Source organism: Ylistrum balloti, unplaced genomic scaffold (assembly GCF_031769215.1).
Source record: "Ylistrum balloti isolate Yb309-2 unplaced genomic scaffold, AGI_CSIRO_Ybal_v1 Utg370512, whole genome shotgun sequence".
In the NCBI taxonomy this organism is placed as follows: Eukaryota; Metazoa; Mollusca; class Bivalvia; order Pectinida; family Pectinidae; genus Ylistrum; species Ylistrum balloti.
The window spans coordinates 562,085-706,263 of NW_026782330.1; the positions used below are offsets into that span (position 1 = coordinate 562,085).

General features: G+C 36.6%; 9 protein-coding genes and 1 non-coding gene across 10 annotated transcripts; 5 read left to right on the forward strand and 5 right to left on the reverse strand.

Moving 5' to 3' along the window:
- Positions 1 to 1,317: 1,317 nt before the first annotated feature.
- On the reverse strand, positions 1,318 to 31,109 carry LOC132555732 (fas-binding factor 1 homolog). Its single transcript, XM_060220094.1, has 33 exons — positions 31,093 to 31,109; positions 28,648 to 28,690; positions 26,859 to 26,909; positions 26,587 to 26,615; positions 26,347 to 26,384; positions 25,588 to 25,684; positions 23,928 to 24,306; positions 23,197 to 23,292; positions 22,859 to 22,999; positions 22,554 to 22,646; positions 21,698 to 22,015; positions 21,348 to 21,435; positions 20,557 to 21,033; positions 20,140 to 20,235; positions 19,521 to 19,561; positions 19,126 to 19,140; positions 18,864 to 19,081; positions 17,035 to 17,202; positions 16,891 to 16,965; positions 16,582 to 16,698; positions 15,668 to 15,768; positions 14,999 to 15,046; positions 13,604 to 13,762; positions 12,707 to 12,814; positions 12,357 to 12,496; positions 11,734 to 11,852; positions 8,412 to 8,534; positions 8,129 to 8,272; positions 6,342 to 6,560; positions 4,136 to 4,273; positions 3,757 to 3,871; positions 3,212 to 3,414; positions 1,318 to 2,979 (listed from the first exon to the last, which is right to left on the reverse strand). Exons 1-33 carry the CDS (start codon positions 31,099 to 31,101, stop codon positions 2,896 to 2,898), a joined length of 4,290 nt encoding a protein of 1,429 aa, XP_060076077.1. The 5' UTR covers positions 31,102 to 31,109; the 3' UTR covers positions 1,318 to 2,895.
- Positions 31,110 to 31,303: 194 nt separating this feature from the next.
- On the forward strand, positions 31,304 to 34,892 carry LOC132555768 (nucleoside diphosphate kinase homolog 5-like). Its single transcript, XM_060220132.1, has 5 exons — positions 31,304 to 31,453; positions 32,335 to 32,540; positions 33,053 to 33,153; positions 33,583 to 33,701; positions 34,539 to 34,892. Exons 1-5 carry the CDS (start codon positions 31,304 to 31,306, stop codon positions 34,614 to 34,616), a joined length of 654 nt encoding a protein of 217 aa, XP_060076115.1. The 3' UTR covers positions 34,617 to 34,892.
- Positions 34,893 to 36,195: 1,303 nt separating this feature from the next.
- On the reverse strand, positions 36,196 to 45,628 carry LOC132555724 (vesicle transport through interaction with t-SNAREs homolog 1A-like). Its single transcript, XM_060220087.1, has 8 exons — positions 45,535 to 45,628; positions 44,415 to 44,473; positions 44,038 to 44,148; positions 43,643 to 43,717; positions 42,918 to 43,002; positions 41,130 to 41,200; positions 40,142 to 40,203; positions 36,196 to 39,635 (listed from the first exon to the last, which is right to left on the reverse strand). The coding sequence occupies exons 1-8, from the start codon at positions 45,626 to 45,628 to the stop codon at positions 39,539 to 39,541; spliced, it is 654 nt and encodes a 217-aa protein (XP_060076070.1). The 3' UTR covers positions 36,196 to 39,538.
- Positions 45,629 to 46,509: 881 nt separating this feature from the next.
- Positions 46,510 to 49,847, forward strand: LOC132555739 (large ribosomal subunit protein eL34-like). The gene is made up of 5 exons (XM_060220102.1): positions 46,510 to 46,574; positions 46,917 to 46,930; positions 47,861 to 47,940; positions 48,232 to 48,335; positions 49,735 to 49,847. Exons 1-5 carry the CDS (start codon positions 46,510 to 46,512, stop codon positions 49,811 to 49,813), a joined length of 342 nt encoding a protein of 113 aa, XP_060076085.1. The 3' UTR covers positions 49,814 to 49,847.
- Positions 49,848 to 53,974: 4,127 nt separating this feature from the next.
- Positions 53,975 to 77,901, forward strand: LOC132555773 (monocyte to macrophage differentiation factor-like). The gene is made up of 8 exons (XM_060220136.1): positions 53,975 to 54,025; positions 60,935 to 61,052; positions 62,361 to 62,442; positions 70,929 to 71,086; positions 71,303 to 71,377; positions 73,931 to 74,032; positions 74,172 to 74,241; positions 77,464 to 77,901. The coding sequence occupies exons 2-8, from the start codon at positions 61,009 to 61,011 to the stop codon at positions 77,665 to 77,667; spliced, it is 735 nt and encodes a 244-aa protein (XP_060076119.1). The 5' UTR covers positions 53,975 to 54,025; positions 60,935 to 61,008; the 3' UTR covers positions 77,668 to 77,901.
- A 9,166-nt stretch (positions 77,902 to 87,067) lies between these two features.
- On the reverse strand, positions 87,068 to 100,628 carry LOC132555779 (ras-associating and dilute domain-containing protein-like). Its single transcript, XM_060220145.1, has 12 exons — positions 99,015 to 100,628; positions 98,636 to 98,673; positions 98,036 to 98,285; positions 97,651 to 97,864; positions 96,770 to 96,942; positions 95,639 to 95,786; positions 95,284 to 95,427; positions 93,989 to 94,714; positions 93,545 to 93,808; positions 93,277 to 93,392; positions 92,314 to 92,453; positions 87,068 to 87,202 (listed from the first exon to the last, which is right to left on the reverse strand). Exons 1-12 carry the CDS (start codon positions 100,626 to 100,628, stop codon positions 87,103 to 87,105), a joined length of 3,927 nt encoding a protein of 1,308 aa, XP_060076128.1. The 3' UTR covers positions 87,068 to 87,102.
- Positions 100,629 to 110,454: 9,826 nt separating this feature from the next.
- LOC132555760 (2-oxoglutarate and iron-dependent oxygenase domain-containing protein 3-like) lies at positions 110,455 to 114,941 on the reverse strand. Its single transcript, XM_060220124.1, has 9 exons — positions 114,859 to 114,941; positions 114,123 to 114,331; positions 113,891 to 113,966; positions 113,376 to 113,418; positions 113,134 to 113,198; positions 112,681 to 112,737; positions 112,437 to 112,590; positions 111,967 to 112,090; positions 110,455 to 111,196 (listed from the first exon to the last, which is right to left on the reverse strand). Exons 1-9 carry the CDS (start codon positions 114,912 to 114,914, stop codon positions 111,054 to 111,056), a joined length of 927 nt encoding a protein of 308 aa, XP_060076107.1. The 5' UTR covers positions 114,915 to 114,941; the 3' UTR covers positions 110,455 to 111,053.
- Positions 114,942 to 119,743: 4,802 nt separating this feature from the next.
- LOC132555737 (MAPK regulated corepressor interacting protein 2-like) lies at positions 119,744 to 124,622 on the reverse strand. The gene is made up of 6 exons (XM_060220100.1): positions 124,567 to 124,622; positions 124,380 to 124,452; positions 123,798 to 123,931; positions 122,436 to 122,495; positions 122,153 to 122,200; positions 119,744 to 120,371 (listed from the first exon to the last, which is right to left on the reverse strand). Exons 1-6 carry the CDS (start codon positions 124,616 to 124,618, stop codon positions 120,301 to 120,303), a joined length of 438 nt encoding a protein of 145 aa, XP_060076083.1. The 5' UTR covers positions 124,619 to 124,622; the 3' UTR covers positions 119,744 to 120,300.
- A 256-nt stretch (positions 124,623 to 124,878) lies between these two features.
- On the forward strand, positions 124,879 to 124,949 carry Trnag-ccc (transfer RNA glycine (anticodon CCC)). Its single transcript has one exon. It is a non-coding gene; the product is annotated as a tRNA-Gly (tRNA).
- Positions 124,950 to 132,408: 7,459 nt separating this feature from the next.
- On the forward strand, positions 132,409 to 139,946 carry LOC132555735 (methyltransferase-like 26). Its single transcript, XM_060220098.1, has 7 exons — positions 132,409 to 132,487; positions 133,471 to 133,675; positions 133,924 to 134,089; positions 136,114 to 136,173; positions 138,662 to 138,729; positions 139,529 to 139,607; positions 139,820 to 139,946. Exons 1-7 carry the CDS (start codon positions 132,454 to 132,456, stop codon positions 139,868 to 139,870), a joined length of 663 nt encoding a protein of 220 aa, XP_060076081.1. The 5' UTR covers positions 132,409 to 132,453; the 3' UTR covers positions 139,871 to 139,946.
- The last annotated feature ends 4,233 nt before the right edge of the window (positions 139,947 to 144,179 follow it).

Sequence of the window (144,179 nt, forward strand, 5' to 3'; positions counted from 1 at the left end):
CGTATGAAAAGACTTCTAGAATCCTCTTGTAGACATCAGAATTTAACATGTAGTACAATCCCGTATGAAAAGACATCTAGAATCCTCATGTAGACATCAGAATTTAACATGTTGTACAATCCCGTATGAAAAGACATCTAGAATCCTCATGTAGACATCAGAATTTAACATGTAGTACAATCCCGTATGAAAAGACATCTAGAATCCTCATGTAGACATCAGAATTTAACATGTAGTACAATCCTGTATGAAAAGACCTCTAGAATCCTCTTGTAGACATCAGAATTTATCATTTGCTTGTAAACCACAAATTTTAACATCTAGTATTCACTTTTGTACATTAGTTTGTTATATTTAGTATACACTAGCATACATACAAAACTAAGATCCACAAGTTTCTCTTCAACTCGATGTATAACTTTAAAACATCTGTAAGACATGAATACCCTCGGTCGTCAGTAAATAAGTTCCACTGAGAAATATCTAGTAAGATTGTGGATGTCACTCTATGAAGCCCCTTGTGGATGTCACTCTATGAAGCCCCTTGTGGATGTCACTCTATGTAGCCCCTTGTGGATGTCACTCTATGTAGCCCCTTGTGGTTGTCACTCTATGTAGCCCCTTGTGGTTGTCACTCTATGAAGCCCCTTGTGGATGTCACTCTATGTAGCCCCTTGTGGATGTCACTCTATGAAGCCCCTTGTGGATGTCACTCTATGAAGCCCCTTGTGGTTGTCACTCTATGAAGCCCCTTGTGGATGTCACTCTATGAAGCCCCTTGTGGATGTCACTCTATGTAGCCCCTTGTGGATGTCACTCTATGAAGCCCCTTGTGGATGTCACTCTATGTAGCCCCTTGTGGATGTCACTCTATGAAGCCCCTTGTGGATGTCACTCTATGAAGCCCCTTGTGGATGTCACTCTATGAAGCCCCTTGTGGATGTCACTCTATGTAGCCCCTTGTGGATGTCACTCTATGTAGCCCCTTGTGGATGTCACTCTATGTAGCCCCTTGTGGATGTCACTCTATGTAGCCCCTTGTGGATGTCACTCTATGTAGCCCCTTGTGGATGTCACTCTATGTAGCCCCTTGCCCCTTGTCCCCCGTTGGTCTGTCACTACACTCTATGTAGCCCCTTGTGGATGTCACTCTATGTAGCCCCTTGTGGATGTCACTCTATGTAGCCCCTTGTGGATGTCACTCTATGTAGCCCCTTGCCCCTTGTCCCCCGTTGGTCTGTCACTACACTCTATGTAGCCCCTTGTCCCCCGTTGGTCTGTCACTACACTCTATGTAGCCCCTTGTCCCCTGTTGGTCTGTCACTACACTCTATGTAGCCCCTTGTCCCCTGTTGGTCTGTCACTACACTCTATGTAGCCCCTTGTCCCCCGTTGGTCTGTCACTACACTCTATGTAGCCCCTTGTCCCCCGTTGGTCTGTTACTCGTCCCCAGATGAGCTGCCTCTCTTACCCCTAATGCTATTTGCTAAAGTCACTAACCTGTATAAATATGTTTTGTAAATTTTACAAAAATTCATAAAAATTAAATCAATAGTCAGTCACCATGTGTACATACACATGTAACATCAATTGACATTTATCGTAGAATCTGTTGTCATACGTAGAATCTGTCATCATACGTAGAATCTGTCAATGTACGTAGAATCTGTCGTCGTACGTAGAATCTGTCGTCATACGTACATCATTGTAAGAATATTCCATCAGTGCTCTAATTCCCTGATACATCTATAAAAGTAAAACACTCTACAAAATGCTTTGGACATCATTAAAAGAGAATGGAATTCACCACTTTGGCAACAACTTAACTGTTACAGGCACGGAGGTGGGTTTGTTATCATAAAATCATCACTACTTCTACATTTCTCTTAAAGACAGCATATTTTATATGTCTACTTATCAAACTAAAAAATACATAATATGCTAAATCAGTCCTTTTACCAGAGTACATCATAACCCTTCACACAGGTCTGACTGTCTCAGCCTACATTATAACCCCACACACAGGTCTGACTGTCTCAGCCTACATTATAACCCCACACACAAGTCTGACTGTCTCAGTGTACATTATAACCCTTCACACAGATCTGACTGTCTCAGTGTACATTATAACCCTTCACGCAGATCTGACTGTGTCAGTGTACATTATTACCCTTCACGCAGATCTGACTGTCTCAGTGTACATTATAACCCTTCACACAGGTCTGACTGTCTCAGTGTACATTATAACCTTTCACACAGATCTGACTGTCTCAGTGTACATTATAACCCTTCACACAGGTCTGACTGTCTCAGTGTACATTATAATCCTTCACACAGGTCTGACTGTCTCAGTGTACATTATAACCTTTCACACAGATCTGACTGTCTCAGTGTACATTATAACCCTTCACACAGGTCTGACTGTCTCAGTGTACATTATAATCCTTCACACAGGTCTGACTGTCTCAGTGTACATTATAACCTTTCACACAGATCTGACTGTCTCAGCGTACATTATAACCCTTCACACAGATCTGACTGTCTCAGTGTACATAAGGTCTGATGATCTCATACAGAGTACATTTTTACCCTTCACATAGATCTTCTGGCCATGTGTCCAAGATTATGTAAATGTGATGGAATTAAAACAAGTAAGTGTTAATTTGTGTTTGGCTATCACAGACCAGCAACATGATGCTGTTTTCTCTGATACAGTCACACTCTTTGACTAGCTAGATATGTGATGTGGAGATTCTTTAATGAAGAGCTGCCAACTATAGGGATAAATATAAACACCACATGCTTGGTCTGAAACAGATACCACCATATAGGTCATTCGTTGGCCAACTTGGATATAATTGTGAACAATGTTGCTGATACTTGTGGTGCCATCATCAGGAGTTTGTTGATGTCTTGTTGTAAGGCATATGTCTCAGTGTATAGAGGAACATGTTCTGTTCATCCAGGTACTTCTGGTCCTGAAAAATCAAATTGTCCACTATCTGTTACAAAAGTCAAAATTTACAGGATGGCACAAGTGAGTTTTCAATTCTATACCAGTGTGTCTGCACTGATTAAAAAATAACGACAACAAAATCTTCACTGATAGTTTATGTAAATTGATTCCCGGTTATACCTAGAATTGGACATCATTTAGAATTACTGATACAGATATGACAAACCTGACATGATTTATCTATTTATACCTACCTTCATGGCTTCCACCTTCCACATACGTACTGATCGATCTGCCTTGATGGTCTCTGTGATGGACTGGACAGAATTCAGTGACATCTGTATTGATGGACTGGGGACTTGATGTGACACCATCTGTCTGGACACTGCATTGTACCCATTTCCAATGTAAGAAGGCGATGTCTGGTTTGTCATCTGAGGCATACTCTCCATTGGCACTACAATAAAGAAATCCATACTTTACTACATTACTACAATCACCATGCTATCATCGTACTGTACATAACCTGGGTTTAACAGTGGGTAACCATGCTGTCATCATACTGTATATAACCTGGGTTTAACAGTGGCTACCATGCTGTCATCATACTGTATATAACCTGGGTTTAACAGTGAGTACTATGCTGTCATCATACTGTATATAACCTGGGTTTAACAGTGGGTAACCATGCTGTCATCATACTGTATATAACCTGGGTTTAACAGTGAGTACCATGCTGTCATCATACTGTATATAACCTGGGTTTAACAGTGGGTACCATGCTATCATCATACTGTACCTTGAGGTGGGATAATATTCATACTGTCTCCTCTGGGCGTGCGACAGTTTGGACAGAGCAATGTAAACCTTAGGTTTTCTACCTCCTTCTTCTCTCGGGACAGACGTAGCTTTTCCTGTTCAAATTAAACTAAAATATTAATTTTTCTGGTCATACACAGAAAACAACTTTAAGATTAATATATTATTTCTAATCAACTTAAAACTATCAGTTATCTGATATGTTAGAGTGTTTCTACTGGTGAATACTTATTGTTTATCATAACATGTTGTGTCTCCATCATTAATACAAGATTTCTAGATATAAAGGAGAAATTATGAATCTGCCCTGAAGAAAAGCCATGTGATATGATATTGTTACTAGAACAATTTATTCTGACCTCGGCAATCTCCTTTTCTTTGACCCGTAGTATCTGAATCTGATCCTGTATGCTGTCCATCCTCATTTTGTCTTCACTCTCCAACGACCGCGCCTCCAGCAGTGCCTGTTCTCCCTCCTCGAACTTTTTCTGGGCTTCCTGTTACACATTTAACAGAGGAAAATTTCTAACTGACATACATGTAGTATTACCTAAACTTACACATATAACAGAGGACAACTTCTAACTGACATACATGTAGTACTACCTAAACTTACACATATAACAGAGGACAACTTCTAACTGACATACCACCATGTAGTACTACCTAAACTTACACATATAACAGAGGACAACTTCTAACTGACATACCACCATGTAGTACTACCTAAACTTACACATATAACAGAGGACAACTTCTAACTGACATACCACCATGTAGTACTACCTAAACTTACACATATAACAGAGGACAACTTCTAACTGACATACCACCATGTAGTACTACCTAAACTTACACATATAACAGAGGACAACTTCTAACTGACATACCACCATGTAGTACTACCTAAACTTACACATATAACAGAGGACAACTTCTAACTGACATACCACCATGTAGTACTACCTAAACTTACACATATAACAGAGGACAACTTCTAACTGACATACCACCATGTAGTACTACCTAAACTTACACATATAACAGAGGACAACTTCTAACTGACATACCACCATGTAGTACTACCTAAACTTACACATATAACAGAGGACAACTTCTAACTGACATACCACCATGTAGTACTACCTAAACTTACACATATAACAGAGGACAACTTCTAACTGACATACCACCATGTAGTACTACCTAAACTTACACATATAACAGAGGACAACTTCTAACTGACATACCACCATGTAGTACTACCTAAACTTACACATATAACAGAGGACAACTTCTAACTGACATACCACCATGTAGTACTACCTAAACTTACACATATAACAGAGGACAACTTCTAACTGACATACCACCATGTAGTACTACCTAAACTTACACATATAACAGAGGACAACTTCTAACTGACATACCACCATGTAGTACTACCTAAACTTACACATATAACAGAGGACAACTTCTAACTGACATACCACCATGTAGTACTACCTAAACTTACACATATAACAGAGGACAACTTCTAACTGACATACCACCATGTAGTACTACCTAAACTTACACATATAACAGAGGACAACTTCTAACTGACATACCACCATGTAGTACTACCTAAACTTACACATATAACAGAGGACAACTTCTAACTGACATACCACCATGTAGTACTACCTAAACTTACACATATAACAGAGGACAACTTCTAACTGACATACCACCATGTAGTACTACCAAATTCATTACTACCTAAACTTACACATATAACAGAGGACAACTTCTAACTGACATACCACCATGTAGTACTACCTAAACTTACACATATAACAGAGGACAACTTCTAACTGACATACCACCATGTAGTACTACCTAAACTTACACATATAACAGAGGACAACTTCTAACTGACATACCACCATGTAGTACTACCTAAACTTACACATATAACAGAGGACAACTTCTAACTGACATACCACCATGTAGTACTACCTAAACTTACACATATAACAGAGGACAACTTCTAACTGACATACCACCATGTAGTACTACCTAAACTTACACATATAACAGAGGACAACTTCTAACTGACATACCACCATGTAGTACTACCTAAACTTACACATATAACAGAGGACAACTTCTAACTGACATACCACCATGTAGTACTACCTAAACTTACACATATAACAGAGGACAACTTCTAACTGACATACCACCATGTAGTACTACCTAAACTTACACATATAACAGAGGACAACTTCTAACTGACATACCACCATGTAGTACTACCTAAACTTACACATATAACAGAGGACAACTTCTAACTGACATACCACCATGTAGTACTACCTAAACTTACACATATAACAGAGGACAACTTCTAACTGACATACCACCATGTAGTACTACCAAATTCATTACTACCTAAACTTACACTTCAAATTCAAATGCAGTAATATCTTTTGGGTTCCAGGCTCTGATGTTCTTATTAAGTATAACAAATTCTATTTGATGCTGATAAGTGATCATTCAATCCTGTATTATAATCCTCACCATGTACATCTCATCCACCTCTTCTGACTTTGCCTTCAGTGTGGCAGCTGTTTCCTCGAAGTCTTCCTGCTTACTGCGCCATCTGTCTTCATCCCTCTCCAGTTTCCTCTGTTCATCCCTCACACGGTCTTCTATTGTCTGCAGTTCCTGTCTCCGTTCATACATCTTGTTCTTCTCCCCAGAGATAGCCTTCATAGTGGCTTCATACTCTGCCTTTGCCTGGAATGGTGTCAATATATTCACAATTACTTTTCCTACGTTTTACATCAGGACTAAAGAACATTCTAAAAAGATTGTCTGTGGAACTGTGGAGTGCTCCCCAAAAACAAGGTTGTCTGTGGAACTGTGGAGTGCTCCCCAAAAACAAGATTGTCTGTGGAACTATGGAGTGCTCCCCAAAAACAAAGTTGTCTGTGGAACTGTGGAGTGCTCCCCAAAAACAAGGTTGTCTGTGGAACTGTGGAGTGCTCCCCAAAAACAAGGTTGTCTGTGGAACTGTGGAGTGCTCCTCAAATACAACTATATTGAAAACTTTTCCTGTCTTTTACATTTTGTATTTGGTCACATTAATGACACACTTAAGTCTGTAAAGATATCTTACAATGGAGAGATTGAAAGGGGGCATCAATTCAAAATAGTTATATAATATATTACATTAAAAAAAATCATCTTGACCAATTTTAACAATCAATGACTTAACAAGAGATCCCAGAGGGATTTTGGCACCCACCATTTGAGGATCTGTTTTCAGTTCTTGAAGATTTGTTTATTTGTTTTTGTTTGTTACAGGTGTTGTAAATGTACATGAACTGGTCTTCATTGAATGTACTCAATGATGGCACAAGATATTTTTATGAAGCACCTATTAGCAAATATCATTTGAAAAAGATCCCAAAGTATTATTAGATAGCAGTCAGTTACAGGTGGATAATGGACAATATGCTTGTGCTGTATTACTGTCGACATCCAAGATGGCTGCCTGTGGGCCACCTTGATTTCAAATCAGTCCAAAAAAGGTACAATGCACAACTAGGGACCAAGGGAAACCAATATCTATGAAATATCAGAAGGATCCATCCAGTACTTCCTCAGATATAGCAGTAACAAGATTTTACTCTCAAAATCCAAGATGGCTGCCTGTCTGCCATCTTGATTTCGGATCAGTCCAAAAAGGTATAATGCACAACTTGGAACCAAAGGGAACCTGCATATGAAATTTGAGAAAGATCCATCCAGTACTTTCCAAGAAATAGCAGTAACAAACTTTTACATTCAAAATCCAAGATGGCCACCTGTCTGCCATCTTGAATTCGAATCAGTCCAAAAAAGGTACAATGCACAACCAGGGACCAAGGGGAAACTGCATATGAAATTTGAGAAAGATCCATCCAGTACTTTCCAAGAAATTGCAGTAACAAACTTTTACTTCCAAAATCCAAGATGGCTGACTGTCGGCCATCTTGAATTCGAATCAGTCCAAAATAGGACCAAGGGGAACCTGCATATGAAATTTGAGAAAGATCCATCCAGTACTTTTCCAGAAATAGCGGTAACAAGAATTGTTTACGGACGGACGGACCACGGACGCAGGGCGATTTGAATAACCCACCGTCTATTAGATGGTGGGCTAAAAACTGCTAATTTAACTTTTGGACCAACCTTCATCAAAATCAAACAGATTTTAAATAAGAAACTCAGAAAATGACACTAGTGTGCTCTAAAGATCAATACAAAAATGATATAAAAAGCTAGTATATTATGTATATCTTAATGATAACTTTACTCACATGAGCTAGCTTCATGGTGTACTGTTCTGTTTCATCCTTCTGGATTTGTTGTGTGACATTAAACTGCATCCGTTCCTCTGCCAAGGACTGACGCTCACGATGAAGCTGTGATAACAAGGATTTCTCATCTTCCAATAATGTTTCCTGCAATAAACATGGTTTTGAATAAATTATACAGAGTAACTGTGTTCCAAGCTGAATTAGTGTCTTTATAACATCTCCATGTTGGCCACATCCCTGACTAATTTAAGTCAGTGTCCTGGAAACCTTCCTGTATACTCACCCTTGTTTTCTCTATACTAGCTCTATCCCTAGCCTGCTGTTCAGTCCACAGTTGTCGTTCTTCTTCGAGAGCTACCTGCAGAGTATGAAGACGATTCTGTTCCTGCTTTGCTTTCCATCGTTCCTAAAAAAGCAATTAAAGTCCTGTATTCTCACTAGCCATCTACAGTGTCTGTGCAATCCATCCAAACTTCACTATAAAGTATAAAACTTCACTATAAAGTATTAACAAGGGCTTTAACTCTGTATATATAGGTGTGAGTTTTGTATGCTACAATATTTTACAATTCTAAGAGGTTGCCACAAATGAAATTTCATAAGTAACTGAATTTTATCTGAAGAGTCAAAACTTGTAAACAGTAAACAACAGCTGAATTGTTTAAAGAAAGTCCTGAGTAAAACAAAACATCATTATCAGCTCTTGGTGTCGAAATGTTGAAATCAGGCAAAATGTAATGTCTTCTTTCATTAATTATCAATTAAATTTCCTTGTATCTCATCAACTTCAACATTATATCTACATATATCTTATATATCAACCTTATAGTAAGAGATTATATCTTGTGGTTGATCCTGTGTGTTTGACTGTTGATATTTGAATATCTCAGGACATAAAACAAGGTAATTAACAAACTCATTAGATCACACAGAAAACACTGGAGACAGTCACTGACATATCTCAGGGCATAAAACAAGGTAATTAACAAACTCATTACATTACACAGAAAACACTGGAGACAGTCACTGACATATCTCAGGGCATAAAACAAGGTAATTAACAAACTCATTACATTACACAGAAAACACTGGAGACAGTCACTGACATATCTCAGGGCATAAAACAACCCCATTACATCACACAGAAAACACTGGAGACAGTCATTGACATATCTCAGGGCATAAAACAAGGTAATTGACAACCCCATTACATTACACAGAAAACACTGGAGACAGTCACTGACATATCTCAGGGCATAAAACAAGGTAATTGACAACCCCATTACATCACACAGAAAACACTGGAGACAGTCACTGACATATCTCAGGGCATAAAACAAGGTAATTGACAACCCCATTACATCACACAGAAAACAATGGAGACAGTTACTGACATATCTCATGGCATAAAACAACCCCATTACATCACACAGAAAACACTGGAGACAGTTACTGACATATCTCAGGACATAAAACAACCCCATTATATCACACAGAAAACACTGGAGACAGTTACTGACATATCTCAGGGCATAAAACAACCCCATTATATCACACAGAAAACACTGGAGACAGTTACTGACATATCTCAGGGCATAAAACAACCCCATTATATCACACAGAAAACACTGGAGACAGTCACTGACATATCTCAGGACATAAAACAAGGTAATTAACAAACTCATTACATAACACAGAAAACACTGGAGACAGTCACTGACATATCTCAGGGCATAAAACAACCCCATTATATCACACAGAAAACACTGGAGACAGTCACTGACATATCTCAGGGCATAAAACAACCCCATTATATCACACAGAAAACACTGGAGACAGTCACTGACATAACAACCCCATTATATCACACAGAAAACACTGGAGACAGTCACTGACATATCTCAGGGCATAAAACAACCCCATTATATCACACAGAAAACACTGGAGACAGTCACTGACATATCTCAGGGCATAAAACAACCCCATTACATCACACAGAAAACACTGGAGACAGTCACTGACATATCTCAGGGCATAAAACAACCCCATTACATTACACAGAAAACACTGGAGACAGTCACTGACATATCTCAGGACATAAAACAACCCCATTACATTACACAGAAAACACTGGAGACAGTCACTGACATATCTCAGGGCATAAAACAAGGTAATTAACAAACTCATTACATAACACAGAAAACACTGGAGACAGTCACTGACATATCTCAGGACATAAAACAACCCCATTATATAACACAGAAAACACTGGAGACAGTCACTGACATATCTCAGGGCATAAAACAAGGTAATTAACAAACTCATTACATTACACAGAAAACACTGGAGACAGTCACTGACATATCTCAGGGCATAAAACAAGGTAATTAACAAACTCATTACATTACACAGAAAACACTGGAGACAGTCACTGACATATCTCAGGGCATAAAACAACCCCATTATATCACACAGAAAACACTGGAGACAGTCACTGACATATCTCAGGGCATAAAACAAGGTAATTGACAACCCCATTACATCACACAGAAAACACTGGAGACAGTTACTGACATATCTCAGGGCATAAAACAACCCCATTATATCACACAGAAAACACTGGAGACAGTTACTGACATATCTCAGGACATAAAACAACCCCATTACATCACACAGAAAACACTGGAGACAGTCACTGACATATCTCAGGGCATAAAACAAGGTAATTGACAACCCCATTACATCACACAGAAAACACTGGAGACAGTTACTGACATATCTCAGGACATAAAACAACCCCATTACATCACACAGAAAACACTGGAGACAGTTACTGACATATCTCAGGGCATAAAACAACCCCATTACATCACACAGAAAACACTGGAGACAGTCACTGACATATCTCAGGGCATAAAACAAGGTAATTGACAACCCCATTACATCACACAGAAAACACTGGAGACAGTTACTGTCATATCTCATGGCATAAAACAACCCCATTACATCACACAGAAAACACTGGAGACAGTCACTGACATATCTCAGGGCATAAAACCAGGTAATTGACAACCCCATTACATCACACAGAAAACACTGGAGACAGTCACTGACATATCTCAGGACATAAAACAACCCCATTACATCACACAGAAAACACTGGAGACAGTTACTGTCATATCTCAGGGCATAAAACAACCCCATTACATCACACAGAAAACACTGGAGACAGTCACTGACATATCTCAGGGCATAAAACCAGGTAATTGACAACCCCATTACATCACACAGAAAACACTGGAGACAGTCACTGACATATCTCAGGACATAAAACAACCCCATTACATTACACAGAAAACACTGGAGACAGTCACTGACATATCTCAGGGCATAAAACAACCCCATTATATCACACAGAAAACACTGGAGACAGTCACTGACATATCTCAGGGCATAAAACAACCCCATTATATCACACAGAAAACACTGGAGACAGTCACTGACATATCTCAGGGCATAAAACAACCCCATTATATCACACAGAAAACACTGGAGACAGTCACTGACATATCTCAGGACATAAAACAAGGTAATTAACAACCAACCTCATCTAGCTGACGATTCTGCTCCCTAAGTTGTGCTTCTAAACGGTTGGTCAGGTCGTTCAACCTTTGGCGCTCCTGATCATTGTCATCTTGTTGTTTGGCGAGTCTTTCCTGTAGGACTGAAAAAAGAGGTAGCCTATAACAACATTCATTTTTTTTGTTTGGCCCAATTTTTATTGACACCTGATTTCATGGATAACTATACCCCCCCCTCTTCCCTCTGAAAATTAATGACTGTACAGTACACTAAGTAAAAGATAGAGTCACTTATACGTTGTAAGTCACATCCCTTCTCTAGATCTTACATTCGGGCTACAGCCACGATCAAATACACTTAGTGTAAATCTAATATGTCTGATTATTGCAGTTAAACCTTTTTCTTAAAGTGCAGTCTATTACTATAATTACTCAGGATACTCTGTACACTACGAAGCAAAATACAAAGCATGGTTTAATGGCTTTAGTCCTACAGGTGGGACAAGAGAGGTAAGTAAACCTGTCTTTAACGATTGAATTTTGACTGTCAGTATATAAGATATTGAGGGAACTCCTTGCCCCACTTCCCTACTTACATGTAAACATGTCTCCTCGTCAGTGACAAACACATCCCCCAGGATACTTACTGCGAAGCTGCTCGTCCTTTGATCTGGTGATGATCTCCCGTTCATCCAGACCCTGACTATGCCAGCTATTGACCTTCATTTGGAGCTCTCCAAGGTCACGAGCATTATTTTCAATCAGTGTCACAGCTGCCACTAATGACCTGTAACAGGAATACACTATCCTTACTGAAAACTGGAGTTTACACCTGTCTTCAGTGATCAGATATAATGTCTTTCTATTGTAATTATTGACTTAAAGTGATCATGGTTTTGAGATACTAATTGTGAAAAACAAAGAATAAGTTATACTCTAGGAGATATGGTACAGATATAGTCACCTACTTCCTGGTTTTTTAACTACTGTGACCTACTTTGTAGTATCATGAGAAGTGGCGGCAGCCTCTATTTGTTGGTCCTTGGCCTGCTTCAGTCGTTGCAAAGAATTGTTGTGGTCCTCTTTTAATTCTGCTAGAACTTTTCTGTAAAGCACAAACATTTTTTTCATTCATTCATAGAATATTTTACCTAAATAATATAAAGAAATCATCAGCTGAGGTATTTTAAAATTCCTGATTAACCTTCACCAACAGTTTGCTGGACTTCCTTACCAATTTGTTATTTGTTCAAATCCTTGTCTCCACAAATGCTAATGATTGTCTAATGTTCTAAAAATTACCTGCAAATCTAAATAATATTTACCTGTAAGTCTGTAATATTTACCTGTAAGTCTGTCTAATATTTACCTGTAAGTCTGTAATATTTACCTGTAAGTCTGTCTAATATTTACTTGTAAGTCTGTCTAATATTTACCTGTAAGTCTGTCTAATATTTACTTGTAAGTTTGTCTTATATTTACATGTAAATCTTTCTTATATTTACCTGTAAGTCTGTCTAATATTTACCTGTAAATCTGTCTTAAATTAACCTGTAAATCTATCTAATATTTACCTGTAAGTCTGTCTAATATTTACCTGTAAGTCTGTCTAATATTTACTTGTAAGTCTGTCTAATATTTACCTGTAAGTCTGTCTAATATTTACTTGTAAGTTTGTCTTATATTTACATGTAAATCTTTCTTATATTTACCTGTAAATCTGTCTAATATTTACCTGTAAGTCTGTCTTAAATTAACCTGTAAATCTATCTAATATTTACCTGTATGTCTGTCTAATATTAACCTGTAAATCTGTCTTATATTTACCTGTAAATCTCCCCGTGGGAGTGTGTTTTATATTTACTTGAGAGTCTATTTCACATTTAGACTTTACCTGTGTGTTTGTTTGACCTTTTCTAATTCTTCTGCACGGTCACGCTCCAGCTCCTCTATCCTGCGATACAGCTGAGTGTTTATGTTGGACTTTTCCTCCTCTAAACTCCTTATACGAGACGTGTGCTGATTCAACATCTGGCTATTTTCTTCCTTCAATCTTCAGATTAATCATAACAAAAATAGAAATTATACCTACTTGTCTACTTTAAATATACATGTCTACTATAAACATACCTGTCTACTATAAATATACCTGTCTACTATAAATATACCTGTCTACTATAAACATACCTGTCTACTATAAATATACCTGTCTACTTGCTGTCTACTATAAATATACCTGTCTACTATAAACATACCTGTATACTATAAACATACCTGTCTACTATAAACATACCTGTCTACTATAAACATACCTGTCTACTATAAACATACCTGTCTACTATAAACATACCTGTCTACCTGTCTACTATAAACATACCTGTCTACTATAAACATACCTGTCTACTATAAACATACCTGTCTACTATAAATATACCTGTCTACTATAAACATACCTGTCTACTATAAATATACCTGTCTACTATAAATATACCTGTCTACTATAAACATACCTGTCTACTTTAAATATACCTGTCTACTATAAACATACCTGTCTACTTTAAATATACCTGTCTACTATTAACATACATGTCTAATATAAATATACCTGTCTAATTTAAATATACCTGTCCACTACAAATATACCTGTCTACTATAAGCATACCTGTCTACTATAAAAATTCCTGTCCACTATAAACATACCTGTCTACTATAAACTTACCTGTCTACTATAAATATACCTGTCTAATTTAAATATACCTGTCCACTACAAATATACCTGTCTACTATAAGCATACCTGTCTACTATAAAAATTCCTGTCTACTATAAACATACCTGTCTACTATAAACTTACCTGTCTACTGTAACCATACCTGTCCACTATAAATATACCTGCCTACTATAAACATACCTGTCTACTATAAATATACATGTCTACTATAAACATACCTGTCTACTATAAATATACATGTCTACTATAAACATACTTGTCTACTTTAAATATACCTATCCACTCTAAACCTACCTGTCTACTATAAACTTACCTGTCTACTGTAACCATACCTGTCTACTATAAACATACCTGTCTACTATAAACCTACCTGTCTACTATAAACATACCTGTCTACTATGAACTTACCTGTCTACTATAAACATACCTGTCTACTATAAACATACCTGTCTACTATAAACATACCTGTCTACTATTAACATACCTGTCTACTATAAACATACCTGTCTACTATAAACATACCTGTCTACTATAAACATACCTGTCTACTATAAACATACCTGTCTACTATACTTTTGTTGGTTTCTTCTATATGTTTCATTCTGCTCCTGTAACAATAAATTTTTACTTTATTTACAGTGTATTGTCTAATACAGAAACATATCAGTGTACATATATAATATATAGAAGAGATATGAGTAATTCTGATTGTTAATTAGTGTTAATGAACAGGAAAAAACATTCTCTTGAATTCTTGTGAAACAGACTAGACTAGATAGTATGAATTCAAAAGTAGGCTTCTTGGTCTTTTAATGGATGATATAAAAAAAACAGATGGCCGCAAGTTGTTTCTGCCAAGTATAGGATGTACATTTAGGTAGCTTATCTTCAGTGAAGGTAACTTCAAAGTTGTTTGTTCTTATCAATTGTGTGATTAATAAAATATATAAACACACACACACCCAGATCCCAGTTAAGTATATATATGGTTATACAACACAGATCCCAGTTAAGTATATATATGGTTATACAACACAGATCCCAGTTGACTATTACTCAGCTGGAGTGAACATGTCATTTACTTTATTTTTACTATAAAGATACAGCGTTGACTATAGGAATCTTTTTAAAGCTTGTCACAGACTAATACTTTATATGACATAAAACCTTTTATGGCTGATAGTTATGGTCTTTAATGTTTTACTTAATATGTACCAGGTGATACTCACTTGTAAGAATTTTCCACAGCTTCTATTTCCTCCTCGGAACGACGCTTTGTTGAATCAAGAATTGACTGAACATAATCCCTCTCAATCTCAAGCTTTCGAATCTACCATTCATAAAAGAAATAAACAAATACAAAAAAAATAAATAAAAAAAAGCTTTAGAATAAAAATATACATATAAATTTACATATCAAGTTATTTTTGTACTCAGCAAATGCTTAAAACGTAACTGTTTAGTATTTACTTAGGCATATGCCTGTTAAACATGCTATGAATTCATGTGAAAATACCTAACAAAAACTTATTCACAAATTTCTTACGACCTACATGATTCATTACTTAAATGTTTCAGGATTCCGCCTTGACTTTGAGAAATGTGAGTTGACCTTTGACTACAACTTGACTTGAGGGACACTTCCCTATCATAATCTCAGCCTTGACTTTGTAGAATGTTTACTTACATGAGCCTCAGCCTTGACCTTATAGATTGTTAACTTACATGAGCCTCAGCCTTGACCTTATAGATTGTTTACTTACATGAGCCTCAGCCTTGACCTTATAGATTGTTTACTTACACAAGCCTCAGCCTTGACCTTATAGATTGTTTACTTACATAAGCCTCAGCCTTGACCTTATAGACTGTTTACTTACACAAGCTTCAGCCTTGACTTTATAAATTGTTTATTTACATGAGCCTCAGCCTTGACCTTAGAGATTGTTTACTTACATGAGCCTCAGCCTTGACCTTAGAGATTGTTTACTTACACGAGCCTCAGCCTTGACCTTAGAGATTGTTTACTTACACGAGCCTCAGCCTTGACCTTATAGATTGTTTACTTACATGAGCCTCAGCCTTGACCTTATAGATTGTTAACTTACATGAGCCTCAGCCTTGACCTTAGAGATTGTTTACTTACACGAGCCTCAGCTTCCATTAGAGACTTTGGAGGATCTGTCAACATCACACTGGTCCCTACACCCAAACCCATCAATGGGGAAATTCCAGGCATAGATGGCGCACCTGATACTGGTGTCTACAATACAAATTTATTAGCTCAAAAAGACTAAATCATACTTCAACTGAATCATTTTAATTCAGAAATTTTCAGAAGAAAGTTTGTTGGTATCTATTTCTCCTCGGCTTTAATATATCAGAACAAACATCTATAAAACTATTACAAACAATACAAAACAGAGAAATGTTGGCCACAGAGACGATGGCTGACCTTGAGTGAAGTTTCATATTGTTTCTGGAGGTCTGACATCATCTGCTGCAGTTGTGACTGTTGTTGAATGAAATTCTGTTGTAATGCTGACTGCTGTTGTTGTTGTAAAGCTGCCTGTTGTTGTTGTTGTTGCTGTTGTAACACTGCCTGTTGTTGTTGCTGTAATGCTGCCGGTTGTTGAATGTTCACTTGTTGGTGTAGCTGCATTGCAGCTTGTTGTTGCTGCTGTACCATGGTTTGTTGTTGACCTATGACCTCTTGCTGGGCAGGTAGTTGATGGAAGGAGTTCTGGGGAGTGTGAACATAAGGATACTGCTTAAAGATGGACATTCAAACATGAAACAAGTATGAAGAACTTCAACATTCCATCCTTAAACTGCGATCAGTTTCACCTTCACAACTTTAGAATTCTTAATAGGAACATTGATATCTTAGGCATAATGTTACAAAGCTAACAAACCTTAGACTGAGGCCAAAAACATTAAGACTGGGCCAATAAGGATTAAACCTTAGAATGAGGCCAAAAACATTTAGACTGGGACAATAAGGATTAAACCTAAGACTGAGGCCAAAAACATTTAGACTGGGACAATAAGGATCAAACCTTAGACTGAGGCCAAAAACATTTAGACTGGGACAATAAGGATTAAACCTTAGAATGAGGCCAAAAACATTTAGACTGGGACAATAAGGATCAAACCTTCGACTGAGGCCAAAAACATTTAGACTGGGACAATAAGGATCAAACCTTAGACTGAGGCCAAAAACATTTAGACTGGGACAATAAGGATTAAACCTAAGACTGAGGCCAAAAACATTTAGACTGGGACAATAAGGATTAAACCTAAGACTGAGGCCAAAAACATTTAGACTGGGACAATAAGGATCAAACCTTCGAATGAGGCCAAAAACATTTAGACTGGGACAATAAGGATTAAACCTTAGAATGAGGCCAAAAACATTTAGACTGGGACAATAAGGATCAAACCTTCGACTGAGGCCAAAAACATTTAGACTGGGACAATAAGGATCAAACCTTAGACTGAGGCCAAAAACATTTAGACTGGGACAATAAGGATCAAACCTTCGACTGAGGCCAAAAACATTTAGATTGGGACAATAAGTATCAAACCTTAGACTGAGGCCAAAAACATTTAGACTGGGACAATAAGGATCAAACCTTAGACTGAGGCCAAAAACATTTAGACTGGGACAATAAGGATTAAACCTAAGACTGAGGCCAAAAACATTTAGACTGGGACAATAAGTATCAAACCTTAGAATGAGGCCAAAAACATTTAGACTGGGACAATAAGTATCAAACCTTCGACTGAGGCCAAAAACATTTAGACTGGGACAATAAGGATTAAACCTTAGACTGAGGCCAAAAACATTTAGACTGGGACAATAAGGATCAAACCTTCGAATGAGGCCAAAAACATTTAGACTGGGACAATTAGTATCAAATCTTATACTGAGACCAAAAACATCAACATTTAGACTAGTGATAAAACAAGGGCAGTCAGAGACAGTTTATAGTCCAAAATTTAAGTATGAAAAATAACACAGGGCAATAACTCCTTAATCATGCAAAAAAGAGTGATGGTTCTTGTGCACATCATTTTTCTTCCTTCAGTGAGCATAAATATCAAAAGACTCAGTAGTTCAACATGCACCAGGAAACTCAAGTTGTTCCTTGGAAACCATTTTATTCCATCTATAATATGAATGACCTCTAAGTTTTCACCATCAGACCTGTCTGTCAAATTCTGCAAGCACTTTCAGTAAAGTAAAGAATGATGTTTGAAATTGAAGGGCTAAGAAAACTAATTGAAGTTAAGCACAAAAATCTTTGTTTACTGACAAGGTCAACGCCAGCTTAGTGATCCATACACATCCTGTATAGTCTAAGTAAAAAGTCTACATGTGTAAAAGTTTGTTGTCATAGATCTATATATCTATATCACATTTACCTGTAGATCAGCCTGACCTTGAGGCACTGTTACTGACTCACTTCCTCTCCTACTTTTGTCAAAACTGAAGAAGTCAGTCTGAACAGCAGTGTCTGGTGACTTCTGTTGGGGTGAACCAAAATAATCAGTGTCATTGTCCAGCTTTCCCAGCTGACCAATTTGTGAGGAGAGGGGGACCCTTGGGCTCCCTAGTGACAGCATGGTTTCCTCTTCAGCGACTGTTAATAACAATTGTAATTCTGTATCAAATTACTGGGCACACTCACCTGTTTTGAAACTTAACAGTAACAGAATTTCCTACTTTCAGTTTTATAACTGAATATTTTCACAGGTTTTAAAGATAATATCTGAATTGAAAGAATTTCTATAATAAGTAAAAGATTTTTTTGAAACTAGTGCAAGCCTTTCTAATTATACAGCAACAAACTAAAATTTTCAGTGACAAATCAATCTTTACTGTGACAAACTTGGCTCATCAGTGACAAACTTTGCTAATAACCAATTGAACCTTTCTAGTGACAAACCAAACTTGAATGGTAAACAGAAAAGTTGTCATAAAAATTTTGCAATGTTATAAATACTAAGTACAATGTATTGTAAAAGAACAATAGAGAATGGTCTACAATACACCTCAAGCAACAAGCATACCTTTCTGACGGTCTGGTTTTGGTGGTAGTCCACGATCAAAAAACGGAGAACTGAGAATCAAATCAATCAAAAATTATCCACTGAAATTATTTTAATGTAGACATGGTAAAGGTTTGATCATTTACAACTGCTCTGGATGAAAACAAATACATTGAACTCTGAAGAGAGTTGCAATGTCATGTTGGGGAAAAAGTATTTTAAAATCATATCCAACATTTTCTCAAATAAAATGATTTAAAGACATTGCTTTCTTTAGAACAATTTTCATAACTCTTTATAGAAATTTGAAGTAATGTTCTAATTTCTGATTTTGTTTTCTATTGTTGATGTTTCCAAAGTGATCTTACTGTAGGTAATCTTGTCCTATGATACATCTTGGTGAAATTGTCAGATTTTAAGTCCTTTCAAAAATTACAGTTGGTAAATTAATTCTTCAAATCAAGCTTTACTCCCATTTTCCAAATTTCAAGGTAGAATTAATTCATGAATAGCTTATAAAAACCTATGTTCAGCCTAAAAGGATTTTTTGAACTCATTCAAAAAAAAAAAGGAACTTTCTTTTTTGTCAGATTTGACATTTGTGTAGACTTAAAAAAACTGATTTAGAATGGACACATCAAGTAGATACCTTTTTTCTGGTTTTGAAGGACCAGTGGAGAAAAGGTCTGCCATTTTCTCAGAGTTTCTATCGGCTCCACCAAATGTTGGCACTTTTGTTTTAGATCTGTAAATCAACATTTTATTACAGAAAGCTGCACTTGACAAATCAGTGATTGCCAAAATAGACAGAGTAGACATCCCTCATCCCAAACAGAACATTAACTGGTTATACCTCAACTTTGTATAAAAGGTTTCCAGGAACCATTTCAGAGCCCTTACACATCAACATTGAGAATATTTTTCCTCAGCTTGAAGCAATTATTCATTTCTCAAAAACAACACTTTCCTAAACGAAAATATAAAATAAAATCCCTTGAAATCAAATCTATCAAAAAGTCTTTATCTCCATTTTCTACACATCACCAGAGAGACCAACCAGACTTACTTTAGGAGTGAGTCTGGATCAATCTCTTTCCCCAGCCCTAGGTAATCATCTCCTCCACTGTCCATCCAGCTTTCCTGCTGTTTCAAGTCCTTCCCTTCCTTCTTTTTCTGTTGGAAGTCAGTCACAGACAACTTTGTGTCCTCCCTGGGCTCTGATGGTGGACTGACATCAGCCATGAAGGCAGGATCGTCAGCCATATTGTCCTGTTTCAGTTTCTCCAGCCAGTCCATCGGATCGGATTTGTTGACAAACTTCTCCTGTTGAGGCTTAGATGGCCCAGTGTTGTCAATAGTAGGCTTAGATTTTTCTGTTGTGGTTGGTTTGGGAGTAGACTTCTCAGGAGTGGTAGGTTTTATGGCTGGCTTACTGACAGTCATGTCCAACCAGTCCATGTCATCCGGCTTCTTTGTGGCTGGGGATCGTCCCCGAGAGGGAGGACGTTCACTTATACCAAAGATGTCATCCTCATCTTGGAATCTAAATGTGAATGATATTAAAAGATAATACCTAGATTATTGAACAGTATCAAAAATTAATGAAATTTTATGTTTGTGGCAAATCAGATCAGTAAGTCACACATTCCCTTACCAGGTCAATAAGCTTTAAATTATGTTACCAGATCAATTTGTCACAAATACTTTTTACCACTCTGATATAAAAAAAAAGAAGAAAGACCATTTTACATAAGCCTGGTAAAGTTAGACGTTAATGTTTTGAGCTCCATTATTATGGTAATGACTTTCTATTATGTTCTGTATTGTGAAGTCTGTGGATTGTTTGGAGACACTGACCGAACAGATCGACGTGAGTTAGGCCGGGATCCCTGAGTGGATGCAGCTGAGGGCTGGTAGGCTCCAAATAGAAAGTCATCCTCTTCATCTGCATATTTAAAATTTTAATATTGCACTTCCCATAAGGAGACACTTACATTCTTAACATCAGGAAAACAAACATTTTGACACTGACATCAAGAACATTATGTTATTGAGAATAGAAATGTTTGTTACGGTTAATGAACAGTATTTATGATTAATGATGTGACTGAAATGTGTCTGAAATATTTTGAAGCAAAAAAAAACATATAAATACTTTTCACTTAGAAGGATTCCCTGTAAAGATTCCACAAGCATTGACTACCAACCTTCAGCATTTTTAGTGTATTTTTTATCCAGGACAAACTCTCGTCTTTCTTTGTTGGTATCCAAGTGCTTGGAGACTGTATCTTTACCAAGAAGTTTATCAAAAATCGCCTTGGCTGGCTGGCCATCCTCTTCACTGTGTACAGAGCGAGCCTTGTCGACAGGTTTGGTTGGCTTGTCATCGATACCTAAATCTCCCAGGAGGTCATCATCATCATCACTAAACAGACCTGCATCGGATTTCCGTCTGGCTGGTAAAGGATCTTTTTTGATAGGAGTAGGATCGTCTCTTCTCACCACTTCCTCCTTACGAGGAGAGACTGCCAACCAAACAGAATGATACATACATCTTCATATTACTGATATATTACTGTGTGACTAAACTACGTTATCAAAAGGTAAAGATGACTGTCTTTAATCAAAGATGTAGACTAGTTTTAACACTTAGTCATCATCCTGAGAGCCAATCAACCAGGCCAGCTGTTGTCATGGCCATCTTTACATGTTGATAACACTATTTTAAGGCTGGACTCTTGTATTTCCTGTGAAATCCATCAGCTGGGCATCACAGAACATTACTGCACACTTTAAGTAAACATTTCTTGTAGATTATATAGTTACAATCAGTTAAGGATTTATTTGCAGTAGTTTTGGAGTGTTTACATATTTTTTCTTTTATTCAGATAATTTTACATGTTTAATTACACAGCTTCCTGTAATGGAGATTTGTAATGTTGAGATACCACTATTGAGATCAATATTACCATTTAACTTCAGAATGAGATGGTTACATATGGCACAGTTACTGAGTTCTATTGTTATAAAATATTATCAGACTTGTGTGGTATATGAGCTGACCTGGTTTGGGTATTTCTTCTATGACTGGTTCAGACTTAGAAACACCACTCCTGGTAGGTGGTCGGTCATACACATTCCGTCTTGGAGTTTCTACTAAAAACAAGCATGATAGATTTTAACCAACAACGCCAAAAAAAATTTAAGAAATATTAGCTACATTAATGTATATATATTAGTGATTAAGGACAGATACAAACAAGGGGTTTATACCAAAAGGAAATAAAACTGTTCCTGTACAAGAACACCATTCTCCAACTTATAATCAGGATTAGGAGACCAAACATTATAATGGAAGACATACTAACCCTGCTCCTTCTCAGCAGGTGAGGGTGTGTCCTCCAAGGACCTCTGTTTTTTCAGTACTGACTTTTTTGGCTTCGCTGCCCAGGAAGCTGAATCATCTTCATCACTGATAAGGCCTGCCAGTGGGTCATCCTCATTAAACTCTGCACAATCACATATATCATCAGATCTATGTCAACACATGTTACTGTCACAAATCAAGTAAATACATCATAAAATCTTGTTAACTATGGACAAAGTGTAACAGAAAGATCAGATGATTGTTAGTGAAACATTTACCCCCAGTGATAAGAAATAGGTCCAAACTTTACTTAATGCTTCTATGTATCAGAGTACCTACCTCCAAAGTCATACTTTGCCTTAGCTTTAGGAACAGTTCCTGGTCTTTCATTTGAATGGACACCAGGCTTGAGAGACTCCGATGCAGAGCCAATATCTAAAAGATTAAAAAATTAAATAAAAAAAAATTATTCGTGGACATTAATGAAAATTACATCTAGCTTACAGGGAAATATTTTCATTTCATAATCACAGTAATTTCAAAGTTGATAAACAATATGGAAGATTTGGAATGTCTTTGAGGTATTGTGGAACTAGTAAGTGGTTACAATGTAGTCGGGTGATATAGGCACATTTAAAACTTTCCCTAGAACAGGTTAAATGGTTCTTTTGATGGACTGTGGCGAACAGGAACATCATGGCTCACTATTTCACAGAGAGACAAAAAAAGTTCCAGTGAAGTGGTATAATCCCTGTAATACCAAAATGATAACATGGAAAATGTCTCAAAATACCGAGTACAGAATGTTCTCATGGTCAAGATTGATATATCTGTGAACTAAACCCAATCAGAGGCAACAATCACAAGTTACAGACATTACTATGTCATTTGTTCAATTCTATACAATTACTTAAATAAAGATGTATACATCTGTTATCATACCACACACAGGTATTTGTACCTACCTATTATCATACCACACGCAGGTATTTGTACCTACCTATTATTTTACCACACACAGGTATTTGTACCTACCTGTCATTTTACAATACACAGGTATTTGTACCTACCTGTCATTTTACCAGGTGCAGTGCCAGGCTTGTAGTCTGGTACAGGTGCTGGTGAAAAAGAACTGGAAGTTGCAGCTGCTGCAGTTCGTCTTTTACCACTGCCTGTACGTGAGCTAGATATCCCTGTGGGACTTGTAGGTGTTTCTGTCCTGGTCGGAGAGGTGACACGGGCTGATGCAGAAATGCCTCTGTTAGGCCCTGTTGGAGAGGTCACTCTGGCCTGTGGTGATGTGGCCCTGGGGGTGGTGTTACGAGCTGACCTAGGGGTACTACCCCGTCTTGGGGTGTTGGGTTTGCTGGATCTATCACTTGTTCCCTTAATGCTACCTTTTTTTTTAATGGACCCACCAAAGAGGTCAGCATCCATGTCTTCAAGATCCTAGAGAAAAAAATGACACATCCTCAAATATCTCCATGGCAAAATGGGCAAATGCCTGGCACATCCTCATTACAGAAAATCTCAAGGTCAGAATGGGGAAATCCCTGACAGAAAATCTCAAGGTCAGAATGGAGAAATCCCTGACAGAAAATCTCAAGGTCAGAATGGGGATCTCCCTGACAGAAAATCTCAAGCTCAGAATGGAGAAATCCCTGACAGAAAATCTCAAGGTCAGAATGGAGAAATCCCTGACACAGTGAAAACAGCAATGAGTAAAATCAACAGGTGATAGTCAACATTATGTTCAGGTGAAATCAGCAGGGCACGGATAGTCTTTTACAACATTCTAGACCCTATCTAACAATAACTTAATTACCATACCTTCACAAGACTGTTGTTTAATTGAGTGTGACAAGTGTGTTGATTATTGATATAAATGATTGTTCATGCATATCACGTCCACTTACCACCTGTCACCCACTCCATCAAATTTATAAAAAAAATCAATAATGAAGCAAATAGGCAGTTGATTATCCCCTTGTATCACTCATCTGATATGGTTTAGTAAAAGATGCTTCATCTAAACAAATATCCATTTTTTCCTATCAGGCACTAACCCTCAGGAAGTCAGACCCACACTTAAACATTCATCCAATAAGGATTGTTCTGGCTAAATTTGGTCAAAATATCTTCAACCAAATAAAAGAAATATTTTCCTCTTTCTTGCCTTCTTGGCCCCACCCCTCAGGCCCCAGAGAGATCAGACCCATCATTTAAATAAAACTAAATTCCTTTCCATGTTAGAAGCTCTGGCCCAAATTTAACCTAAATACTTTTGTCCACAACAGAAGAAAAACTCTTCCTCTATTTTCCTCTACTGGGCCCCATCCCTCTGGCCCCTTCAGGGTCAGACCTACAATTTATCAGAATTGAATCCCTTTCATCTATGAATGCTTCAGTCTAAATCTGCACAAAATACAATAATTCTTACAGAAAAAGGATTTTAAAAAATGTATTTTCTGGTGTTGGTCTCATCCCTTAGGCCTCTGGATCATTCAGACCAAATTTGGACATTATCCTGTCATTCCTTCAGAAGACACCTTTTAAGGAATTTACTACATTGATTCCCATATTTAGTGTTGCCCCTATGACCATGGAAGTTTGGCCCCGTCATTAGCCATTACTGGCCACCTGACTGACATAAAAGTAAAGCTAGTTAAAACTTACAGCAATGCTCTTCACCACCTGATTGACATAAAAGTAATGCTAGTTAAAACTTACAGCAATGCTCTTTGCCACCTGATTGACATCTGCTTCTGATACGTCAGACAAATCATCCTCGGCTGTGGCTGCCAGGTTACTGTAGAAGTCATCATCCCTGGTAACAACGATAACAAAATATTACATTTCTAGGTTTGATAAGATCAGCTGCTGTAAATTGGGCACATGTAGCTGATCCAAAAATCTTCTGTGTTACAATAACTAACACTTCACTTTGTATAACAAATGGCATGCCAATGATCAGACCACCAATAGGACTGTTGTATAACAAATGGCATGCCAATGATCAGACCACCAATAGGACTGTTGTATAACAAATGGCATGCCAATGATCAGACCACCAATAGGACTGTATTTAGAATGGTGACCATCTGTTTTCCAATTTACTGATTGAAAAACAAGATGTATTAAGGAAACTCTATGGAGTGGGACATTAAAACTGTACTGTGTAAGTCTAACTGCATGCACACCTTGTGAAATACTATGTCTTCATTGTGGTAATGATTTGATATTATTTTCAAATGTAGGTCAAAGGTCACATGGTCAAAAATATTGGTACCATTAGAAAGGTTTTGTCACAAGGAACACATGTTAAATATGAAATCCCTACCTCTTATGTTGTTATAGTTATGGACAAGGTTAGAGTTGACAACAGCCAAACAGACAACACAAAACAATAGGCCCCAGAACTTTCAATCCCGTGGCACAATAAATTTTGCAAGATACCTAGGTGTTCTTTACTACAACAAGTATAATTACCTTTGTCTTTTATTGGCTTTGATTGTTGGTGGTGATACCTAAAATATGTATAAAGGTTTGTCATCAATTTATGTATCAAATATTTAAAAAGTTTATTACAGCAGTAGTATATTAAATTACCTTAATTAATATAAAAAAATAAATCAAGAGATTAAGACAAAACAAATTTCTATTTCCTTCACTAAGTATCATGATGTGTAATACATCAATATCAAGTCATACAAGACTTAAAAAACTTACGTTTGAAGTGACTTTCTTCTTTGGCACATCTGTGAAAGTAAACAAAAACATTGAGTTTATTGATGCTTGTACAACAAGTCCAGGGTTTTTCTTTCGCCTTGATTTTAGATTGCATTGGTTAACATGAAAATATTTGCATCTGTGTCTTTTTTCTATTGACCTGTCTAAACAAGTTGTCTACAAAGTACACTGCTTTTCTTTGTGAAAACCAAAGGGCATTACTACTGTTTACATGTACAACAAATCAGTAACTCCAGATTTACAAAACATACCATCATCTAGGAGATCCCCCAGAAGATCATCTAATCCACTTCCTTTGGCTTCTGCAAAATGAAAACATAGAATCTCTAATCATTTTCAACAGAAATATTCATGGTTTAAATTTTCATAATTTTACAAAATGCTTCAAGTGGAAAGTGAATGATCTACACAGAAGAAAAATAAACATATAAATCAAATTATGATTACAAAAAACTGATTTTTTTTTCAAAAAAGTATTTTTTTCCTAACTTCAGATTTTGTCACACTGACTATAATGCCTGATATATGATACACTAGTAACAACAGTGGCAGTACATGTAGTAAGAAACATTATGGAATATTTGAGCAATAAGGGCAAAAACACTCTTCATTTCAGTTTTCAACATTCCCAAAATATTTTTTGACAAATGGCATCAGTGGAACTAGTTCCAAATGTGTTTTTTTCAAGATGGCTGCCATGACAGCCATTTTGAATTTATGACCCTCACAAAAAAATAACAACATTTATTCAAGACCATCTCAGGACCATTTAAAGCTCAATCTCATTGATGGAACTTGAGAAGAAGTTCAAATAAGGTATTTGTCAGCTTCCCTTCCTTAACCTTTATGCCATTTTTTCAGCTCCTGGGCAAGTTTCAAAAGTGTTTTTGAAAATGACAGTCATATTGGATTTTGAACCACAAAAATTTAGAGCACTTGCTCTGGACCATCTCATGATTATTTCAGGTACTGGTAAGTCTTAACTCAATTCATGCATACCATCAAAACTGTCATCCTATACTGACAATTCTTATAAAGTTATTTGCAGTGGGAAATAACCGAAGTTATGTTCAAAAATGCTATTTTTCTATGAAAGTTACAGTAAAGTCTAAAAAACATTCTTTCCCACAAAACATGTAAGATTCATTTTGGTAATTAAAGATGCTTCTATTCATGAAGAGCATTTGATTCTACCAGGGGTCAGTCAGGATCAACATGGCCATACAATCATGCGTCACCCTTCACCTATAATTCTAACCAAGTTTGAAATATTTTCAATGGAAATTAAATACATTATTCTCAAAAATCTAGTTTTCCTATATAAACTATTGTAAACTTTACCCCTCCCCATGGGGAAATGTGAGACCCTGGGGCCATGAAATTCACAATTTTGGTAAAGCACCTTAAGATGCTTCCATTCATAAAAGTATTTGATACTACCATAGCTGGGTATTGAGAAGAAGATTATTGAAATTTAAGTCAATTTGACCCCTTTTGGCCCCGCCCATCAGCCCCTGGAGAGTGAATACCAAATATATCTTTCACTTGTATGACAGAATATACCGATATTATTACGGATGCTGCTCATATTCATCAAAAACATCCATATTTTGTTATACTCATGATACGATATTCAATGGAAAATCATAATAATATTATTTTAATGCATACAGAATGGTAATATTAATCAAGTGTTACCATAGAAGATAAGTTTTTATACTGATCAACAAAAACACATATTCACTAAATATATTGGTTGGTAACACTTTTGGACACACCAACCATCTGACCAGGGCTATGTCTAGGGTGTATGAAACGTTATTTCCAAGACCGCTGGGCAATGCATAGATTTCTTTTTGACTAAAGCCGTATAGAGTATACAAGTATCACAGGTCTTTCACTTTACTGAAATATTTTCACTATATAATGTTTTTTTCCTTTGGATATGTGATTGGTTTGGAAAAGTTCCACTCTATGTCCTCTAAATACTGATCAGTTTTCATCCTTATTCTTTCTATAAATGTAGAGAACATCACTTACTACTTGATTTCTTGCTTCCAGATGAATTACCAGGTGTCCATTTCTAAAAGTACAGAAAGCAAAATAGAATGCAAACTTAAGTTAGAGACATATATATTGAGAGCAAAAGGGATAAGAAAATTATATAATTCAGCAATCACTTCTGTGTTTGTTCTCCAACAGTTAAGTGACTGAAGCCTCTTTTCCATAAATTAAATGTTGGCAGGGTTTATCATCCAATGAACAGTCAGGATCATTTGGAGGTGGAACCTCCTCGTAGTAGCTAGTGGCTACCTAACTCAACAACATAAGGGTGACCCATGGCATGCCTTTAACAGCAATTCATTAATTAGTGTAAAGTGTCTAATTACCAAAAGACACAACAATGACAGACTAGGAGCTTCCTGAGAAACACATAAACCAATACAGTGAAGAAACATATATATGCACCTTGGATCTTCATTTGAAGATAAGTGGCCAGCGCTTTATGGTACCACCTGAGCTGTCATGACCCCTCAATTTCCTAGGGCCCATGACTTAAATATGTGAAAATGACCAAGTTTTTCATTGAAATTGAAAAGATTTGTTGAGTACTTCAGATGAAAACTAACACATAATAAAGGACAAATGACATTTCTTCACAGTGTTCCCACTCACTTTTCAAAAACTGGGGGTATGAAGTTAAAAAGTGGGGGTATGATTGATGTTATAGGTATATAGGGTCAAATTCCATGTTTCTTTTCAGTTCATATTAGTTAATGTGTTCTTTATGGAATATGAGGATGAGTATGTTTGATTTATTGTTCTAATTTTATTGTTTCACTGAAAATTTTCAAGCATGTTTTGGCAGCGTTCATGTACACCTTTTGTCGTTTTGTCTGAATCGATAGTAGATGATCTTTTGACTGCTGATGTCGCACAAGCAGTGATCTCTGAAAATTTTTGGTTCCTTTACAAAACGGCGAAAATTTACAGTGCGGCATTTCCTTACATAGGGAACAGAACATACCGGAATCTTCTTTTCTCAGCCAATCGAATTCTGACAGCCATTTCTGTTGAAAAGTTTTTGGATATTGTGCCGATGATGTTTTAGTATGTTTTCTTGTTTCAGACGAGCTGTCTATTTCATCATCATCTCTACTTTTTCGTTTGTTTCTGCTAACAGCAGACGATTCCCAAAAGCTATTGAGTGTCACCTGCGCCATTTTGTGTATACATCTATGCATTCGGGTATCTCGGTTCTAGGCATAATCCGCATAAAGCGGCCCGACACGTTCCGAAGGATTATCATAAGTCTGGCGGGTTGAGGGGCAAGAATTAGTGATTCATAAATGTGCGTGAATATTACATATATCTCTGTATTTTCTTACGTGGGAATTTACATTTTAAACGTGAATTACGTACATATGTGCGTGAATGGGAACACTGCTTCATATTCCATTTTTTATGCTACAATGAACAGTATAAAAGGTTTTTATTTCATCAAATTTCACCATTAAGAGTCAAATTAGTAATATCCAACTTAAGAAATGTCATACTCTACTTATAATTAGGCAATTATGAAACAACAAATTCATTTAGATGAGATTCCTTTGATAAGCATCCTAGATTGAAGATTCAGTCCTAGGAGTGGTTATAGGTGTGAACTAAATCCAGAACAAGAATAGTAACATGATGCAGAAGTGATTTGTGTTTAAATGCATGCTACAGCATTTATTAGTAAATGTAACAAATGGCTATTGGAGACATTAAAACAGAATGAAAGTACCAAAAATTGTAATGGTTTACTCTCTAATTTAAGTTATATGTAATAAGTACACCAAATTGTTTATTTCACTTACTTAACTGCTTTTTTTAGACATTTCTTATGTATGCACAGGGTAATCTTGACCGGATGTGGTTCATTGCTTACATCTGTCCTACATGTACAATTATACAGTCCGATAATAAGATTTGTCTCAGATTATGCTGCCAAATTTTGCTTACTACAACCAGTGTTCCAACACCTGATCCTATTCGACATAATACCTTGTAATCAATTGTGAAATAAATTACTTAAACAAATAGAGATTATCACATTTCACAGGTTGGTAGGACATATATTTTCATAATTTATGTGAATTTTCAGTGCATTATCCTCTCAAATGAAAGGATCTCTGTACTGTACTGCAGTAGTTGATAAAATTTCTGATTAAAAAAAAATAGAAAATCTATTGCCAGTGCATCTACCATGTCTACATTTAAAAAGCATAATCAGGTTATTCAAAACCAACATGATAAAGTGATGATAATGGGCTAAATGTAATTTGGAGTAACTAATTACTTTGAAGCAAAACGTAAACAAACTTCGAAATGAACTTATTCAACTTGTATAAACACGAAATGTCAATGCATCGATAATCAAGATAAAAGTGATTTATACATGTATCTTTATCTCATTTAAATACCTATGCGGCAGAAACTTACATTGTCCATTTTGTCTTCGATTGCAGTTCCCAATATCTAATTATAACCGTCCATTTACTCAAGAAATGCACTGAAATGAGTGACTAAGGACGCCTTCCTTTCCACTGGTAGCCGCCATATTTTTCATAGGCCACGTGACTCTCGTAAGAAAAGACGAGAGCCAAACGAGATCACAGTTTCCACAGCAACTACGACGCCATATTCCAACAAAATGACAGGTGAAACGGAAGGAGACAAAGTTGTAATGTCCCCTCCACATATCTATGTGGAGAGGTCATTAGCAATTATAAAGCCCGACGCAGTGCAAAAAGCAGAAGAGATTGAAGATATCATTTTACGATCAGGATTCGCAATTTTACAGGTGAATTCATGACTTGATTATTTATGTTTACATCCGAATATCCTTCCACTGGCACATGCATAACATTAACAAGCATGCCAGTTTCCAGTCGAAATTGAAGATGGCTTTAATTTAATAGGCAACTTTGTCTTATAACTATGACAAGGAAAATGCCATGCTAATGTTTTACATCTAAAATAAATACCATCTGTTTGACACGATAGTGTCGATCTACTTTATTGGAAAGGTATTGTTTTTTTTTATCAATCACTGATCTTCAAATTTAAAATGGTAACTATCCATTCCTTTTTCCAGAGGTGAATTTAGCTTAGAGCATGTCATGAGATACTCATTGTCAAATATTTAATTCGTGGATTGTTATGAAAGACATCATTAGTTCATTAATCTGGTTTTACACCATTGTTATCTGTTCAGGAAACACTACAAGATACGGATAATGTATAGTTATTGATGTTTAATACAAGATTTAGTTTTTATGAGAGTTTGTTAAGACTGACTCAGCATCTCCGTGTTTTTAATCACTAAGATCAGCACCAAGATGTCCAAGTACCTGGTTATTTGTTATAGTATTTCATGGTTTGGTACTGATTCACACAAAAGCAGTTCCAGAATGGTTAACTACCAATGAGTTTTTATAATTCTAAGTTTGAATTTTGATTTTTGAGTGGAAAGAATAAAAGTAAAAACCTCTTTTATAAAGTCCACTTTTTCAATCTTTTGTTGTATAAGTAACCTGCTGAATTTTCACACATATGATGGTATGTTGATAGTCTTAGAAATATTTTCATTGAATGATACCAGACCTAATTAATATTTTTGCTCCCCTCCTGGATTCTTCACTTCAAATTACCACTATCATAATTAAAATGTTCCTCTTTCAGAAAAGAAGAGTACACTTAACACCAGAACAAGCCAGTGATTTCTATGCAGAGCACTATGGAAAGTTGTTTTTCCCTAGTCTCGTGGCTTATATGAGCCATGGTCCCATAATAGCTTTGGTTATTTCAAGAGATAATGCAATCTCTTACTGGAGAGAGCTAATAGGCCCAACCAACACATTGAAGGCTCGACAGACACATCCAGATTGGTAAGGCATCACATGCTCAATATCAGATTCATTCATTAATATATCAAAATGAAAATGTCCTTTTTTTCAATATTATTGAGAGTAAAATTATTCTGTCAACCTTGTCAATTTTTAAGATGCCTTCCTTATTTTCAATCGAAATGAAGCTGGTTCATTTGGTAGGTTTATTGCCCTTGAACAACCAGGGTCATTGTGAGGATAAGGTTTTTTTTCTAGTAGTTGGTGGCTACATCCTACTGTTTTGTCAGAGAGGGCTTTTGAAACATGTTTACAGACAAATTTGTCTTGCCACAAACTGTCTTCTCAATTTCAATTGGAAAAATTGACAGATATACATTTAAAAAAAGAAAAAGTAGACTCGTGTGAAACTATACACAATATGAGCTATCTATATATGCTAATTTTATACCAGGTGCAGATGTAGAAACATCATCATAGATAAATCTTTGACTATATTTAGTCATTGCTTCGTGTTATATTTGTTGATAAAGTTAAAACTTTATTTCCAACAGCTTGAGATCAATTTATGGTACAGATGATCAGAGAAACGCCCTTCATGGAAGTGACAGTTTCACCACTTCTGAAAGAGAAATTAGATTCTTCTTCCCCGATAGTAAGTACAATTTCTTTGCAGCAGATAGGTGTATTTTAGAGAAGGAAATAGACTTGAAATAATATCTTTCATGAAAGTCTCCAGACAATGTTGTTAAAATATTGAAAAAAATGTGGAAATCAAACTTTCATATCATTTGAATGCCACTGCATGTACATATAAATCATTATCATGTAACATATGATAACCATCAAAATTTACATTTATTTGTATCTTTATTGAGTAAAATGCAAATGCAAACTATGTGGTGCAACACATTATTACAGTGGAACTTCTCCAAACTGAACCATACATAGGGACATGAATATTTGGCAAGTTTATGGAGAGTTCAGATATAATTGAATCAATATTGTTCTGTACATTACATTATCAATCATTTGTATTTCAAATATTATGATTATACTCATTAAAATAAAATTCTTATTTCAGGCATAGTTGAACCTGTACCTGTCGGACAGGCAGCGAAGGATTACCTAGCCAAGGCTGTTAACCCCACCCTTCTCAAGGGACTTACAGAACTCTGCAAACAGAAGCCAATTGACCCAGTTGTAAGTTTCAAAATATTTCTTTTTAGATTTTCTTCATTTGTTTATTGGATTTAGAAATGGAAAGTATAGGAAAAGAAATAACATATATTTTTAAAAATACTAAAGGAATTTCATCTTTCTGTTTCATATATGAGTATGAAATATTTAACACTTTACTGTTTTTATACAACCATCAAACATTTTGATGGGATGTATTCTGGTATGGCTTTGTTTGTCTATCCACTGTAAACTTTCCTTTATCCAGAGGTCTCCTCCTACAGTTTTTTAGAAAAAATCTTTTCCAAATTTGGAAGTCTTAATCACCATGATGTGAAGTTGTGTATTAGTGATTAGCAGAAGAGTTACTTCCCTTTGTTTTCATGCTAATCTTGTCTCTCAGTTTTCCACAAATCTCTTTCAAACTGGGTTGGCTTAATCAAATACCATGACATGAAGTTGTGTATTCCTGAATTGCAATTTGATTCACCTGTTTTTATAAGAGTTGCAACCCTCAGTTTTTAGCCAACTTCTTTGAAATATGGTTGGCTTTAAAACTACTTACTGAGACTGAAACACCATTTTAATTTTTTTCGAGAAGTTATTGCCCTTTGTTCTTCTCAGTGGTTTAGTCTTGTCTAGTGTTTTCTTTCCTTTCTCCCATCTCCGTATCATTTATTCTATTATATATAACTCTGTTTTCCAGCTCAACTCATTGTTACAAATTTCAATAGTTGTATCCTTTTCTATTCAATAAATCATGAGTATTTCTTTGACAGGGGACAGTGTATATTGTTTTGCCCCAAAGTACTTGTTTATGTTTAGATCTTTGTTTAACACTTTATTGTTTTTTATGTTTAGATCTGGCTTGCGGACTGGCTTCTAGAAAACAACCCCAACAAACCTTGTGTCAAACAACCATTTGTACAGGAAGCATAGACAACTAACTCTTCATATGTTCTCTCATTCATTCACCTGTGAATCAACTCTGACCAAAAATTACTCGCAGAACTTAGAGATTTGTGCAGATATACTGAAAGTGCCCACAGAGTGCATGCAACTGTTGGAAAATGGTAAAAACTGACACACATGGAAACACTGGTACCATTCCATCCAATTTAGGAATTTTTTATGCTCAATCTTTGATACATAATGCATACACGATAACAACAGATGTTGAGTACCAGTCTGTTCAGATTGACATCAATGTACATATATATGTATATAAGAAAAAATGATTTCAGAATTAAATTATTGTACATACATCTGATCCTGTATTTTGTTGTCTTTGTTTTAGATGCCAAGTTTCTAGATTTCCCAGTATTGTATATGTAAGGTCACATGAAGACAATAATTTGGCAAATTAATTTAATTTCTGAAAAAAATAATCTTCAACGCTGATGTGAAATCTCAGTCAGAAAAAGAGGCAATGCTATCTTTTTCTTCAAAAGCATATATTAATCAATACGCATAAATTTAAGAAATCCCTGACTATTACAGATACGATGCCTGGTATGATCATTAGATCACAAAATATTGATTAAGTTTATGGAACCAATTTTGATGATATGCAAAATATCAATGACCAAATATAAAGTTCATATGACCTTTCAAGGTTGGCATAACCTTCTCACTATACACACATTTTTGTATAACTTGATACCTGGCATTGACATTTTGAGTTTGTATAAGCATGTTAAGCTTTGGAGTGGGAAAGGAGTTGGCTGGTGATGAGGGAAAGGGTGTGATGTGTGTTATTATTCAGCTATTCTGTTGACAGTTTTAGTTCCATCTTTGTATTGATAGTACTCAGTGTCATATCATTTACAATTCATCACATAATTGACTCTTGTATTGAATCTTTAAAGTAAGTCAAGTGTTTAGTCTAGCTTTACTATAGCTAAAGCAAATCAAAGTCATTAATGATTATATTTCTATAGATGCAACAGAACAAACTGTCACCTCAAGTTGTGACTTTTCAATTTTTCTGATCTGTACCCAAATCAAACTAGGGATCAAGGAAAGTATACACATGAAATTTGAGAAAGATCTATGCTATAGTTCTCAAGAAATAGCGATAACAAACCTAAGTTAAAATATAAGATGTCCATCTGTTGCCCATTTTGTTTATCTGATGAGTCTCAAAATCACACGGGCACAAAAAGAGACCAAAGGGGAACCTACATATGAAATTTGAGAGAGCTCCATTTCTACTTGTTCAAGAAATTTGCAATAACAAACTTAATTGAAAAAATCCAAGATGGCTGCCTCTCAGCCATTTTGTTTTCATTATCAGTCCCAAAATCAAACGGGTACAACTACTGACCAAGGGGAACCTACATAAGCAATTTGAGATAGATCCATCGTGTACTCCTCAAGAAAGATTGATAACAAAAATTGTTTACAGACGGACGAACCATGGATGCAGAGCGATTTGAATAGCCCCGCATCTGATCTCATCTGGACAACACCAATCATAAAACAATCATGTAAACAAAAAATGAGGGAAAACTTTTACTTACAATAAGTTTATTGTACATAAATAACAATAATTACATTTAACATCATATCAAACGATGTGTTCAAATGGATAAAAATATCACCCTACTTCAGACATCCCAAATTATAGCTACGGACTCTTTACTGTGTGCTCACATGGATGAAATCCTTGCCCTAAATAAAATGCTCCAACTTTTACATATTGATTGTTCTGTTACTAGGAGCTACATACAGACATGTCAGAAAAATATGCTCACATTCAATACACTGAAAACTGTGGCAATTGTTGATAAGAAAATAAGACAAAAATGTTTCATTCTAGACAACTACAGGCTTATGTTACCTTACCACTACATTACAACTGATCTAAAGACCAAGTCATTCTCTCTGGCCATAAAACGCTTTTTGCAGAATCTCCTTGGGGTGGAGCAGACCTTAAAAGATACATTATATTACAATTGTATTGATCAAGACCCTGTATGCCCAGACAAACTGAATTCTAATTCATACACAAACTTTTCATTGACCTGTCACATTGAGGTCAAGGCTACATTGACCTGTCACATTGAGGTCAAGGCTACATTGACCTGTCACGTTGAGGTCAAGGCTACATTGACCTGTCACATTGAGGTCAAGGCTACATTGACCTGTCACATTGAGGTCAAGGCTACATTGACCTGTCACGTTGAGGTCAAGGCTACATTGACCCTCTATATTCTAAGTTTCAAGAACATCTGTGAAGAAGTAAAAGAAACTGTTGAAATAGGTCAAATGGGATTTCATCTCAATTGCACCGATGACCATCGTCTGAGAAGGCCAGAACATATCAGCAACCTGCTGTATGACACTTTTACATCATAGTTACAATCACAAACATAGTTTCTCATGCCATGTAACTAAATATCACATATAAATACAAGCTGTCTCAAATTCAGTATATCAAATCTGTTTTGCTGTCTTAAAGTTGAAGAAGTTAAAAGGTGAATAGAACTTATTCACTGAATAAATGTTTCATAACTTTTAACTTTTTTCATGTATTTCATTTTGACTTACACCAAAATATGATGTATTCTCTGTTTACTGCAGAAATATGTTTTCAGACCAGTGAAAATGATATTTTGCATTCTGCAGGACACAAATATGTTGTGTCCCGATTCAGATTATACCAATCTTAACAATTGATATTAGTGTGGTTTAATCCACATGTATGTTCTCTGAAGCCTGAGATAAAATGTTCTTTTGGCCAACAACAGGAAATAGAAGTAACTGATAATCACGTTTAACAACAATGCTGTTTACACAAAAACAATATCAGAACAGTCTCAACAGCTAACAATTCCTCTAAGATGTCACATTCACCTGTCATGAACTTATATTTTTACTAGTGTTTACACAAAAACAATATCAGAACAGTCTCAACAGCTAACAATTTACACCAACATCAAACCCTGACAAAAGTCCTTGACTGAAATCTTACACATTCATTACTTAATAACCTACTGTAAACACACTTATTTTAGTGCAATCAAATGTTACTTAAAATATGTGTGTTTACAGGAAGTACTTGTGATTTATATGAAAATTAACTTATCAACTATCATACATTTAAAAAAAATGTGGCAAACAATAAAATTCTCGTGACTGCATGAACAACCTTCCTCTATTGAACAAGGAACTTGAAGGACCTGCCTGACTCACATGTTTAGCAGGTAGTTCATCTGTTTAACCCAACTGAACATTTTCTCTTTTTCTGCATGCTACTGACCAAAAACCACTACCTCTTAGTTACTAAAAAAGAAGTTCTTTTTTAAAAATCAACCTTTTTGGTTCCTACAACTTTAAAGGCAAGTCAAGATAATTAATTTTAACAAGTTTTATAACTGTTCATTACAACATGCTTCTGACAGTTTGGTTAATAAAAAGAAGTTCAAATTTTCTCCCTTCTGACCTCTATGACCATGAAGGTAGGTCAAAATGATCAATTGAAATACACGTTTGCCCTACATCTTGGCATATTCCTGGCAGAAGGTCATGACCCTTGACCGACCTCTTGGTTATTCAGAGGAATGGGTTTAAAGATTTTAACATAAGTTCAAAAAAACATTGCCATTAATTTGGACCAATTTGGAAATATTTCAACCAAGCGAACTCTAGGCCAAGTCTAGAGATCTTTGCTGCCAGAGGGATAACAGACACAGTATGATGGTATAATCTTACTAAAGCTTTGGGGTATGTATGCTAAATATACCAGAACCTATAGTATCTATATATATCTGTGTATAAAACCCAATTAACAGTATCATATAATCCTTTTAACCCTACACTATTCTACAAATCCCAAACATAAACTATGTGTATTTTATCAAATGGAATAGTTATTTTATCAAATGGAATAGTTATAAACACATCAATACTCTGGTTTTCTGCCAACATAATTCTGAGAGTGCCATCTGAGATTCATTAGCCATTACCAAATACTCATTTCTTTCCTGTTTATTTTTGCCATGACAGGTTAAGTTTCTGATGACATATTAAAATATTTAAAATAAGTTCCTGCTTATTTGCTGATTTTTTTCCCAATAACAAAACCCTTACATTTTTGCTGAACAGCTCAGTTATGGGTGTATAAGATAGACAACACTGGAATTACTTGTATAATACTGTATAGTCAGAAATTTATCAGGTCAAAAATGTTCAACATATGGAGGAGGTTTATTTATATATCTAGTTACTTAACATTCTCTGATTTACTTCACAAAACTGGCATCAATAGAAAGCTTACAACTTGATCAGGAACACTACAAATTATCATAATTTTTTTACAGGAAAAAGACATTACAAGTAAATACACAGGAACCCTTTTCAGGCTGATGATCGTGTATTCATTTTTTCATTTAACATAATTAAAGTTACTCAGAACAAAATTTGGTTTCAACTGTGCTTTATCATTTATACTTTTAAGTATCTTTTATTTAAAATGTTGAATGGAAAAAAGCCCTTCAATTTCTGATACAGGTAAATAGATATGTATTCAGGATAAATATCACCCTCTATCACAGCATAGTGTTAAAGTAAGTAAAATACTTACTGCAGAATAGTATACACAGAATATCAATCTTTCTTTCAAATCAGAAAGTGTAATTTAAAATACAAATTTAACAAGCACTGCTATAAATAAGTGAAATCCACACCATATTTGTAAATTTGTGGTCCTTCATCATCATTTGTGTAGTGTTATGATTGTACAGCATCAATCCTGTGATAAAAGTTCTACTGATAAGTGTTCTCCTCCAAAAGCCTCTCAGTATTGCCACTGTTATGATCCCACTCTAGTTTTGTTATATAAAATATTGTGACCAGCATCAGGAACTTTTTCTCACTATGAAATATATGGCTAATCCTATCACCAGTAGTAATATTGCACAAATAATCACCAGCATCAGTCTGTTCTGTATAATCCTGAAACACAGACATATTCTACTGATAAAAACACTATCATTCTTATCTTCTACAAAATTGAAAAAAATTAAATCTCACCCATTCCCCACGCCCCCAAATGACACCTTCCCCGCCCCCCACCTCCCCCAATGAGATATCTAAAAACAGTATAAAGCACGCTTTTTGGTGTTCCATGCTCAGAATCCATATGAATCAGCCGTTGAAACAGGAAGCATCATGTGTCAATAGCTGTCATTGTGTCTCAGTGTTTTATTTACTGTGCTTGGCATTCTGTGTCAGTACACAGAATTATGAATACTAGTAGATCCAACAGGTGTTTTCTTGTTTCATATTTTTATTCCCATCTGATCCTGAGATATGTATTAGCTCTATTGTTCTCCTTAATAAAATATACAATATGTTACACAATTACGTCTCAAAGGGTAGGGTATGTACAGCACTTTAAGCTTACTTTTTAATAAAATGATATTCAAATATAAATGACTGGATATACAATGTTTGCTTACCGTCTCATCATCCCAGATAAAACACGAGAACTTTTTCCAAGACTGTTATTCATTTCTTCAAGCTGGAAAAAAAAACATGATAACAGCACACTTAAAACATTTCAATTCATTCAGTACATACACATCAAAATTAAGTGTAAATGCACTGGTTATCATATTTTAGTTAATCAGTTTGATAATTTGTTTAAACTTGGTAGCACCAAAATGAGAACATTCACATTTGAACAGAATTTTAACAATTGTATGTTTACAAACAATTCAGCAAATATTTACAAAACACACAAGTTCAATCAACATCATCACACTAGTAAAACTGTATGTGATACAGCTTTTAACTTCAATATGAAGCTTGTCATGACACCATACCTTGTAACATGATCTGTACACAACAACAGGTGCTTTCACTTGATTGATTTCTGTACAATACCACAATCAGTAAGTGTAAAGTTTGTTTTACATCAAAGTAGGTGATATATACATGTAGGGATGCCTGATTTCATCATTCATTCTGACCTAACAATCATATCAGGATACTCATGAAAGAATTCACATTAAATAAGACAATTTATCCCTCTTTGTCAGTGACAAACCACCTCACCAAGGTATGAAGTTCCAATGACTGGTAGCACAGTAACACAACAATGTGATCACACATCCCAAGTATGTATGAATCTTCAGTGACTAACAGTGTTAGTGACAGAACTTGAATAAACATTTTCTTTGATGTAGGTCAAAGGTCAAACAGTAGGTAATTTGCTTTTGTATCAAACACTGCCTTACCAAGGTTGACACATACTCCAAGTATGAAGTTCCAGTGACAAGTTGAGTATGAGATAGAGCCAAGACAAGACAGTAGAAGGATGTGCAAAATGACAGAGGAACGCATGCAATGTGCAAAAATTTCATTGAAATCTGCTCAGAGGTTTTGAGAAGAAAGTTACCTATGTGTACCTATGACCATTAAGACATTTTACTTATATACACTCACCCTATTTCTTGACCGCTGTATAGTCTGTCTTTGACCACTGAGGTCCTGTAAAACCTGGGCACCCATTTCCTCTGAAAGTTGGTATAAAATGAGGTTATCTCTCCTACACCACAATTTACTTTTTTAACAGCAAATAATGATAAAATAACTACCTGGTACAGGTATTCTTTAAATATTTTGAACTTGTTTGATGTTAAACTAAGACATATCATCTATAAATAGTAATACTGTGGCACAATTAATATTATCTATAAATAGTAATACTGTGGCACAATTGATATTATCTATAAATAGTAATACTGTGGCACAATTAATATTATTTATAAATGTTGATACTGTGGCACAATTAATATTATCTATAAATGATGATACTGTGGCACAATTAATATTATCTATAAATGGTGATACTGTGGCACAATCAATATTATCTATAAATGGTGATACTGTGGCACAATTAATATTATCTATAAATAGTAATACTGTGGCACAATCAATATTATGTATAAATGGTGATACTGTGGCACAATTGATATTATCTATAAATGGTGATACTGTGGCACAATTGATATTATCTATAAATGGTGATAATGTGGCACAATCAATATTATCTTTAAATGGTGATACTGTGGCACAATTAATATTATCTATAAATGGTAATACTGTGGCACAATCAATATTATCTATAAATAGTAATACTGTGGCACAATTAATATTATCTATAAATGTTGATACTGTGGCACAATTAATATTATCTATAAATGTTGATACTGTGGCACAATCAATATTATCTATAAATAGTAATACTGTGGCACAATTAATATTATCTATAAATAGTGATACTGTGGCACAATTAATATTATCTATAAATAGTGATACTGTGGCACAATCAATATTATCTATAAATAGTGGCACAATCAATAGTATCTATTATCTACCAGCATACAAAACACCTACAAATATCTAATACAGCATTGATCAAGTTACTAGAAACATGAAAGTGAATCAGTATGTGAGAGACATTGGTAATACTACAGTCCCACATAACCTCCTTAGTTAATTGGTACCAGCATATAAAACACCTACATATATTCAATACAGTATTTATCAACAAAATCTTAAAAGCTGAGTGTGATCTGTAAGAGATTGTATATAACTACTAGTGAAGTGTACAGAGATTGTAATAGTACTACCAGGGGTATTAGCCTCATCTATCAATACACTTATGTACTACCATAGGCCCAGTGAGGAAACTTGTCAACCATTCAGTATATCTTGCTAGGAGTGGTCTGAATTAACAGATAGATAGTTTTCTTTAATTTGATAAATGTTTCAGCATACATCATGTCTGAAAGACTTATCAAACATTGTTAAATTGTCAAATCTCAGTTAGTCACACTGGCCTTCATATGTATGTGATTCAACTTCAATGCAGTGTTAGAGTGATCTGTTACTGACTTACTTGTGGACAATATCTATTCAGTATGTTATGATGTCAGATTTCAAATTCTCAACACACAGTCTCCGTGAGGCCTGACAACATAACTTCTGTAAACATGGTGTTGATAGTCCCAACTTGTCAAAATTCAGCAAAGATTGGATTATTAATTTTAGGACCCAAATTTCCATATTTTTAAGCCTAAGTGATGGCCTCAGTAATAACTCAGATGAAGCTGGTACCTTTTTCTAATGGAAAACTAACTAATCAGAAAACAAGTTCCCTTAATGGAGGCCAGCAGCATCAATGTCTTATCTTAGTTACAAATCAAGACCCGATCAGAAGTGACATACCTGTCTCCAGAGCGATTCTGTATCCATGATCTAATCGTCGTGAGGCGCGGTCCAGTGAATCTGTGTTGTCCAGAAGTCTTTTTCTCTGTAAATGATACAAGCTGACATATAAATGTGCGAGTTCTAATGACAGAGCTCTGGGGTGATACTGTGAATCATTAGACATTTTATATATAAGGTTTCACACTGTCACACATAAGTAAGTTATGTAGTAAAACTTGATATCACAAATTTATACTACGGTACTTAGTATTTACATCATCAATGAAGAACCTGAGTGTGATATTGAGAATTGTAACTCGTCTTCTTTTTTCAAATTTCAGGACCTGATGATGGCCACATAGCAGGCTGAAACATGTTGACAATAGAAAACATTCTTGAGATTCCTTTATAACCATATTATGTTTTATCACTAGGGAACTCTACTGAATCCTATACGGATCCACTTGAGGAATGTTTGATCACTCCTCCGTTATTATGGCAACAGTAACTGATCTGTAGATACTGAGTAACATTTTATATAACATTTTTCTCTATGTTACAGTATTAGACTTTACATTGACAACCAAAATTTGAATCAAGGTTTTTGTCACATCTTGTCACCTTCATAAAGTAATTTAATCCTTTTGAGCAGAAAAACTATTTTGGAAAATGTTTCTCTTAATATCTAAAGTTGTAACAGCACTGTCTATCAACCATTCAGCAATGCTATGATTGTTACAAACCTGATCTTCTGACTCATGTGTGTCATCTCCTAGAAGTTCATCTCGACTGCTATCTATACCAAGTTTAGCACGCCGCTGTAAATAAGACAAAACTGTAAATTTTGTATATCTTACACACATCTGACTTATATCTGTCAATAAAAGACAGTAAAGATCAGATGATACATATGATTCCCTGAAAGCAAGTTACAAAGCCATTACATTTCCTCAGTCAAACACCAGATTTATAACACAACATTAAAGCAAGACTGACCAGGATTTAGACAGTTATGATATAAAAATAATAATACAAATGTACATCTGCATTTATAGGGGCTTATCATCAAAATTTCTAAAATTTTATTATTTCCGTATAGGAAAAAAATACATGTTATTTATTTCTCTTATGAACTCACAGTGTCTGTCTGAAGTTTTCCAAGCTCAGTTTTATAACTTTTCACACGAGTCTGATACTTTTGTTTATCTCTTGACGGCAAATCTTTCACCTCCAGCTCCATCTGTTCCAGCTAAAATAAAACCACAAATCACTAATGGCTGACACTCTAATTCCACGGCTAATAATCATAAGTATATATACAATCTACTCAGCATGTTGTACTTTACATTTCATTTATATCCTTTCCATTACAAAATAATAACGTGTTTGTAGCCATTTGTTTAAGATTAACTGGATGAAGATTAATTAAAATTCTTTCTTGTTGTTGTTTAATTGCAACACTTATCTGTTTAAATAAATAGGCAGAATTTTCAATGAAATACATCTAATGCCTACCAGTTCTGACACCTCATCGAACAGCTTGTCAACCTGTCGGATGTGTTTTTGTTTCTCAGCTGAAATAAAACATATGCTTTCAGTCACTTTTGATCAACTTTAAAATGTATGGCATCAAAATCTGTTAACATGTAAGCCATGAGGGAAAAATAAGGCAAAATTTCTGGTAAAGGGACTATGTTGGCTTACTGTATTTTTTTTTCAAAAATTAGTACATAGCATGGTTTTTGGTTGTGCTTTTATCATTTCAGACTATTTTCTCAACATGGATATTTTTATCCATGGTAGCTGTAAAGAGGCCCCAGACATTCAATCTTTATAAAAGAATGGTTATCTGGCATGTTGATCTAGATCTGTCAGTTTATCATCAAGTTATCCAAAGCCAAAGGCTTCCATGTGTTCTAAAGGAATATCATAGCTTTATCTCAATGGGTCTTATTTATTTCCTTCAACCTAAAAGAATGGTGTATGTAAAAAGGTTGAGTGGGGCTGACATGTAGAGAGTGCAATAAATAAGTTCTCTGTCATCCTGCTGTGGATTATCACAGTGGAGCCCTGGTTCAATTCGTTTCAGGTGACTTGTCATGAAATTGTTTTTTCCTCAGTTCTTCCACAATATATAATTTAAGCTTTTCAATAATTAGTAATAAGTATATTTACAACAATCAGGATAATCAATCAATTTAGAGTGATAATGTGTTGGTGATAAACACATTTTACTTTGTTTTCTATATAAATAATTGGACTTCATGAGTTTCTATTTTAAAATGACCCTGCATATAAGTAACTAGTTGATGTCTCAATGTGGTAACTACCCTTCTATCCCTCAAACTATTTCCCATATTCAGGTTGTGTCCAACCTGCTTATACCATTATATTCTATATTAAATTCTTACAATAATATAACGGAATAAACTACTTTATATGATCCAGCATAAGTCAAACTCGTACACTCTCTGTCTCCTATTGGTACAACATAATGGTATACTTTATCACATAGGCCTAACGCTGAAATAAAGAATCGGATCCTCTGAATTGTGACTATGTTCAATCAATTTTACTCATTTAGATTCACGGAAGACATGCGGAAAAAAGTTTCGTAGTAAGATGATTTCTTTACCTCCATGTGTGTTAGATATTTTAGTGATATTGTAGGTTATATCAGCTGTCAAACTGGAATATTGTTGTTCATAGGATTCAATCAGCGACGCCATTCTAGCATCTTCATGTGCTATAGAAAAATCCATAAAGTTCCGAATGAAATATCCAACTTCCGGTCGTCCTTTCTTCCGGCCACCATCAAGGTGCGATGAACGTGATTATATGTCCCTTACGAATCTCTAGCATCCGTTCATTTATGTTCACAATTTCATAAAATTTAGTTAAAGAATGAAGAAAAGACATATTTCTGGAACTCATGGCAGTGTTATTTTTCCGTATGATATGCGATATATCGCTGCAAATATATACCGATGTGAATGTTTTGATGTCTGAATACCAACATTATTACCCATATTTAAGTCAAAGAGAACGGCGACTTTCTTCATCTTGATATGATGAATTAATCAATCATGTTTAATAAAGCTAGTTCTGTTCTAGATGTTCAGTAGTTCTTGAAGTTGTATAATTAACTGAAAATGTCTTAACGTTTGAAACGCAACAGGACTGGTACTGAAGTAATATATATATATACATAGAGAAATACAGTGGATATTTTAGTTTGCCCATTGAAGTCTTTGACGGAACTTTAGCATTAATAAGATTGATCGGTAATATCAGTGAAAAAAATGCATACAATGATGAGAAATACATTGACTACGGGACACGATCAGCTTTTATTTATAATTTATATTCAGACCCCACCACCCCGCACTTGTCAGTAGAAAGGCAAGTCCCTGTGGATGGACATAACGGAATAACACAAGGGTTCTGACTATCGGTTATATATCTGCACGATTTTATTTTGTTTCGATGGCGTTTACTTGGGACAAAAATTGATATTGTTGAATTTAATATGTTATGACTCGTCATGTTCTGCTGTACTGTAAGTAAATTATGGTGACCTGTTTGAATCATATGCCATTTTTCATTACAGATGGTTCAGCGACTTACATTTCGCCGGCGCTTGTCTTACAACACCAACAGCAACCGCAGGAGAGTGTAAGTGGACTAGCTAAAATGGACATGGTTTCTATGTCTCTGGACTTGTCTGAATGTCTCCCTTCTGTTATTCAGAGCAGTTTGTTGTCTGCCCAATGCATTGGTAGTTCCGATGTGATTGTTTAATATATGTGTGCGATTTACATGTATATTTGGACTGGTATGAAACTTCTGGTTTTATTTGGCACAAGATAAATACTGTATACATATTGAGATAATTACTGCATTCACACTGGAAAAATGTTTTACCAAAAATATTATGACTTTGATCTGTATGCAGTGAGTATTGTGCAACGTTAATAATGTGATTTTGTTTTTATTTCATTTGATGATCCTGAACAGATCAAAGACTCCTGGTAAGTTTACATTGCAAAAACTGATTGGTTTTTAATTTTGTTCTGTGAAAATCCTAACTATTGAAAGTCATGTCTGGTGCATTTATTACCCAGCACAGATTTCATGTCCCAAATTTTGTATGAACCTGCTTGTGTGCAGTACATACATTTTGTAACTAGGATTATATCCAATTGAGATAGGGTGTATAGATATGAGTGAAATTGCTGTCATTTAACAATAGTGTAGAATTGATTTCAAGGCATTTTCCCAAATTTCAAAATGCAATCAATACCATATATGGTAGAGTTGTACCAGTCTGACAGAATATTTAATCCTTTAAGATGTCTAAGTCCAACTGAAAACTTTGTAGTGTTCTTAAAGATAATTAAAGTGAGATGTTTGTAAGGTTCCTAGGATTTTCTGTCTACTATAATACAACTTCAGGGTACAGAATGGTTCCACATGAACATATATCCATGATAGACCTGCTTGTAATACATCCGGTGCTGACATTGAAGGTTGTCATTACTGCTTTATAGGATACTTCATTGTGAACACTATAATGTAATAATTTCACTGAGAAAATACCATGCATTGTCATAGATCATACAACCAGATGCTTCTGTAACTTCAGAAAGAGGCATTTTATTATACCATGGAAAATGGTATAAAGAATATGGTCTCTGAATACATTGGTACTTTAGCTACATTTCAGTTGTTATAGATATACATGGGAGGAATGTATACAGAATATCACCTAGTTTAGAAATTACCAATATACTTTCTATATATTAAGTAGAGATATATAGCTAACAATGGCATCCACTAATTATTGATCACTATCTGTTTATGAGAATTTGAAAATTGAAGATATACTGCTGCTGTGATGATAAGTTTGATAAGAAATACTTGTGCAGGAGACAATTTTCATGTATCTTTCTACATTTTAGGTGGTAAGCTGGTATATTTATACACAAAGAAGCTTGGAAGCATCCCAAAATGTGGTGATTGTAAAATCAAGTTACATGGGGTGAGTGTTTCAATCTATGCCACAGTCCTTCTCGGGACGACCAGGTTCAAATTTATCCCACCCAGATATCATTCTAGTTGATTTCGGTAACTGCATCATAAAAGTATTAGCATTGCAGAATCTCTTTGTCTTGTCCAGGTTTCACAATTAACTATCTTTTTATGTGATAATATTTCTGAAAATAGAGTTTCTGAACAAAGCAACTAAAATATCAACCTTTTTTAAGCTTTACCTTTTCGCATGATCTTTAAATTTGTACAAAGGGTTAGTTTGATTGTTTTCTATGTTTAGATTACCCCAGCCAGGCCAAAGGAGCTCATGTCCATGTCGAAACGACTCAAGTCTGTGACAAGAGCTTATGGTGGATCTAGGTGCCACAAATGCGTAAGAGAAAGGTACGCCGCAAATTCAAATGTACAGTAAAACCCTTTCTCCATGAACCTGTATCATTGAAATCCCTCTATTTGTCGAGCACTTGGTCCCAACCATGTCCTTTTGTATTCTGTTTTTGGCACGATTATGTACCTGTATTGTCAGCTACTATATAATATTACTTTCTCAAGACATTTCTTATAGATTTGTGTTTTGGGTCAGTGTAGAAAAATCAACTGCTTTTCAAAAGATTTTTTTTTTCATTTAAAATCATATTACATAATGTCACATTTAGCAAGAGGAATTATGTGTAGTCAAGAGGATTGTCCGTGTACAACTGTCAATTTCTATAGCAGATGAGGTTAATTAACAACACAATGTACAACAATAACATAAAATATATCAACAAGTCAAACTTTGATATTTCTAAGTTCAAGGGACTAGAAAAAACAATGTGTAACAATGTGCAAAAGACAGCACACTATCCGAATTCCTTTGTTAGGTAGTGTCTTTGTGGAAATGCGTGAAATTCTGTCGCAGGGCCAAAGTATCTGTACAGTACAGGTTAAAAAAGATTGATGAGTCTAGAAGTGTTAATGACTTGTATTATCATAGCCAACAGTTAACATCTTCATAACATCAAAAAGTTCAATTTATAAAACTTTGATTCAGAAAGGGGTTAGTCATTAGTATTATATAAGAATAATATTTGTGACCGGGCAAAACATTTGATGCACCATTTTCAGCAATTTGGTTTCAGCTTGTTTGATTTTGCTGTACTGTAAATGAATCTTGCAGTGAATTTTCTTCATTCTTCTCAGTTATATTAAAAACATTGTAAATATCAGCAGTGAAAACTTGAGCACAATTAGAGATAGGACTGATCGAATGGAGTATTGAATACTTTGGATTCATGGATAGTTGTGACCTGACCATCTAACCTACCACTGATATCCTGTATCTTTGAACTATCGTCATGGTACAATATATGTGTACATTTTGTCATAAAATTATCAGATGGAAATTATCATGTAAAATTTATTGAATTGTGTGGTTAGTGCACCCCACCCCACCCCCAAATCTTGGTTTTGACTTTTCTCTCGATTATTTTTTATTTTCCTCAGTCACCTCCTAGGCTTCAAAATTTTGTTGCTTAGAATTACTGTTGAAACATATAAAACAGGTGTATGGTGCAATTTAAATCATTATTAGGTTCTAATGTATCTAAATTTGTATTTAACAGTGCTCTTTACTAAGCTTGTTTTGTACAAAATTCCTAAGGTGTTATCGTTTTACTGTACTTTTGTTAAATAATGGCCAAGTTGATAATTGAATAATTTTTTTCTCTCCCCAATTAGTGTTATTCACTATTCAACAGTGAATTAGAAAGAGACTTAACCATGTGCCTTTTTTTACTTTCAGGATTGTGCGTGCTTTCCTTATTGAAGAACAGAAGATTGTTGTACGTGTATTGAAGGCACAGGAGGCAGCAAAGAAATGAACTGGTGTGATAGACAATAAAAAGCTGGGGAATATATTGGTGTTGTGTGCTTTGTTTCAAGCATATGGTTTTGTCTTGAAAGAATGGTTAATCTTGCGTGATTTTACAGAAAGATGAACTTATGATATATCCTGATGTTCATGGTCTGTGAACAATTGGTTTGGTTTTAACTGAGTGATTAGGAAATCACATCAGTTTGATGAGGGATTTTGTACAGAACAAGAGAATTGTCCTGACAAGGATTGTTAAATGTAGATAAAAAGAGGTAGTTTGGCAATTACTCCAGAATTATGACAAATCCTAATTATCCATGTAGTTGGTGGAAAACTAATGAAGACCAGTTTTGGACAAAACGGGATTATTTGGCTTTTACTTTGCTACTATTAGGAACTTCTGGAATGAGTTTGAAATCAACTCCATATGGTTCAGTGTATTAATTGTACTGATAAATGGGCTGACATCCACCACACCACAGTTTATTCAGAGTTTGGGGACTGGGTACATGACATTTAGTACTATGGATTTTACTATGGGTTGTGCATCACCCTTCAACATTCATTTAAGAAGTCTTCACTTCTGTAGTTATTTAGTACCATATCAAACAAAATCGGACAACATTTCACAGGTACTTCAAGAAGCCAAGTGGATCCTAACGCAAAAAAATTAACTTTGTCCTAATTCATTCTGAAGTGTTGGTCTAGACGTTAATGTTAAGCAAAATACTGCACCACCTTTTTAAAGCCATGGAATTTTTTTTTGGTTATAATACCCACAATAACACCAGAAAGAAGCAATGTAAGTATTTTTGGTGGGAAGCCTGCTCCAGGACTGTCGACTGAGAAACACTACACTTTGGCACATTAAGTCCAAGATAGTGTTTTTTCATTCCTTAATCTTAATTGTTAAAAAAAATATTTGCTAAGTTTTTTTTATCGATAATATTGGCTACATTTATAAAAAAAAACATTGGGTTTACACTTGCAACACTCTGGCAACTGAATAGACAACAAATCACTACATGTACCTAGTATGTCAGTCTGTCACACTCTGGGAACTATATAGACAAGAAATCGCTACAAAATACGACACTTGACCAACACTACAGGTACAATTAAGTCACTACATCAGTAAGACACTTGACCAATACACTACAGGTACAATTAAGTCGCTATGTCAGTAAGACACTTGACCAACATACTACAGGTACAATTAAGTCTACGTCAGTAAAACACTTGACCAACACACTATAGGTACAATTAAGTCTACGTCAGTAAGACATTTGACCAACATACGACAGGTACAATTAAGTCTCTGCGTCAGCAAGACACCTGACCAACACACTACAGGTACAATTAAGTCTCTATGTCAGTAAGACACATGACCAACACACTACAGGTACAATTAAGTCTACGTCAGTAAAACACTTGACCAACACACTACAGGTACAATTAAGTCTCTATGTCAGTAAATCACTTGACCAACCCACTACAGGTACAATTAAGTCTCTATGTCAGTAAGACACATGACCAACACACTACAGGTACAATTAAGTCTACGTCAGTAAAACACTTGACCAACACACTACAGGTACAATTAAGTCTCTATGTCAGTAAATCACTTGACCAACCCACTACAGGTACAATTAAGTCTCTACGTCAGTAAGACACTTGACCAACCCACTACAGGTACAATTATATCTACTTCAGTAAAACACTTGACCAACACACTACAGGTACAATTAAGTCTACGTCAGTAAGACACTTGACCAACACACTACAGGTACAATTAAGTCTACGTCAGTAAGACACTTGACCAACACACTACAGATACAATGCCGTTACCTTAATAGTAAAGGCCAACACGCTATGGGTACATTCAGCCGCTACCTTTGTGGGACAGTCCAATACTTCACTTCATCATTAAACCACTTCAACAGACTTGCTCAAACTTGTTTCACAAATCCGTATGAATAAAGTAAACTTGTATAAGAGATTCTATATTTATCTGTGTGTATGTTTGGGGTTTCCTACAAACAGCTGAGCTGGACACCAGGGATAATGCCATGTAACTTTGTAACTTCTTGTTAGGTCATCTGATGCGAATGGTCAAGATGACCAATAGTCATTGTGCTTCATTCGTCGTCGTGCATCGTCTGTACACTTAAAAAAACCTACTCCTCTTGCATATCTGTTTGGATTTCAACTAAATTTAGTCTGATGCATCATTGGATGGGAGTGATAATTTCTTAAATTTAGAATCTTGATCCGACCCCAAAGGGTTGAGAGATAGGAGAGGTGCTGAAACTAGATTTAAAATCCTACTCCTCCTTTCTGCCTGGTGGGATTTCAACAAAATTTGGTCTGAATCATCATTGAGAGTGGAGAATAATTTCTTAAATTCAGAAGGTTGGTTCGACCCCTCAGGACTTTGGGGCAGGGATCCAATTGGGGAAGTATGACAATATTTTGCTTCAAATGTTACTCTTTCTTCATGCTTGAATGGATTTCAACCAAATTTAGTCCAAAACATGGAGAGCAGGGAAACATTTCTGAAATTCAGAAAGTTGATTGATCCCTAGTTAATAGGAATAACCTTGATCCGCTTGAAAGGTCACAGGGATCAATGCTTGAAATGCTTAAGCAACTTCCTCTCAGAAACGGAAAGGCTCAAGATGCTGATATTAGGTCTGTAGCATGCTTGGATGTAGGACTACCAACTTCGTTAATATGAATGACATTGACCTACTTTCAAGATTACAAATATCAAATGTATTAAAATGTTTAAATGACTTCTTCTCAAGAACCAAAAGGCCCAGGGTGCTGATATTGGACCAACTTTCAAGATCACAGGGGTCAAATGTGTTAAAATGCTTAAGCAACTTCTTTTCAAGAACCAAAAGGCCCAGGGTGCTGATATTGGACCAACTTTCAAGATCACGGGGGTCAAATGTGTTAAAATGCTTAAGCAACTTCTTTTCAATAACCGAAAGGCCAAGGGATTTGATATTGGGCCTGTAGCTTGCTTTTTCAATAAGCAATACATTCGGAGTAATGGTAATTGTGCATGTATATGTATAAAGAATATGATTTCAAGCTTGCATAAAATGTCTGGATGAACCAACAATGTCTTCTATGTGAGAGGTAGAGTAGTTGAGCAATTTGTTTTGTGCCTATTTGGTCGCTTTCATGTAAAGGTCTTTATAACCAGGTGACTGTTTAGGCCCATAGGCCTCTTGGATTTTTCATATAATGATAAAAAATGAAATTAATTTGTACATATGCACTCGCTATAAAAACATAAACTGATTTTATAACGTGTACAGTATTGTAATTAATTGTATTTACCCGATATCATGATAGGATACAAAACATGGTATTATGATACAGAATATTGAGAAATCTCCAACACTTTAGATTCTTATAGTGGAAGCCAATCTCTAAATAACAACTGTACCATATAAACTTATTTAACGAGACTTAACTTACGAGTAAGTAGAAACATCAATTCACTGATATTTAGATTAAACCTATTGATTTCTGTATGCAAAAGTTTGACATTATTCTTCCAAACCTAGTTTATTGACGGTGCTTCAAAGTGTGGGGTGCAAGCTCATAAACTTCTCAAATCCTCAGTAATCATTTTAACATCTCTGAATACAGAAGAACGAAAGATAGCTTGAAATTGGAAAATTTTAAACATGCACTATAGAACTCACTATAAATACGGATTAGATGGAAAAAAGGTGAGGGAAAGGGAAGGGACGGGAATGTTGGAGGGAAGGCCGGTGATAGGAAAGGGAGGGGGTGTGAACATTGAAGTAGTGATTTTTTTTTAAGTGATCAGTGACAATACATGATTTTGAAGACACATGTCATAATATCAAGCCATTTTCTGGGGAAGTGGCTTTTTCCATATCTAATTTCAATTTCTAATAATTTCAGTTGTTTTGTTGAAAAACATAAAATGAAAAATACCTCTTCTATAATTTGGACTACACTGTGCAATATTTTATATAGCTCATATACAACGTGTATAGCCGTACAAAATATCCGCGTCCGACTCCTGTATTATTTAACTTGTTGAAACGTCAATGAAACGCTTGATACTTAAGAATACTTAATCGTGTCCTGGGGCAGTTTGATTGACATTGAAGAGTGCAAGTGAATTGGAAATTTACCGTGGAAACAGTTCGACAGATGAGGAAGAAGTGTTGTAAGTCTTAAGAGTCAGCTTTTATTTATACCATATATATAACAATATATGACGTATTGGATCCAAAATATTGAAAGACGATGTTGATGGTTACGTGATCTAATATTCGAAACAACCTGTTCGCGTGTGACTTTCCTGTCAATCCCGCTATCGTCGATTGTCTGATTGCCATCGCATTCGTGACGACTCGAAACTGATTCCTCTGTTGTCTGAATCTGATTTCATACTGTAGTATGGCATTAATAGGAACTGTTATCCCGTATCAAGCTGGCGGGATTCATGTAAACAGCTGCTAGAAATATACGCGGTCTGCAACAGAGATCATCAATGACAATTTGTTACCATAATCTAAAATGATATATTTGTTAATTTGAATGGACGCTGAAAAAATACAAGTAGACAGAAAGCAGTCGTCACAATACTATTAGTTGGAAGAAAACTGATATCTTTGATTAGGTATATATGTAAATAACTTGAGATCTCCCAGTCTTGTTTACAACCTTCTCCTATTACATACATAAAGTCACAACTGTGTGAATGTGATCTAGTATAGAGGCAAATAAATAAAATAAATATATGACATCTATAGCAACAAATGCACATTTGGATTGATAGATGATTGCACCTTTGTTGAATTAACCCAGTATGTTATATCACATATATTCCTGTTATATTTCATTGTGAAATCAACAGAGAATATAGCAAACTAGATTTCAAAATAATTAATGGCTATAAATGAGTTTCACATGAACTTGAATATTGATGTTTGCAGTTTCATAGCGGTAAATTGATTTCATCTTTGAAAAACTGATTTGGATTTTCGCTTATGATACAGTCTTCTCTACTCTAGTATCAATATCATGTTTTTGTATATATGACATTAACACACACAAATTGAAAAATGAAATGTATATACATGATTGTACAATATCCATTGTGGCAATATCTGTGTGTGAATTCCTTGTTTCTATACATAAACTGTTACTGTCTGCAGTGTTAGAATTGTGAAGTAATTTTTAAATGTCTGTTTTTATAAATGACTTTATATTTAAGCATATCAGCCATTTTTACAAACACCATTAAATTAACAGACTTCTTGTTACAGTTCTATTTGTACACAGAGTGATAAACATAATACTATATGTTATATCACACCAGTTATCATCCTACATGATGCAGTATCCTAACACATGTCCTAATTAAACAGATTAAAGTTTGATCCATGTGTTTTAGGTGATATGTTTACAATGACTTCTAGATGTACACATTTTATGTTAGAAAGGTGATATTCAGGAGGGACGTTTTAATTTTTTATTTCTTTGGATATTTTGTAAAGAGGTTCTCAAGTCAAACACTGATGAAAAGAAGTCAAAACGGAGAATGAATTTCAATGTCAACTTGTTTATTTTTCAGATATTATAGACTGGTAAAAATGAATTTGGATCTGACTACTTTTTTCAATTATATTACTTTTCTAAGAGAATGGCTCAGTGTATTAACAAGACTTGTGTTTATTGTGCTATCATTACTCTTTTGTACATGTATATTTCAGCAGATGATCTGCAGTTTTATCAGAAAACAGAATGAATTTTCAATAAATTCTAGCTTAAGTTCTAATTGTGCTTATCTTCATGAAGGTTGAAAATATATATATATATACATCAGTCTACCAGCTAGCTATACACAGTGTTGGAAATTCCAACCTGACATAAATTGGAATTTTTTTATATTGCTAAATTAGAAAATTGGATAAAAAGCAACATATGAATTGCTGGATTACATATTCTTGCATAAAAAATACCTGATTTAAAGATTTGTGGAAAATGATAACATTATTCGGAAAAAACAATTAACATACCAAATCAGAAATGGTCCTGAATACAGCCCCAAATACATTTGACAGGAAAAACACTAACTGTGCTCATTCAATTTTGAATAAGCATTTTTAAAACTTATGCTTTCAAAATTCTTCATATAGAAGATGTAGAAATACCCACCTTTAATAGAATACAGGTTGTTTTTAGACCTGATGAAATGCTGTAATTGATAATCATTTGTTGTATATGAGATATGCTTATTGAGACAAACAGGAGTGACAGTGATTCATTTGCTGTTGACCTATTTAGTACTGTCCTATATATATATAACCTAGTGAGTAACACACATCCTACTGTACATGCATGTATCATGCTGTGGTCAAAGTGCAGTGGTAATATATAATAACTTTGTTGTAAATACTTAGGGACAGGAGTGATGTCTGTACATACTTAGGGACAGGAGTGATGTCCTTCTAGTTAGTCAAGGTCCCAAGCTTGAGTTATTTGTGTATTGTGTATAGAGATATGATAATAAAAAAAAAAGGTACAGCATTGATAACAGGTCAGTTATATGCCTTGTCTGTCAATACACCTAGATAGTTATAGATGTATTGGCAGATATCAGACTTATAGGCATACATGCTCATCAGTCAATGGTAACTATGTTTGTGTTTAAGAATGTTAAAAATTATTTTTTAAGAAAACTTGTGCTTAGCAAAAATATTGACAATAATTGAACTTTTTCAATATATTTAAATATGCATAATTTTTAATTGTAATATTTCATTCTATTCTAATAGATGATAAGATAATACAAAGTTTATCATGTTTATGACAAGGTGACATTTACTTATAAAAATGTTGACTCCTTGATGTTAGCACGATTGTCAAGATAACAGGAAACTTTGATAACTTTGATATGTGTTACTATTTTTACTGGATGTAATAACTGGGTTATCAAAGTCTTACATCACAGATTGCACTGTCATAATATCTGTCATTATTACACTCTTACATCACAGATTGTACTATCCTAATATATGTCATTATTACACTCTTACATCACAGATTGTACTGTCCTAATACCTGTCATTATTACACTCTTACATCACAGATTGTACTATCCTAATATCTGTCATTATTACACTCTTACATCACAGATTGTACTGTCCTAATATCTGTTATTACATTCTTACATCACAGATTGTACTGTCCTAATATCTGTCATTATTACACTCTTACATCACAGATTGTACTGTCCTAATATCTGTCATTATTACACTCTTACATCACAGATTGTACTGTCCTAATATCTGTTATTACATTCTTACATCACAGATTGTACTGTCCTAATATCTGTCATTATTACACTCTTACATCACAGATTGTACTGTCCTAATACCTGTTATTACACTCTTACATCACAGACTGTACTGTCCTAATATCTGTCATTATTACACTCTTACATCACAGATTGTACTGTCCTAATATCTGTCATTATTACACGGTTCTGTCCTACCACCTGATGGTATTACACTATTCTGTCCTACCACCTGATGGTTTTACTTGTTACAGATTGTACTGTCCTACCACCTGTGGGTATTACACAGTTCTGTCCTAACTCTTGTGTGTATTACATGTTACAGATTGTACTGTCCTACCACCTGTGGGTATTACACTATTCTGTCCTACCACCTGTGGGTATCACACTATTCTGTCCTACCACCTGTGGGTATTACACAATTCTGTCCTACCAGCTGTGGGTATCACACTATTCTGTCCTACCACCTGTGGGTATTACACTATTCTGTCCTACCAGCTGTGGGTATCACACTATTCTGTCCTAGCACCTGTGGGTATCACACGGTTCTGTCCTACCAGCTGTGGGTATCACACGGTTCTGTCCTACCACCTGTGGGTATCACACGGTTCTGTCCTACCACCTGTGTGTATTACATGGTTCTGTCCTACCACCTGTGGGTATTACACAGTTCTGTCCTACCAGCTGTGGGTATGACACGGTTCTGTCCTAACTCTTGTGGGTATTACACGGTTCTGTCCTACCACCTGTGGGTATTACACGGTTCTGTCCTACCACCTGTGGGTATCACACGGTTCTGTCCTACCAGCTGTGGGTATCACACGGTTCTGTCCTACCACCTGTGGGTATCACACGGTTCTGTCCTACCACCTGTGGGTATTACACGGTTCTGTCCTACCACCTGTGGGTATTACACTGTTCTGTCCTACCACCTGTGGGTATTACACGGTTCTGTCCTACCAGCTGTGGGTATGGCACGGTTCTGTCCTAACTCTTGTGGGTATTACACGGTTCTGTCCTACCACCTGTGGGTATTACACGGTTCTGTCCTACCACCTGTGGGTATTACACGGTTCTGTCCTACCACCTGTGGGTATTACACAGTTCTGTCCTACCACCTGTGGGTATTACACGGTTCTGTCCTACCACCTGTGGGTATTACACTGTTCTGTTCTACCACCTGTGGGTATTACATGGTTCTGTCCTATCAGCTATGGGTATTACACGGTTCTGCCCTACCACCTGTGGGTATTACACGGTTCTGTCCTACCACCTGTGGGTACAACACTGTTCTGTCCTACCACCTGTGGGTATTACACGGTTCTGTCCTACCACCTGTGTGTATTACACGGTTCTGTCCTACCACCTGTGGGTATTACACGGTTCTGTCCTACCACCTGTTGGTATTACACGGTTCTGCCCTACCACCTGTGCGTATTACACGGTTCTGTCCTACCACCTGTGGGTATTACACGGTTCTGTCCTACCACCTGTGGGTATTACACGGTTCTGCCCTACCACCTGTGGGTATTACACGGTTCTGTCCAACCAGCTGTGGGTATCACACTATTCTGTCCTAGCACCTGTGGGTATTACGCGGTTCTGTCCTACCAGCTGTGGGTATCACATGGTTCTGTCCTACCACCTGTGGGTATCACACGGTTCTGTCCTACCACCTGTGGGTATTACACGGTTCTGTCCTACCACCTGTGTGTATTACACGGTTCTGTCCTACCACCTGTGTGTATTACACGGTTCTGTCCTACCACCTGTGGGTATCACACTATTCTGTCCTACCACCTGTGGGTATTACACGGTTCTGTCCTACCACCTGTGGGTATTACACGGTTCTGTCCTACCACCTGTGGGTATTACACGGTTCTGTCCTACCACCTGTGGGTATTACACGGTTCTGTCCTACCAGCTATGGGTATGACACGGTTCTGTCCTACCACCTGTGTGTATTAAACGGTTCTGTCCTACCAGCTATGGGTATTACACGGTTCTGTCCTACCAGCTATGGGTATGACACGGTTCTGTCCTACCAGCTGTGGGTATTACACGGTTCTGTCCTACCAGCTGTGGGTATGACACGGTTCTGTCCTGACTCTTGTGTGTATTACACGGTTCTGTCCTAACTCTTGTGTGTATTACACGGTTCTGTCCTACCAGCTATGGGTATTACACGGTTCTGTCCTACCAGCTATGGGTATGACACAGTTCTGTCCTAACTCTTGTGTGTATTACACGGTTCTGTCCTACCAGCTATGGGTATTACACGGTTCTGTCCTACCAGCTATGGGTATGACACAGTTCTGTCCTAACTCTTGTGGGTATGACACGGTTCTGTCCTACCAGCTATGGGTATGACACGGTTCTGTCCTGACTCTTGTGTGTATTACACGGTTCTGTCCTACCAGCTATGGGTATTACACGGTTCTGTCCTACCAGCTGTGGGTATGACACGGTTCTGTCCTGACTCTTGTGTGTATTACACGGTTCTGTGCTACCAGCTATGGGTGATACACGGTTCTGTGTTACCAGCTGTGGGTATGACACGGTTCTGTCCTACCAGCTGTGGGTATTACACGGTTCTGTCCTACCAGCTGTGGGTATTACACGGTTCTGTCCTACCACCTGTGGGTATTACACGGTTCTGTCCTATCACCTGTGGGTATTACACGGTTCTGTCCTACCACCTGTGGGTATTACACGGCTCTGTCCTACCAGCTATGGGTATTACACGGTTCTGTCCTACCAGCTGTGGGTATTACACGGTTCTGTCCTAACTCTTGTGTGTATTACACGGTTCTGTCCTACCAGCTGTGGGTATTACACGGTTCTGTCCTACCACCTGTGGGTATTACACGGTTCTGTCCTACCACCTGTGGGTATTACACGGTTCTGTCCTACCACCTGTGGGTATGACACAGTTCTGTCCTAACTCTTGTGTGTATTACACGGTTCTGTCCTACCAGCTATGGGTATTACACGGTTCTGTCCTACCAGCTATGGGTATTACATGGTTCTGTCCTACCAGCTGTGGGTATCACACTATTCTGTCCTAGCACCTGTGGGTATTACGCGGTTCTGTCCTAACTCTTGTGTGTATGACACGGTTCTGTCCTAACTCTTGTGTGTATTACACAGTTCTGTCCTAACTCTTGTGTGTATGACACGGTTCTGTCCTACCAGCTATGGGTATGACACGGTTCTGTCCTAACTCTTGTGGGTATGACATGGTTCTGTCCTACCAGCTATGGGTATGACACGGTTCTGTCCTACCAGCTATGGGTATGACACGGTTCTGTCCTAACTCTTGTGGGTATGACACGGTTCTGTCCTACCAGCTATGGGTATGACACGGTTCTGTCCTAACTCTTGTGTGTATTACATGTTACAGGTTGTATTCATTGATTACAGTGATATATATATAGTATGAGACTTGTAGACATGTACAGTATGTTTGTCTACAGATCAGTTGGAGTATGATCAGGTAATAGGATTAAATGTTACACAGGTGTTTGTATTAATTCTGTAATTGATATGGGACACATATTTATGGTACAATGTATTCTCTTACTAAGATTTTTTTCATTATAGCCAAGTATATTTTGTCCGAAAGTTAATATATGAAGGTGATTGTGTTTGAGATCATTAAATGTCCATAGTTTAAGTTTAGTTGCAAAATATCACATGTAATTTTATCTACACAGGTAAACATTGGTATGTACAAAGTCACACTTACAACCAATTTATTGACTTTTGTAGAAAATTAATATGAAGGATTGTACTGGTGAAGTGCTGACCTAGTTATAGAGTGTGACGCAAGACTCCTCGTCAACATGGCTTCCTCCTGGAAACTCTCATCACAATGTGACTTCAACAGGTCAGTTTACCCATCTTTGATTTCATTTTAATGCAAGGTCTAGATTTTGGACGTGGTTATACAAATTATATACATGTACTTTGCCTAAACCATTCTTAAAAAGGCTGAACATTTTGTCCCAGTCTCACCTTACAGAGGGTAAAGCTAATAAGCTAGAATAATCTTACTACGTGGCTGAAGGGAACAAATTTGATAGGCCTATATATACACAAAAGTGTATAGATTCTATGAATTATGGTAATTAGGACCCTCTGTCGAAGATGTGTATTTCCTATAAAAATTACTAATCAAGTTGTTGTACAATATCTCCAGTTCTGTCAGACTGTTTACACTCAGACTTTAGATATCGCTTCTTCACAGCAAGTGCTTTGGATTACTTTTCATGTTCATAGTCAGGTCAAGTCAGGTCAAGTCAGGGTCAAGTCAGGACAAGTCAGGGTCAAGTCAGGGTCAAGTCAGGACAAATCAGGTCAAGTCAGGGTCAAGTCAGGGTCAAGTCAGGACAAATCAGGTCAAGTCAGGACAAGTCAGGTCAAGTCAGGTCAATTCAGGTCAAGATCACTATTTCTATGAATAGAACATGGAAATATATTGTAAAATATATATTATAAACAAATGCTATGGGTAAACATTCTCTTTTGATATTGAAGCAAAATTGACTGAAATCAAATGAAAAGTCTCTTATCTATAGGTCAAGGTCATAAGGTCAAAGGTCAAAGTCAGATTTGAATATTTCATTGGGAAGTATTCTGATATGAGATTATGAAGCAAAGTTGACCAGAATCAGATGAAGAGTCATTTTTCTACTGGCAAAGATCAAGTTGTGAAAACTTATTTGGAAATATCTTATTATTGTCAGTTATTTTTTATAATCATTTGCAATGGTATTTATGTAACATCATTATTTTAGAAATGGCAGCTATACCACTCTTTGAAATCCAAGTCCTCTTCACATTGTCTAGATTTTTGTTTCTGATGTGTATGTCATATTTTAGGAGATTGGGACACCACACCCCTAATACAGAATTACATCATTGTTACATCAGACTTTCCTTATTTCATGTATTGAAGTCTAATTATTCTGATTATAACTTGATGTAATGTCACTTATACAACTTTGTTTTGTTCATTCTAAACCAAGCTTCCTCATCTGTCTGGGTGGTCTGTATTATGTTAATAAGGATATAATAAATTCCTTATAATCCTACACCTGTCCATTCCTCCTGTAGGGTAACTGTTAAGGCCCTTTGGACCTTTTCTTCAGTATATATTGTTGTTTTTCTTTTAAATTATTTTGTATCACTGCAGGTTGATGAACTGCCGGGCAAAGAAAGGGGAGGCTTATGTCCCAACTGATGTGGAGCATGTAGCTAATATTATAACACATGGGGTAAGTCATTGTTGTCCTGTGTTACACTGTAAATTCTGTGTAGTGACTGAAGCATTAGTACCCATAGTGGCTTTGTCATGTAGCAGGAAATATTCGTTCCTGAGTGATGAGATATATACAGTGATGAAAATCAGAGAAAATTAATGTGAACTACCTAAAACCAAGGGCAACTAAAACCAGGGCAACTAAAACCAGGGCAACTAAAACCAGTGCAACTAAACCAGGGCAACTAAACCAGGGCAACTAAAACCAGGGGCAACTAAAACCAGGGGCAACTAAAACCAGGGCAACTAAACCAGGGCAACTAAAACCAGGGGCAACTAAAACCACGGGTAACTAAAACCAGGGCAACTAAACCAGGGCAACTAAAACCAGGGATAACTAAAACCAGGGCAACTAAAACCAGGGGCAACTAAAATCAGGGCAATTAAAGCCATGGCAACTGAAACCATGGCAATTAAACCAGGGACAACTAAACCAGGGGCAACTAAAGCCAGGCCAACTAAACCAGGGGCAACTTAACCAGGGGCAACGGAAACAAGGACAACTAAAACCAGGGGCAACTAAACCAGGGCAACTAAAACAAGGGCAACTAAAACCAGGGCAAATAAAACCAGGACAACTAAACCAGGGGCAACTAAACCAGGGCAACTGCAAAATACTAGCTCTGTTAAAATAAACAATATATACAAGCACATCAGTCTGTGCCAACAACAGTGATTAATGTATGTTGAAACAACTTATTTTACAGTTGTTAAAAATGAAAGAAATTTACAATCTGTGTTGTTGCACTTCGTGGGAAGTTTCTAGTGGTGAAGTGTTCCACAGAAATGACTGATAGGGATTATAGCTGTCATGTCTTTTTGTTGTGAAAGAAATAGGTCAAAGTTATATGAGTACACCTCAAGAATGACAGCAGGGTGTAAAAAAGATATGATAAAAATACCCAGGCCTTTCTGAAAGAAATCTGAAATACTATTTGTGACAATATTATGTCATTATGTTGATGTTTTTAAGGTTGTGAACAATGGCCTCAGTAAAACAGATTTCCTTTATCATCAAGACAGTTATCTATATAATCCATCAGAATGGTTATGTCCTGAACATTGTAACTTTAATACTATTGTGGCATGTTCATTATGTACATGATTGTATATTTTGTGTTTGAAGAAGGATTTTCCTGCCAGCAGTACATACTGTATCTCCAAATGCACAGTATATATTGACTTAGTAATGGTCATAGTTAAATCAAGAAAGGTCCTGTATTTCCTAAACACAACATTTCTGAGCAAATAAAGAATAAATGGATTTCTGTTGGCATGCTGATCCACAGATTTGGTCAATATATATATACTTAAATTCTAGTATTCTATATATGTAATGTGATTTATGTAATATTTGTGTCTTGATAAAGGCTGGTTGCCTTGAAAATGTTACTATTTGCGTTTCCGTACTGTTGCTATTAATTCATTGACCATATATCTATCCCAGTAATACACATCCAACAAACGTTTGTTAGGATCCAGTACCAATATTGGACCATACCATTGATAGCGATGGACAACAAAGGCCATTTATAAGGGACAAAAAGTCATCTTAATTTGTTGTATGAAAGATAGTGATTCAAATATCAGAAATGTGTGATATGTAAATCTTAATATGTTGTACACCGTATCCTTCAGCATCCATCAGCCAAAGGAATTATCAAGACACCTAAATTTACACCACAGTTCTAAATTTTACTTTAAAATTTGTAATTTGTTTTATGTTCTATGTATATGATGTAATTTTTGTAATACTGTGTATGTGTCTTGATAAAGGGTCAAATTGCCTGAAACATTTGAAAATTCACTTGTCCATACTGTCATTACTACTTCATTGATCATATATACTAACACGAAAAAGAAACGCCGGGTACACTAAGTATACTACAAATGATTTATTGCTTGGCCTAGAATAATGACACTCGGTCAGGTTGATGTGTTGTTCGCGGTCACTAGGTACACATGTTTAAAATCACACAATACCTGACCTCCGCGTCCTTGCAAGGCACGTGCTAAAATACAAGAATCCTGTGCAGGGGAAGGTCATTAAGTTCGCCAATGGAAATTTTCAGTCTATTTGATACTGTTAAAGTATTCGAATTGATTTTTCAAAGTTTAATTCAAATTAAGCAATTTACATCCATGCAACGATTGACGGAAGTCTAGCGGGGACAGGCTATAGGAATGCTTTTGCAGGGTCAGGGCCAACTTCAGGTTGCTGCACATTTGGTGTGCATATTCGGACAATTCAACATCTTGTCCAACGTGTGCGAGTGACGGGGAGGGTCATCGACCAACCGCGAAGTGGACGTCCGCGCATCACGACGCCACATCAGGATCTTTCTCACGTACTTAATCGCCATCTCACAGCTACCGAAACTGCAAACAACACTATAGACAGTCACAACCGCCATATTCATCCTGATACGGTTCGAAACCGATTACGCGTCAATGGCCTAAGAGCGCAACGTCCCTATGTTGGTCTGCCCCTAACTCCTGCGCGTCGCCAACGCCTATTGGCTTGGTTACAAGCACACTCGCCCAGAAATTTTCCTATGAGGCAATGGAGACAGGTATTCTTCCCTGAGTAATCCCGGTTCACTCTCTACTGTTTGGACGGGCGACGTCGTGTATATCGACGTCGAGGGGAACGTTACACCGACACGTGCGTCGCTGAGCGGGATAGGTTTGGCAGTGGTTCATTATGTGTTTGGGGCGGTATCTCCTATGGGTTTAAATCACCGCTGATCGTGATTGACAGTAATTTAACCGGCGTAAGGTATAGAGACGAAATCCTTCGCCCAGTTGCCACGCCATGTGTGCAAGCACGGAACCTGATATTCCAGCAAGACAATGCCCGGCCCCATGTCGCTAGAGTTTGTCAGCAATTTCTTGCCAACAATAACGTAATCCCAATCGATTGGCCAGCATTCAGTCCAGATTTGTCTCCAATTGAGCATTTGTGGGACGAATTGGATAGGAGAGTTAGGAGACATCCAAATGCCCCCACTAATCTGGTCCAGCTCACACATGCCTTGCATGAAGAATGGAATAACATCCCCATTGCAAGGGTTAACACCCTGATGAATTCCATGCACAGAAGAATCAGGGCTGCGACAGCTGCGCATGGAGGACACACAAGATACTGAAATGTCCGGCCGTGTTGCGCAATACAAGTAGGGTCATCGCTAAAAGGGGGATATTTTTGGCATAATTAGCATTGATAATCGATAGAACCTTCAACAAATGGTTCCAAACAGATGAAATTGTATACAAAAATGAATGAAATAATGTAACATTAAATTATATCATTTAAAAGAATCTTTTTAGGTTACACAGCGTTTCTTTTTCGTTTTAGTATATATACTCGGCGCCAATGAAAACGCAACACTAAAATTTTGGACATAATATATTCTTCACAACAAGGATTAGATTCTTATTCTGCTGTATTTAGCCACAACACAATGCACTACAAAACTAACGAAATAATGGTTGAGTAATATCAACTCCTTGTCGTACCACAGGGCATTGTCGTAAAAGCATGAGTTTGCAAGTCGGCGCTCTAAAGTGCGTTATATCCTTGCTCAGTCACTACTAGTGAACACTGTAGTTACAGGCAGACATTTTTCCGTCATCAATTTTTTAAATTGTCATCATTATTTGCTACAAATGCCTCGACTGACAGACAATGAAAGACACGAAGCTCAGGGTATGCTGGAAGGAGGGCTTTCTCAGAGGGAAGTTGCCAGGAGAATGGGTTGTTCTGCTTCCACAAACAATCGACTGGCAGAACGAGTGCGACAAACCGGATCCGTGAGAGAACGACCTCGTCCGGGGCGACAGAGTGACGACGCCAAACCAGGACCGTTCCATTCGACAAAGACACCTGCGAGACCGTTTTCAAACCGCGACAAGAATGGCTAGACAGACGATAGGAAGTCATGGCAGATGTTTGTCAGCTAGTACTGTGCGCCGTCACCTTAGCACAACTGGATTGGCGTTGCGTTGTCCATTTAGAGGAAACGAATTGACTCAAATTCGCTGTCAAAATCGTCTAAATTGGACAGCATCAAGGATGGGCCCAACGGTGGGCTGGCGTCCTGTTCACCGACGAATCGAGATTCCGCCTCAGAAGAAATGACGGTAGAATTCGAGTGTGGCGACGTCGAGGTGAAAGGTTTTTGGACTGCTGTGTAACGGAAACGGATAGGTGGGGCGAGGGCAGTGTAATGGTGTGGGGAGGTATCTCTTTTGCATACCGTACCCCTCTAGTAATTATTGACGGCAATCTAACAGCACAGCGCTACATCAACGAGGTCTTAACTCCTGCTATTGTTCCATTCTTTGCTGGACACCCAAACATAGCGTTATTACAACAGGACAATGCACAACCACATACCGCTCGTATCACTACAGACTACCTTCAACATCAGAACATCGCAACCCTTCCGTGGCCTGCGTTTTCCCCGGATCTTAGTCCGATCGAGCATCTTTGGGACCAATTGGGTAGGGCTGTGAGAGAGCGACCACAACAGCCCCAGACTTGTCGGCAGCTTGAAATCGCTCTTCAGGAAGAGTGGAGGAACATTCCTCAAATCAAAATTCAACGCCTTATTCGGTCAATGCCTCGAAGATGCCGTGCTTGTGTCGCTGCAAATGGTGGCCACATTAGATATTGAACGTGGTAATTTTTTTTTTTGGGGGTATGGACATTAGTCACCGGAAATCAAAGTATTCCCATGATGTAGTGCTGATTGCATTGAGTGAATTTTGTTATGGACATAATCAACTTTTAGGTATTTTATTAAATATTGTATTCAAAACTATAACTGGTAAATTTTGACAGTAATTTAAAGGTGTTGCGTTTTCATTGACGCTGAGTATATATATATTTGAAAGGCGTGCCTATATCCACAGATCTGGTCTATATATACCTTACAAACCTGTTACCCTTACCAATTTGTAAGGCATGCAGATCATCAGCAAACCTGTTACACTTGTCATATTGAAAGACATGCAGATCCACAGATTTTGTCAATGTCTTTATAGCTTAAAATCTTAACTTTGTTTCAATATTGAAAGTTTGTAAAACAAAAAGAATTTAAAATTTCTTGAATGCAAATCAAAAACCAATAAAAAAAATAATTGCATTTTCTGCACCATTTCCATGTCAACTAGCACCATTTCCTTGTCAACTAGCTCCATTTACATGTCAACTAGCACCATTTCCATGGCAGCTAGCACCATTTACTCATCAACTAGCACCATTTCCATGTCAACTAGCACCATTTCCGTGTCAACAAGCTCCATTTCCGTGTCAACTAGCACAATTTCCGTGTCAACTAGCACCATTTCCGTGTCAACAAGCACCATTTCCATGTCAACTAGCACCATTTCCATGTCAACAAGCTCCATTTCCACGTCAACTAGCACCATTTCCACGTCAACTAGCACCATTTCCATGTCAACAAGCACCACTTCCATGTCAACAAGCACCATTTCCATGTCAACAAGCACCATTTCCATGTCAACATAATATGTTAATATATACTACAACACAGGGACCTATAATACCTTATACAGACCATTAATATATACTACAACACAGGGACCTATAATACCTTATACAGACCATTAATATATCCTACAACACAGGGACCTATAATACCTTATACAGACCATTGATGCATACTACAACACAGGGACCTATAATACCTTATACAGACCATTGATGCATACTACAACACAGGGACCTATAATACCTTATACAGACCATTAATATATCCTACAACACAGGGACCTATAATACCTTATACAGACCATTAATATATCCTACAACACAGGGACCTATAATACCTTATACAGACCATTAATATATCCTACAACACAGGGACCTTATAATACCTTATACAGACCATGATAATATATAATACCTTATACAGACCATTAATATAACACAGGGACCTATAATACCTTATACAGACCATTGATGCATACTACAACACAGGGACCTATAATACCTTATACAGACCATTAATATATCCTACAACACAGGGACCTATAATACCTTATACAGACCATTGATGCATACTACAACACAGGGACCTATAATACCTTATACAGACCATTAATATATCCTACAACACAGGGACCTATAATACCTTATACAGACCATTGATGCATACTACAACACAGGGACCTATAATACCTTATACAGACCATTAATATATACTACAACACAGGGACCTATAATACCTTATACAGACCATTAATATATACTACAACACAGGGACCTATAATACCTTATACAGACCATTAATATATCCTACAACACAGGGACCTATAATACCTTATACAGACCATTGATGCAAACTACAAGTTAGGTTTAGTTTTTCAATGTTTCAGTTTTGGGTGATTCCCAGTGCTTGCCACTGTTTAGATTTTATTTTCCACTATTTCAGTTTTGGGTGATTCCCAGTGCTTGCCACTGTTTAGATTTTATTTTCCACTATTTCAGTTTTGGGTGATTCCCAGTGCTTGCCACTGTTTAGATTTTATTTTCCACTATTTCAGTTTTGGGTGATTGCCACTGTTTAGATTTTATTTTCCACTATTTCAGTATTGGGTGATTGCCAGTGCTTGCCACTGTTTAGATTTTATTTTCCACTATTTCAGTTTTGGGTGATTGCCAGTGCTTGCCACTGTTTAGATTTTATTTTCCACTATTTCAGTTTTGGGCGATTGCCACTGTTTAGATTTTATTTTCCACTATTTCAGTTTTGGGTGATTGCCACTGTTTAGATTTTATTTTCCACTATTTCAGTTTTGGGTGATTGCCACTGTTTAGATTTTATTTTCCACTATTTCAGTTTTGGGTGATTGCCAGTGCTTGCCACTGTTTAGATTTTATTTTTCAATGTTTCAGTTTTGGGTGATTGCCAGTGCTTGCCACTGTTTAGATTTTATTTTCCACTATTTCAGTTTTGGGTGATTGCCACTGTTTAGATTTTATTTTCCACTATTTCAGTTTTGGGTGATTCCCAGTGCTTGCCACTGTTTAGATTTTATTTTCCACTATTTCAGTTTTGGGTGATTGCCACTGTTTAGATTTTATTTTCCACTATTTCAGTTTTGGGTGATTGCCACTGTTTAGATTTTATTTTCCACTATTTCAGTATTGGGTGATTGCCAGTGCTTGCCACTGTTTAGATTTTATTTTCCACTATTTCAGTTTTGGGTGATTGCCAGTGCTTGCCACTGTTTAGATTTTATTTTCCACTATTTCAGTATTGGGTGATTGCCACTGTTTAGATTTTATTTTCCACTATTTCAGTATTGGGTGATTGCCAGTGCTTGCCACTGTTTAGATTTTATTTTCCACTATTTCAGTTTTGGGTGATTCCCAGTGCTTGCCACTGTTTAGATTTTATTTCAGCCACTATTTCAGTTTTGGGTGATTGCCAGTGCTTGCCACTGTTTAGATTTTATTTTCCACTATTTCAGTTTTGGGTGATTCCCAGTGCTTGCCACTGTTTAGATTTTATTTTCCACTATTTCAGTATTGGGTGATTGCCACTGTTTAGATTTTATTTTCCACTATTTCAGTTTTGGGTGATTCCCAGTGCTTGCCACTGTTTAGATTTTATTTTCCACTATTTCAGTTTTGGGTGATTGCCAGTGCTTGCCACTGTTTAGATTTTATTTTCCACTATTTCAGTTTTGGGTGATTCCCAGTGCTTGCCACTGTTTAGATTTTATTTTCCACTATTTCAGTTTTGGGTGATTGCCACTGTTTAGATTTTATTTTTCAATGTTTCAGTTTTGGGTGATTGCCAGTGCTTGCCACTGTTTAGATTTTATTTTCCACTATTTCAGTTTTGGGTGATTCCCAGTGCTTGCCACTGTTTAGATTTTATTTTCCACTATTTCAGTTTTGGGTGATTCCCAGTGCTTGCCACTGTTTAGATTTTATTTTCCACTATTTCAGTTTTGGGTGATTCCCAGTGCTTGCCACTGTTTAGATTTTATTTTCCACTATTTCAGTTTTGGGTGATTGCCAGTGCTTGCCACTGTTTAGATTTTATTTTTCAATAGATTTTATTTTCCACTATTTCAGTTTTGGGTGATTCCCAGTGCTTGCCACTGTTTAGATTTTATTTTTCAATGTTTCAGTTTTGGGTGATTGCCACTGTTTAGATTTTATTTTCCACTATTTCAGTTGTGGGTGATTCCCAGTGCTTGCCACTGTTTAGATTTTATTTTTCAATGTTTCAGTTTTGGGTGATTCCCAGTGCTTGCCACTGTTTAGATTTTATTTTTCAATGTTTCAGTTTTGGGTGATTCCCAGTGCTTGCCACTGTTTAGATTTTATTTTTCAATGTTTCAGTTTTGGGTGATTCCCAGTGCTTGCCACTGTTTAGATTTTATTTTCCAATATTTCAGTTTTGGGTGATTCCCAGTGCCCTAGCCACCCTATGGATGGTTTATCGGTCCAACACCCACCTACAGTACAAAATGGCACTTGTCTATGGCTTGGCTCTCACAGCACTCTTCTTTGTTTCCTGCATGTTTCATTCACTTTCCTTCATTGGAAGGTACAGGTAGGTTGTAAACAGTTATCCAGCTCTCATAATCTACTCCTTGTCAATTTAAATTTTAACACTGAAGAACAGAATAAAAAAAGAAATTCACACATCAAGGAAAATGCATTCTTATGTTTGAAGAAAAGTCCTGTCAAGAATAAGTACCTTGTAATTTTGATAAACATATACCCACATCTTGTTGTTAATCATGTCAGGCTTTTATCTGTTTTGTAGGAAATTAAAACATATTTTTCACATTGGCGACCGTGCAGTTATCTACATTTTCATCGCCTCCTCTTATACACCCTGGTAAGTCTAAACATCTGTATTGACTTCAAGCTCATTGCTGAGTTAACATAGGTCTTTACCACATGTTCATTCTATGGTCTCTGATTATTTGATTAATGTACAACTGTGACATTACCTCTAAAAACTAACAAAGAATGAAGTCATCAGTATCCTATTATATTGAAATTTTCTAAGAAAGCAAAAGTTGATGTTTTCTGTCATTTTATTTGTTTTATTTTTTGGTGATGAAAAACTGATAAAGGACTGTGATAAAACAATCAATGACTTGTCTTATCTGTAATAAACTTTTCCTGGTCTCATCTGTAATAAACCTTTCCTGGTCTTATCTGTAATAAACCTTTCCTGGTCTTATCTGTAATAAACTTTTCCTGGTCTCATCTGTAATAAACCTTTCCTGGTCTTATCTGTAATAAACCTTTCCTGGTCTTATCTGTAATAAACCTTTCCTGGTCTTATCTGTAATAAACCTTTCTTGGTCTTATCTGTAATAAACCTTTCTTGGTCTTATCTGTAATAAACCTTTCTTGGTCTTATCTGTAATAAACCTTTCCTGGTCTTATCTGTAATAAACCTTTCCTGGTCTTATCTGTAATAAACTTTTCCTGGTCTTATCTGTAATAAACCTTTCCTGGTCTTATCTGTAATAAACTTTTCCTGGTCTTATCTGTAATAAACCTTTCCTGGTTTCATCTGTAATAAACCTTTCCTGGTCTTATCTGTAATAAACCTTTCCTGGTCTTATCTGTAATAAACTTTTCCTGGTCTTATCTGTAATAAACCTTTCCTGGTCTTATCTGTAATAAACTTTTCCTGGTCTTATCTGTAATAAACCTTTCCTGGTTTCATCTGTAATAAACCTTTCCTGGTCTTATCTGTAATAAACCTTTCCTGGTCTTATCTGTAATAAACTTTTCCTGGTTTCATCTGTAATAAACCTTTCCTGGTCTTATCTGTAATAAACCTTTCCTGGTCTTATCTGTAATAAACCTTTCCTGGTCTTATCTGTAATAAACTTTTCCTGGTCTTATCTGTAATAAACCTTTCCTGGTCTCATCTGTAATAAACCTTTCCTGGTCTTATCTGTAATATAATTTTGACTGAAAGTGGGCACTGGAAATGGCCTTTTTTAATTTTGGAAATTAATGAAAGTCTGATGGAGCGAGATCAGGTGAAACAAGCAGATTCTCAATCAGATCAAAGCCACAATTGTTAATGACAGCCATGGCAATAACAGACTTGTGAATAGGGGTATTGTCCTGGTGGAACAACACACCTTAACTGAGTTTGTGCAGTGCCTGAGTTTCATATTTTCTCTTAACTGCCTAAGATGTGATGCATAATATGTGCCATTTATTGTCCCTTTCTCAGATATTCTACTATTAGAATACCATCAGAATCCCAGAAAACCAAGGCCACAACATTTCCAGCCTATGGAACAGTCTTTGCCTTCTTTGATGGGGTTGAACCAGGGTGCTTCCATTGTTTAGACTGTTGTGTGGTCTCTGGGGTGAAATAATGGACCCACATTTTACCCATAGTCACAAACTTCTGTAGAAAGTTAGCAGGACCTGCCTCTAAAAGATTTAAATTAGCAGACGAAAAAGTCTGCCTTGTTTGCTTCTGATCAACTGTCCAAAGTCTTGGTACCCAACGGGCTGAGAGCTTTCTCGTTGCAAGATCTTCTGTAAGAATGGAATGTACTCTTTCTTGTGAAATCCCAGCTGTACTGGCTATATATCTCACTGTAACTCACGTGACAGCCATAACAATATCATGGACTTAATTGACCATTTCTAGGGCTGCAACAGTGACAGGCCTCCAGGATGAATGTCATTCCCAAGGCTCTGCCTGCCATGCTTAAATTCTGCCATACACCTTTTTTACTATAGCATATGAAGGGACATTGTTCCCTAGTGTTGCTACCATTTCAGTATGGATATATCCTAAGGCACAATACCTTTCTTATCCAAACATTGAATCACTGTTCCTTCAGCAATTTTGTCCATTTTGCCAAAGTCATTTGACTTGTTTACTTTAGAGTGCTACCTCTTCAACATAAACTGACTATATGACACTAGTCTTTGGGTACACAGTCTGAAATAGTCAGTGAATAGTAGAGCTGAAAAAGGACATTCCTGCTTTACTTCTTAGATACAAGGCTCACAACTTTTCAATCAGTTCTGGTATGTCAGGAATCCATGGACAGATTTAGTTCAAGCATCACTACACATCAGTAGATTTTGGTGGTCATTAGCCAAGTGTAAAGGTCAATGGTCACTCTTGACCACTTTTGAAATAAGAGCTTAATTGTGTACCAGATATGTCATGAACCCCTTCATGCATTAATCCCTCAATGATTTAGATCAAAGAAAAAGATGAGGGGTTGACAGGAATATCTACATAAATTCCAGCTCATTTTGTTTTCAATAATTAAAAATGTAAAATCATAACGGAAGAAATGATTTCTTACCACACTCCGATCTTTGATGGAATAATTCTTTCCCTACAGGTTTATGTGTATTAAATGTTTATACTTAATGGTGTTACCTATAGGTTGGTTCTGAAAGACTTGGGAGGGCTTGGTGATGAAACACTTGTCATTGTATGGACAATGGCAGCTGTGGGAATTCTCTACCAGTATGTTTTCCATGAAAAGTAAGTATATCTTTCAGTGTTATGTACATGCTTTTAAGTGTTCTGTCTCTGTATATGAATAATGTAAAACTTTCAGTAGATTATATTGATGTTGAATGTTGTGGTTACCATGGTAACAAGGTCTGTTTTTGTTTTACAGGTATAAGTGGCTGGAGATAGTGTTTTACCTGACGATAGGAGTGTGTCCAGCTCTTGTTACATTTACTATGGTAAACATTAGTTGTCACTCTCCCGAAATAAGTCCTTGTAACATCCCTGCTTTTATCTGTTACAGTTTAGTAACAAAGACAAATCACTATCATTATGGTATAAGAAGTTTACTCCCTACCCTGTGTATACTTTGTTGTGACAAATCACTATCATTATGGTATAAGAAGTTTACTCCCTACCCTGTGTATACTTTGTTGTGACAAATCACTATCATTATGGTATAAGAAGTTTACTCCCTACCCTGTGTATACTTTGTTGTGACAAATCACTCTATCATTATAGTATAAGAAGTTTACTCCCTACCCTGTGTATACTTTGTTGTGACAAATCACTATCATTATGGTATAAGAAGTTTACTCCCTACCCTGTGTATACTTTGTTGTGACAAATCACTCTATCATTATAGTATAAGAAGTTTACTCCCTACCCTGTGTATACTTTGTTGTGACAAATCACTATCATTATGGTATAAGAAGTTTACTCCCTACCCTGTGTATACTTTGTTGTGACAAATCACTATCATTATGGTATAAGAAGTTTACTCCCTACCCTGTGTATACTTTGTTGTGACAAATCACTGTATTATTATGGTATAAGAAGTTTACTCCCTACCCTGTGTATACTTTGTTGTGAACTTCATTTTGAAGTGGGATCTCCTTTTAGTAGCTGGTGACTGCCTCACAGCAGGCGGTAGGCCTATCATTTAATAGCCAAAGGAATTGTCGTAAAATTTGTAACTCAACCACAACAACACAAAGCAGTCTGTGATCTCAGATTTCTTAGAAACACAAATAACTCCCAGCAGTGATCTCAGATTTCTTAGAAACATAAACCACTCCCAGTGGTGATCTCAGATTTCTTAGAAACACAAACCACTCTCAGTAATGATCTTAGATTTCTTAGAAACACAAACCTGTCCCAGCAGTGATCTCAGATTTTTTTAGAAACATAAACCACTCCCAGTAGTGATCTCAGATTTCTTAGAAACACAAACCACTCTCAGTAATGATCTAAGATTTCTGAGGAACACAAACCACTCCCAGTAATGATGTCAGATTTCTTATAAACACAAACCACTCCCAGCAGTGATCTCAGATTTCTTAGAAACACAAACCACTCCCAGCAGTGATCTCAGATTTCTTAGAAACATAAACCACTCCCAGTAGTGATGTCAGATTTCTTAGAAACACAAACCACTCCCAGCAGTGATCTTAGATTTCTGAGAAATACAAATAAAATGATCTTACCTGTAAAAGGTGAAGTATGAACTTTGTATGGACGACCTCAATTAGTTTTGAATCCATTTTGCTTTTCCCATTGAACTAGCTCCTGGATGTAAAGAGCTGGTCTTTTTACCCCACAGCCCAAAAGGGTGTGGGGTATTGCGATCATGCACGGCGTCCATCCGTCTGTCTGTCTGTCCGCCCGTCCGTCCACAATTGCATACCGCTTATTATCTCAAAAACTACATCACCAGTTATCACCATTTTCACTGGGGATGTTGGGCCTATGGACCTACATAACCCTATTGTTTTTCGTCACCACGCGATATCCAATATGGCGGTTACGGGCGCCATCTTGAATTTGTAATCCACTCATTATCTCAAGAACGACAACACTGGTGGTCACCATTTTTACTGAGGATGTTGAGCCTATTGACCTATACAACCCTATTGTTTTTCGTCGCCGCCCAATATCCAATATGGTGGTTACGGGCGCCATCTTGAATTTGCATTCCGCTCATTATCTCAAGAACGACATCACTGATGACCACCATTTTCACTGAGGATGTTGGGCCTATGGACCTACACAACCCTATTGTTTTTCTTAGTCGCTCGATATCCAATATGACAGTTACGGCCACCATCTTGAATTTGCATTCTGCTCATTATCTCAAGAATGACATCACCAGCGATCACCATTTTTACACTGGGCATGTTGGGTCTATGGACCTACACAACCCTATTGTTTTTCGTCGTCGCCCGATATCCATAATGAGCGGACTGCAAATGCCAACAAAAATCTACAGGCTTATTTACGTCCATAGAGCCAAAATGCTCAGTGAAAATGGTGATCTCCTATGATCTCATTCTTGAGATAACTTTCCACTCACCCCAACCACACATTTCTAACTTTATAATAAGGCTGTGGGCTATTGGCCGCATTTGCAGAGCTATTTTTAGAGAATAACATCATTATCATTACCATTAGAAGATAACTTCAGATCCCACAACTTTCCTAGGATAAGTTTTATCAGCATACATAGTGCATTTCAACAGAGAAAACTTCACCTGTTGAGACACCATACTGATGTGACACCAGAAGATACTGGTGTTGGTAAACTGTTATTTAAATGAACAAACATTATTTTGAACAAGAAAACTCAGCTGGAAATGATATTTCCCGACCAAATATGGTATTGTGGTCACAATTAACATTTGGGATTGATACAGTGTTATAGACTTGTCACTAAACTCACATGCCTACATCAATTTTATCAAACATTATCCTATGTACACTAAGGTTGTAACCATCTCGTACACTACGTACGTCAGTGTTAGTACGTTCCACACTGATCATTTGTCTGATGAAGGTGACCATGTAGTCATTGAAATGTCACACTCTAACCTTCTACTGGTTGTGTAAAAAATGAAGGTGACCGTGTAGTCATTGAAACATCACACTCTAATATTCTACTGGTTGTATAAAAAATGAAGGTGATCGTGTAGTCATTGAAACGTCACACTCTAATATTCTACTGGTTGTATAAAAAATGAAGGTGATCGTGTAGTCATTGAAACGTCACACTCTAATCTTCTACTGGTTGTGTAAAAAATGAAGGTGACCGTGTAGTCATTGAAACGTCACACTCTAATCTTCTACTGGTTGTGTAAAAAATGAAGGTGACCGTGTAGTCATTGAAATGTCACATTCTAATATTCTACTGGTTGTGTAAAAAATGAAGGTGACCGTGTAGTCATAGAAACGTCACACTCTTATCTTCTACTGGTTGTGTTATAAGATGAAGGTGACCGTGTAGTCATTGAAACGTCACACTCTAATCTTTTACTGGTTGTGTTATAAGAACTACTTTTCTACTTCATACATAAATATCTTTACATAAACATGACAAGGTTAGAATTATTGACGATTCTCTATTATATTTGTATTCAGTAACACTGATGTTGAAGCTCTAGAAAAAGTTTTGGTTTTTGTTGCAGAGAGAGACCACTGGTCTGTATGAATTGGCTTTGGGAGGGATGACCTACATCGCTGGTGTAGTGTTTTTTAAATGTGACGGCATCATTCCATTTGCCCATGCTATCTGGCACTGCTTTGTGTTGGTGGGGGCTATGCTTCACTACTACGCCATTTCTGCATACCTGCTCGGACGAGAAAAGGATGAGGTCATGTGGGACAGTTAACAAGGTCAAAGATTGCTGCACCAAAATCCGCAGTTCATAGGTATCATAGTCTGTAGCAAAAGAAACAAATACAATACAGTATTAGACAAGGAGCACAAAATTCTCAAAGCTACTTTGTCAGTAATTCCTTACTGTTTTCACAAAAAAAGAGATGATGTATTAGATATCACAATTTAGTATTGAAGGTTACAAAAATGATTTTATTTTTATTGGAAATTCAAGTTATTGAATATATGACACTATCTTTTTTAGATTCCGAGAAGATTTTTCATTGAAAGCTTCAACAAAGCATCAACATTATATGTATATTGTGTCAGATCATTAGTGATTTCTTTGTAATGAAATTGGATGTTGTAAAATATCTGGTATTTTGTGTTAGTAGCCCAATGGAATACACTAAATGTGATCTAAGGATTTTCTTGGTAATGTGATTGCTTTGCTATATATTGTTACAGAGACTATTTCCATTCATTGATCAATTATTCTCAGACGGGTGCCATTTTTAACTCGCCTGGACCTTTAGCCAGGTGACAATTTGTTGTGGTGCAGCTTCTGTCGTTTGTCTCTTGAACACCAGGTTTCCTGAACAGATACAGATTTAAACTAGATTTAAACAAGCATTAATGTTTAAGGGGAACACAGTTCTGAAATGTGTTGAATTAAGAACAGCTGTCATTGGCTGCGACACTTTGCTGTCTTCCATCATACCTATGATCTTGTAAATCTTTCATTTAGGGAGTCTTTCATATCTTTGAAATCCAACTTGTTAATTTAATCAAATTTGAATTTCCTTTTCTCGTTCAGTTATATTCTAATTACAGTGAAATCTTCAGTGCCATTAAGAAACCTGAACTTATTTTTATTTTCTGAATGTGGTGAAAGAATTAAAAGAAACAGGTGAGAAATACAGGCCCTGTAGATCATTTGTTTATTAGTCATGTCAAATTAAAATTTAACACTTCATAGATGTTAAATGATCATTTAGAACAGTAATTTACTGGAGAATATTTTAGCACTTAGTAAAAAATACAAAAATTACTGGATATTTGATTTAGGTATAAACCAGTATCAAGCAGGGTGATTAGAATCTGTGTAAAATGTAAAAACACAGTTTGTCCTTAAATTGAAATTTTCTCACTACTAATCAATCAGTATTATATGATAATAACTTACAGAGTGAAATGACAGAAGTTAGAGGTCAAGAGGTCAATAACTTACAAAGTGAAATGACAGAAGTTAGAGGTCAAGAGGTCAATAACTTAGAGTGAAATGACAAGTTAGAGGTCAAGAGTTCAATAACTTACAGAGTGAAAAAACAGAAGTTAGAGGTCAAGAGGTCAATAACTTACAGAGTGAAATTTTAGAAGTTAGAGGTCAAAAGGTCAATAACTTAGAGTGAAATGACAGAAGTTAGAGGTCAAGAGGTCAATAACTTAGAGTGAAATGACAAGTTAGAGGTCAAGAGGTCAATAACTTACAGAGTGAAATTTTAGAAGTTAGAGGTGAAGAGTTCAATAACTTACAGGGGGAAATTACAGAAGTTAGAGGTCAAGAGGTCAATAATTTAGAGTGAAATTGCAGAAGTAAGAGGTCAAGAGGTCAATAACATACAGAATGAAATTGCAGAAGTTAGAGGTCAAGAGGTCAATAACTTACAGGGTGAAATTACTGAAGTTAGAGGTCAAGAGGTCAATAACTTACAGAATGAAAAAACAGAAGTTAGAGGTCAAGAGGTCAATAACTTACAGAGTGAAATTTTAGAAGTTAGAGGTCAAGAGGTCAATAACTTACAGAGTGAAATTACAGAAGTTAGAGGTGAAGAGTTCAATAACTTACAGGGGGAAATTACAGAAGTTAGAGGTCAAGAGGTCAATAACTTACAGAGTGAAATTACAGAAGTTAGAGGTCAAGAGTTCAATAACTTACAGAGTGAAATTACTGAAGTTAGAGGTCAAGAGTTCAATAACTTACAGAGTGAAATTACAGAAGTTAGAGGTCAAGAGTTCAATAACTTACAGGGTGAAATTACTGAAGTTAGAGGTCAAGAGGTCAATAACTTACAGAGTGAAATTACAAAAGTTAGAGGTCAAGAGTCAATAACTTACAGAGTGAGATTTTAGAAGTTAGAGGTCAAGAGGTCAATAACATACAGAATGAAATTGCAGAAGTTAGAGGTCAAGAGGTCAATAACTTACAGAGTGAAATTACAGAAGTTAGAGGTCAAGAGGTCAATAACTTACAGAGTGAAAAAACAGAAGTTAGAGGTCAAGAGGTCAATAACTTACAGAGTGAAATTACAGAAGTTAGAGGTCAAGAGATCAATAACTTACAGAGTGAAATTGCAGAAGTAAGATGTCAAGAGGTCAATAACTTACAGAGTGAAATTACTGAAGTTAGAGGTCAAGAGTTCAATAACTTACAGAGTGAAATTACTGAAGTTAGAGGTCAAGAGGTCAATAACATACAAAATGAAATTGCAGAAGTTAGAGGTCAAGAGATATCACTTAACAAACAAACTGATTCAAATGTACAAACTGACAGTCGATTTTGGTTGTACTGTGTGTAGATCTATTACCCTTTAGTTAACTAAATCTGATGTTCATATTATTATTTGTTGCTGGCAGACAAAATTAATATATTAAGATGAATAGTGATAGAAATGAAGGTTCTTGTACTACTTGTTTTTAAAATACTTATGATAAATCAGGTATCCTCAGAGTTTACATGTACAGGTTGAGTTGTCACTGTTCTGATCTCTTGGTCTTCCTGTTAACTTAGACAACAACAGATATACAAAGTTTACATGTACAGGTTGAGTTGTCACTGTTCTGATCTCTTGGTCTTCCTGTTAACTTAGACAACAACAGATATACAAAGTTTACATGTACAGGTTGAGTTGTCACTGTTCTGATCTCTTGGTCTTCCTGTTAACTTAGACAACAACAGATATACAGTGTTTATACAAGTTTTATATTTAATCTGATAATTTTTTAGACTGTTAGTAAACCCATCATCTAGATAGTCCTCTATTTTGATACTTCAGATATTTTTTATGTAAAAGTTTGACAATGAAATGTCAATAGTTTATATACAAAGATGGTTTAGTATATTCAGCTGTCATTTTATACCAGACCTTGAATAGAAAGCAGTCTCACTACTCATTTTATACCAGACCTTGAATAGAAAGCAATCTCACTACTCATTTTATACCAGACCTTGAATAGAAAGCAGTCTCACTACCCTTTTATTGTCCATTACTGTCTCGCTTTCATGTCGAAAACCTTGTAAAATGTCACAGGTATTTGAACTAAAAAAAACCCAACTTTTTCCAAATATTGTTTCCAGTGCTTTCACTTATACTAATAGTTTCCCTCCGAAATCACAAGACAAGGTTTAATTGATCAATAAGTTACACAGACTATCATAAGACAAGGTTTAATTGATCAGTAGGTTACACAGACTATGTTGTTGAATGTAATACATGTACTTTGTACTGAGGATGATACCATTTACGTCCTGTTGTTATTTTGTTAATCAAAACGATGGCAATACCTTTTATTTCCTGGTTGTATTCTGTTTTGTGGGAGTTTTTTTTAATAACTTCTCAACAAACTCATTTTTCACTTTTACAGAGATTGATTATGATGTTTTCAATAGTGTTGAATGAGATATTAACTTTATCATATATTACTTCAAACCTAAAATTTCAACTTTGAATCTGATACATAATAATGATAAGTTAAATGAAAATAAGTTTGTAAAATGTTACAAGTATCGTATTGTTAGTTATGTACTGTATTGATGGCAGGCATTAAGTTATCATGTACTTATCAACTTTTTCTTAGACAGAATTTATTTTTACATTTTATGCCAATTAATGATAATAGATTGGTTTACATGGGTCACTAGTTGGTGACTGACTTTTTCCGTCTCCATGACATATTGCGAAATATTTTCTTGTTGATAAAAGCAGACTTCTGGCTATGTGTGTTACGGTGTATAGCATTGGTCGAAACATGTATCTGATTGAAGTATATAAAAATAAATGTACTTTGTTACAACTTGAAGCCTGTGGGACCACACAAGATGGGTGGATTGTAGACAATTCCTAATTGTTATGTAGTTTCTGTGTCAGCTGTGAAGAAAATTCAGATTAGGCATCGCCCAGTTAAAACAGAGTGGCAGAGTGAACTGTGTCTATCAACACACATAGTAAGTGTTTTCAATGGTGCAACTTGGACATATGCTCAGCTTTGTGCCGTAACCCCGATCCCACCCTTCCGTGCCGTAGACTCCATTTAATCATTATTTTTGACAAATAACTTAGATATGAAATGCTGGTCTTATATCAGATATGCGTACATCTATATTTATGTATATCATTTCATCTTTTTAAACTCTTAGAAAAGTTTTATAGTCACTATCTTATAGAACATACACAGTGTATATAGCTGTTGTTTGTCTGCAAGGTCAGATATATATTTATATACATACAACTTGAAGAAGGAAATATAGTTTTCTACTTTATTTAGAAAGTAGAACATGACTATGATTTTAAACCTTGTAAAGTGTTACTATATATAGTACCACCTTGACAGATTTTATTCCATGTTAAATATTGGTATATATGGTACTACCTTGACCTTGACAGATTTTAAACTATGTTAAATATTGGTATATATGGTACCACATTGACCTTGACAGATTTTAAACTATGTTAAATATTGGTATATATGGTACCACATTGACCTTGACAGATTTTAAACTATGTTAAATATTGGTATATATGGTACTACCTTGACCTTGACAGATTTTAAACTATGTTAAATATTGGTATATATGGTACCACATTGACCTTGACAGATTTTAAACTATGTTAAATATTGGTATATATGGTACCACCTTGACAGATTTTAAACTATGTTAAATATTGGTATATATGGTACTACCTTGACCTTGACAGATTTTAAACTATGTTAAATATTGGTATATATGGTACCACATTGACCTTGACAGATTTTAAACTATGTTAAATATTGGTATATATGGTACTACCTTGACCTTGACAGATTTTAAACTATGTTAAATATTGGTATATATGGTACTACCTTGACCTTGACAGATTTTAAACTATGTTAAATATTGGTATATATGGTACCACATTGACCTTGACAGATTTTAAACTATGTTAAATATTGGTATATATGGTACCACATTGACCTTGACAGATTTTAAACAATGTTAAATATTGGTATATATGGTACTACCTTGACCTTGACAGATTTTAAACTATGTTAAATATTGGTATATATGGTACTACCTTGACCTTGACAGATTTTAAACTATGTTAAATATTGGTATATATGGTACCACATTGACCTTGACAGATTTTAAACTATGTTAAATATTGGTATATATGGTACCACATTGACCTTGACAGATTTTAAACTATGTTAAATATTGGTATATATGGTACTACCTTGACCTTGACAGATTTTAAACTATGTTAAATATTGGTATATATGGTACTACCTTGACCTTGACAGATTTTAAACTATGTTAAATATTGGTATATATGGTACCACCTTGACCTTGACAGATTTTAAACTATGTTAAATATTGGTATATATGGTACTACCTTGACCTTGACAGATTTTAAACTATGTTAAATATTGGTATATATGGTACCACATTGACCTTGACAGATTTTAAACTATGTTAAATATTGGTATATATTTTACCACCTTGACCTTGACAGATTTTAAACTATGTTAAATATTGGTATATATGGTACTACCTTGACCTTGACAGATTTTAAACTATGTTAAATATTGGTATATATGGTACCACATTGACCTTGACAGATTTTAAACTATGTTAAATATTGGTATATATTTTACCACCTTGACCTTGACAGATTTTAAACTATGTTAAATATTGGTATATATGGTACTACCTTGACCTTGACAGATTTTAAACTATGTTAAATATTGGTATATATGGTACTACCTTGACCTTGACAGATTTTAAACTATGTTAAATATCGGTATATATTTTACCACATTGACCTTGACAGATTTTAAACTATGTTAAATATTGGTATATATGGTACTACCTTGACCTTGATGGTACCATCTTGACCATGACAGATTTTATATCACGTGAAGTGTTACTATATATAGTACTACCTTAAGTGTGACAGATTTTTTATCATGTTAAGTGTTACTATATATAGTACTACCTTAAGCGTGACAGATTTTTTATCACGTAAAGTGTTACTTTATTTGATACCACCTTGAGCGTTACCGATTTTATATCACATTAAGTGTTACTATATATAGAACCACCTTGAGCATTACAGATTTTTTATCAACTTGAGTGCTACTATATATGGTGCAATCTGGAATAATTAGATTTATGATTGGCTTTGATAAATGTTACTTGATACTAGAAAGGTTGATATTTTTGAGGATAGAATAAAATAATAATGGATAGAAAAAATCATTTTCATATTTTACAGGAAAGCTATGTTTCATTGCTAATGCCATGAAAATTGATACCTCAAACATCTTTAACAACAATATGTCCATGTGTTTAATATTTCTGCAGCATTACAACTTGCTTAGATAAAGAGCAAAAACACTGCACAGAGATTTTTTTTAATTAAATTATATTGATGGTCATTTGGGCCAATCATGTTTATGTTTTGATGTAAGCAGTACAGGCCTTTTGTTACCTTGTAGGATTGTGTTCTCCTAGTGTTTAAGTTCCCACCTGAATCCTGTCTGAAATCCCTTTAAACATGCTTGTTGTCTCTAGCTAAAGATATTTATATATTCTCTATACACCTGTCTGTCTCTCTATTGTTATATTTTCTAAGTTGGAGAAAAGCTTTCACTTGCATTAATTTTTCGTTTGTAGTGTCCTTCTTTGAGTTCCCACGACTTCACCCGATTTATCTGTAGGTACTGTGTGTTTTGACTTGGTCTATTTCTTTGTAGGTTTGTGTTTTGACGTTGTATTTGGACCTTTTTTAGTTGAATTGGAGATTTATGTTACACCACACGATTCTTTGGATTATCTAGCTATGACGGTTCACATTGATCCAGAAACACTACTTCTGGTGATTAGATTTTTTATACACGTTAATACTGGGAATTCATAATATATTTTCTGGATAATTTTACTGTGTCATTGTATTTCAGAGAATATGTACTAATTGATAGAAAACAATGTTTGTAACTACTATTTTTTTTTGTATATCAGATAGTTTGTTCATCAAAATTTGTTTTATCTATTCCTGATGTGCAGCATACTAACTACTCAAATTACTGTAGATTTTCTCAAACAGGACTGATCAGCAAATTCTCTCAAACAGGACTGAACAGCAAATTCTCTCAAACAGGACTGATCAGCAAATAGGAAACAAATCAAGACTTTGATAATTGTGAAATCGCAGAAACTCAAACTTTTCCAACTTTTGCAACCAGAAATGCAATCTATTGGTCGAAATATCAAAGTTTGTTGGCCAATAGGATGTAGACAAACGTTGGAATATTACTAAAACACTTGGCCTAGGTCGAATTATAATGTTATGATCTATGTTGCTGTGACACTGGTACACGATTATCAGAAAAGTTCTACTGTGCACTGGATTAATGAATAGAGACATGTAAAAAAAACCAATGGATTTTAATGTATAATCAGTTATCTGGGTGATAATGTATGTTCTGAGTGCCAGGTGATCTATTTTTATTATAATCCATGTCTTGTTGTCACTGATTCAGCATGTACTACCAGCAAGTGTCAGCATTCTTTTTGTACTCAATATTTGTACTTACTACTTTTTATATACTTGTGTACTCTGTGTGAGATAAACAAGTACATAAGATTTTCTTATAGGATGCTGCAGCATAATTATTTATATAAAAGCCGATGTTGAATAGTTGTGCTGTGTACAGGTATTAATGTCTGTTAGTTAAATTTCCTGTTCATTCTTTAGTTGTTTTTGTTTGTAAATCCTAATTAACAACTATGATAATTAATTACTATGTAACAATACATTCATTTAATTTAAGATGACAGCATTAAATCAGTCTCAAAATAATTTAAAGTGATGATTTTTTTTCTGGCACAAACAATTGTCAGAAACTACCGGTACAGTGTTCAGACAGTTGGATTAGTCTAGTACTAAATAATGATTCCTGTTGTTGATATGTCTTCCCAGAGGCCTTGACAAAGGAGAGCCTGGTCTCTGGTCTGTCCCAAGCTTAAATCTGGTAGTGACAATATATTAGTCTAGATGGCCAATGTGTTGTCAGTATGTGTGTCTTGGTGTGTACTTACTTGAAATTATGTATCCAAGAAAAAAACATATATATTGTTTCTTTGTCTTTCGTATTTTTATTATATTAAATTGATTTCTTTTAATAAAAGACTGACTTTTCTTCTTTATTTGATAAGAATGTTATACCCATGCATTCAGATCAGCTTGTACATGTTGTACAAGACTTATTATACCTACCAATAAATATCATTATATGTTCCCAATCACCAAACTAACTTTGACAGGTACAACTCTTTATATATCTCATGCCAATCTTCTATGATATGAATTTGTAGATTCTCAAGAGTTTCAATAATACTAGGCTATTACTTTTTCATTCAGACGTGAACAACATTTCTAAAGACATTTAAACTCAAGTGCACTCTCTGCACTCCAGGCACATTTCCATGCAAAATTGAAGCAAAGTAATTTGATTGGTCTAGAGTGGGTTTTCAGGAGAAAAAAACTGACCAATCGCAGACTGCTACACTCTTTTTAAGATTAGGAAAGGAAGGACACCAAACTTCAAAGTCAGTACAATATACGGTTATGTGACCTCGAGATTGGTTTGATAAACATCAGAAGATCAAACTTGTCTCCTTGTCTGATCCACAACTAGTACATGGAACCTTCAATTTTGCTGCTGTGAAATGTTCCAGTGGTGGAGAGAGTGATAGTTAGCATAGCCCCTGGAGTATCGAGAATGATGTAGTATGGCCTTTAAAACAGTTCCTGAAGACAAACTATTTAAATTGTACCAAGGGCCACATGTAGAATCACTGATAGCAGGCATGCTATCTAGCATAGGTATACCCAGACCTTCTCGGCGCTTGATTTGCAAATTTGAGATTGCAAGATGTCAAATAATGTTCCTGAATAATTCACTTTGATGAAAACTAGTCCTACAGATATAAATCCATCAACTACAAGGTTTCCAAGAGGTGTGTCGTTTTGCATCATATTCCAAGTAATTGCACATATCCGGTTTCTGAAGACATCAATGAAAAGCACAACTGTACAAATGAGAATAAAATGGACACGAACTTCATAAAATTAATATAAAGAATTGTCTTATTTTCTTGTCTCTGTTAATCCAAGTATAGTGACATTCAGCAATTCGTAGATGCAATTTTCCCAGCTATTGATCTGTTTCCTTTGGCCACCAATAACGTAAGATTTTCACTAGAAGCCTTTATTAAACGCATTGCACTGCAACATAGAAAACAGCAAAATGACTGATGCAGAGGATTTAAAGGGGGAGCAGAGACTATAAAGGGGGGAAGAAGAGACTATTAAGGGGAGCAGTGGCTATAAACGGGGGAGAAGAGACTATTAAGGGGAGCAGTGGCTATAAAGGGGGGAGAAGAGACTATTAAGGGGAGCAAGTGGCTATTAAGGGGGGAGAAGAGACTATTAAGGGAAGCAGTGGCTATAAAGGGGGGAGAAGAGACTATTAAGGGGAGCAGTGGCTATAAAGGGGGGAAGAAGAGACTATTAAGGGGAGCAGTGGCTATAAAGGGGGGAAGAAGAGACTATTAAGGGGAGCAGTGGCTATAAAGGGGGGAGAAGAGACTATTAAGGGGAGCAGTGGCTATAAAGGGGGAAGAAGAGACTATTAAGGGGAGCAGTGGCTATAAAGGGGGAGAAGAGACTATTAAGGGGAGCAGTGGCTATAAAGTGGGGAGAAGAGACTATTAAGGGGAGCAGTGGCTATAAAGGGGGGAGAAGAGACTATTAAGGGGAGCAGTGGCTATAAAGGGGGGAGAAGAGACTATTAAGGGGAGCAGTGGCTATAAAGGGGGGGAGAAGAGACTATTAAGGGGAGCAGTGGCTATAAAGGGGGGAGAAGAGACTATTAAGGGGAGCAGTGGCTATAATGGGGGGAGAAGAGACTATTAAGGGGAGCAGTGGCTATAAAGGGGGGAGAAGAGACTATTAAGGGGAGCAGTGGCTATAAAGGGGGGAGAAGAGACTATTAAGGGGAGCAGTGGCTATAAAGGGGGGAAAGAAGAGACTATTAAGGGGAGCAGTGGCTATAAAGGGGGAAAGAAGAGACTATTAAGGGGAGCAGTGGCTATAAAGTGGGGAAGAAGAGACTATTAAGGGGAGCAGTGGCTATAAAGGGGGGAGAAGAGACTATTAAGGGGAGCAGTGGCTATAAAGGGGGGAGAAGAGACTATTAAGGGGAGCAGTGGCTATAAAAGGGGGGAGAAGAGACTATTAAGGGGAGCAGTGGCTATAAAGGGGGGGAGAAGAGACTATTAAGGGGAGCAGTGGCTATAAAGGGGGGAAGAAGAGACTATTAAGGGGAGCAGTGGAAGAAGAGACTATTAAGGGGAGCAGTGGCTATAAAGGGGGGAGAAGAGACTATTAAGGGGAGCAGTGGCTATTAAGGGGGGAGAAGAGACTATTAAGGGGAGCAGTGGCTATAAAGGGGGGAGAAGAGACTATTAAGGGGAGCAGTGGCTATAAAGGGGGGAGAAGAGACTATTAAGGGGAGCAGTGGCTATAAAGGGGGGAGAAGAGACTATTAAGGGGAGCAGTGGCTATAAAGGGGGGAGAAGAGACTATTAAGGGGAGCAGTGGCTATAAAGGGGGGAGAAGAGACTATTAAGGGGAGCAGTGGCTATAAAGGGGGGAGAAGAGACTATTAAGGGGAGCAGTGGGGGAGAAGAGACTATTAAGGGGAGCAGTGGCTATAAATCGGAAATGAAAACCTATTAAGTGCAGAAAGGGAGATAAAGCGGGGAGAAGAGACTATTAAGGGGAGCAGTGGCTATAAAGGGGGGAGAAGAGACTATTAAGGGGAGCAGTGGCTATAAAGGGGGGAGAAGAGACTATTAAGGGGAGCAGTGGCTATAAAGGGGGGAGAAGAGACTATTAAGGGGAGCAGTGGCTATAAAGGGGGGAGAAGAGACTATTAAGGGGAGCAGTGGCTATAAAGGGGGGAGAAGAGACTATTAAGGGGAGCAGTGGCTATAAAGGGGGGAGAAGAGACTATTAAGGGGAGCAGTGGCTATAAAGGGGGGAGAAGAGACTATTAAGGGGAGCAGTGGCTATAAAGGGGGGAGAAGAGACTATTAAGGGGAGCAGTGGCTATAAAGGGGGGAGAAGAGACTATTAAGGGGAGCAGTGGCTATAACGGGGGAGAAGAGACAATTAAGGGGAGCAGTGGCTATAAAGGGGGGAGAAGAGACTATTAAGGGGAGCAGTGGCTATAAAGGGGGGAGAAGAGACTATTAAGGGGAGCAGTGGCTATAAAGGGGGGAGAAGAGACTATTAAGGGGAGCAGTGGCTATAAAGGGGGGAGAAGAGACTATTAAGGGGAGCAGTGGCTATAAAGGGGGGAGAAGAGACTATTAAGGGGAGCAGTGGCTATAAAGGGGGGAGAAGAGACTATTAAGGGGAGCAGTGGCTATAAGCAGTGGCTATAAAGGGGGGAGAAGAGACTATTAAGGGGAGCAGTGGCTATAAAGGGGGGAGAAGAGACTATTAAGGGGAGCAGTGGCTATAAAGGGGGGAGAAGAGACTATTAAGGGGAGCAGTGGCTATAAAGGGGGGAGAAGAGACTATTAAGGGGAGCAGTGGCTATAAAGGGGGGAGAAGAGACTATTAAGGGGAGCAGTGGCTATAAAGGGGGGAGAAGAGACTATTAAGGGGAGCAAGTGGCTATTAAGGGGGGAGAAGAGACTATATTAGCAGTGGCTATAAAGGGGGGAGAAGAGACTATTAAGGGGAGCAGTGGCTATAAAGGGGGGAGAAGAGACTATTAAGGGGAGCAGTGGCTATAAAGGGGGGAGAAGAGACTATTAAGGGGAGCAGTGGCTATAAAGGGGGAAGAAGAGACTATTAAGGGGAGCAGTGGCTATAAAGGGGGGAGAAGAGACTATTAAGGGGAGCAGTGGCTATAAAGGGTGGAGAAGAGACTATTAAGGGGAGCAGTGGGCTATAAAGGGGGAGAAGAGACTATTAAGGGGAGCAGTGGCTATAAAGGGGGGAGAAGAGACTATTAAGGGGAGCAGTGGCTATAAAGGGGGGGAAGAGAAGAGACTAGAGGCTAAGGGGAGCAGTGGCTATAAAGTGGCTATAAAGGGGGGGAGAAGAGACTATTAAGGGGAGCAGTGGCTATAAAGGGGGGAGAAGAGACTATTAAGGGGAGCAGTGGCTATAAAGGGGGGAGAAGAGACTATTAAGGGAAGCAGTGGCTATAAAGGGGGAGAAGAGACTATTAAGGGGAGCAAGTGGCTATTAAGGGGGGAGAAGAGACTATTAAGGGGAGCAGTGGCTATAAAGGGGGGAGAAGAGACTATTAAGGGGAGCAGTGGCTATAAAGGGGGGAGAAGAGACTATTAAGGGGAGCAGTGGCTATAAAGCAGTGGCTATAAAGGGGGGAGAAGAGACTATTAAGGGGAGCAGTGGCTATAAAGGGGGGAGAAGAGACTATTAAGGGGAGCAGTGGCTATAAAGGGGGGGAGAAGAGACTATTAAGGGAAGCAGTGGCTATAAAGGGGGGAGAAGAGACTATTAAGGGGAGCAGTGGCTATAAAGGGGGGAGAAGAGACTATTAAGGGGAGCAGTGGCTATAAAGGGGGAGAAGAGACTATTAAGGGGAGCAGTGGCTATAAAGGGGGGAGAAGAGACTATTAAGGGGAGCAGTGGCTATAAGCAGTGGGGGGGAGGACTATTAAGACTATTAAGGGGAGCAGTGGCTATAAAGGGGGGAGAAGAGACTATTAAGGGGAGCAGTGGCTATAAAGGGGGGAGAAGAGACTATTAAGGGGAGCAGTGGCTATATAAAAGGGGGCTATAAAGGGGGGAGAAGAGACTATTAAGGGGAGCAGTGGCTATAAAGGGGGGAGAAGAGACTATTAAGGGGAGCAGTGGCTATAAAGGGGGGAGAAGAGACTATTAAGGGGAGCAGTGGCTATAAAGGGGGGAGAAGAGACTATTAAGGGGAGCAGTGGCTATAAAGGGGGGAGAAGAGACTATTAAGGGGAGCAGTGGCTATAAAGGGGGGAGAAGAGACTATTAAGGGGAGCAGTGGCTATAAAGGGGGGAAGAAGAGACTATTAAGGGGAGCAGTGGCTATAAAGGGGGGAGAAGAGACTATTAAGGGGAGCAGTGGCTATAAAGGGGGGAGAAGAGAAGAGACTATTAAGGGGAGCAGTGGCTATTAAGGGGGGAGAAGAGACTATTAAGGGGAGCAGTGGCTATAAAGGGGGAGAAGAGACTATTAAGGGGAGCAGTGGCTATAAAGGGGGGAGAAGAGACTATTAAGGGGAGCAGTGGCTATAAAGGGGGGAGAAGAGACTATTAAGGGGAGCAGTGGCTATAAAGGGGGGAGAAGAGACTATTAAGGGGAGCAGTGGCTATTACGGGGGAGAAGAGACTATTAAGGGGAGCAGTGGCTATAAAGGGGGGAGAAGAGACTATTAAGGGGAGCAGTGGCTATAAAGGGGGGAGAAGAGACTATTAAGGGGAGCAGTGGCTATAAAGGGGGGAGAAGAGACTATTAAGGGGAGCAGTGGCTATAAAGGGGGGAGAAGAGACTATTAAGGGGAGCAGTGGCTATAAAGGGGGGAGAAGAGACTATTAAGGGGAGCAGTGGCTATAAAGGGGGGAGAAGAGACTATTAAGGGGAGCAGTGGCTATAAAGGGGGGAGAAGAGACTATTAAGGGGAGCAGTGGCTATAAAGGGGGGAAGAAGAGACTATTAAGGGGAGCAGTGGCTATAAAGGGGGGGGGGAAGAGACTATTAAGGGGAGCAGTGGCTATAAAGGGGGGAGAAGAGACAATTAAGGGGAGCAGTGGCTATAAAGAGGGGGAGAAGAGGCTATTAAGGGGAGCAAGAGACTATTAAGGGGAGCAGTGGCTATAAAGGGGGAGAAGAGACTATTAAGGGGAGCAGTGGCTATAAAGGGGGAAGAGAAGAGACTATTAAGGGGAGCAGTGGCTATAAAGGGGGAGAAGAGACTATTAAGGGGAGCAGTGGCTATAAAGGGGGGAGAAGAGACTATTAAGGGGAGCAGTGGCTATAAAGGGGGGAAGAAGAGACTATTAAGGGGAGCAGTGGCTATAAAGGGGGGAAGAAGAGACTATTAAGGGGAGCAGTGGCTATAAAGGGGGGAAGAAGAGACTATAAAGAAATTAAAAAAGACAGGAAGTAAAGTTTTGAAAATGTTAATCAAACTGGCAAATTCCTTCGAAATGTTTGCTGAACAAGATTCTTTTGAGGCAGAATATTGTGTCAGCATTCAAATTCAACGACTTCATCCAATTAAAGACATTTATTTTAAAACACAAAATGAACTATGGTGTACCTTTGATAGTCCGCTCCCACGATACTTTTGCCGTTTACACAGAGAAGTCGATCGCCTACATGTAGACTTCCACTCAGAGCTGCTGGGCTATCCGGAAGTACCTTTCTGATATAGATACCAGCTAATCGCAGTGGAGTGTACTGTAATGATATATGGTAAACATCCCCCTAGGTAATTTAATAACGATTTCCAGCTGTTCATCATTCAATCACAAAATAATAAAAATAATTTTACACACAAAATTACATTCATATGGGCTAAAAATAAGCACGAACTGGCAGGGAGTTAAAAAATATCTCTGAATTCATATTTTCTTTTAAAATTTTAAAATAATTCTGAAAAAATGCCATGAAGCTGAGAAGGCTCCAACAAATTCTCATTCCATGTGTATGCATCAGAAACAAGCATTGTATGAAGCTGAGAAGGCTCCAACAAATTCTCATTCCATATGTATGCATCAGAAACAAGCATTGTATGAAGCTGAGAAGGCTCCAACAAATTCTCATTCCATATGTATGCATCAGAAACAAGCATTGTATGAAGCTGAGAAGGCTCCAACAAATTCTCATTCCATGTGTATGCATCAGAAACAAGCATTGTATGTACTGCAGAAATGTCACTAGTAGATAGGATTGTACAAAAGACACAGAATATCAAAGAAAAGTTTGACTCTAGTCCGGGAGGTGCACTAACCCAATAATATATTTTGTTGTAAGGTTTATACACATCAGATAGTTACACAAAAACGTGAAGTTTCTGAACCGTGCTACTTTTCAAATAAGTTGAAACTTTGCATGAAGGTTTTGTCACACCTCGGATACTAAAAGTCTACCAGCAGTGTTTACCATCTGCGATCTCAAAGAACTAACAAAAACATAGAAGTGAATTGCTCCTTTTAAGTAAAATACTAGATATACGTTCGTGTTCTGACTGTGTTTTTATAGGTATCTACCATTTACTTACCAAACCATCAATGAGACCCAGACCTAGACCCTGGTTACCCTTCCGGACACTGACCGAGAACACAGGGTTACTGGAGAGACGGGATGATGTAGACATGTCGAACTGCTCCTCGATGTCTGTAATAACGACAAATCGGCTGTTAGAATATGTCTAGTTCAGGTAATATCAATTTGAGTACTCATTTACTGAAATAATTTTAGCAGTTTTTTTTATATCACTGGTCTTGCATTTTTTACATATGGTTGCCATTTATAGATACGATACTGACTTATATTGGTTGGAGAGCGTGGCTGTACACTGGGAAGGACTTGTTCTGAGTGTTGCTTGTGGGCCTCCAAAATTTGCTTATTGACAGACAGCAGCACGTCTTTGGAACAGAAGTTGTCTTCCTGATCATTCCCATTTCTATCAAGCCCAAGTTCACCGTCCGTATGGTACCCGCTTCGGACAGAGGTTCGGTCTTGTTCACCGTCTGTATGGTAACCGCTTCTAACCGAAGTTCGGTCTTGTTCACCGTCCGTATGGTACCCGCCTCGGACAGAGGTTCGGTCTTGTTCACCGTCCGTGTGGTAACCGCTTCTAACAGAAGTTCGGCCTTGTTCACCGTCCGTATGGTACCCGCCTCGGACAGAGGTTCGGTCTTGTTCTCCGTCCGTATGGTATCCGCCTCGGACAGAGGTTCGGTCTTGTTCACCATCTGTATGGTATCTACCTCTGAGAGATGATTTATCCTCCTCGTCCTCCGTGTGATATCGTCTCCTATTTAAATCGGATCCGTGTACATTGTCAATCATTGACCCGTGATCTATATCCGATGTTTCCAATCTGTCACTAACAGACCTTTGAACTCGGCGACGCGATGGCTTTGTACCAGTCTCCTCGTTCATTGGCTGCCGTGGTGGCACTGGCGGAGGGGATGAAATTCTACTTGAATTCGCGTTCAGCGTAGAATCTGTGCCTTCAGATTTTACATCAGTTTTTTCAGCCAATTCTACGTGACTGCTAGCCATGGCAACAGGACTTATACTTGTATCCATGGCAACAGATTCTGGCTCAGAACGGTCTGTGACGTCACCACTAGTCACAGAAGGAGACACTGTTTTATTAATTAGCATGTCGAGTCTTTTATCCGGCGAGTCTTTCAGATTTGATTTGAGCAGGTTTCGTTTTGGCTTTACTGGTGCGGTAGTTTTTGTGACTTCCTTTGACCCAGTAGACGATCGTCCAGACTTGATGTCATTGTTTGATTTTTGCCCTCTTGGAGTTGATTGTGTACTGCTATCGGTGTCAGCAACAAACTGGACCTTACGGTTAGGGGACATAGTACGGGATCTGGAAGAGGAAATCTGACAGAAGAAGGATTTCTGTAGCTCAACCTTCGGGAAATTGCCAGTGAATCGTGGTGTATTTCCGGGACTAAGACCAATGTCACTCTCATCTGTCAAAGAAGATCGAGAATTGTTTAAATATTGCCCAAAATTCGTTAATCACTTGAATATCACTAATACGTCACAGTGTATCTTTACCAATGTGATTTTAAGGCGTTGTAATGAAGTTGAACATATTGTTTTAATCAGCTGATCAACATCCTGGACTTGTTACAGTACGGACTATAAATGTGTGCGCAAAATCAGTTCTTTTTCCCGCCATTTTCAGTTTAACCAGCTGATTGGTAATTGTGAACATTATCTTCTCGTCTAAATAATACATGTATAAAACAGATACGTACTATTCCAACTGATTATCCTAAAATTATGTCACTCCCTGAAAGTTATTACAGTTATTACATGCCTGTTTCTCGATTCACAATATACGTGTACAAGAAAATTTCCTCGGATTTGAAGGAATGAGACAAAAACGTTTGGAATATTTGAAATAACCTATTCACAATTTCATTTATGCAAAGTGATCAAGAATATAAATACGCTGATATTTGCGAGAGAAACCATTTTCACTTAGAGCGTATTCTGTGAAATGTTATGGTTTAGACCTTAGTAAAACAAATACCTTCTGACAAGCCATACTGGGAATACAGTTGTTTGAAGAGAGCCCAGAAATGTCCAGCATCTGGAGGATGCATCAGATCGATGTCGCATCCTTCTGTGGGAAGCAGGAATGCAGGATGACCTGACAAGTCCAGCATCACTTCGTCTAGTAAGATTGTAAACAGAGCTTTTAACATGTTCATGTGATTCTCTTCTAATGTCGAAAATTATGTTTCAATGAAGGGAAATTCATGTCAGAAATTAACCAGGAAATTGTTTTATGGGGAACATTACGTGAAACCCCGTGTAATAATGAAGTTTTATACCTGTTCGTTCGTATCTTATGTAAAATTTTATACAGGAGTATCGGTGCGTACCTTCCCGAAGAGCGAGTTCTACGTCTTCTGGTGAAGGGTGCCAGTTGTCCGCCATAGTGTGCCTGTCGGCATGGTAACCGGAGAGAAGGCGATACAGCTGAGCTTCATTTAGTGGATGGAATTGCTTCTTGATCGTGAGCCAATCATACTGATAGAAAATTGTGTAATGTGTTATTGATAAGGAATTGAAGTATAAATATATACAGATGTACAATTTGATAAACTCTTGCATATTTTGATAAAATAAACGTACTTTAAGAGGAGTTGTATATTTGAATTTTCTTTTAACGTCTCAAATAGTATCTTCTGACTGTCTCGGATTATTGTAAATGTTGTTTTATTTTGCTTTTGCAGTTCATTAGTCTAACATGTATTGACACGACCAGATAAGGTCGGTTACCCATTCTATGGTGCTGCCGGGTAGCGTCAGCCACGTTCTATTTAATGTGCTATTTCAGCAAAACAGAAAAAATGTTTCTGTAAATGACCAGCAACTGAAGAAAAAACACCTGTAGCCAGCTCTCTAATGGGATAAAGTATTTCATCTAGTGCACAGAACAACTGATTATTTTCATAATTTTGATTATTAACTTTGATTTAACATTTTAAACATGTATTTGAAATAGAACGAAACTCAACCAAAAGATTATATAAAAACCTTATGGATATTACACTCTCCAACATGAATCTAACTAGTCTGAATTTAAGTATATAACAAATACTGACAAATTCATCTTGACCTCCGGCAATTCTTATTAAGGTGTCTAAAATATTTAATATTGTACTCGCAATACACCTGGGAGGGGAATGTGGAAACCAGCATTATGGATTAAATAACGATGATGGAGCTTTTGGTCAGGATATAAAAATCCAATGTTTCTTCTTAGTTGATTTGCCCGATTTATTTAATTTTAGAGAATACTTCAGAAGTCTTTGTTAGATATGTTTATCACAGCAATATGGTACCCTGGCTTAAATACACAAATTTTATCAAACTGATCAATGAAATAAATAAAAAAAAATCAAAATTTACCATCTAAAAGTAGCATAAAACGTGTTTTAATTTATTTCAAATTTCAAAATTATTTCTAGAATATTTGAATGAACCGTTATCAAACATTTGTAACTAACCTTTTCAAGTAAAGTTTTGGATGTTGACAGGAATTCCGCTATCGTTAACAAACGCTCGAAAAGCTGTTCAAATTCTTCATCCAAATTGTTCCTGACCGCCCACTCCTCGATCTTACCGAGATTAGCTTTGATGCGCACTCCTGCTGTCCAGCAATAGTATTGCTCTGCTGCATCTAGCATGATACAAAACTGACATTAATTATCTTTAATCATACACTGTATTTATCTTTTATTTATTTATCAATGTGCTACCGACTTGTGTACCTGTTGTACAACACATTTAGTTAATACGACAGACGTACAAGATAGGAAAATTATCACAAAAGAACTGAAACAGGAAACTTCAGAGCAATCGAAAAAGACGGCACTAACACCATAATTCACACATAGGCGGATCCCAAGAGGGTTGTACCCGACGCGCACCGTCTCTAACACCCAAGATATTTGTTGGCAAGAAATAAAATGGAATTTCATAACCATATATGTACAGTACTACGACACTACAACTATGTACAGGACTACGACACTACAACTATGTACAGTACTACGACACTACAACTATGTACATGACCACGACACTACAACTATGTACAGGACTACGACACTACAACTATGTACAGGACTACGACACTACAACTATGTACAGGACTACGACACTACAACTATGTACAGTACTACGACACTACAACTATGTACAGTACTACGACACTACAACTATGTACATGACCACGACACTACAACTATGTACAGGACTACGACACTACAACTATGTACAGGACTACGACACTACAACTTTTTACAGGACTACAACACTACAACATACTAACTAGAGACTTCATTTACTTGTATAACTGAAAAAAACAACACATCAACATACGTACCTTTAAGGAAGAGGCGGTTGAACACAGACGTACTACAGAAAAAGAATATGTACATATAGAGTTGTTTGATGACGTCATTGTGCAGGCGCAACGAGACGACTAACCCGGCTACACTGTCCAAGATGGCGATAACTTTACCAACACCGTGTCTGCTACCACCATCCTCTGTGAAAGGGTTTCCATCCAATAATACCGGAAGTAATAGATACAAAGCCTGTAGATAAAGTATTTAAAGTGTATAAACACCGGAAGTTACAGATAAGGAACATGTAGATAAAGTATCTAAAGTGCATTAACACCGGAAGTTACAGATAAGGACCATGTAGATAAAGTATATATTTCACCGTAAACTCTTATAAATCACTACCTTTGTCTGTATGGTTACCTTGGTAATCGTATAAATGGACTGTTGAAAGCAGAACACGACTATCTCCTCTAGTCCTGTCGCAAGGTCACGGAATGCCGAATGGACTTCGTTGTCAAGGGGACTGCCACGGGTAACACTGGTTCTGGGGAGCCGGAAGTTGTCTGCCCTCAGGTACAGGATAAGTTGAACACAGTTGGAAATCCACTGGAGCATCTCCCGTAGGTAATCTTCACCGACGGATGGATGGCGCCTGCTTCGTACAAGCCCGCTATAAAATTTACAATAAAAAAAAAACGTTCACATCGATAATTCAAATCATTATGAAAGATCTTCGTTTCTTCTGTCAAAGTATCGTTCCTATTCAAGTAAGAAGCAACTGATGTGGGAGCCATGCATCCTCCTACATAAACAACTATTACTTTACTTGGGCCATACAATGGTCATTCTACTGCACCTACTACGATAGACCTTTATATAACAATTATATGTATACAGATTCGTCTTACATCCTGACCAAGATTTCCTCTGCATGACACGAAGTTTGAAGTACGTTTCAGTCAGGACAAGCGAGACTGATATCGGCATATTGTTATATATCTTAGATATTATGTATCTTACCTGTTGAATTTGTTTCCTTTCAATGCTTTTGATATATCCTGAAATCAAAAGAAGGTTAAACGACTTGATTAAGTAGTGTTTGAAGGGATACGCCATGTTGAAATAAAATACGACTGGCATGTTTCTACTTCTGTTTACCATACATCAAACAGCTGTTTCGATTTAAATAACTTACACAGGTCTATCGTTTTATCTTTTAGACTCAGGAGAACTAAAAGTAACATTTCTTCTGGTGTTGCTTACACGTTTAAGAATAATTGTTAGTATGTTATTTAAATCACCATTTATGCTGCATGGGATCAAAACGCAAATTATATCACATATTTTGACCAAAAACACATTTCGTGCTTCAATTTATATATAAATGAAACATGCTTACCGCGGCGCTTTCCCTCACAGCCGCCAGGATTCTCAGCAGCAGGTTTCGTATTTGAAAAGGATCGAACCGGACACAGGAGAATTGGATGCACATACTATACAAGTAGGCAGGTGCGAGAGCAAAGTTTGTCTGGTCGAGACGTATCACAGCACCGATGGCATTGACAAGTTCATCTTCTTTCTCACGCGAATACGCAAATCGAAACTTTTCTCGCTGGACTTCTGTCCCTTGTGACTCCATAGTAGCCACTGATATATTGTCGTCAGTGGTAGAGCCAAGCATAAGGGGAGGTACATGGACGATATTCTGATGGCGCTTCGTATTGTTTTGTTTCCCTCGCACACTGTCGCTGACAATGTCATCAGACGATAGTGTAATCCACGGAAGTTCTGATGGTATGTCATTCCCTGCCGTGAAGTCTTTAAAAAGAAACACGTAATAATTACCAATCGACAAGATGTCTCCTGCCTGGAGTGTCTCCTTACTAATCACTGCTGAACCATTCACTCGTATGTTAGAAGTCAAATTACATTCTACTTCAAGACAATAGTTGTGATGTAGAGATCCTGATTGGTGTGAATAGGAAGAGCGTCGAAGGTGTACATGGCAGTGCTGGGGATGAATGTCGGGCGCAGATAGGGTCACACAAGGCTTGTTTACCACAGAACCGTCGGGACAACATATCAGTGTCGTCTTACCCTCCAAGATGTAGAAAAGTGAGTCTTTGTTAACATCATAGCCCCGAAGGGTCAAGAGAAAGGGTCGGGAGATAGGAGCGAGGATGTGATCCGCGCTGTTCTTGTTTGGAAGGGAGATGTCTGTTCGGTGTCCCTTTAAATCAAAACTCACACTTCTCATCAGATTTTTCTGGTTGTTGTTATTGCATGTCCACGAATTCGACGATGAACTTCCCTCTAAGTCGAAATCATCTCTAAATTTATCCACGCTTTGCGTCCAAGGAACAAAGAAAGGTATTGCACCAGGCCTCAGCTTAGAAAAAGATATTTTTCTAGCATTTTCATTTAATCCATACGTATCATCGTCGCCCATTGAATCAATCACTTCCATTTTCCTACGAAGTTCGTATCTTCGGCAAAATCCTTCAGATGGCCGCCAAAACTTTTGCAGAAACAGTGGTCTGTCTTTATCAGATAATATCCTGGTACACATCCTCTTCCACCTTGGCGCTTGTTTGATCTTATTGTTAGTAACCTGTCCGTGAGTACTTCCGGCGTTGGCCCGTCCGACTACATCACACAGCACATATTCATCGTGTAACGTGGAAGACAGACCGTACCTTTCTAGCGCCTGCTTCACTAGCTCCGGTGCCGTGGATCGACACGAAGCAAGTACACTTTTGTACTCCACACCAGGGACGATAGTGCCCCCAAAAATCTTAAGTACCCCCGGGGATGAGTGGTCCGTGGACAGTTCCGTCGGAGGAGAATGATCATCACTGCTAGAATGTTTGGAATTTCTACCGGAATAGATTATTGTTCGTCGTATTGCGTGTTCCTCCAAGAAGACTGACGATTCAAGATCACATCCGCTGTCCGTTCCGTCATCCATGTACTGGACCGGAACTGATCCACCGTGCCACGTCAGGGATTGCATGATGGTACCAAACCTCACGTACTCAACATGGTTACCGATTGACAGCAGTCTGAAGCAAAGTCATAAAGCAATCTTATTTAGTTATATTAGAAAAGAATAACAGATTAAAAATCACGTAGTGACTCTTACAGTCCTGTTCCTGATAAGTACTGCCGAACACGATACCGGGTAAATACAGGTAAGAGAGAGTCAATGACTTTTTTTCTGACAGAAGAAATCGCAATTAAAAGGAACGACAAAATGTTAAAGAGCGGTATTTTAAGAAGTCTATTTCATCGGAAACAAAAGAGATCGACAAAGACACAATTATCAGGAGCAACCATAATGATATGCGTCAACCTTATTCTGAAATAAAGGGAAATTTAATAATACCACGCGGTCTAGTTTTGTGATCGCTGTGCGTGAAATCCTACATTGTGACTGGCTGATATTTAACGCAGGAATGTGTTGTTCATCTCGCTTTTAGTACAACACAATACACAGAAGACAATGGTGTTAAATCACACTATATCGTCCACTGTCTACACAAATCGGCTCGTCAACACAGTCCGATTCATCTGTTTATGAAAACATTCCACCTTATCAACAATGGTCCACTTTTGGTAAGAATTTGTACCAATTAAACAGAGGAAACCCACTCCAGAGCAGATAATCCGGTGTCGCATTTGTCTGTGTGTTTGTGTATTGAGCGGTTTACGGTTATGGTAAATAACTGTTGACATAGTTAGTAAAACATCCTTTCTATTGATGTCTACGCCCAACTCTATGCGTGAAACACTTCTTCAATAGTAAAAAGTCAACAAAAAGATTCGACAATCGGAAAAAAATCGATTAAAGTCTTCATCGATTTTTTTCATTTCATAAAAATAACGGACCACAGCAACAGGCGAATAAATAACATCTTATGAATGGTTACAAACGTGTGTGATTTTGATTGAAAATTATTTCATAAATCACAGCTACCTTATATCACTAAATTCAAAATAAATTAAAGTTAAGATATATATCTACAAATCGGTACAATATAAGAATATACATATATAGGTTGACCGTTTGTCAAAAACTACTAAAAAATGTTTCAAAGTTACAAAGTCTCTGTCAGTTAATCACATATAATTCATTTAATCGATTTTACGACGAAATCAAGTTTAAACTACCACGAAAACACATTTGAACATAATAACAGAAGTACGTACCTTCTGTGGGAGGTGAATGATATAGCAGCTACCCCACGACTGTTGGTCTGTCCAATACACGCTGGTACATTCCTCAGTACTAAGACCTGGGGAGGAGTAATCCGATTGTAGGTACTTATACATATCACTTACCGTTTTACATTATGTTCTTCAAGACGGGATTAACAGTAAAATGTCGATACTGTTTTCTTAAATTCGCCCATTGTCTGCTCAACCGATTCCGCTCCATTACTAACACTGTCCGCATTAGAACTTAGTTCGATGTAATTTTACGTATTATGTTACGTGTCGGATAATTTTACAAACTTGGTGGTCTTTTTGTTTCTAAATCGCGAGACCGTATTCCTTGATGTATTTGTAAAAAGTATATTGACCTCTGCCCATAAAGTCATTTGGTAAACGGAGCGCTCCGAAACAGATCTGGCCTTACCGCTTTACATGGCTGTGTGAACACTCGGTATTCACTACAGGCAATATAACAAAACGTTATTGTCATTAAGTGCTACTTTTTCAAGGTAGCGACTTTTCGATCTCAAAATCTAACAAATGCACATTCATTATATTTCAGCTGAGGTTTTGATACAATACACATAAAATTCATTATTCAAATATTTGCATGTGTATGTGAATGACATGTTCGTGTTTATTGTCCAAATATCTGTCCGTAAACTACAATTAAATTACCTTACAATTTCTCCATTCTAAAGAATTGCAAATAGTGTTCATTTCTGACCTTGTTTATACCTAAACAGCAGCGTGATTCATTTAAATATCCTTCTCACATACTACACGCGCCTGTCGCTTGCTCGTCGTGTCAGCACTATTTCATCATAATTTATAATTTTCTTTATGGAATATTATGGAATTTTTTATTAGAATACACGTGCATTACAGGTAGCCACCATCACTACGGACGTTCAGACAAATTAAGGTTACAGTACCGGGTATTCTATAAATGATAGTTTTTATGTATGCTCTCTGATGTCCATTAGAATGAAGTGAGGAATTTTTATCGGTACTTCTTACTGGTTCAAGATTTTTTTTTCAACAATAGAATACTAAAAGTGTTGTTGTAATTTGTTTTGTTGGTACACTTACAACAGACATTGACAATTCCCAGGTCAGTTTGACCACCACACAGGTAAAGATCGGCGACGAAGTGGCACCATCAGTGACCAGACTGGGTCAATATCCCATTTTACAGGGCTCATTCATTTGCTCAAATTTCAGTAAATATTTAAAGAAATACGGACTGTAATCTCGTGTGTTAGTGAATATATAAGGTATAAGAATTGACAGACAAATAACTATACTTAGCTAACAAAAGGATGGTAGGGATCACACTGAGATTGTACACTAGACACTACAGTGAATAGCGCCTTTTAGTAAAACAATATAAAGTTAGGTACAGTAGAGCCACACAATGAATTAGAATGCATCATACAGCTGTTTCATACCTAAAGGAATCACCAGTGATGCTAAGGGCCCACATTTTGAAGCCCAGGAGACAACTGAGGAAAATCCAAAGTGGTCGAGAGAAAAATCAAAATCTAGACGGAAAGGTCCAGCAGCAACAGCTCTATAATTAAATAAACTTCGTAAATTTCATGTGTAAGATAATTTTAAAATAACGTCAAGTACATATGTATATTCCGAACCGTGCCACTATTCGAATGAATTGAAACGTGACATGTGGGTTTTGGCATCAGATAAAAAGTAAGCGTAAGACTGACGCAGAATTACTACGGTTCTTTTGGTCTAATTTAAGCAAAACGAGATATAGGTTTACAGATGGGAATCAGTATGTAGACATGTGTTACTATATAGCCTTAATGTATCAGGTCTACAGATGGGAATCAGTGTGTAGACATGTGTTACTCTATAGCCTTAATGTACCAGGTCTACAGATGGGAATCAGTGTGTAGACATGTGTTACTCTATAGCATTAATGTACTAGGTCTACAGATGGGAATCAGTGTGTAGACATGTGTTACTCTATAGCCTTAATGTACCAGGTCTACAGATGGGAATCAGTGTGTAGACATGTGTTACTCTATAGCCTTAATGTACCAGGTCTACAGATGGGAATCAGTATGTAGACATGTGTTACTCTATAGCCTTAATGTATCAGGTCTACAGATGGGAATCAGTGTGTAGACATGTGTTACTCTATAGCCTTAATGTACCGAGTCCTTGTCCTGGCGGATGACATTTAATGCATGTTCCCGTTGATTCTACTGTTCCTAAAGGAGTTGACTAAATTTTCAGCTCAATTTCCTCGATACTAAAACAACTTTTAACTTTCAACACGGGTAAACGCTTTCGCAGACATCAGGTCTTGAACTCCATTCTTACAAGTACGCACAGCTTTGCGTGACAATATTTCTTATAATTATCAGACTATAAGCTATTTTGTACAGTTAACTGGATTTTAAATATCAATAGTGTAATCGGATGACTAGAAATGTTCGTAGTTGTATAGTTGGACGGAATAGTTGGTTGGGTTGAGTGGACTACGTGAATCTGTAGGCTTCATCAGACCAACGATTGGTGATATTTGGTCCCCGAGATATACGATAGTAACCCGTTATGTATTTGTAGTTTTTTAGTTCAGAGTACGTTATATCCATGCTGTTGGTTTTGTTATGTAACCTTCATGGTTTGGTCCAGTGTTTATGGTGTGGCCTCGGTACCGGTTAAATATTTCGTGTGAGAATTTCCATACAGTAGTGTGCCGTGAGACTTTCACCATTCTCCAGTGGTAATACACTACTTACTGTTGTGATACATTTCATGTTCTTTCTTATGTGATACGTACAAAACGTTTACGATCCACCTCTGAAATCCGATACATGTGGTGTGCTTTCTGTGTCGACTCAAGACAAAAGCCTAGTCTTAAAGGGTAAACGATTTAGAAAAAAATCATGTCAAGTGTAGTTTTAATGTTAACTGTAATGTATTTTAAAACGCAATAAATTAACTACCGGGTATAACACGACTTGGCGGATTTCACTTTATACGGGGTCGCTTGTGATGTTAGAAACACACGGCCGATCTATCAGTGGTAACCCGTTAACATTTAGGTCCAATTCCTAATCCTGACGAGACACTAACGGACGAAGTTTCACTTACGCTTAACAGCAAGATCCAATATTCTACCTCAACAACACAACGTAAATGATTTAAACTCCATCGGCCGAACAATAAGCTGTACTAATATGTACATAATACTGTCATCAGACAGGATCTAAACCAGGACACAGTCAAAACCAAGATTTACTGTAGTAACATGTACATAGTACTGTCATCAGACAGGATCTAAACCAGGACACAGTCAAAACCAAGATTTACTGTAGTAACATGTACATAATACTGTCATCAGACAGGATCTAAACCAGGACACAGTCAAAACCAAGATTTATTTACTGTAGTAACATGTACATAATACTGTCATCAGACAGGATCTAAACCAGGACACAGTCAAAACCAAGATTTACTGTAGTAACATGTACATAATACTGTCATCAGACAGGATCTAAACCAGGACACAGTCAAAACCAAGATTTACTGTAGTAACATGTACATAATACTGTCATCAGACAGGATCTAAACCAGGACACAGTCAAAACCAAGATTTACTGTAGTAACATGTACATAATACTGTCATCAGACAGGATCTAAACCACGACACAGTCAAAACCAAGATTTATTTACTGTAGTAACATGTACATAATACTGTCATCAGACAGGATCTAAACCAGGACACAGTCAAAACCAAGATTTACTGTAAGTCATCAGACAGGATCTAAACCAGGACACAGTCAAAACCAAGATTTACTGTAGTAACATGTACATAGTACTGTCATCAGACAGGATCTAAACCAGGACACAGTCAAAACCAAGATTTACTGTAGTAACATGTACATAATACTGTCATCAGACAGGATCTAAACCAGGACACAGTCAAAACCAAGATTTACTGTAGTAACATGTACATAATACTGTCATCAGACAGGATCTAAACCAGGACACAGTCAAAACCAAGATTTACTGTAGTAACATGTACATAATACTGTCATCAGACAGGATCTAAACCAGGACACAGTCAAAACCAAGATTTACTGTAGTAACATGTACATAGTACTGTCATCAGACAGGATCTAAACCAGGACACAGTCAAAACCAAGATTTACTGTAGTAACATGTACATAGTACAGTCATCAGACAGGATCTAAACCAGGACACAGTCAAAACCAAGATTTACTGTAGTAACATGTACATAATTCTGTCATCAGACAGGATCTAAACCAGGACACAGTCAAAACCAAGATTTACTGTAGTAACATGTACATAATACTGTCATCAGACACGATCTAAACCAGGACACAGTCAAAACCAAGATTTACTGTAGTAACATGTACATAATACTGTCATCAGACAGGATCTAAACCAGGACACAGTCAAAACCAAGATTTACTGTAGTAACATGTACATAGTACTGTCATCAGACAGGATCTAAACCAGGACACAGTCAAAACCAAGATTTACTGTAGTAACATGTACATAATACTGTCATCAGACAGGATCTAAACCAGGACACAGTCAAAACCAAGATTTACTGTAGTAACATGTACATAGTACTGTCATCAGACAGGATCTAAACCAGGACACAGTCAAAACCAAGATTTACTGTAGTAACATGTACATAATACTGTCATCAGACAGGATCTAAACCACGACACAGTCAAAACCAAAATTTACTGTAGTAACGTGTACATAGTACTGTCATCAGACAGGATCTAAACCAGGACACAGTCAAAACCAAGATTTACTGTAGTAACATGTACATAGTACTGTCATCAGACAGGATCTAAACCAGGACACAGTCAAAACCAAGATTTACTGTAGTAACGTGTACATAGTACTGTCATCAGACAGGATCTAAACCAGGACACAGTCAAAACCAAGATTTACTGTAGTAACATGTACATAGTACTGTCATCAGACAGGATCTAAACCAGGACACAGTCAAAACCAAGATTTACTGTAGTAACATGTACATAGTACAGTCATCAGACAGGATCTAAACCAGGACACAGTCAAAACCAAGATTTACTGTAGTAACGTGTACATAGTACTGTCATCAGACAGGATCTAAACCAGGACACAGTCAAAACCAAGATTTACTGTAGTAACGTGTACATAGTACTGTCATCAGACTGGATCTAAACCAGGACACAGAAAGTCAAAGCCACGCTCTTCGCCTCTTATGACTGCATAACAAAGATGGTTCGTAATCGTTGTCTTCAGATCTTTACAAAAGGCACGCAAATGATTACATCTTACGATACAGATTGATGAACTGAAGTGCATCATATAAAGCCGTTTCCTCCTAGCCTCGTCTCTGACGCCACAGATACAAATTGTGAAATCTAGGAGGGTATTGACCGAAGAAATGGATATAATAACAAAGTTAATATGGAGCGTAAAGTAGATGTGTTTATTTTGAACCGCGCCACTGAATACTAATGTACAATAAATAGTTAAGGATTGGTTTATCTAAGAGAAGAAAGAAATACGTTTTTCGCCTTCAAGTTAATTGTTGATTATGTTGACTTTTTGTTGTCATGTTGCCATGTTGTGTATGAAATCGTTTATGCCTAAATATGGTTATCTCGGTTAATCATGTTGCTGAATTTTGTGTAAAATGAATCATCCAGTAATGACTTATTATCAGATTTTTTATTTTTTGATAAACCCTAGTTTTTTAATGTTGTATTATAGACATATGTTGATGCTTGAAATACCAACTAAATGTATCATTTTTATCAATAATTCCGAGCTGTATGAACTATAGGAAAGAATTCGATAAGTTTCCCGTCAGCAATACAGATGCAAATTCATGTAAAACACACATTATATGAAGTTATCTAGAATGTGTGTCGCTTATAGATTTAACGAGATGTTTTCCTGAGATTTAGTACAGTTGTATCATTTCTCCGCGATACTGGATTCTAAAAAAAGATTGTCTGAAATATCTTCATTAGTATTCAAAACAGCATACCAATAAATCAAGTTATATGGGTTATTGGCAGAGAGACGTTAGGAAAGAAAAAAGGCAATATCGACCTGATAACAGGGTCTTTATTCAAACTCAAAGTCGATGAAATAAGGTCAAACTATGGATAAAAGGAAGTCAATTTGGAGACTCGTGGAAAAAAAACAAGGAAAATAGGACAAGGTTTTCAAGAAATGAACGGTAATTGTCTCCTGCTCCATTCACGACAGCCGCCATGTAAATCTAAGTCAGTCCAACATACCACGTTCCCGAATGAGAACAAGGTATACACAACGGAACCACCAGGTATACTAACGAGCATCAAACACGTCCAGCTTCATATCACACTACAGAACCACCAGGTATACTAACGAGCATCAAACACGCCCAGCTTCATATCCCACTACAGAAACACCAGGTATACTAACGAGCATCGAACACGTCCAGCTTCATATCACACTACAGAACCACCAGATATACTAACAAGCATCAAACATGTCCAGCTTCATATCACACAACAGAACCACCAGGTATACTAACGAGCATCCAACACGTCCAACTCCATATCACAACAGAACCACCAGGTATACTAACGAGCATACAACACGTCCAGCTTCATATCACACAACAGAACCACCAGGTATACTAACGAGCATCAAACACGTCCAGCTTCATATCACACAACAGAACCACCAGGTATACTAACGAGCATCCAACACGTCCTGCTTCATATCACACAACAGAACCACCAGGTATACTAACGAGCATCAAACACGTCCAGCTTCATATCACACTACAGAACCAACAGGTATACTAACGAGCATCAAACACGTCCAGCTTCATATCACACTACAGAACCACCAGGTATACTAACGAGCATAAACCACGTCCAGCTTCATATCACACTACAGAACCACCAGGTATACTAACGAGCATCAAACACGCCCAGCTTCATATCCTACTACAGAAACACCAGGTATACTAACGAGCATCGAACACGTCCAGCTTCATATCACACAACAGAACCACCAGGTATACTAACGAGCATCAAACACGTCCAACTCCATATCACACTACAGAACCACCAGGTATACTAACGAGCATCAAACACGTCCGTCAGCTTCATATCACACGACGGAACCACCAGGTATACTAACGGGCATCAATCACGTTCAACTTCATATCACACAACAGAACCACCATGTATACTAACGAGCATCCAACACGTCCTGCTTCATATCACACAACAGAACCACCAGGTATACTAACGAGCATCCAACACGTCCGTCATCTTCATATCACACAACAGAACCACCAGGTATACTAACGAGCATCAAACACGTCCAGCTTCATATCACACAACAGAACCACCAGGTATACTAACGAGCATCAAACACGTCCAGCTCCATATCACACTACAGAACCACCAGGTATACTAACGAGCATCAAACACGTCCAGCTTCATATCACACTACAGAACCACCAGGTATACTAACGAGCATCCAACACGTCCAACTCCATATCACAACAGAACCACACGTCCACACAACAGAACCACCAGGTATACTAACAAGCATCAAACACGTCCAGCTTCATATCACACAACAGAACCACCAGGTATACTAACGAGCATCAAACACGTCCAGCTTCATATCACACTACAGAACCAACAGGTATACTAACGAGCATCAAACACGTCCAGCTTCATATCACACAACGGAACCACCAGGTATACTAACGAGCATCAAACACGTCCAGCTTCATATCACACTACAGAACCACCAGGTATACTAACGAGCATCAAACACTCCCAGCTTCATATCACACTACAGAACCACCAGGTATACTAACGAGCATCCAACACGTCCATCAGCTTCATATCACACAACGGAACCACCAGATATACTAACGAGCATCAAACACGTCCAGTTTCACATCACACAACAGAACCACCAGGTATACTATATCACAACAGAACCACCAGATATACTAACGAGCATCAAACACGTCCAGCTTCACATCACAACAGAACCACCAGGTATACTAACGAGCATCAAACACGCCCAGCTTCATATCACGCTACAGAACCACCAGGTATACTAACGAGCATCCAACACGTCCTGCTTCATATCACACAACAGAACCATCAGGTATACTAACGAGCATCTCAAAAGCGTCCAGCTTCATATCACACAACGGAACCACCAGATATACTAACGAGCATCAAACACGTCCAGCTTCATATCACACAACAGAACCACCAGGTATACTAACGAGCATCAAACACGTCCAGCTTCATATCACACTACAGAACCACCAGGTATACTAACGAGCATCCAACACGTTCTGCTTCATATCACACAACAGATCCACCAGGTATACTAACGGGCATCCAACACGTCCAGCTTCATATCACACAACGGAACCACCAGGTATACTAACAAACTTTAAACACGTCCTGCTTCACAGAAATATTGCAAGATACATTCATCGTGTCAAAATAAAAGTTGATTTGCCTGGTTTTCATAAAATGACAACACAAAAAATGTCTTTGTTTTGTTTTTCGATTTAATAAAGCTGACATACTCGTGGCCACAATTATACTACTTTCACAGACAACCATAACCAAGGGACTTTTACACGTATTTACACCATTAGGAATTTTTGGTTTAAAATATCTTAAAACTACAAGCAATAAAATACGCAAGAAGAATCAAACAAAAAGCATATAGACCTCATCCTACATTTACTTGGCAGAGGTATATATCTTACAATGTATCCAATGGAATGTTATAACAGATCGCCCCAAACTACTGATCGTACAAACCGTAAAAGCCTAGGTCTCGTATTGTGTCTGGAGTGACTAAAATAAGAGAAAAATTCGGGTTTAGATCTAACTCGAAAAGCAGCAACTGGCATGGTTGTAAATATATCCATATATAAGCATATTTACTTAAGAGCAACATTCAATAACTGTGTTAAATGACCGTCTGAAAAATAACGAAAAACTCGCCTTTTTTTTTTATACATATCAAACATCCACCTTTTAGCTGTAACTAACAGTTCACGATCAAATCCTGAGCAATATAACGTTGTATCATAGATAGAATCGGAATAAAATTCTATTTCTTCTGGAAATGTAACAGAAAGGTCTAGGATTTCGGTAAAATGCTATTTCGTTGATAAATCAGGGTCTTCTATCGCCTGAGCAGGATCACATGTGAAAGATATAGTGATGGCAAAGCGCTCTCCCTCGACAAGCTTCTCAACGAAGTGGACATTCTCGGAACCGGAAGTGAAAAAGGAAACGCGACCTAAAAAAAAAGAAAAAAAGACGTTGAGATTCATTACAAAGTATTGAATATCAGCATTTAAAAAAGACAAATATAACAAAGACATGACAAAGAGATAATCGTGATTTATTGCATAGAAAAGGACACTTACATGGAAATGGTAATGATATGTCAAAAGGGAAAATAGTGTTATATACTTAAATAAGGATAGGGGGAAAACTGAGAGAAATCTCTAGACAAGATTATGTCAAGATAATGAAAATAAAATAAAAGGCAATAACTTAATGAACTTTGTTAAATCAAAGTGCTGTTCATGAGAACACAACCTTATGATGTAGGTTTAATGCCCATCTAGTTTCAAAGAAATTGATTAAAACTTCAGGAGATCTGGAGATATCTGGAGAAGAGAAAAGTACCAAAACACAACTTCAGTGTTATGGTGATTAAGCCTATTAGGTATGAGAAAGAATGATTGAAAACTATGAGAGCTCTCCGGATAGATAAAAATTTACGACGGATAAACGGACAAAGTCACTCTAATACGTCCTGTCAAACCTTTTGAGGGGTGTTAAAAAAACCAAAATCAAACTCAAAATCATACAAACCTCCATGGAAACAGTAAATTATAGCAATCGATCAAATAATAAATAGTTAGCCAAATACCCCTGTTTACCAAACCTTGTTTCAAGTCAAGTCATCTCCAACTTTAAGTTAACAAATATCATCCCCCCCCCCCCGAGAAAAAAAATAAAATTTTCAATAATCACTGAAGCGTGTAGGAGAAGGCCTACCAAGTCTTGGTTCAACTGTTCGGTTAACGTCCTTGTCCACAAAGATAAACCTTCCACCGGAGAATTCCTGGCCGTAACTGGACAGGTACAGAAGTGATGTGTAGTGGAACGACCCATATGTCACCTATCAAACAAGCGTACGTCGCCGTTATTGCCGATTGTAATATTCTCTGAATACAATTTACCGTACATATATCACTGGTCAAAAAGTATTCGACAAAGGAAATGCAAACTGAACACTGAGCGGTAGGAACATACAATTCATTCAGGAACCCGACAACATTTTCAGGAAGGTATTTTCCTCCTCGTTACATCGCAAAACCAATTATACATGTATTAAAAACATCCAAATACAGCTATTTCTTTTTTTCTGTCACAATTATCTTTTGAGTTAGTGGTATGTAGTCTCCTGGACATGATGATAATTAAATAATTGAACGTCTGATACAGAAAGATATCATCAGTGGTACCTTGTCGACATGGGTGTGCCAATACTCGTCGTGTACGGTACTTGCTGGTTTTGTATCCATGCGAGAGAAAAATGTAGGTTTGGTGAGGAACAATGCACTTGGATTTACTCCAAACTCATTAGCAATAGCCTTATGGATTCTTGATTTCACATTTCTGCATTAAAAAAGAAAAGTTTTCTTTTAGATCGGTGAACAAATCTCTCCAATCAGATGAAAGTTCGATAGATGTCATAATTAAGCTCACCTATATATTCGAAAATCCTCTTCGGTAAATATTTCTTCAGACATTGTTTCCAGTAACCTTGAACAGAGATCATATGATTACTCCAGTGCTAATAGTACCTAACTTATTAATCGTTACTACGTTACAAATATATAATTCGTTACTAGGTTACAAATGTATAAACCGTTATCACCTCCACAGAATCAGGTCATGATTTACTAACGAAATCCGTCAATGAATAAAAATGTCAAATCCCCAGAAATGAAAATGATCTCAATTTACACTAAGTCAAACATAAAATATGTATATTATCATGTCTAAAATATTAGAACATGATGTTTCAGGTTAACAGAACGGTACAGGAACGAGTCAATCAAAATTATATTTCAGTATAATATCATCATTCATATCTTAACTGATTTACATTATCTGAAATATCCATTGATAAAATACTTGTGCTGGATATAATATTACCTGTAAATGTTGACAAATGATTTTCCTTTTGAAAGCGCTCCTGAATGTAGATCCAATATAGATGCCTGAAATGTTTCTTGAAACATTACTTTTTTATTAATTCATCACGAGGATTAACACCCTGCTTGTATACTTGACATATTTCTAGTGAGAATATTCAAAAGAGAACACAACTTCGTTATTAAAAATTAATCTCCTTTTCATAAACATCAATAAGATGAAGTGAGTACACTTTTACTTACCCCTCCGGCCCCACCACCTAGTGCCAGACCTCGCTTCGCTACCCTGTATGGGACAAAACAATTGTAGCTGATGGCGACAGAACACAATCACAGCTACATACACACGAGTAGTGTAAATAAATCAGACTACATGAGACAGCTTACAAATGTGATGACATTAACTTTAGGAAGCAGCTACGTCAAATTTCCTTTCCTAAATCAAGTACGTATTAAGGAAAAACTCTGTTGTCGGGGGTCTTTCTTTTGTATTTCTAAATAGTTATCAATATTTTATCTATTAATTGGTCGGTTTTTGAAATATTAATAAACATTCTGAACAAATGAAGGTAACACAGAATGTGGAGGCCGTGTAAGATGATTTCAGAAGTTCAGTGGCAGCGTAATTCATCATACATTCAATCTGATGTATAAAAAAGCAAGACAGATGATGAAGTTAATCATCTCACAAATACGATGATTTGTTAACATATAAGAATGTAAGAGGCCCTAAGAGGAGTAACTATATTAATATTTACCCTTGGAGATGTCTGGCTTCAGATTCCGTTACCAATTCATCCATGACAACCCGTGCACATCGTTTCGGTTTACAATCTATAATAAATAATATATTTAAAAAAAACGAAGAGATTACCTCAAAATAGAACCAGGTATCATCACACATTAAAGTTTGGTATTTCAGAAATCTGGCTGATCATGAAATTATTTATTTGGTAAGTATCACTTGTATATCTTTGCAATAGATGATACCTTGAAACGGTTCCTTGTCGTAGTCCTTGGAACAAGCAACCTCATGTACTGTTCTTTCCGTCCTCAGTCCAACTGGCACAAATGTTTCCAACCCGCCCTCCTGGAGGGTCAACATGTAATACAACACAGCAAAAACAGCCACGGCAGCAGAGGAAATGTAAAGTGGCGTGAAGGTTACTTTCGGTTCTTCATTCTTTTCCGATACTTTCCTGGTATTAAAAACCCAAATAAAATCAATTACAATGTTTCAGCACTATCTTCGTGTTAGGAAAAAGTAAAATACGAATGTAACTAAATTATCTCCTAAAACAATGGAAATAATTTCGTAATTTATGCCAAGGTAAACGGCCTTTCAGCAAAATCAATTGCCATGGTGACTGGCAGTATACTACAAAGTGAAAGCACCTTAAAGTCGGCAAAGTTGCACGATATCACACGGAGGCGGCCTACAGAGCATGTGACAGCCTCTCAAAAACACACGTGTGCTTACCTTAATTGACATTGGCTGTTGACAGGACGTTAAATAATGTAAACCAAACAAAAACCAGACAAGAGCGTAAAATTGTACTTATCACTTTTATCATAATCATGAAAATATACCCTCCAATTCAGTCCCCTCGCTGATGTCATTTAGATGTGACGATTTTCACACACATAGTGTCACAAAATATTTGTGATATAGACTTATTTTTCTTTGAAATCAAACAAGATGGTTTATAAAAGGTCTTTTACTTACCCGCCATTTCTTTTAGACAGTGGAACCTTTCTTGGCGAAGATGATTTCCCAGTCATCTCCAGGTCTTCAAGCTGCTGATCCACGGTAAGTCTATAATTTTACACCAATCATGTTTATCAATACTAGATACAAGTAAACATTATCAAATCGTGCCTCTATTACTGATCCACGGTAAGTCTATAATTTTACACCAATCATGTACTAGATAGATAATATTGAAATAGGAGAGCTCTTAGAAAAACCGAAGGTACATGTCTTGAACTTCACCAATTTGTGTGGTTTTGTACTCTCAGTCAAAGTTAAGTGAAAACAGTGCGATTTCATCACTAGACTTTACAGAATCTATGCGAACTCTCCCTAGTTCCAATGAATGTTTAAGTAACATAGATCGGGGTAATGACACATAGCTGTATTTGCTAACATGCCATTCTGTAGTCGTATAAGGTAATGTGAGGTAGGGACTCGCCAAATCACTAGAGAAATCTTTACATCCGAGTGCAGGATGTACTTCACGGAGCTAATAACTACTGGAGTGGAATTATCACCTAATAATAAGGAAAACAGTCTTCGATTGTTCAATGTTACTGCTTTCTAAACAGAATTCTTAAAAAATATCATTTATAAAGCATAATCCAAACAATCATAACATCTTAATTGAAGCACAGGGACATGTCTAGTCTTATACATAACAATAACTGTCTATATCTATAGCACAGGGACATGTCTAGTCTTATACATAACAATAACTGTCTATACCTATAGCACAGGGACATGTCTAGTCTTATACATAACAATAACTGTCTATACCTATAGCACAGGGACATGTCTAGTCTTATACATAACAATACCTGTCTATACCTATAGCACAGGGACATGTCTAGTCTTATACATAACAATAACTGTCTATACCTATAGCACAGGGACATGTCTAGTCTTATACATAACAATAACTGTCTATACCTTTAGCACAGGGACATGTCTAGTCTTATACATAACAATAACTGTCTATACCTATAGCACAGGGACATGTCTAGTCTTATACATAACAATAACTGTCTATACCTATAGCACAGGGACATGTCTAGTCTTATACATAACAATAACTATCTATACCTATAGCACAGGGACATGTCTAGTCTTATACATAACAATAACTGTCTATACCTATAGCACAGGGACATGTCTAGTCTTATACATAACAATAACTGTCTATACCTATAGCACAGGGACATGTCTAGTCTTATACATAACAATAACTGTTTATATGTCTACCACTATATCTATAGCACAGGGACATGTCTAGTCTTATACATAACAATACCTGTCTATACCTATAGCACAGGGACATGTCTAGTCTTATACATAACAATAACTGTCTATACCTATAGCACAGGGACATGTCTAGTCTTATACATAACAATAACTATCTATACCTATAGCACAGGGACATGTCTAGTCTTAAACATAACAATAACTGTCTATACCTATAGCACAGGGACATGTCTAGTCTTATACATAACAATAACTGTCTATACCTATAGCGCAGGGACATGTCTAGTCTTATACATAACAATAATTGTTTATATGCCTACCACTATATCTATAGCACAGGGACATGTCTAGTCTTATACATAACAATACCTGTCTATACCTATAGCACAGGGACATGTCTAGTCTTATACATAACAATAACTATCTATACCTATAGCACAGGGACATGTCTAGTCTTAAACATAACAACAACTATTTATATGCCTACTAGTCTTATACTATATCTATAGCACGGGGACATGTCTAGTCTTTTACATAACGATACCTGTCTATACCTATAGCACAGGGACATGTCTAGTCTTATACATAACAATAACTGTCTATACCTATAGCACAGGGACATGTCTAGTCTTATACATAACAATAACTGTCTATATGTCTACCACTATATCTATAGCACAGGGACATGTCTAGTCTTATACATAACAATAACTGTTTATATGCCTACCACTATATCTATAGCACAGGGACATGTCTAGTCTTATACATAACAATAACTGTTTATATGCCTACCACTATATCTATAGCACGGGGACATGTCTAGTCTTTTACATAACGATACCTGTCTATACCTATAGCACAGGGACATGTCTAGTCTTATACATAACAATAACTGTCTATGTCTACCACTATATCTATAGCACAGGGACATGTCTAGTCTTATACATAACAATAACTGTCTATACCTATAGCACAGAGACATGTCTAGTCTTATACATAACAATAACCGTTTATATGACTACCGCTATACCTATAGCACAGGGACATGTCTAGTCTGATACATAACAATAACTGTCTATACCACTATCGAGATCCTATACTTCTATTTTCTAGATAACTTCTGTAGGCAATTTATAAGTAATAATACCTGCTAAACTACAGAACATCACAGCACACGTGGAATTGTTTTTGTAAAATGAGGAGAGTAATACAAGGGAGGCAACTGCATTATAGCCAATGGCAAGGTGTCGACACACTACGATCTCAAAGCATTCTCTATGAATACTCTGGTTGGTTCGATGGAAAGCTAAAAATTAGTTTGCGTGCCGGTTAATTGGCCTCGAGTTCCCGATTTAGATTATTTTCTCAGTTTCAAATATGTATCCAAAACAACATAAATCTATTTGGAGTTCCGGAACAGTCTCATCACGACGGAAAGAAACGCATGGAAGAAGATGCTAAAGTTGTAGGAAATTTATTAGAAATCTGTGGAGTGTCAAACAAAGATAGGCCTAGAAAAATTTTACGATTGGGAAAGAGACCAGAGTCCAGTGACATAACCAATAACAGCCGGCCAATGGTATAAAGAGGAAACTTTTAATGTCATTTCAACTTGAAAATAGTGAAATGTTTTTGGCTATTTAGCATTTAATTGGCTATACATATGTAATAACTGAGAATATTAGACTTTTTATAGGAAATATCTCCTGATTTGATTGGCTATACATATGTAATAACTGAGAATATTTGACTTTTTATAGGAAACATCTCCTGATTTGATTGGCTATATATATGTAATAACTGAAAATCTTAAAATTTTTATAGGAAACATCTCCTGATCATCATATAACTTTAGATTTTTATAGGAAACATCTCCTGATCATCATATAACTTTAGATATGGATATAGAGGCATTTGTTTTGCCTGCGTCCACTATTTACTTATTACTTATTTTCAAACCGTGTGTCAGTATATCCAGCCAAAGTAGGTAGATCGATGGCCTCAAACATGACATGATAACCTAACAATAAGGAGGGAGAACGTCTATATGTCACCTACTGATTTCCCCTTTCTACTCATCTCTCTTCTTTTTGTCTCTTTCTGTTTTACGTTTCTAATTTTAATACTTATCCGTTGTTGGGAGAAGCTAGTCCGGCATAGTTCTACTTTATTTAATTGATATCACTTAAAGCTTCAGTTCGTTAGTACCACTTATTAATGGTATTCATTATATCACTTGGTTTGTGATATTCGTGATACAGTGCTGTCTCAATATCAATTGGTGAGTATTACCATATATTGGTTTTGACATTTTGTAAAGCTTTTCAATGTCTCTCAAAGAGGTAAACGACGACTACAATAACTTGATAATACAATGATTAAGTGAGATCATTTTTATCATTAAGTGAGATCACTTTCATGATTAAGTGAAGTCATTTTTATGATTAAGTGAGATCACTTTCATGATTAAGTGAAGTCATTTTTATGATTAAGTGAGATCACTATAATAAATTGGTGATATGGACATTCAAACAGATCAGCAAACGATTTTGTAGTGAACCACGAAGATGTCATCAGTACAGATCACAAAATTATCTGGTGTTGACAGATTGTTTTTTCTGTGTATTTGAACCCTAACTTTTAAAGTAAAGGTCATGCAATCACTTGAACCCCAATCGCATATGACTGGTTGATTTTTTTTCTAAAAGAAACAAGTTAAGGAAATAATGTTGATGGATAAAGCACGCCACACCTCACCACAAAATCAAAAAGTTAATAAGCCTACACGTTCAGCTGTTTATCGCTAGGGTTAACCCTGGTCAATGGACCAGCAAATTACTACTCGAAATCATATACATATATATCTTAAATTACTACAAAGGTTGATATGTCTGAAGCCTATTAGTCAACAGTCCCCAGCAATATTCAGTGGTTCTGAATTACACATATTTTAAAACGACACTTGTGTGAAAAATCACAGCATTATACACCGTGGTGTACCGTTAAAGAATGGTTAAGATGTAGGTGCTCAGTACAAGCTGAAAATTCACTGGTTTATGTATACAATCTGACCAGAAGAAGTACGACACGAAACTCGTATATACCTGAAATTTGTATTAAAATATTTGTACGGTGCTGTTATGATCAGAAACAATTGTGTGTCTTTCACAGTGTCACAGGTTTCAAGGCTGTTATGCCTCCCAAGTCTGATAACAACACTGTATGTTAACCATGAAATACTGCCAACAAATCAACAACAAATAATGCTGCACATCAACTTCTCTTCAAAACAGAAATTTATGCAATTTTATATGACTCATCTACTGATAATGACTGTGGTGGTTGTAAGTTGCTTTGTTTCATGAAAATCAAGAAAATTTGCAAGCACAGACTATAAACAGATCGAACCGGACGAATGGTCCACCTTTGCATCAGATCACAAGCCATTAGGCTTATGGTAACCTTAAATCTTTGGTTTTGTTGAATTATGTTCTGACCAAAAAAAAAGGCAGAATAAACATGATTATGCTGGGTGTTTGAATCTTGTAATATATTATGGGTCAATCTTGGCAATAATAAAAGGCTGATCAGTACAAACAAGCAAAAGGCAATGTTATATATCATTTACTTTACTTGTACAGTGAAGTTTTTCTTCATCTATACTTCATACATATACATCAACATTCATTAACACAGATAAAACAATGTACAACAAATCTTAAATGCTAAAATGAACCATATTCAATCATTTAATCACTTTTACATAAAACTTCATTTTTTATTATCAAATCATGGATAAAACATTAAAAAGAATTAGTTTTCATGACACAAAACTGATAAACAATATCTGTTCTGTAAACTTCTTTCTGCTTCCTGAAGACCGTCTAACTTACTCAATAAAACACTTTCATTATCACTAAGCAAGTTGTTGATTGTCCTGCCCATATAAAACTGAAAGCAGTATACAGAACAGTCTCTCTTCATCATACAATCTTATTTCATCCCTTTTGTACCACAATAAGACCTCCCATTTGACTCGATAATACCAGGTAGGTGTATTTCTTTGCTGTGAAAGGTTAGTCCATCAAGGCACATGTATAGCTGAACCTGTAAAAGTATCACTGTGGAACAGCTTGAAAGACGTCTGGCAATAATCAAATATCTGCTTTCTCAGCTTGAGCCTGTAATTTTTTGCATGGTTCTTGTTCCCCAGTAGGTTGCTAGGTCGAAGGGCTCAAAACCTGAAAAGTTTAAATGTTTGAAATGATTATCAATGCCATAACACAGAAAACTTATAATATTATCTATCTTTTCAACAACATCTCAACTTGAATTAGAAGGAATCTAGGATGTCTTACCAAATGCTGACATGTATATCAAATTCACTATATACAAGATATTTGTTTCTCATTTATTCCATGTGTATGAAAAAATATAATTTTCATGAGTGTGAAGAAAAAGTCATAAGAGTGAAACATGCTATCCTCTGGGAAACCATCAAATCTTCCTTTATCACGTTTTTGAAGAAAGAAATAGCAGAAAGTCCATTAAAACATAAAATAAATTTTGTTTCCTATAACAGGCAGCAACTGAAACCATATTCCTATTCTTTGATGTCAGATACACATTTTATTAGGAATATGACAACTCATTTTGTATAAGCTAATTACCCTAAAGTTTTCTAGACATACACTTGCCTTCAATTTGGATCAGTAAAAGTTGCTGAAGACACTTATCTGTCTTTGGTAAATAAGAATTTTATCTAGTAATGGCATGTAAAAGTAAATAAAGTCCCATCAATGATGTTTTTTAAGTTCTGGAGGGATATTCTGTGTGTATGACAATATGCTGTCTCTATATACAAGGATTAATGTCGTCGTCTTGTTGGCATTAAGTTTAATTTAAAAATTGAATGCTCATTAAAAGATTCTCTACTGGCATATTAAACGTAATCTACAAAACTGAATATGTATTTCAAGGAAAGACTGCAATTCTATCTTAAAATTTGAAAAGATTGCTGATGACAATAAAAAAGTCATTTTTATGCACATTGCTTTGGAATGACGAACAAAAGATATAAGACAGATATCAATATCCATTAAGCATAGTTACTAATGAGTAAATTGGGTAAGTCTAAAGGAATTCCATTTTTGAAGAATTTGTTTGGACCTTTCCTCGGGAGGTTAACTGAAGAAATAAATAATACTGCAAAAACAGCCTTAGGCCTCTGTGTTTTTATTCAAACTTAACAAAAGTGTGGTATAACTTTGTAATATACCATGTGATTTCAATCTCCAACTTTAAATGACCAGCGTAAGTTTCATTGCTAGGTATGGATCAACACAACTTTCATGACCAAAAATATTAACACAGATTTCAGCAAAGTCATTGCTCAATGATAATTTTAACTTTGCACTTTCCAGGGATGTGGATATACATTACTGCATAAATGAAATTATTCGAAAACTAGTTTTATGTCCAAATGTTCAAAGTATTAGACTTCATCATACATAGCACCAAGGGGAATACCCTTTCTGCTTCTGACTGGAAACTACATTCAGATAAATTCACTGTTTTATTCTTATGGCAATTAGGCATTTTTGGTTTAACATCTTTCATCAACACTTTAAATTGTTTCTAAATGTAGGTTACTTTCAAGGACAACACAATCAAAAGCGATGGCACAATTCATTGTTTAAACTACAACTATATACATTACACTCTGAATTTTCTTTTCCTTTTCCTAAATGTGTACCACCAAACAGAATAAAAGCTTCAGTAAAGGACTCATTATCTGTGTCCAAAATTCACTGTATGATGCATGTTCTTTAAAACTTATTTTGTCGGAGATCTAGAAGTCCAAAGTTCTGTATGAACTTAAATCCAGTATTTCCCCAGAATGCAGCATTGTGAAAATTGAATGATGAATGCCTTCACGTCAGGTTTAAAGCACCTATAATGAAATGTCCTATATAGAGCATCATAATCCCTCCCTTACAAATGTAGAACCTGTTTCACTTACTTTGTAAACTCGGATTATGCATCTTGTCCTTGTAAACAACTGGTCCTCCTGGTTAAAATGAAAAAGATTTTATCTGTTTTGATTAAGAATTATAAAATACAGTATTGTCCATTTAATTCATTTAAAAAATAACATTTATTTTCAACGTATTTAGTAACTATCAACATTCCTTATTTAGCAAGATCCAACAAAAATTGAGAGCATTCTTAATTTCAATCCCAGTAATAAAAGTCACAAGAAAGTCATAATATACTGTCTTTAGGTATAATTTGATAAAACTTACCGTCTCTCTGGTTGGAATTTCTTGCTGATGTTTCCATCTCACTTCTGACTTTGGACCAGGCTGTAATTAATCATACAAAAATCATGTTGTACATTTTTCACACAAATTCTTAAAAAACAATTACTGTAACATAGTAAAACTGACCTGAAGTTGTTTGATATCTCAGGTGTATTAATGTTCACTAGTTTGAATTATGATAATAAAATAAGAGAAAGAAGTGACCCATGTATGGGTTAGCATTCAAAAGTTAATTGTGATAAGAAATTGTCATTTTCACCTACACATATTGCACATGTTTAGAAAGGTCTGTTCCTTCTCTAAAAGCTGATACCATTATCATGTTTCAACATTCAGTGCAAACATATATCTTTTTCTGTACCTTTACCTTCTTGTGGTGGAAGTTTGGGTAGAAACTCCACCATGTGACTGAGGTCACAAAATATCAAAGGCAATTCCCAAACACTTATCTACATTACTATAAAAATAACCCAGAGAAATATAAACACACACTCCGCCTCTTTTAACTGAGGAAATATACATGTCTAGGGAACATTCATCTTTTTTAAAAATCTTATCTCATAGTTATGATCTAGCATTCATCTTTCTTTTAATCTTCAATGAATTATAGCCATACTATTCATATATGGCTCCATCCTGTATACAAATGGCACAGAAGTTAAGAGGAAGATGGAGACCAAATGCAGTTTATATTATTGTCTGATAATTAGCACAAGCACAAAAATAGACTGAAAATTTCTGTCTTTATTATGCTGTTATTTATATAGAATATTTTATTCGTCATGCTCATTTTAGAAACAGAACAGAAATGTTCATAAAGTGGTAGAAACACATCCACCATGGATGCATCATATTAAACAATATTCTCGCAGTGTATCCGTAAATCTTGGTTTTTATTTGAAGCAAAAAAACTGCATTTGCCTAAATAACCTGTTAAGATCTAATAGTTTGCTATCTTTAAGCCATTAAGGTGAGGGAAAATGTATTTTCAGTAAGTGCAATATTATTTTGAGACATGTCTTGTTTGAGAATATTGTAAAGAACAGATATTTTGATCCACATGCAATATTCATATGACAATGACAATTTGATCTTTCCACAATCAAATCATTTGCATGCAGAGCCATGGACATGTTACTTGTTAATTGGGACAGAGTTCTGACGTACATAAACTATAAGCCGTTATATTAAGTGGATAAAACATCAGAATAATTCAAACTATGATTTTCCCAAATAAAAATCAGAAAGTCATAATCATGGTACAAAATATGAATCGTTATATGATTAATACCAGAACAGTAAAATTTGATAGGCGTAGCTGATTAATCAAGCAAAACAGCTTACATTGCATTACAAATCGGACAAGCTCTTCGTGTTGAACTTGTGAAGTGGTTTCCTGGGAACCATTTGTATTGTGTGGTCGCTGGAAGCCACCCCCTCGCCTTACAGCATGGTGGTTGAAGTATGGCCTGGGTGAACTGTAAAGGAAGTGAAGGCCAGCTTAGATAAGTACACTGTCATTATTAGGAACATTATCATTCTGCAGCAAATAGTTCATTTAAGTCTTCCTTAAAACTTCTCATTTTTCTAATGCGCAAAAATAGTTACCCCTAAATATCATCTATTTACCCTTAAACGCAGTAGAATAGCCGTATCATTTTGCATTACAGTCTGAAAGTTGACGTTGGCAATACTTTTTAATTGTGCATATGTCTAGCACTAACAAGTCCCATATTGTGCGTTGTTGTCTTGGGCATAACCTCTCTGCCTGTGACAACATGACGAAATCGGTCAACACGTGGTTTCATAATCCATCCATTTGAAAATGGGAAATGGTTTCTATTGCAAAATAAAATGTTCCTAGACAAAATCGTTATTGGACAGAGATGAGTCATAGTAAGAACACTTTCAATATCGTAGACAAACCTCATTATAACGCCGTTCGAATGTTCTTTCTCTGTGTCCTTAATTTCAAGGTTGTCTAGTTGCGTAGCTGGACCTAAGATAAATTAAGCACATTTAGAAATGAAACGGAATATTTTTTCTTCAAAATGAGACATTAACGAGATCGTACTGTTACATACAGTGAGAGTATTTTTGAAATGAATCTTACCTCTGCGGGTGCTAGCAACAATTTTACTGGGTCCTCTTGACAAAGCGTACATCCCGTGGTTACTTCCGTTTCAAATCGATTTATGCGCATCGATACTGCGCAACCATGTGCGCTTATTGCGCTGTTGTTGACATTGTCAGTTTGAAATTGATAAACATTTAAGTTCAATATTCGAACTACAGGGAAGCAGATATCATTTTTTCTCAATTTATGGCAAATTTAGATTCAACAGTCGTACACAAACCATAAAGACAATGGAAACTTCGCTCAGGCCTTGAAATATATATAAATTACATTCCACTACGTCACGAAGCGCCGCTGGTGTAGTGGTATCATGCAAGATTCCCATTCTTGCGACCCGGGTTCGATTCCCGGGCGGCGCACATTTTTTATGTATCATTTCCCGAGATTTTATTTTTATAAATTCATTTTGGTTTTGTTTAAATAATATTTTATGCTATATAGTTCGTCCCTGTGCGAAAGATTGTCAGCTGTCTTTTGTTCTTTGGTTACTTTTTGTTAATAGAGAACTTTTAAAAAATGACATTATAATCGCGATTTCAATGTACGGTATACATCTAAATTGTACAAATACTTTTTATCTAACACAGTGTATTTATATCTAACACGGTACATTTTATATCTAACACAGTACATTTTATATCTCACCCAGTACACTTTATATCTAACACAGTACATTTTATATCTAACACAGTACATTTTATATCTAACACAGTTCATTTCATATATAACCCAGTACACTTTATATCTAACACAGTACATTTTATATCTAGCACAGTACAGTTTATATCTAACACAGTACATTTTATATCTAGCACAGTACACTTTATATCTAATACAGTACATTTTATTTAACACAATATATTTTCGGTTGATAACTGAAACCTTTAATTTTGAAATAAAGTAGAGGAAGAATATAACAGAAAAGATGACACATACCTGCAACCAGGTAAGTTTGATGTGTCTTAAGCTAAGTATTGGAGTGGCAAATGTTGATCAGTAGTATAAGGGGTATAAAGGGGAAGATATAGAATCCAATTTCTATAAAAATAAAATATTGATGTACCTAGAATCGTGTATATTCTGATATGGTACCGACTTACATCTGACAAAATCTGACACATGGCAAATCGTTTAAGTATCAACAGTATCTAAACAAAATATCAAGTGAAATAAAGCTTAGCAATGCAAGACAATTTAACACCAGGGCATATAGTCTCAATTCAACATATGCTTACCATTTTCAGTCAGGAATGTTCAATTCAAAAATTGTAAAAATAAGAGAATAATTTACTAGTATTGGTGGTATTGCTATGTTTAGAAATAACGTTAAAGACGAATATCGCATTGAAGGCGAAAACAATAGGAACAGAATGTATATTTTTGCATTACTAAGTAAAGGTGGTAATTTGCTGGTTCAAATTTATTTAGTATAGCAAAACAAGTACACCTCTCCATCGATTTTATTTTCAATGTTTCACTATTTAATTGAAAAAATAAACAGGAATTTTTTTTTTAATTTGTATTTTATTCAGGTTTTTCAAAAGACACATGACAAAGATACAATATATATGCCTAGTGAAACACCTCACAGATAACACTCATTTTATCTTTCTGATGCCCCCCCTCCACACACACACGCTTACACATTACAATACATTCATACATACATACGTATACATATACACATTTGTATGTACACATCCATTACCACGTAATTTCACTATATTTATAAAAAAATCACTTGCAAATAGTTAATAAAAAAAAAATGATTATCATGTGTTATGTTTTATTGAAAGAAGAAAGAGAGAAAAAGGATGGGTAGACAGCTCAGGAGAGCACAGACAGACAATACTAGGACAAGTACGAGAGTAGACAGACACAGATGGACGGACAGACAGGCGAACACTGACAGACAAATGAGGTGGACATAGACAAAACAAGGACAACACGCAGACGATGCACAAAGATTATATTATAAAGACAAAATTATGTTAAAGTTCTGTTTAAAAAAAACTAGACAAACAATTTTTCTTGATACATTTTACAATAATCCGAAATAACCAAGTAATTAAGCATTGTATAGAAAGCAAATACCTAATTTTGCAAAAATTCTTTCAGAACTCCATATAACATGCACACTTACAAGAAATGTGTGCAGATGGACAGAATGATAGACAGACAAACAAAAATTATCTTAATATCGTTTTCATCGCCCATTTTCCGTTGGTTGTATTCAGCCAGTGCAGTTCGCCGACCTACTCTGGAACGAAACTTCAGCTATGAGAGATATGATTTATAAAGATGCATTCATTCAGCATATAGTACAAGGAGATTTGGACCCGTCCATCTTTGGTAGGTGTAAATGTTTTGAGATGTTGTAACCGGAATACTCTTCTGTTCTTTTTATATTCTATGCGAGGTGAGTGTGTTTACTGCGTGTGTTTCTTTCGTATAAGCTTCCATGTGATTGTGTGGAACTGAAGTAGTGCTATCGAAGTGAAGTATATTGTAGAAAGCATCCAATAGGACGCTCTACATTATACTAAGGTCGAGTTGGCCTTTCCACTGCTACAATGCTGAGCGTTATGCCGGAAGTATTAACTAGCACTTACTCATTTATCAGAACGGCCTTTGTATAACATAATATTTAGATATTGCGAAATTTAAACTGTAGCAGTTCTTATATCATCATAATTTGTAGGAAAACCGATATGTGACCTCTCGATGACTACACTGTCACTTTCATCATACGACAAACCTATGTGAGGCGTATACTGACGCTTACGGGTGCGGGATGGTAATAAAGGAATTTCCGGAGTTATGACAACCCTATACATCTGCAACACCAAAGAAGAAAATTGCGCGACAAAATTAGTGTAGATTATAAAAAGGCCACATTAGTGTTCACCATATTTAGAAGTTAGTGTTTAAGTAACTAATATCTTTATTGATGCCATTGGAGTTTCTACATTTGTTAGACATCTGTTACAACTAAAAAATCATCATTATCAATAATGAAAACCACTCTTCACGAAAAAAATAATGATAAATCAATAAAAATCAGCGTTACACTATCAAGTGTATATCATGTGATAAGATTTCATTGGGTTGTGATATTATCAACTGAAGTGGATCCCTATTTCTATTCTTTTTTCAATCTTACATCAATTTTGTCATTTTTCCCAATGATAATTCATCTTATTCTATTCTGGATATTCGCCTTATTTTTGTACAATCCTGGAGACTGCAAGTGGTAGACACTGCTGCTGGACCCGTGGTTTGTGATAACATGCATGTCACGTTATAAATCAGTCGAATAGTGGCACGAATCACAATATACACACATGGCGTTATTCTAAAATCATCCGATATATGAAAATAACGAAAATCAGTAGAGTATTGGGATAGGACACCTTCCCGTCTAGGTTTTGACATTTTGATTCGATTTCTTCGGGCTTTCCTGCCAATATGATTTGTCTAATGCTGTAAACGTAATGTGTGATTTCTCGTTTTACTTAATGATTTAAATGAATCTGACAGGGTGAAAAACACGAAATCAAAAAATAAAACAAGTCCTAATTATCACAGGGACTGTTACATGTGAGCCTCGCATTTGTATTATATGTACATTGATTGATACGAGATCGATAAAAATCGAACAATTTCCTAATGTTAGACAATGCCTATACACGTCTATACCAAGTTATTCCCTCCCTATGGGAAAATGTGAGACCCTGGGGTAGGAGCATGAAATTAATGTCTTAAGTTAAGCATCTAAAGGCCTTTCCATCCACGAAGAGTATTATATTCTAACACGTTTAGGTATTGAGAAGATAATTGGAGTTTCAATCAATTTGACCTGATTTTGGTCCCGCCCATCAGGCCTCTTGGGGGTGGGATCTGCTTGAATCACAATTTCGGTGCGCCTTTGGCCATAGAAGGTTTCTATCGAATTTCATCGATCGGTTCAGGAGTTTTTCCGAAAGTCGAAAGTGTTAAAAGTTAACGACGCACGACAAAATGCGATCGCAATAAGTCACCACGAGACTTTGTCTTATGTGACCTAAAATGCTAGTATTTACTGCAACACCAAAAAGAATGAAGTTTCCAATCGATATCACTGGAATCTGTGTTTAGCCGTGTGCATATCACTTTATCGATATCAGTGGAATCTGTGTTTAGCCGGGTGTATATCACTTTATCGATATCAGTGGAATCTGTGTTTAGCCGTGTGTATATCACTTTATCGATATCAGTGGAATCTGTGTTTAGCCGGGTGTATATCACTTTATCGATATCAGTGGAATCTGTGTTTAGCCGTGTGTATATCACTTTATCGATAACAGTGGAATCTGTGTTTAGCCGTGTGTATATCACTTTATCGATAACAGTGGAATCTGTGTTTAGCCGTGTGTATATCACTTTATCGATATCAGTGGAATCTGTGTTTAGCCGTGTGTATATCACTTTATCGATATCAGTGGAATCTGTGTTTAGCCGTGTGTATATCACTTTATCGATATCAGTGGAATCTGTGTTTAGCCGTGTGTATATCACTTTATCGATAACAGTGGAATCTGTGTTTAGCCGTGTGTATATCACTTTATCGATATCAGTGGAATCTGTGTTTAGCCGTGTGTATATCACTTTATCGATATCAGTGGAATCTGTGTTTAGCCGGGTGTATATCACTTTATCGATAACAGTGGAATCTGTGTTTAGCCGTGTGTATATCACTTTATCGATATCAGTGGAATCTGTGTTTAGCCGTGTGTATATCACTTTATCGATAACAGTGGAATCTGTGTTTAGCCGTGTGTATATCACTTTATCGATATCAGTGGAATCTGTGTTATACAAAAAAAGCACCAACCTATAAACACGTTTCAGCTTTTAATGAAATATTCTATTTATTTACCTTTACTAATTTATGTCTCAGGGGGACATAATTACGATAAAACGTGCAAAAGAAGGACATTCTCGTTCTCATGGAAATTAGCTAACGTAATGCCAACAACAAATTTAACTGATCTCTCTCTCTCTCTCTCTCTCTCTCTCTCTCTCTCTCTCTCTCTCTCTCTCTCTCTCTCTCTCTCTCTCTCTCTCTCTCTCTCTCTCTCTCTCTCTCTCTCTCTCTCTCTCAAATATTCTTATCAACAAATTTCTGGATTTTAGCGTTGGAAAATCTGAAACAATATATCGCAATAATTTTCCAGAGGTATTCGATAGAGTTTGGCATTGAGGGTTTATGTATGAGTTAATATCGACATAGAATCTGAGGAGGTTTACCTTGGGTAAATGTTGAGAATGTTATTGACCATACGAGAAGACAGTTTTTTTTAATATCAACTTTTGCGGTGATTTATCACGTTTGGAAACAACCTGGAGTGTTGATGATACTTCTGGATATTCGTTGGACCCTGCAACGAAAGCTTACGTCGACCATCAAAATAGTATTGCTGCACAACAGATCTCTGTCTACAGTCTGATATCTGTACTTCATTGTATGAGTAAGTAATTAACTACATCCGATGTAATTTGTGCATTTTTTATATTGTTTTCAAATACGTGACATATTTCTGGGTAAAAACTGAATAGTTCAAAACTAAGTGAACTCTCAGGAATAATGCTTAGATGGTAATGTAATAGACGTCTCGTTATCATTTAGCCTGATATACGAATTTCGGTTAACAATATGATATAAAGTCTTTTCGGAAATGCAGATAATTATTCATCTCACACTCAATATTATCAAAGCGGTCATTCATATTACTAAACACGATAGCTAACGACTAGAACCTTGTGGAACTGAAGAAGAATTTTTTCAAAGTTTGTTACCCAAAACAGCAATTTCCATTATGACACCTATCGAGAACCAGAAGTTAAACTAATTTGAAGTTTTATTAATTGCTGACAAAATTTCATCAAACTGTGCCTCTTGGTTATTGAGAAAAAGCTATTGAAATATTATCATGTGACTTTGAATGTGGGTCAAGTTGAATTTTTAGAGACAGCTTTATCAATATATTCACCAGTAATTGTACGCTACAGACAAAATTTCATCACCATGTGACTCTTGGATATTCAAATAATGTTATTTAAAGAATTCGACATAATTAGCCTTAGATTTGAACTTTGACCCGTACCGAAAATTTAACACTTTACAAATGAAAAATGTGGTCCAAGAAATGTTATTTATTTCTAATCTTACATAACATATCCAAAGATGAATTCATGCCTTTAGCCGTACATGAGATATTTCAGTTAGAGACAAAATTAGATATGACGTCATGGTAGCCATTTTGTCTTTCTGATGAAGGTGAAAAGTCACGAAATGATAGAGATTATCGCGAAACCTTTCCTATAAAAATTGATTGAAATGTTAGTAATAAAAAAACAAGTTTCACCAATTTGTCGGCATTTTAATAGGTCAAAGGAAGTTTTCAAAATGTCTTCCAACGTTAACAGTAAATGCTCAATAAATACTGTAGACATCAACTTCATCGAATGACAATCTGCAGTGATCTGTATAATAATTTTCAAAAAAAAGATAATAAATGAAAAAATAAATTTTTGTGAGTTTTGACGGCGAGCTTTGTTTAGTTGTTAATGCATCTATTGTATTAGCATGTGACGATAAAAAGAAGTAACATAAGTACACGAACACTACAATCAACGATTTTCGAGAAATGGCTATTTCAATGTTTTTTAACAAACGACGTCATGGTGCCCATATTGGATTTCTGATCTTTTTTGAATATCAATAGAAAGCAATATGCAAATAACCAATCATCATCTTGTATCTCTTAGTCATTGAAAAGAAACCATTTAAAGATTTTAACAAAATTGACCTTATGACCTGAAAACAAAATTGACCTTATGACCTTAAAGGTAATTAATAAAATATGATAGCTAACGACTGGGATATCTTACATGTGAAATATCAAGGCTGTAGACCTTATGAAAGTTGAATCGAAGTTTTCCAAAATTTGTTTCTCAATTTTCAGACGGGGTTTTACCAATACATTTATCGTTTATGTTGTCAAACTTGATAGCCAGTGACCAGAGCTTCTTAAGTATCAAATATCACGTTTCTAAACCTTGTGGAACTTTTTCTACCAAAACTGGCACTTTTCAAATTTGACCTCAATCGAGAACCGGAAGTTGAATTTTCAGACAAACTTTTAATATATTCTATAGCAATTGATCACAGTATGATACTGACAAATTTTCATCATCATGTGCCTTTCGCTTATAGAGAAAATGCTATTTCAATATTTTGATACTATTGACATCTTTGACCTTGAGCGTGGGTCAAGGCTATTTTCATTATCAATTTGATAGTTTACGATCTTTATCAATCTCCACATCATACCATTCAGGTTGCTTATTTGAACTCACTTTATCTTTAAAGGAACACGAATATCATAAAAATCTAATAAATTTGTTTTTAAAAAAGATAAAGGCTTCAGCAGGGTTATCTAAATAGGAGATATGGTTGATAATTGAAAAAAAAAATAATATACAAACAGACATAGGCATAAACAATCTTTTGACCCTGCCATGATAATACACTGTAGCTTTACAAAGAGATAAAGACAGTCTCCTATCTCTTTAATTATACACTGTAACTTTACAAACAGATAAAGACAGTCTCCTATCTCTCTAATTATACACTGTAGCTTTACAAACAGATAAAGACAGTCTACTATCTCTCTATAATACTTGTCTATGCTTATGGCCTTCTCTTATTTCGCTCACTAAACTGTCTTTCACAGTTGTGTCCTCTTGTCTAAAAAGCAGCCGAAGACGGGTAGGGGCCCGTCGTACAAGTTTTACCCCAACCACAAACCGATGGAGTGAATGTTGACACGAGTGTTTAGTACAGCACGGACAGGTAAATGAAATATTACGATACCTGTTCATTGATATCGATGTTTTATACACGATTTGCTAATTACAAATGTAGAGAAAAACCCGTAATAGGCGAACTGTAAAGTATCTGCTTGTTACGTTCTTATTGTACCGGAAAAGTAGCCATGAAACTAACTAAAAAACGGATAATTTTTCTAAATCACATATCGGAGCCCACATTGGTTAAATTATATGATTACAGTCTTCGGTGATTTTACATGTACTCTTAACATTTGTAATGTATCACTGTAATCATGCTTTTCAAACTGCATAGGATATGTATATTGAATGAAGCGCATGCTTTCTATAGATTATATAACAGACCACAAGTCCGTGATAAAGTACTGTACATACACATATCGTTCAAGTTATAAAGTGACGGAATTTCGGATTAACCTTACTGCTTCCTTTCAAAATGATTTAAATTCCTCAAAGGTCCTTTTACAACGTGAAGTTGGCATGTCTTATAGATTTTTTGTCTAAAAAAATTGCAATATGATAAATAGAACCTAACATTAGTATCCATGTCATATTGAGTTTATACTACTCAAAAAGTAGTTTGAGAAAACACTCCTTTAGAGATGGTTTTGTACCAGAAACCATGGTATTTTCTGTCATATCATAACCCATCTGGGAACCTACCAATGCAGTACTGAAATGTATTTGAGATATAGATACTTCAAAGTTAATCATAGATATGTGCATTTTTTTCATTAGTTATTAATATACTTCAGTTTCAAATGTGGTGCACAATAAAAAAAAACGTGAAAATGAAAGTGCAATTTTAAAAAATGAACTTGGATCCTCATTTTACAGAAAATAGTGTGTATACATTTAATAAAATTTAGAGGTAATGTATATGCAGATAAATCTAATTGAATAATAACTTTCCTTTATCTGAATGCATTTTTAGATATATATATATATATTGAATAAGGTTATCATAAATAGCAATTGAATACTTAGGACTTGAGAAGATGTTGCAGTTTCCAGCAGCTGAAAGAAATAAGGGACCTATCCTTGAGGTACTGCAGCAAGCCCTACCCCATGACACTGAAGGACTAGCGCTTGAGGTAGCCTCAGGAAGTGGTGCCCATGTGACACACTTCGCTCAACACTTTCCTCACATCACATGGCTACCCAGCGAAATTGAGGACAGGAACCTCAAAAGGTAAATAATAGTTTCCTTTACACTAGCACTGAATACCAAATCAACGAACATGTTTTGTGAATAATCAAATTTGACTGATGCCAAAAATGATACAATTAGCGACTAGCTGATAGTTATATATTGCCAAGTGACCTAGCCCAATATATGACACTGATAATCCTATTTCTATAGAAATCGAAACTCTGTATCTAGCACTTTATCTCTTGTTGATTTCTGTACCTTAATCAGAAATACTTACATTGTTTCAGTATTTCTGCATTTACACAACATGCCAAGGTGTCAAATGTGAAGGAACCGGTACTCCTTGATGTGACGACAGACCCCAAGGGTTGGGGAGGTGGCTTAGGGCAAGCGTCACTTAAAGTCATCCTCAATGCCAACATGATCCATATTTCACCCTGGGAGACAGCTTTGGTAAGTTTACTCAAACATATCAACTTAGCCAAGTTGATTGATTGATACAGATAAATAAAATAAGTTTGAAAAAAAGTAGTAAACATTCACCTCCCTATTCAGAGGAAATCTAATAATAAAAAGTTGTGGGAAATGAGTTTATTGAAATGCAAACACTTTGCCATCAATGCAGGAGTGCAGTACATAAAAGGTATAGACTGTAAAAGACTGACACTGGTACTGATGCTGTAAGCTATTTACTGTCCATAAATACATTCCAGTAGTCAATAAACTGAAGCACTTCACTCCTATCTACATCGACTCAACTGATAAACTGAAGCACTTCACTCCTATCTACATCGACTCAACTGATAAACTGAAGCACTTCACTCCTATCTACATCGACTCAACTGATAAACTGAAGCACTTCACTCCTATCTACATCGACTCAACTGATAAACTGAAGCACTTCACTCCTATCTACATCGACTCAACTGATAAACTGAAGCACTTCACTCCTATCTACATCGACTCAACTGATAAACTGAAGCACTTCACTCCTATCTACATTGACTCAACTGATAAACTGAAGCACTTCACTCCTATCTACATTGACTCAACTGATAAACTGAAGCACTTCACTCCTATCTACATCGACTCAACTGATAAACTGAAGCACTTCACTCCTATCTACATCGACACAACTGATAAACTGAAGCACTTCACTCCTATCTACATCGACACAACTGATAAACTGAAGCACTTCACTCCTATCTACATCGACACAACTGATAAACTGAAGCACTTCACTCCTATCTACATTGACATAATAACATAATTTTAGCTAAACTGGGCTACATAGAAGAAGAATTCAATGGAAAACATGCACAATTAAGATAAGCAATATATTAAGCACTCTGAAAGCATAAATTGCACCTACTCCAATAAAATTGCAGAACTCGATTTTCAAAAAAGGAAAAAAAGAAAAAACTCAGCTATCTACTAGCAAGCAAGCTTTAAACATTGGAAACATGAGGGAGAGTGGGTGAAAAAAAACTATTTTCAAACTGGCCAAAATCAAACAAAGAATGACAAGAACCTGCCTTGTCCAGGATGAATAAACAGTCCATGTCCGAAACTGGCCAATCAGAGGACATGTTCAGGTAGTACAAGACAGGTGATTATATGTCATATATTACATTGTCTGAACAATGGATATGACTCCAGAGCCAGGAGCATACCAATAGTCTGGCACACAGTTCAGCGTTTTGTCCAATCAGATTTCTACAATATCAGTCACCAGTGTGTCAGTATTAATGTGGAATGAAGGACAGTAAAACAATAGTAATATTTATAGTAAGTGTATACACTCTGATACAAGGTGTGTCTCTAATACTGTCTTCTGTAGTAGTCGTACATCTTAATCTGTTCTGTGAGATGTGCTTATTTATGTGGTGGGTGTTTAAAAAAACTGTACAGGAGAAAGTGTAGCTGTGCTTACTTATGTAGACAAACTTTCATGTAGCAAATATTCAAATTAATTCTGCAAAAAAAAGTGTTTTATTGTTTTTCACTACATATAGGGAGCACTTTATGGTAATTATATAATGTGTGGGGAAATTTAATGTGGTTTAAATATAGAACCCAACAAAAAACCAACACACTGCATAAAGGACATGTGATCTGCTTTGGACAGGTAGGATATGGCATGTTAAACTTGTGGCTAATAAGTTGGTTAAAAAGTGATTCTAGTCTGCATGTTTAAACTATTCCTTCAATCATTAGTGTGAAATGAAATCATTCTAAAATCGTTAAAAAAATATTGATCAATCAAATGATGTCTTTTGTTTGAGAAAATACAAAACACAAAATAGACCAACTACATAATAAAACATTGAAGAACCCGCCTTCAGTCTGTTGGATTGATTCATCTTTATATGATTGAGATGTTGTACTACGTTTAAACACAATTATTTTTGCCTAAAACATCATTGGGACCACTTCCTTTTTGCTCATTTCAACTTTTAGTGAATTATATTTTGCAGGGCCTGTTTGTTGGAGCTAATTATCTTCTACAGCCGGGAGGATATCTATTTTTATATGGTGTAGGTATACAATAAAACCAGAGGGTTACCTGTTTGTGTAGGGTTTCAGTAGACAATAAAACCAGAGGGTTACCTGTTTGTGTAGGGTTTCAGTATACAATAAAACCAGAGGGTTACCTATTTCTGTAGGGTTTCAGTACACAATAAAACCAGAGGGTTACCTATTTCTGTAGGGTTTCAGTACACAATAAAACCAGAGGGTTACCTGTTTGTGTAGGGTTTCAGTATACAATAAAACCAGAGGGTTACCTGTTTGTGTAGGGTTTCAGTATACAATAAAACCAGAGGGTTACCTGTTTGTGTAGGGTTTCAGTATACAATAAAACCAGAGGGTTACCTGTTTGTGTAGGGTTTCAGTATACAATAAAACCAGAGGGTTACCTATTTCTGTAGGGTTTCAGTACACAATAAAACCAGAGGGTTACCTATTTCTGTAGGGTTTACCTGTTTGTGTAGGGTTTCAGTATACAATAAAACCAGAGGGTTACCTATTTCTGTAGGGTTTCAGTACACAATAAAACCAGAGGGTTACCTATTTCTGTAGTGTTTCAGTACACAATAAAACCAGAGGGTTACCTATTTCTGTAGGGTTTCTGTATACAATAAAACCAGATGGTTACCTGTTTCTGTAGTGTTTCAGTACACAATTAAACCAGAGGGTTACCTTTTTCTGTAGGGTTTCAGTATACCATAAAACCAGAGGGTTACCTGTTTCTGTATTGTTTCAGTATACAATAAAACCAGAGGGTTACCTATTTCTGTAGTGTTTCAGTGCACAATAAAACCAGAGGGTTACCTATTTCTGTAGGGTTTCAGGATACAATAAAACCAGAGGGTTACCTATTTCTGTAGGGTTTCAGTATACAATAAAACCAGAGGGTTACCTATTTCTGTAGTGTTTCAGTGCACAATAAAACCAGAGGGTACCTATTTCTGTAGTGTTTCAGGATACAATAAAACCAGAGGGTTACCTATATCTGTAGGGTTTCAGTGCACAATAAAACCAGAGGGTACCTAATTCTGTAGTGTTTCAGGATACAATAAAACCAGAGGGTTACCTATTTCTGTAGGGTTTCAGGATACAATAAAACCAGAGGGTTACCTGTTACTGTAGTGTTTCAGTATACAATAAAACCAGAGGGTTACCTGTTTCTGTAGGGTTTCAGTATACAATAAAACCAGAGGGTTACCTATTTCTGTAGGGTTTCAGTATACAATAAAACCAGAGGGTTACCTGTTTCTGTAGGGTTTCAGTATACAATAAAACCAGAGGGTTACCTATTTCTGTAGTGTTTCAGGATACAATAAAACCAGAGGGTTACCTATATCTGTAGGGTTTCAGTGCACAATAAAACCAGAGGGTACCTATTTCTGTAGTGTTTCAGGATACAATAAAACCAGAGGGTTACCTATATCTGTAGGGTTTCAGTGCACAATAAAACCAGAGGGTACCTAATTCTGTAGTGTTTCAGGATACAATAAAACCAGAGGGTTACCTATTTCTGTAGGGTTTCAGGATACAATAAAACCAGAGGGTTACCTGTTACTGTAGTGTTTCAGTATACAATAAAACCAGAGGGTTACCTATTTCTGTAGGGTTTCAGTATACAATAAAACCAGAGGGTTACCTATTTCTGTAGTGTTTCAGTGCACAATAAAACCAGAGGGTACCTATTTCTGTAGTGTTTCAGGATACAATAAAACCAGAGGGTTACCTATATCTGTAGGGTTTCAGTGCACAATAAAACCAGAGGGTACCTAATTCTGTAGTGTTTCAGGATACAATAAAACCAGAGGGTTACCTATTTCTGTAGGGTTTCAGGATACAATAAAACCAGAGGGTTACCTGTTACTGTAGTGTTTCAGTATACAATAAAACCAGAGGGTTACCTGTTTCTGTAGGGTTTCAGTATACAATAAAACCAGAGGGTTACCTATTTCTGTAGGGTTTCAGTATACAATAAAACCAGAGGGTTACCTGTTTCTGTAGGGTTTCAGTATACAATAAAACCAGAGGGTTACCTATTTCTGTAGTGTTTCAGGATACAATAAAACCAGAGGGTTACCTATATCTGTAGGGTTTCAGTGCACAATAAAACCAGAGGGTACCTATTTCTGTAGTGTTTCAGGATACAATAAAACCAGAGGGTTACCTATATCTGTAGGGTTTCAGTGCACAATAAAACCAGAGGGTACCTAATTCTGTAGTGTTTCAGTACACAATAAAACCAGAGGGTTACCTATTTCTGTAGGGTTTCAGGATACAATAAAACCAGAGGGTTACCTGTTACTGTAGTGTTTCAGTATACAATAAAACCAGAGGGTTACCTATTTCTGTAGGGTTTCAGTATACAATAAAACCAGAGGGTTACCTGTTTCTGTAGGGTTTCAGTATATGTTTCTATTATAACTTTCCAGGCATGTCTTTAGAAGATACAATGATGATATCTATTATAAGGCATTCTTCTGCTGTTTTGTTTACTTTCAGCCATTTGCTGTTCATGGAAGTTTGACCCCAGAGAGTAATGTGAAATTTGACCAGTATTTAAGATCACAGTAAGTAAACATTGAAAGCGTAATCTTGACACATGTTGACTGTTAGGTCAAGGTCAAGATTAGCTCATTTTTATGTATCATTATTATCTCAAAACAGAGGTTGACTGTTTAGTGCTTCAGAAGAAGGTGGAAAAGCTCATTATCGTAGATGAAATGTCAAGACTGTACATCACTGTCAAATGTTAGTTGTCGGTATTGTAGTTAGCTAATAGTTACAAAGTGTTGAAATTATTGGTCACCACACTGTGAATATAGTAGGTCAGTAAAAAACAACATCAAGAAAATTCCAACATGTCAACATAATCATAATCCATACCCAAATTCCATAAAACTAGAGCAAAATATGACCAAAGAAAGATTTACAAGACTCCTGAAAATGTGCAAGGAGAATTAGACCAGGTGTTTCGGAACAGCAAGCGTATTCTACTTTATCAATGACACCTGCCTATAAACCTTGGTCAATCCAAGTAAGTAATGTCACGTTCTCAAATGAGAACAAGGTATATTAAATTCCAAGATCACTTTCAGTGCAGGATTATATGTGGAAATACAGGTAGTGCTGAGACAAACTAATGATTGGAAGTCTGTACTTTGTACCTGTTGTCATGTTGTGGTCATGTACTGCCACCATAATCTATACATATAATTACATTATACAATGATTTTGTCTGACAGGGAGTGTAGATGGGGAGTGAGAGATACATATAGTTACATTATATGATGATTTTATCTGACAGGGACTGTAGATGGGGAGTGAGAGATACATATAGTTACATTATATGATGATTTTGTCTGACAGGGACTGTAGATGGGGAGTGAGAGATGTGGACGATGTAGAGAAGCTGGCGAAAACAAACCGACTGAAGATACATAAAATTGTAAGTGATTCACCTGCATCGTCTCCTCCTCACAAAAATGCAGTAATGAAAACATTTCTGATTGAGAAGTATAATTGATTTCCTTTCCCATTATTTAACAGTTAACTTAACATCTTAAAATCTTGTATTTGTTTACTTTGTTTTATATTGACGTCATCAACTTGTTACTTGCTGGGAAAGCTTAATGTCATTGAAATTGTTTTATTTTACAGGTGGATATGCCAGCAAACAATAAGATGTTGATATTCCTGAAGGAAAGCTGATAATGTGATAATTTTAGGCGTGGTTGATCTGTGTATTGTTGTAATGATTTTACAGTAAATGTGCTTTATATTCAAATATTATGTTTGTGTTTATTTAAAGGTTTTAAGGTTGACATAAAGACTCAGAATAATGATTTTACTGGTGCAATTGAATGCTGCCTTTTCTTTTGCAACCGAGAATGATGTTACGATTGAGATAAGTTAGTGTCCTGTCCAGGTCTGTTAATGAATCGGGGATTGGGCACTCAAATTATATTATTATAGAGAATGTCTTTCTGAAGACAAGATTTTTTCTGGCGATTTGATTTCAGGTCAGCCACCATTCTCTTTATAGTTTATTTAGGTCGTGACATCACACATGGGACTCTGTCCATTCCAACCTTGCTTGAAGTTTTGATCACTTTGAGGTTTTTGAAGGTTTTGAAGACTGTTGCCTTCATACAACATGTTGACGACTCTATTGCAACTCCCCAGCCATCGCTGAGCAGGGTGGTGATGTGAGGGCCCTTTCCCCGACTGATTCAGCGTCAATTTTAGCCATCGCTGAGCAGGGTGGTGATGTGAGGGCCCTTTCCCCGACTGATTCAGCGTCAATTTTAGCCATCGCTGAGCAGGGTGGTGATGTGAGGGCCCTTTCCCCGACTGATTCAGCGTCAATTTTAGCCATCGTTTCCGATGGGTTTGACCACAGAAACAATTAAAGAAGAGTTTGGAGCTATTGCAGGTAAATTTATACTTGAAAACAAAACAAATAAGATAGCCATACAGTTGATATAAGTAATAGTGTTCCTCAAAACTACGCCTTATCTGAACTTCAACTGTAGCGGAAATGATGTCACATGTCACGTGTATTCCACGAATTAACATCGTTCGAAATCATGCTTTGACATCGGCTCCCGACCGTTTTGTTTTTCGGAATATCCATTTTGTCGAGCTGTATCACATGAACTATTGACAAGCATGACCTTACAACCTGATGACTTGCTTTTACATGTAACGGTGCCATAAAAAAATTGAAAATTGTGATTGAAACAATATATAATAAAATATTACGAGTATATAGTTCAATGGCAAATTTGTGTAATTTTTCTTGATACACATTTTTACACGTCAAACATCCTCACAGACAATGAAATAACTTTTTGTCTTCTATAACGTGAATGAATGAAAAATCGAACATGAATGATATGCCACGCCTTCTTGCAAATTTTTTGTCTTCGGAACATTAAACATGCACGAAATAGTTTGTGTTATAAAAAAGAAGTTTACTAAGAAATATGACTCATTTAAGGACGATATAAAGACTGAAACCTAACCCTTTAGAAAAAGTGCACACATAAACATAGATATCCACTACTTTCTCACCACGAATTTATTTTTCTTCACATCAAAATATTTTCCCCTTCAAATGATGATTTTATGTAATATATATCTACATCTGGGTCACAGTAAGCTAACTCTATGATTTAGTCATATGCCTTCAGAAACGGAAGTGCAGTCACCTGTCCGATACAGATGTCGGTTTGATCTTCGAATGTTTTATGTAGCCTTGTAAAGTTCAGCAACTTTCATGACTGTCATCACCCAACGTAGTATATCCTCAATAGCTGCACATTGGATATTTATTCTTTAAAAAAATATTTGTGTTTCATCGATCTTTTTTTAAATAAATGTGCATGAACACATTCGAATTCAGTTATTTATTTGTTTGGTGGTAATTCGTCAACATAGCATAGCTGGTGAAAAAATGATTTTTAAGGAGCAAGAAACCTGCGTTCCAAGGATATAAAAAAGGCCAAACAGCAGTTTGAAAACCATTCGATTTCTTTAAGTATCCATACATTTTAAGGCAATCTGTGCAGATGTGGAAATTAAAGACATTACTTTCCATTTTAAGTAAATTTGTTCAGCCGCTTTATTCATAATACAATGTTATTCTTCAAAAATCAAATTCAATGTTGATTTTGTGAATAAAACCACAAACGACGAGCTCAGTTCACTGTTCTCGTACCATTTTGTTATGCTATGAAATGCAGCGTGAATATATGGAGTGTTTTAACATATATGCTGCATTTTGGCTAGGGACTGAAAGACATGGGTCTTTTTCGTGGACAAGGATAGCTAAACCGTCGAGTAAGAGTTTGGCCGGCAAGAAAGCCACATTCTGACCAGTTTGTTACACTCGAGTGTATCACTGTCCACAACAAACACCATTGTAAGATTCCCTCGTCATGATTGTAAATAGTCCATATGCTGACGTATAAGATTCTGTTATCCCCGTCATGATTGTAAATAGTCCATATGCTGACGTATAAGATTCTGTTATCCCCGTCATGATCGTAAATAGTCCATATGCTGACGTATAAGATTCTGTTGTCCCCGTCATGATTGTAAATAGTCCATATGCTGACGTATAAGATTCTGTAAATCCCCGTCATGATTGTATATAGTCTATATGCTGACGTTCCAAGAGCTCAAGTATTTCTGGGTACGACTGGTCAACTATGCCGTGTGTTAATGTTGCAACTTTTCTCTACATACGACTTCACATGATATGCTTTATCGTGTAAGTGCAGGTTCAGCTACATGTTTTCGAAGAGGTCCAATATATCTTTTTTAAAGAGCTTTGTAGGTATTATGATGCATCTATTCCATCTATAGCTCTCCTAAATACCCCCACTCATCACTGAGTTAACTTTATCATTTTGATAGGGTATGCCAACATTGAATGAAAGCTTATTACCACTGGAAGTTACACCTGTCTTTTTCGTTACCTGTAAACAGAAATTCACCTCCATCCTCTAGTGTTGTACATGTAGGTAATACCGTGTAGAAATTCACCTCCACCTGTAAACAGAAATTCACCTCCATCCTCTAGTGTTGTACATGTAGGTAATACCGTGTGGGTGGGGTGTTTTTCGTTACCTGTAAACAGAAATTCACCTCCATCCTCTAGTGTTGTACATGTAGGTAATACCGTGTGGGTGGGGTGTTTTTCGTTACCTGTAAACAGTAATTCACCTCCATCCTCTAGTGTTGTACATGTAGGTAATACCGTGTGGGTGGGGTGTTTTTCGTTACCTGTAAACAGAAATTCACCTCCATCCTCTAGTGTTGTACATGTAGGTAATACCCTCTGGGTGGGGTGTTTTTCGTTACCTGTAAACAGTAATTCACCTCCATCCTCTAGTGTTGTACATGTAGGTAATACCGTGTGGGTGGGGTGTTTTTCGTTACCTGTAAACAGTAATTCACCTCCATCCTCTAGTGTTGTACATGTAGGTAATACCCTCTGGGTGGGGTGTTTTTCGTTACCTGTAAACAGAAATTCACCTCCATCCTCTAGTGTTGTACATGTAGGTAATACCGTGTGGGTGGGGTGTTTTTCGTTACCTGTAAACAGTAATTCACCTCCATCCTCTAGTGTTGTACATGTAGGTAATACCGTGTGGGTGGGGTGGTTTTCGTAACCTGTAAACAGTAATTCACCTCCATCCTCTAGTGTTGTACATGTAGGTAATACCGTGTGGGTGGGGTGTTTTTCGTTACCTGTAAACAGTAATTCACCTCCATCCTCTAGTGTTGTACATGTAGGTAATACCGTGTGGGTGGGGTGTTTTTCGTTACCTGTAAACAGAAATTCACCTCCATCCTCTAGTGTTGTACATGTAGGTAATACCGTGTGGGTGGGGTGTTTTTAAACAGTTACTAGTGTTGTACTGTAAACAGAAATTCACCTCCATCCTCTAGTGTTGTACATGTAGTTAATACCCTCTGGGTGGGGTGTTTTTCGTTACCTGTAAACAGAAATTCACCTCCATCCTCTAGTGTTGTACATGTAGGTAATACCGTGTGGGTGGGGTGTTTTTCGTTACCTGTAAACAGAAATTCACCTCCATCCTCTAGTGTTGTACATGTAGGTAATACCGTGTGGGTGGGGTGTTTTTCGTTACCTGTAAACAGTAATTCACCTCCATCCTCTAGTGTTGTACATGTAGTTAATACCCTCTGGGTGGGGTGTTTTTCGTTACCTGTAAACAGAAATTCACCTCCATCCTCTAGTGTTGTACATGTAGGTAATACCGTGTGGGTGGGGTGTTTTTCGTTCTGGGTGGGGTGTTATATAACTCTTTATCTTTTTCTCTACATTGGTCACTGAGTCTAGTACTATCTTGTTTGAGATTTCTCAATCTTGAATACGTTTTATACAGTAAACCAGATGTCTCGGGTGCGAATCATAGCGGAGGGATGGCAATAAATAAGTCCCCAGTTACATTGACGTACAACGTGGGGCCTCGTGAATTATACT

Bases quoted from the DNA above. Each gene is read 5' to 3' on its own strand.
- LOC132555760 (XM_060220124.1), bottom strand. From the start codon at position 114,914: ATGACTGGGAAATCATCTTCGCCAAGAAAGGTTCCACTGTCTAAAAGA. The intron at 113,967-114,122 runs GTATCATCTATT...TATTTATTATAG, and splicing joins CGACAAGGAACCGTTTCAAG to ATTGTAAACCGAAACGATGT. The intron at 112,091-112,436 runs GTACCACTGATG...CTTGTTTGATAG, and splicing joins GGCACACCCATGTCGACAAG to GTGACATATGGGTCGTTCCA.
- LOC132555735 (XM_060220098.1), top strand. From the start codon at position 132,454: ATGTTGACACGAGTGTTTAGTACAGCACGGACAG. The intron at 136,174-138,661 runs GTAGGTATACAA...GTTTACTTTCAG, and splicing joins GATATCTATTTTTATATGGT to CCATTTGCTGTTCATGGAAG. The intron at 139,608-139,819 runs GTAAGTGATTCA...TTTATTTTACAG, and splicing joins GACTGAAGATACATAAAATT to GTGGATATGCCAGCAAACAA.
- LOC132555768 (XM_060220132.1), top strand. From the start codon at position 31,304: ATGACAGGTGAAACGGAAGGAGACAAAGTTGTAATGTCCCCTCCACAT. The intron at 32,541-33,052 runs GTAAGGCATCAC...TATTTCCAACAG, and splicing joins CGACAGACACATCCAGATTG to CTTGAGATCAATTTATGGTA. The intron at 33,702-34,538 runs GTAAGTTTCAAA...TTTTATGTTTAG, and splicing joins AGAAGCCAATTGACCCAGTT to ATCTGGCTTGCGGACTGGCT.
- LOC132555779 (XM_060220145.1), bottom strand. From the start codon at position 100,628: ATGCAATCCCTGACGTGGCACGGTGGATCAGTTCCGGTCCAGTACATG. The intron at 97,865-98,035 runs GTAACCATACAG...CTTTATCTACAG, and splicing joins CCATTTATACGATTACCAAG to GCTTTGTATCTATTACTTCC. The intron at 94,715-95,283 runs GTATTTGTTTTA...CTTCTTTGACAG, and splicing joins CCAGTATGGCTTGTCAGAAG to ATGAGAGTGACATTGGTCTT.
- LOC132555739 (XM_060220102.1), top strand. From the start codon at position 46,510: ATGGTTCAGCGACTTACATTTCGCCGGCGCTTGTCTTACAACACCAAC. The intron at 47,941-48,231 runs GTGAGTGTTTCA...TTCTATGTTTAG, and splicing joins GTAAAATCAAGTTACATGGG to ATTACCCCAGCCAGGCCAAA. The intron at 48,336-49,734 runs GTACGCCGCAAA...TTTTACTTTCAG, and splicing joins CACAAATGCGTAAGAGAAAG to GATTGTGCGTGCTTTCCTTA.
- LOC132555732 (XM_060220094.1), bottom strand. The intron at 22,016-22,553 runs GTCAGCTCATAT...TTTGGTTGGCAG, and splicing joins AGAAGAAATACCCAAACCAG to TCTCTCCTCGTAAGGAGGAA. The intron at 16,966-17,034 runs GTGTTACAACAG...GCATTACAACAG, and splicing joins TACAGCAACAACAACAGGCA to AATTTCATTCAACAACAGTC.
- LOC132555773 (XM_060220136.1), top strand. From the start codon at position 61,009: ATGGCTTCCTCCTGGAAACTCTCATCACAATGTGACTTCAACAG. The intron at 71,087-71,302 runs GTAGGTTGTAAA...TCTGTTTTGTAG, and splicing joins TCCTTCATTGGAAGGTACAG to GAAATTAAAACATATTTTTC. The intron at 71,378-73,930 runs GTAAGTCTAAAC...TGTTACCTATAG, and splicing joins GCCTCCTCTTATACACCCTG to GTTGGTTCTGAAAGACTTGG.
- LOC132555724 (XM_060220087.1), bottom strand. From the start codon at position 45,628: ATGGCGTCGCTGATTGAATCCTATGAACAACAATATTCCAGTTTGACA. The intron at 44,149-44,414 runs GTAGGCATTAGA...GTTTTATTTTAG, and splicing joins TCGATGAGGTGTCAGAACTG to CTGGAACAGATGGAGCTGGA. The intron at 43,003-43,642 runs GTTTGTAACAAT...TATCATTTACAG, and splicing joins CACATGAGTCAGAAGATCAG to AGAAAAAGACTTCTGGACAA.
- LOC132555737 (XM_060220100.1), bottom strand. From the start codon at position 124,618: ATGTACGCTTTGTCAAGAGGACCCAGTAAAATTGTTGCTAGCACCCGC. The intron at 123,932-124,379 runs GTTTGTCTACGA...CTTCCTTTACAG, and splicing joins TCGAACGGCGTTATAATGAG to TTCACCCAGGCCATACTTCA. The intron at 120,372-122,152 runs GTAAGTGAAACA...TAAACTTTTCAG, and splicing joins GCATAATCCGAGTTTACAAA to GTTTTGAGCCCTTCGACCTA.